Source organism: Buteo buteo, chromosome 6, assembly GCF_964188355.1.
Source record: "Buteo buteo chromosome 6, bButBut1.hap1.1, whole genome shotgun sequence".
Taxonomy (NCBI): domain Eukaryota; kingdom Metazoa; phylum Chordata; class Aves; order Accipitriformes; family Accipitridae; genus Buteo; species Buteo buteo.
Genome location: NC_134176.1, coordinates 9,791,729 through 9,935,907, shown reverse-complemented (window position 1 = coordinate 9,935,907; position 144,179 = coordinate 9,791,729). Strand labels below are relative to the sequence as shown.

At 44.1% G+C, this 144,179-nt stretch overlaps 1 protein-coding gene across 3 annotated transcripts; it reads right to left on the bottom strand.

Annotated features, from left to right (window-relative positions):
* Positions 1-30,115: 30,115 nt before the first annotated feature.
* Positions 30,116-103,058, bottom strand: JAG2 (jagged canonical Notch ligand 2). Of its 3 annotated transcripts, none has more exons than XM_075029677.1 (26): positions 102,711-103,058; positions 102,079-102,402; positions 75,422-75,476; positions 68,242-68,496; positions 67,131-67,191; positions 56,356-56,486; positions 55,854-55,973; positions 53,390-53,503; positions 52,381-52,494; positions 51,698-51,811; positions 51,111-51,157; positions 50,665-50,838; positions 48,174-48,324; positions 47,704-47,868; positions 47,004-47,117; positions 45,488-45,601; positions 44,998-45,111; positions 43,932-44,048; positions 42,870-42,897; positions 41,694-41,779; positions 39,322-39,435; positions 39,000-39,115; positions 37,101-37,346; positions 36,530-36,661; positions 35,345-35,501; positions 30,116-32,414 (listed from the first exon to the last, which is right to left on the bottom strand). In XM_075029677.1, exons 1-26 carry the CDS (start codon positions 103,056-103,058, stop codon positions 31,942-31,944), a joined length of 3,984 nt encoding a protein of 1,327 aa, XP_074885778.1. In that variant the 3' UTR covers positions 30,116-31,941. The 3 variants fall into 3 exon arrangements, with proteins under 3 accessions (XP_074885778.1, XP_074885779.1, XP_074885780.1); XM_075029678.1 differs by having other exon boundaries at positions 75,425-75,476; positions 102,711-102,924; XM_075029679.1 differs by lacking the exons at positions 102,079-102,402; positions 102,711-103,058 and adding an exon at positions 80,276-80,413.
* Between the last annotated feature and the right edge of the window lie 41,121 nt (positions 103,059-144,179).

The window sequence follows — 144,179 nt, the reverse complement described above, 5'->3', positions numbered from 1 at the left end:
ATCCCTGCTACATAAAGAGCACAACTAAGATTTTACCTGAGCGAGAAGAAAGCTTTTTCAAGGCTCATAAGTGCTTATTGATTTATCCTTTGCTATTTGTGTGCCTCTGCATTTCCAGGAGCACAAGTGGAAAGAAAACATCCCTGAAAAAAACCCCACCCTATTAGCAGAGGTCTGACCCTCAGCCCCTTGACAGCGATGAAGCCGCTTGCCTCCAGCGATGGATTTGGTCCATCCTCTGCTGACAAAAGCATACCAGCCCGGTGTGAGGAGCCCCTGGCCCGCAGCAGTGCCCTCCCCGGCTCCCAGCTGCCTCTCACCTGCACACATTCGCCTTTCGGGAGAGCCCAGGACACTGCCAGGGGTCAGCTGGGGGGTAGCCAAGAGTTTGTCCCCGCAGTGTCTTGGGGCTTATCAATGGACTGTTGTTCAGCTTGGGATTCCTGAGCTCCTTAGTCACATCTTTTCAGGTAACTATAAATCACCTTCTGCAGAGCCTGGGGTTTTGCAATACTTGGCCCTTTGCAATTCAATTTTGCCTCTTCTGCAAATAACAGGAGTGGCCATTTTTGCTCTGCTTCAAACAGGCTTTTGAGTTACAGGCTCTGGGTTCACAAAGAATTAGTTGGGCTGATTCTGCTTTCTCGCCAAAGTTGTTATATTTCATCAAAAGTGGCTAGAAACACACTAAGTTCCTTTATGCTCATGTTTTTTCATATAAGGAATAGTTGCCACTGGGCTGGAAAATTGGCAAAAGCATCCATAAAAGCATCTCTAAACAGGCTTGGGAAAAGACTGGGAAGGGATGACATACCCGGTCATGTTTACATCTCTGGTCCAGGACCTCCATTGGTGGGTGGCCTTTCCCCTCAGGTGAGCTCAATGTTGTTTGCAGGTTGAAAACCTCCTGCTGTCTGTGATGGTGATCAGCTGGGCAGAAGCAGGTGACTCCTGGGGTGTCGTGTCCGTCCCCCCCCATCAAATCCCATCCACGTCTATGGGTGATGGAGTCCCAGAGGACAAAGCCTACACCCACACTTTTCCCCAGTATTTCATGCCATGCAGTTTCACGGAGCAGCAGTTTGGCTGGGAGCATGGCTGCAGCGATGCACAGCAAAACGTGGGTCCCAGGACAATCTCGGCTGATGGCTCACAGTGCTGTGCCCATGGCAGGGCCCTGCACGGGGCAGGGGGCTTGCCACCACTTCCAAATGTGCTTCAGGACCAAGGGGATATCCTGCCTGGGGAGCCAAAGCCGAGCTGATTTGCACCAGCCGTGGCATCCCCCAGCCTCAGGTGCCAGCAATGCCACCCCAGGAGCACTTGGCCCTGCTCGCAGCTCGTACATCGGTGTACAGGTTTCCACCACTTCTGGGGGGTTCGACTCTGGGGCAGCTCATGCAATGGCAAAGTATTCCCGCTCCCTCAGCCCTGAGCTAATTAGGGCTGAAACAAGTGCATTGCAGGTTTTAACATTTACTGCCTCATTTTTCACACAGGCTCCTTCCCTTTCTAGGAAGTTGCTAAAACAATGGAAAAACCCCACGATACTGCAGCAAACCATCAGCATGGCTGTCATGTCTCTGTTTCACGTTGGGTCAGCTCTGCCCATGAAAGCAGCTGCCGCACCAGCTACTGAGGCTGCTCAGGGTTGGATTTATTTTTTAATTATTTTTTTTTTTATTACAGGGATAGATTTGACTTTTCCACTTTTCAAGTTCACTCACCCTCTCGTCGGTGTCTTTCCCTCTCTCTGAGCTCACTTAATAATGCATGACAAGGAGCGCAGGCTGCTTGCTCTGCCACAGCAGCAATAATGCAGCGCGTACCCGCTCCGTGCGGGGTCAGGTTTCTGCCGCTCGGGAATTCGACAGATGGAAACGCTGGGATTCTTTCCATGGCCCTCCTGCCTCCCAGGCCCCCAGGATAGCAGAAGATTATCGGGGGCATATCCCAGCACGGTCGCCGGCATGGGAGAGGGAGGACCTATAGTGAAGGCTGGGGGGAGGGAGAGGTGGTAGAAGTCATTATTTTAATGAAACTGCTGAAGATGAGACCCTTTTCTCTGCCTGGGAAGGCCATGCATTCATAATCATATTGCTAATAAAATCAGTCTGGCTTCTTTAAACTGATTTTGTTTTCACCGTCATGCCCCAACTAATTAAAAAATACAGAAAGAAGGTCCCCTCGCCTCCATCCCCAAACTGACGCTGGTGTTTCCTCTCCTTCGTTTCCTCTGCACCAGATCAGGAGAAGCCCTCTGTTCCAAGAGAGTCTGAAGAAGATGGCCAGACACTGCGGTCTGCCCACACTCCCTCGCCCAGCGGGGACAAGGCCATGGTTACAAGCCCAAGTGCTTCTGCACAAACATTGAGCTGCCGCCCCCAAGCTACTGCTGCTTCTAGATACCCAGTTCTAGAGATGCGGGGACTAGCCCATACAAACAGGCCCTTGCCCTGTTCGTGCAGGGGATTTTGCTTTCAGATCAGTCCCATTTGTGCCAGATGCCTCATAAGCGCCAGCCTGGTACAGCAGAGGAGGAAAGGGAATTTTGCAAGCTGGTCTGGTGGGTAGAGAGATATATATCTTATTTCCCTTATCTTTGTTGTCTGTGAGAGTGAGGCTCTTCAGGTGATAGAAGATGGTACAGAAAAATGTAGATTAGGAAGAGTGGAAAAAGTGGAGCAACCGAGAAGGTGTCACAGCCGAAGCTAAAAAAAGAACAAAAAAAGACAGCTCCTTTGAACAGGTTGGTGTTCAGAAAACAAAGTGGTGGTTTTCTGTGTCATATGTCTCTGTATCTTCTTTATACTGAGAAGCGTGGATGGGAACAGCAGGGCGCACAGGCCAGGGATTTGGGGATTTCAGGATCAAGTGTCAGCCTGTGCTGGTGTGTATGCAGGTGAGGCAATCCTGAAAGATGGGCTGAAATCCACACTTGGCCTTCAGCCCCGAGGCTGCCTCCCATCACCTCTCGCGATCGTCAGCATTGTGGCACGATGGTTTCCAACTTTGGCCCCCATCTTTTCTATGTGGGGAAAGACCTGGGCTTCTTTGTCCCCTTCCAAAAAAAAAAACCCACCTACCTTCCGGATTTCATCCCAGATTGAATGGCTGCTTGTTTCAGCAAGAGCCGTCTGTACTGTAACAAAAATATTCATCTTAATTTTAGAGTATGAAACATTGCAAAAGTTGAAGCTGGTTATATTTTGCAATTATGGTAAGAGCTGGCTGGAGCAGTCTCACAAAAATGGCCTTGCTGTCAGAAATGATTGCTGGAATATGAAAACATCAGTGTGACAGATATTATGGAGTGTTGGAGACCATTCAACTGCCTCTACCGTTGCTTCGAATGGAGAAAGTGTGAAACGGGAACCCATTACTTAATGCCATACAGTATCTGTGCGTCCCCGGGATGCTCCGTTACTGCAGAGCAAGCAGGGTGAGAGCCGGTCGCAGTGCCTGGGCGCGCTGGGTGCGTGCCCTCGGCCGGGGGCTGCCTTCCTAGGGCTCCTCGGAGGGCACACGCTGGGCTCCTCTCCTGCAACCCCCATTTCATCTCCTAACACTGCCCTGCACAGCGACAAAGCGGCTCAATATGGGCCTTAGACATATCCATAGTGTGAAGTCATCAATTTTTTAGGTCTCGTCCGGGACACGCGCGATGCTCTGGCAACTGTGGGAGCAGCCGGAGCATGCGGGACTTGCGATGCTCCCGGGCACTGGAGAAGACTGGTGCAACCCCAACTTTCCGTGGCCAGCAGAGCAGGGAGGGGAAAGGAGGATACGTGCCAGGCTTTCGCATCCTCAGCTCCTGCTCCGGGTGGCAGGGAGGAGGTGGTGCGGCACAGCGGGGCTGCCCGGGCCCTCTCGCCGGCGGTCGGCGACGGACAGCTGGCGGGCAGGGAAATCACCGCGGGGCACGGCGAGCATCCTCCTGGCTCCGGGGAGGAGAGGCAGGGTATAACGCGAAACATCAGGCAGGCGTATCGTTTGACTTTATGCCTTCACGAGGCCACTTTGTGGTCTCTGTCAATCCCGGATGACAAGATATGTAGATGGAAGCCAGCATTTGCTCCGTGTCTCAGTTTGCCCGCTCCAGCCGCGTACGGAGGCTTAAAGTGCCTTGAGAACAGGGACGGAGACAGCTCCCGCACCAAAATATGTCACTGCTGGCTGACGCAATCCAGGCAAGAGACAAGGGGACTTAAGACAGCTCATGAAAAAAATGCCTTGCCTTTAAACCTTGCCTTGGACTTAAAAATAACACACACCATTGGCCATTTATGTTTAGCTCACTGGGGGCTTTCTTTCCTGCAGGAATGCGAGGATTAGATGGTCTTCTCCGTTTGTGCGGTGACTCCACCAGCGCCCTGCAAAGCGATCATGTTCTCCTCTCCTAAAGCCTGAGCTGGATTGGCAGCAGCGGTGCAACAGCAGATGCATGAATGAGATTCCAGCGTGCCGCGTCCCATCCAGGCGGGAAGGAGGGGACCGCTGCGCAGGACAGGCTCCGTGGTGGGCTGGAGCAGGACCTCTGAGCCAAGCAAAGACTCCAAGAAAAACGTGGGTGGTGTTCAGCTCCGTTTTATAGGCAATGAAACCCACTGATTGCAATGCTGTGATTTCTGAGGGTCAGATCCAGCTGCTTGGCTGAAATCGGTGACAAGATGCCAGTGGGTGTCAGTGGAGTAATGTGGCTGCAGATGTTTGTTAATCAAGAAAGTGTTAGAAAGGCAGGTACTTAGCAGGATGCAGCAAAATCATCAGAGTAGAGGGGTGTAACACTGTGCTGCAGTTGGGGCTAGGACTGGAACCGTGGCTGGGGATATTGGGGGCTCAGAAAGCTCAGTCTGCTCTCAGAGCTGAGTCTGAGCTCTCTGCAATACATCAAAATAGGGTGTGGGGTAAAACAAGCTATGGGTCCACTGCTGGCTCCCCTCCAGTTCTTCCGCAGGACAGACACCTGAACCTGAAAGACGCAGCCCCCGGCCTCAGTCTAGGTAGCAGCTTGCTCTTTGATTGAGTGGCAAATATACATGCGCAGTCCCAAGGCACAATCCCTCAGCCTGACAAGACAGAGCAACCGAATGCAATCTCCTCCTGCCCCACGGAGAAGAAGCTGCCCAAAATGGGCAGCTCATTTCTGGGCATCCTGGGCAGGAAGCAGCACGTTACAGAAGGGGCAGAGCAAGGTCTCAGACCTCGCTGCTCAGTACCATGGCTGCTGCTAGCATCGCCTGGTCTCCCTGGTGTGCACCTTGGGGCCTGCAGAGCTGTCATTAGGTAGGGCATTTCAAAGAAAGAAAAGTGTTTCCTGAGCTCACTGGCATGTTCTTTTCTTTTCTTTTCTTTTCTTTTCTTTTCTTTTCTTTTCTTTTCTTTTCTTTTCTTTTCTTTTCTTTTAAATTTTTATTTTAATTAAGCAGCTTTTTGACCAAGTAACAATTGGGGGATGGTGGGGAAGATAGAAATAAAAGAGGAGGTTTACTAGAAGAGGCCTAGAATTAGCATCCACATAACCTGAGAGCAGGTTTACTTCTGAGAGTAAACCTGAGCTGCAGGCTCTGCATCACAGCAGAAGATAACTGTGGCACAGGGAAAGAGACTCATGTCTTCATCCCTCAAGGGATGGATGAGTGATGGAGCAGTGCCCCAAAGCAAGCCTGCTAGACCTGGAGACTGCCTTGCAGATACAGGGAGACAAGTCTTGTTCAGAAGGAATTTTGGTAGCAGGGACAGTGAGGTTGGACTAGCTGCTGGCTGCCATGCTGGGTATTGATGGGCTTTCCCTAGGCAGTACCAGCCCTCTGTCCTCCTGCAGGAGCAGTCCAGACAGACAGACGGAGGGATGCGGCAGCAGACACCGCCGAGCTGTGGTCTGTGCACTTCAGGATATGATTCACGGAGGCGCTGGGCTTCCCCACAGCTGGGGAAGTGGTTTCAGCCCAGATGATAATGCAATACCTCCCCATCCGTCACAGCAGCTCAGGACATCAGTGTTGCCTGTCAGAGGCTGCTGAGATTGCCATGACTTTCTGCTTCAGGCCTTCCTAGTGCCTCCCTCTTGGGTCATTTCACCTGTTTTGGGGTCTAGCTGAAATAATTCTGTGGCCCCCTTCACACCAGTGCCTCTTAACACATTTCATCTCCAGCTGTGAGAAGAGCTGATGCTGTTACCTTTGCTTCACAGAGCCTCCTAAGGTGCACTGATTTTGGAGGCTCTGGTATGGTATCACCACTGCACATGGGCAACAGCCCCCCTCCACACCACTGGATTTGCATCGAGAGAGGCAGTCTTCTTCCAAAGCTGCTTCAGCCTTCTATGATCTTTAAGGAGCAATTTGTTATGCTAAGTGTAGGACGTAGCATAGGACATCAGGGCAGTGGTCCTTAAAAGATGCTTGTTAGAGAAAGAATGTTTGCAGAGGTGAACTTGAGGTGAGAGGAGCACATAGCTCAGATGTCAAATGCCATACTGAAAAAGTGTTTGGTGGTGAAATAAAGACTGGCAAACCCTCTGGTGATGGCTGGTTTAAGAGATCGAATATTGCTTTTGTGTTAACTGTAAAAATGTGGAACATCTAAAGACACATGGGGGCTGGTGAAAGAGAAAAGTGGTGGGTGATCATTCATACCAATTTAATAATGTAGGAAATAATTTGAAACTAATTAGTGGTGGAAAACAGAGAGTCAACAGAGAGTCAAAAAAATAAAAAAAGGTAGGAAAGAACAACCTGTAGGTATTGCTAATATTTCTTGTCCTGTATGAGCAAAAAATTTTCCTTGTGAAAAATTGGGCTCTCCAGCCAAGTGAGAATGTGTAATGGTAATTCAAGTGGAGAAGAAACTGTTGGTTGTCATCATTAATGATAATATATTAGTACTGGATGTTCTGATGAGGGCCCTCTGTGGTCAAGTAAACATGCCTGCGAGGCTTAGCTATAGTCTTTTCCTTTTAGAGTGCACCTAATTACATCTAGAGAGACCTATTGCACCTTTAATCATGATAAATTATCATTGCTATTCTTTTGACACTAGAGTTGCCTATCTGCTGAGCAGTGGTAGAGATCAGGAGACTTGGTAAGTGGTTCCTTAGTAAAGTAGAAATCACTACCACTGTCTGAGTATATCATTAGTGTGTTTTATTTCCACACACCTTCTCATCTGCTGGGTCTGAGCTGGCCAAATGACACACACGATTTTCTTGTCTTCTGACCTCCCAGCCCATTGCCAAGATGCAGTTCCCAAGAAGTAAAACACCAGGAGATGGTCTACCACTACCATTGACCCAAGCCTCAGCATGAAAGGAGGTAGCTCACCCAGTGGGTCTTCACAGGACTGAGTGCCCCATGGAGACTAATGAAGAAGCCTATGTTCAGCCATTGCACCTCAGAAGAACTGCAGAGGTATTGACCAGAACACTTTCTTTGCTTGTGAGGGCAAGAGATCATCTCTGCCTCATGGGTCTTTTGCAGAAACGAGCTTGAAGAACAGCGAAACCTCCTGGTGATCGCTCTGTATTTATGCAAATTAACTCTTAATGGGGAAAAAGAGAACTTCAGAGTAATTTTTCTGGTCACCTTTCTGATTTGCAGCTACAAAGTGTTATCCAGTGGTACCTATTAAAATGCTTTTTGAGAGCCGTTGGGGTGGCACTGTTCAGGCAGGCCAGGAAGCGTTCAGAGAAGCAAACTGGCTCTCTCGATGCAAATGAGCCCTCTCAGATAGCTGGAAAGCTCTTTCTTGTGGGCTTTGCTAAATACCGTGGTCTAACGGGCCGTTATTTGCTCCTTTGTACTGACTGTACATGCTGAATGCACACCCTGGCATGACGTTATGCTGTTTGTCCAGACTGCAGGTTGGGCACTAAAATTAAATGAGCGCAGACACACTGAGCTAGCAAAACCAAGAGGTTCAGAAACCACTTTCAGCTGTACACCAAGCCACACAGGTATGGACCTTGCTTGGGCTGCATTTGCCCTTGTTTTCTACTGGTGTAGCCCCGATGACTTCACTGCTGTATAAACAGGGTAAGAATCACATGGTAAGTGTCTATATGCTTATAGTAGAACTTGAATATGCAATAGCGGTGCCATATGTCTGCTTCTAAAATCAGGTGTGTTTCCTTCAAGCAACTATATAGAAGAGACCGGAGAGGCACAGTGCTGAGTGGGTCTGGAGCTCTCTGCTTTGGTCTGCTGCTGGGACAGCAGCTAAGCAAACTATAAAGCACCAGAAAGCCCTTAGCTCACTTAAAAGGAAAGCGATAATCCCTCAATGGCTAGGGAAATCAGGCAGGCAAAACCCTGTGAGTGAGGTCCCAATTCAGCAAAGTCTCCCCCCATGGGTCAGCACATGGTCTACTTTAGAATACCAATACCAGCCTGGCAATGATGTGCCTGACATTGAGTATAAGCATTTCCCCAGCTCAGTGCCCATTTGAATGAACAGTCCCACAAGAAAACAACACTGAGAGTTCCTCAGCCTTGCTTGTTCTGGACAGCAGGGACTACATCAACAAAGCTTGAGCCAGTCTGCCAGCCAGGCTCTTCTCTTGCAGCCAAGCCAACAAAGCCCAGACCACACATGCAAAGCTGCAGAGAGCTTCTCCATGCATTTTTCTACTGGACAAGGTAGTCAGGCCATGGTGGTTTGGGGCTAGCTTGGGGCATTCTGCACCACCACACTGGAGCAGTCACAATATCCATGGTGGAGCTGGGAAGAGCTGGTGGAGTGAAGAACATTTCCATTGCTGTGATCCTCAGCTCCCCTATAGCATCCGATTGAAAATTGCAGCTAGGAAAAGAGAGACTTTTTTCTGCACTCTTAGTTGCTTTTTGTCATATTTTCAGCATTGGTTCACATCCTGTTCTTTTTTCACTGTACCTTTGAACTCCTCTCGCCCTGTCCCTTCCAAGCCTGATGCAGTGAGGATGCTCTGCCCTGCCAGGACATTTCCTTGGGAAATCTCCCTGCCCCGAGTCCCTGAGCCAGCCCCCTGCACGGGATGAATGTACATAGTGATGTTTATTTGCCACAGGGCAGCAGGGCTTGCGGCTCTGGTTTGCTCCTGCTTGCCTGCACATTCCCGCCAGGGATAACAGTATTGTCTCAAGGAGCGGCAGGCTTGGATACGGGATCAGGAAACTTGTTTGGTCATGCCGAAGTCACAGCAGGAACTCTCTTATCTGCTTTTATCACGCAGTCCTACATTAAGCTTCCTTAATGTAGTGGTCCCTCCGAGACCCAGCCAGCGCGAAGGCTGCCGGCATGGGACCAGAGGCTCCGGCGCAGCAGTGCTACCCAGAAATCGCTCAGGCTATCCTCCCTGCGCTGACGGCCACATTCGGCTCCCTCGGCGATCCCATAAAAGCATGGAAGGACTGGAAAGAGCGCAGGGGGAAACCTGTGCATTTGTCGCAGCTTTCCCCCTGGCTGGCCGCTGCTCCGAGGCAAGCAGCGCTGCGTACAGATGCAGCACCTGGCCATGTCGTAAACCCCAGTGAAGGGGTTTTGACTACCCGTGAGCCTGTACAGGGAGCATGAGGGCCTCCAGGACGAGTGCCTTGGCATCAGGCACTTTAGAGAGCACCCATCAGCCAGGAGGTGCCCGTGCTGCCTTATCCCTGCTACAGCCAGCTTTCCTGTACTTGTCTTATCTGCTTATAAGTGAGCTTTGAAAAGGCTGAGCCAAGGTTTTGGGCAGCTGGAGAGGTCCAAAACAAGATATAAACCTCAGCACGGTGTTTGCTACCCCTCCAAAACCCAGCTGGCACTGGCTGCCTGGTTTCTGATCGGGAGCAAAGGCAAGTGCCAGGTCTGCTCTGTGCTGCAGCCCTTCGCACAGAGGGTGGCCTGTTTCAGGCAGCAGCAACCAGGAGCAGCTAATTAACCCCGGCATTCTTTGAAATAATTGCTATGCAAAACAGACGCACGTCGGGCTGGTTAATACACGCCCCGCTCTGCGGTCGGTTGTCTCCTGGTTCTCCTGGATGGCCGGGGTTCGATGGTAGTTCCTCTGGACCTCTCCTCTGGAGGGGTTTCTTCCCTATGCAGGAGCTGGGAGGGTGAAAATTCACACCCTGAGAGATGCCCTGTGCCTCCCTGCCACCAACCCCATGCACGTGTGACACAATGAGGCAAGAAAATGAAACAGGACCGAGGATTTCTGATGGCAATTGAGCAGAAGGAGGGGGCTGGTCTTTAGAGACTCTGGGTTCAGGTTTGTTTCTGCACTGCCTGCTCAGTGGAAGTGTCTCCAAATTTTTCCAAGCCTGTTAAAAAAAAGCTGGTAAGCTTAGCAGCTGTATTTCAACGTTTTGTCTCAGACCTTGCTCACTGTGAAAATACCATGATATCCAAAAATACAGGGGCAAGCCAGCAGTCACAAGCCTTGGGAAGCTTTGGGCTGGGTCCCAAGCATGGGCAAATTGACCCTGGGCTGTTGCTGTTGCAGCATCTCTCTTCCTCACTTTGGTGCCCTTGGGGCTGCTGTGGCTGACAGCATCTTTACTGACCTCCTCCAGATCCAAGAACAAACAGAGCTTCTCCATCCTCTGAAGACTGCTGTGATTTATTGCAGAATAATCTACCAAAAGGGGGTGGAGGAACCGGGCAGGATGGGGCAGGGGGTGTCACGGTGTCCTGGGCAGTGACTGAAAACAAATGGGACAAGAAGCTTTAGCACAGAGCCGGGATATTGAAACAGTACAGATGCAAGGTATAAGCTTTAGGTTCAGCGAAGCAAGCTGCTGACTTTAGTTTCGGGCTGCAGGACTGAACCCAGTGCAATTAAAACATTGCAGAGGAACGGGCAAAGACTGTTGTGGAAAGTAAAGCACCATTGCTTGTTTGCTTTTGTCCTGATATACTGCAAAGGAGCATTAGCAGCTAAGCAGCATCTCATGGGTTTGTCCTGCATGTGAGGCCCTTCTTGTGCATTATTTTACAATAAATCACAGCAGATCTTCCCCCGATGGAAACTCTCTGTTTGTTCTTGGATTTAGGGGCCGAGGCACGCTGTGGGCTGGCTGGGCCAGGATTGAATGTGTTTGCACATTCCCTCCCCTTACAGGATTGAATCCCTGTCAGCCCGGTGATGGATGCACTGCTGAGCCAGTATATCTGATAACCAGAATCATTAACTAAATTGTTGGAGGGTCAGAGGTCAGAGGGCCAAACACCGTTCCCGCTCCCGGTTTTACAAGGTTCCTTTGCCGCATTGTGTGTGAGCGCAAATCGTGTAGGCAGGGAAAGCCACCGCAGAGCCCTGCGGTTGTGGCCGAGCCACGGGGGGATGTGGTGAGCAAGGCACAAGCTGTTTGCACAGGGACAGGGAGAAAATTGCGGGGGCTTGGGTTGCTCAGCCACCGGATCTGCCATATCTTTGGAAACGAATGCAGGATTTCCCCACACTTGCAGATTTGTTTGAGAATGGCATTTGCCTTTCCTCTCTGCAGAAGGAGCAAGGGCACTGTGGTTGCACTGGCTTCCCTCACCCATTTTCCTCACCACCCTCCCCCTCCTCCTCCTCCTCCTCCTCCTCTGGGAAAGGCCGTTTATGGGACGCAGCCTCCCTCCCCGCTCCATCAGGGCCTCCCTGCAATTTCTAGCTGTCACACACATGCCCAGCAACTTTTCTGGAAAATTGCCCTCCATTTACTTATGTCTGATGAACAAATGTGTGCGGATCCCAGGGAGGCGGCTACTTTCCCAGGCAGATGTCTCCAAGTGTTAAAAAAATAATCAGCTGCAAACTGGGGTGCTCCTTTTCATCCTGGGAGGCAAACTGCAGTGTAAGGAAAGGGATGTGTCCATCCCCTGTCTCTTTATGGAGGGTCTGTTGCTTAAGAGACTGTTGAACCAGATTCAATGCACCACTGAGGCATCTAAGAGGGGATTTAGGGACTTAAAATTTGCCTGCAGGCATCGATACACACTTTGTGAACAAATGGCTGCGATCCCTGAAGAGGTTATCAGGCTGCCAAAAAGAGGGAAGAAGCAATTGGCTCACGCTGGGTCAGACAAGAGGGAACGGGATGAAATGGCAGCAGGAGGTTCAGATGGACCCAAGATGGGGAGCAAACCCCCCAGGATGAAATTCCTGAGCAGAGGCGTGCGCTGCCCAGCAGCTTTGGGAAATACGTTGGGAAAAGTGTAGAGGGAAAATGTGTGATGTTAAGTACATCCATTTCAGTGACCAAAAATACTGTTGCTCATTCTTCAGTGTCACAAGAAGACATTTTTGACATAGCTTATTTAGACAGCTGCTTTCAAATATTCAGGTTGAGTCCTTTTCTGTCAGGAAAACAAACAAAAAAAAAGCAAAAAAAAAAAAAAAAAGAAAAGAAAAGGAAAAGAAAGTGCAGTTCCTTAAAAAACCAGAAACTTTCTGTGGGAACATAGAGCTTTCAACCAAAAGTGACTTTGCAAGAAGTTACACTGGCACTTTCCTGCCAAGGTCAAGATATTCTCTCGGCCTTTTCCAAGAGCCTCTTTCCTTTTTTCTTTTCTTTTTTTTTTTTTTCTTTGAAACAACTTTTCATTAATTTTTAATGCATATTCTATTACAAACAGTAGTGCAGTTCAGAAAAGACTGAGCCTGGAATGACGAACATTGATTGTATTGATGGAGAATGTTCTTCAGACATCTGAAGTCCCACTTGTACCTCTGGAAGGAGATTTCAGACATTTTTTTTTTATTACATTTTGGGTTGGAACCAATATTTCAAACTCAGATAAGTTTCAAAATCACATAAATCCCGCCCCCAAAGGAAATTCTCATCCTGTGTAGCTTTACTCATTTCCCACGCAGACCTGAGAAATGTGTCATCGCCAGTGCCGCTGCCAGGCGGAGGGGTGAGGAGCTGCAGAGCTGGCAGAAAGCCATTTACGGGCTGTGGGGAATGGGAAAGCCTGCGAGAAAAAAAACCATCAACCATCGCCAAACGTGGACGTTCTTAAACCAAAAAGCCGCAGGTCTCCAAACATAGAGCACAGGAGGTCTTGCCCCTGGTGCAAACATATCAATATGCGCTTGACTTGGCATCAAAACGATTGCAGAGAAAATTTCTTGGGGAATATCAGTGAGGATATTCACACCCCATGAAAGGCAGCGGGGTGTAGTGACTCTGTTAGCATCCTCTGGTGACGGGGGGATGTTGCAAACAGCACAGCAAAGACCTTTTCCAAGCTCGGTCCAAATAACGCCCAATGTTGTTTGTGGCCCAGGCTCTGGCTCAGGAGGGCCGTGCTGCAGATTTGTGACTGTATTAACCCTACTTCTTGCTGACTTTTGAAAGGAGACAACCTGGCTGCAGTCCCTGGGGAGGTGCAGGCAGAAATGGAAACAGGAGATGGCTGGAGACGGACCCCAAGGGATATCCAGCTTCATGACGCGCTGTGGTGGGGAGAAAAAAAACGCTGAAAAGCAGAATATTCAGAGGCGCTTTTTTTTTCAGCTGCTGTTGGTGTGACTGCACTGCCAGAGATGTCCAAGGGGCATCAGAAAGCCCCACTGCAGACTGCCCGGCACGGTGACACAGTTGCAAGGAAGGAGGCTCTCTGGAGAGGGGATAACAGCCACAGGACCAGTGCAGGCACGCAGTGGAGATCAGATTAGAGAGGACCCAAATTCCTGGGCCGTGGAGCACTTGCCAAACAGGTTCCCTCACCTGCACCACCAAAATCTGAGGGCTTCTGTGGACACGGTGGCTGCACACCGCGTTTGTGGAAAGCGATGCTGCACGGCCGCGGCCCGTGCCAGGGGCTGGTCCCGCACCAGCAGCGCGGAGCTGGGCTGCCGGGCACGCTCCGCGGTCAAAGGCAGGCTGGGCATCCCTCCCTCCCGGCTGGCTCCAGACCCAAACACGAGCCCAGACCTCAGGAGCAAGCCTGGGAGTGCCTCTGTGTACGGGCAGAAACCGAGCAGGTGCTCTCAGAAGGTCTCATTGACTCTCCGTCAAGTAACTCAGCTTCTGGATACGTGGGGGAAAGGCAGAAGAAAGACGCTGCACTAAAAACTGGCCTCATGCAGTAAGTTTTTTGCACATTTTCCTCTCCTGTGACTTTCTCCCTCTCGGGTGAGATCCTGTGCAAAGACCCCTTTGGCTGGCTTACTCGACAGGAGATTCACAGCTGGATGGTGTCCCGGTCCCACTGCAGATGTGTGGGCTTCAAAGCCTCTGCACTTGACTCCCCACTTGGGAAACCACCTTGAGGTCACTTGGGAAATTTGGCACCTCGATGGTTCAAAATTGTAGCTGACTCATAGGTGTGCAGAAGCTGCTGCCATGAACTTGGTTTGTGAGATGACCGCGCACACATCATCTCTGACACGAGAGCTGATTAATGCCATCTAGGCCGTTGCTGGAGCATTTGCTGAATCACTGCACTCCTCTGCCTGAGATGGGTCTTTTTTATTATTTATTAGTCATAAGGAAGACAGGTTTCTCATGTTTGTAAGCCATGGGTTGCTCTGTGGCATTCAATCAGCTTTGCAGGAGAAGGCTGCTTGGTCTCCTGTCCAGATTAAAAGCAACAAATATTAAATATTCCTTCTTCTGAAGGTTCAATGATTCACGGCAGGGTAGTAGAAAGGTGTGAGTATTCCTGTGCAAAGACTTTATACTTTAAAGGAGAAATGATTTGATAACCAAACAGACCCCATGCTATGACTCCTTTTAGTGACATTATTGTGTGGATCCATGGATGAAATGGTAAATTACCCATCTCTGGAGTCAGCCAGCTGTGGGTCAATGATTCTTAAAATGTCATCTGAGACACAACACTGGACAGAGGGCAAGAAAACACTTACTTCCAACCAAGCTAATAATTCCCAGCAAGGAATTTGTTTGGTGAATGTGACTGAGGTCCCTGTGAATTCCTTGGAATTATTGACTATGGGCTTGGGTTTTTCTTGGCAGATTGTGGGTGGGGAGTTTTGTTGGGGGTTTTTTGCTCGTTGTCAGAATTTCAGGTGCTTTCATTTCAGGAAATGCAGGCTGTGGCATATGTTTCTGTCCCCTGATGGACCAAATAAAACTCCACAAAGGATCCGCATTGAGAGAGGACTTTCTGTAGCAGGAAGGACAATTCAGTGTGGATCAATAATTGTGCCAGGGGATAGAAATGGGGGATGAACTGAGCTGCTTGGGGCCCATGTGGAAGAATAAAACGAAAGAGTATAATAATAATAATAATAACAACAACAACAATAACAATAACGCAATGAGCTTAATTTCTCAGGCAGTCCTGCATGTTTATATGAAGTCATGCTGTGCCAGAACTGACAAGCCATGAGTTTAATGGTCTTCTGGTAAAATAAGTATTACCATGGCTCAAGTGAGGATTTGGTTACAGCTACCTCCAGGACTTTAGCGTGTCATTGCTCCAAGACACTAGCATGTCATTGCTCTGGGACACTGACATGTCGTTGCTCGAGGATGTTGACATGTCACTGTTCTGTGAAGTTTGCAAAGCCCAACAGGTTAATATTAAGTAGAGATTTAATGGGGTACGCAGGCTCTCGGGTACATTTCTGTTCTGTGTTGAACTAAACCCAGCTCAGCGAGGAGCTGCAGCTGGAAAGTGATTCCTGTGGACAGAAGGACAATTCCAGAAGTGTGGCCCATGGTACAGATCCAATGTGCTCTTTGCCTGGTTTCTTACCTCCAAAACTGGAGGCGAGACCATGTGTTGCCAAAACCTGGGCCCAGACTGAGATCCCAGGAGCTCTTTGACCTCTAATTCTTCTGTCCTCATGGGTAGCAGGCCAGGCACTAGACGATGGCTGGGAGCAAAAGGGCTTTTCTCCCTGTCCCTGGTGCAAGCCACAGGTCCTCCTGGTTCTTCTCCACCCGGGGCAAAGCCAAAGGTACAATAAAGCGAGCGCAGCTCTTGGGCTTTGCCTTGGGATGGAGGGAAGGAGGAAGGTGGTTGTCCGCTCTGCACACCACAGGTTGAATGCAGAGGGAAGGGTGCATGGGAGGCTTCCTTTGGGTGCTGAGCTAAAAAACACGTTGTAGAAAGGAAACCTCTCTCTCCAGCGAGCAGCTGTGGCAGTCAAGGTCCTACATCCTGAACTCCCTCACCCCAGCCTTCCCTCAGAGCTTGGGGGATAAAAGCGTTGCCATAATCTGGCATGAATAGTCCAGATTTTAGATGGTGGCTCATTTTTCCTCCGTCGTTTGGTTGCTGTTGATGGTTTTATCCTTTTCCTTTTTAAGGGCGTTTGAAAAGCCCCTAGGCTAATGACTTGAGCCTGCTCCTCTTTCAGTGTTTCAGTCAATACCCCTCCTTGAGCACGTGATGGTCTCAAAACACCACTGATGATTGCTTCCCACAGCACTATCATCAGACCTGTCCCAGAGGGTCAGGGATCCCACCCGGGATGCCAACCCCCATGTCCAGTGCAGTACTGGGCCCTGAGTTGTTTCTCTGCCCCTATGCTGTGTTATCATCACCTTTATCAAGTTGTGCCATCTCAGAACAGCACTTGGGTATTTTGTCAGGCTTCACATCAATAAGAGACTGTTTGTCTGTCTTTTAAAATCTGTTGTTTGTTCTTTATTCGCTTCCGTCTGCTGATTCAATCTGCTGCAGAAAGGAGCCATTGCATGGTGGCTCCTCTGAGCTTCTGGAGGAGCCGTGCATTTGGGCAAGGTGCAGCCGTGTCCCCCGTCCTCCCAGAGAAACCATCAGCTCCTTGTTCAGTGGTGGCCACCTCCTATGGAAGTGCTTGCCCAGGACCTGCTGCCAGGACGATCTGAGCCATAGGGGGTCTTCAGTTAACCTCATCCCAAAGCACCTGGTTTGGTCACGGGCCCTTTCCAGAGCCTGAGGAAAAATGACACGTCCTCAGTTTTGGAAATGGTTTGTGGGAGACCAGGTTTCCAATGCTGAATGCTGGGAATATAGGTTATGCATCATGGACGTAAGAGGCACAGCAGCAATACAAGGACAGGGGAGGAGGGGAGACCTTAGAGACAGTCTCAAGAAGCTGAGTCTCTCCTTAATTTTAGCAAAGAGGACTGAGAGACAGCCTGATATACATGCTTTGAAGGGGTGAAAATATTCAGTGCTACTGCGATCTTTAGCATTCCCAAAAGCATAGGTGGTTTAAGAGTTAAGGGCAAGCATATTTGAACCAGAAGGAAAGCACGCAATTGAACAACGATGGTGACCGGTTATTGGGACAAAGAGGCACTCCATCTCTCAGTGTCTTCAGAGCAATGGGGGCTTTAGTGAAACAAACTACTGAGCTCGAGCGATTGAGCTCAGTGGTCTGGATAAATCCAGATTTAGCAATTCCTTCTGGCCATAAAAGCTATGACCCTGCTGGTTCTCACAGTTTACCGGTGGGAAAGGGCTGAATTTGATAAACTCAGACATAAATGTTGTGTGCTATATTTACACACACCAGTGCAGCGTTCTCCTTGTAGGGCAGCAGCCCTGTCCCTGCGTGGCAGCAGTCACTCATCGAAGGGTGGCAGCAGGTCTGAGATGGGGGGGCCACCCCCCGGGAGGGTGGCTGGAAGCTGTCCACAGCTGTCCCTGGTACTGGGTACTGGTGGTACTGGCCTCCCAGACGGGCTTCTCGGCTCCCAAGGAAGCTCAGAGGCAGAGAGGGAGGGTTTTGTGCACCCAGAAAGGCACCGCTAAGAGGTCCGACATCAGCAGCACCCTGCAGCGCCTGGACAGGAGCCTAACACAGGGAGGTGTGCTGTTCCTGAAGATGTCAAATGAACAGCATCCGCATCACTGGTGATCAGATCTGATGGTGGTCTGCTTCATCCCACATTCATGTAAATGCAATTCTCTGAACACCCAGAGACCCCTAAGCTTTACCAGCCAACTGCAGTAGCCCCAGCCCACCGATCCCCATGATAACAAAGAAATAAATGAGTTAAAACACTGGCAGAAATACAAGCTTGTAACTCGCCAAACCCAGTTTGGTTCCAGGATGTTGCTCTTGCGAGACAGAGGACAATTTCCAGCTTTTGCAGGGGAGACAGCTTCACCCCCTGTGCAGAAACCCCTGGCATCAGCCCTCCGTTCCCCTGCAGGGCACACGCACGGGTAACCAGAAACGCTACCCCAAGCCCAAAGCTGAGCACTAGTTTTTTGCACGGCTTGTGGTATTAACCAGGCTTCTATGAAAGGATCTTGAGCATGGATGTAACACGGGGAGCGGCATGAAACCCATGGGGGAGAGTAACCAGAGCACCAGCATCGCTATGGCAATGGAGATAAGGGGCAGCCCTCACACCGCAGGCGATGAGTGACATGTTTTCTAGCCCTTTCAATGCCTTGAAGTGTTTTCCTTCTTGACTCAAACTAGAAGTAGCACAACTTAAAAACAATTAATGTCCCCTTGGAGGAAAAAAAAAAAAAAAAAGCGGCGATTTTTCCTTCTATTTTTAAGTCTCACTTCACCACAATAACTCCAATATTTCACTCCTGACTCAAAGGCAAAGTCCGAGGGAGCAGGATATGCTGTAGGGTATCTCTCTTGCCACACTATTCGTGTTATTTTCAAGTTCCTCTCTCCCGGGTTGATCTTGGCAGCAGATCACAGCGCCAGCGCAGCACAATGTAAACCGGAGCCATTGTTACTCCATCTCCCGCTCCTCATCACTGCAACAACATTTCCCCACACGCCTCCCAGCAAATTGTTGCCGTGTCCCGTCCCTCTTCCCCAGCTCCAAAATCCATTAGGCTGCTGCAGTTCAGCTATTCATCTAGCCCCCTCGGAGGCACCAAAATAAAGCGGTTTCCCTTTGTCGGCTGACATTAGGCAGGGCTTTGACGAATGGTCTCGGTGACAGCGGTAAGTAACCGTGCTGCAGGGCTGCCCCATGTTTTGCATCATGTGCGGGCAGAAAAGGGTAGCAGGGAAGCAGGCAGCTATTAAAACAGCCTTAAATCGCTTTGTCCCCTTCCATCACCTGGCGAAGGCACAGCAGCAGGTCTGCTTGAGGGCCGTGGAGCTGAGCCCTTCGCGTGGGGTCAGCCCGTTTTGCTGTCTGAGGAGTGTACCAGGGTTTGGACCAACACGGTCTTCATCAATGGGGACCGGTCAATGGCAGCAGACGCTGTCTGCTGGGGCTTTTGCTTACACATTTGTGGCTAATGAGGCCCTGATATACATAAATATGATGTTGTCATGGTTTAACCCCAGCTGGCAACTAAGCACCACACAACCTCTTGCTCCCTTCCCCCTGGTGGGATGGGGGAGAGAATCAGAAAAGTAGAAGTGAGAAAACTTGTGGGTTGAGACAAAGACAGTTTAATAGGTAAAGCAAAAGCCGTGTGTGCAAGCAAAGCAAAACAAGGAATTCATCCCCCACTTCCCATCGGCAGGCAGGTGTTCAGCCATGTCCAGGAAAGCAGGGCTCCATCACGCACAAGGGTGACCTGGGAAGACAAACGCCATCACTCTGAACGTCCCCCCCTTCCTTCTTCTTCCCCCAGCTTTATATGCTGAGCATGACATCATATGGTCTGGAATATCCCTTTGGTCAGTTGGGGTCAGCTGTCCCAGCTGTGTCCCCTCCCAAGGCAGAAAAGACCTTGGCTCTGTGTAAGCACTGCTCAGCAGTAACTAAAACACCCCTGAATTATCAACGCTGTTTTCAGCACAAATCCAAAATAGTCCCACACAAGCTAGTATGGAAAAAATAACTCTATCCCAGTCAAACCCAGGACAGATGTTTATATGTGTAGGCATGTGGGCTCACTCCTTCAACAACACAAAGCCAAAGGACACAGCACAGCATCAGCATGGTGCTGAACCTCAGGTAACCCACCTTGCTTCTCATGGGTGCACATCACCCCAGCCCCAGAAGCCGCCGCAGAAGGATGCTCAGGCAGCAAAGCCAGCCCCAACCCCACAAAACCCTCACAGCCATGCTCTGCCCACGCTTTGCCCAGGCTGGTGGTGGATGGTACCCAAGATGGGCTGGGAGCAGCGATAAAAGTGATGTCCGTGGGAGTTTACCGCCAACTTCAGTGAAAGGGGATCAAGTCTTCTGTCACTTGGCAACCTGCTTTATCAACGTGAACTTGTATCTCTCTCTGCCGCTGTTTTTCCAAGGGCTATTCATGGTTCAAAGCTGTAGACAATACCGTTCCTTTCTTCACTCACTGCCACCTAGTTATCTCTGGCAGAGTGTGACTCTGGAGAGAAGCAATTTGAGAGAGGAAATACACTGGAGATGGAAATAGCATGGAAGATACAACAAGGACTCAACTTTCTTTTTTCTATCTTACTCAAGATTATGTTTCCTGACTGCATCCCTGAAGTCATTTGAGTTGTTCTAAAAATTATGGAAGGAACAAAAAATCTTTTTCATGCACACTGCAGAAAAATCCAGAATGATTCTGCTGACTTCCATGGTGTGGAATTGGGAAACAGGGATCGGCAGTTGGCCCATGGCTAAAGCATGAAATATAGGGGAAGTCCAGGGGCATGAAAGAAAGGAATGCCACGTCCCAATCAGATACCTACGTGGGAACATTTCTGTCAGCACCCCAGTTCATAGCCCATTGGAAAACTCATTGTGGTCTCTGCAAACATTCAACGTCATAAAAATTCAGTAGGTGGACAGAAAAACATTAAAATGGGAAATTGCAAGAATAAGACTGTGGCAGGACAGGTTTCGCTGGGAGAAATGACTGATGAAACCCAAAGCCATAGTGTCAAATCTTGGGTGTGCTCGTCTTCCCCGGAATTCTGCTGGATCACTTCACCTGTACAGCAAGGAAGTTTGTCTTCTCATCCTGGGCTTACCCTGGCTTTCCTAAGTTTACACTGGAAATTGGCTAAGAAGCTCTCAAGAAATTGGCTAAGAAGCTCTCACAAGTTTCATTCATGGAAAGGTGAAATGAAATAAATGCACATAAACACAGGACAATTTTTATAGTAAGGGCTTTGCAATCTCAACAAACCTTTTCTTGAAAGGCTAAAGTTATCCTCCCATGCGTAAATCTGATCTGATTGATTTGATTTTCTGAAAAATGTATACATAGACATCAGGTGATAAGTTTGTAGTGAATTAACAAAAAGGCATAAGGAAGAATAAACAGAATAGAAAGAAAATGACGGGAAAGTTGTAAAAACAATAACCTTGAGAAACAACCAAAAACTCCAATCAGATTTTTCCCCACTTCGCTGACCTGCAACAAACAATTTGGGCTAAAAGGTCACCAAAGCCCCTGCGGGAGGGCTCAGCGGCGGGGGCTCCCCCGAGGCTGGCGGGGGCTCAGGGAAGCACACGGCGGGGCAGAGCTCCTGCCGCTGCCCCCCTGCCTGACACCCTCGACACAAGCCAGGGGACTGGTCTACAACACGGCACCGGGACGTGAGCTTGTGCCCTCCACGCTTCTGGGGCCGTGTGTCGGAAAGCGTCCCCGGGAGAGGGGCTCTGAAGAGATCCTGGGCTGCCCAAAGGCCCAAACTGAAACTCCCTATTTGTTTTGATCAAACTCAGCTGGATCGCAAAGCTTTTCCCTGCCTGATCCCAAATGGATTTGCAGACTGGGAAATTTATGAGAAATAAACAGCTACAGTTAAATAAACACTTGCAGGCCTCTGGCTATCCTGGCAGAAAAAAAAAAAAAAAAAAAAAAAAAGAAACCTGACAGCAAATATTAGCAACAGATTTTTAACAGGTGGAGGAATTATCGTATGTATCTGGGAAAGAAAACAAAACAGGCACTCCTAAATCACCAGTGCTGATTTAAACATGAGCTTTTAAATATAGTGTGTGAGCAGCAAATGAGTTCTAATTGAGAAGAGCTTGTAAACAAACAACAGCTTTCATCTGCAGCATCACGCGCAATACAGGCTTTGTGCTGCCAAAGCCCGGGCCTGGGACCGGATTCGGGTGCGGGCTCTAATCTCCTTAATGAATTTCAGGGCAGAAGCATCCTGGAGCAATGAGGAACAGCAAACCCGGACTCCCACTTCTCAGGGTCTGGATGAGGAAAGGGAGCGGCGTCAGGTGAGTGAACCAGGCACACGCGAGGATCCCGGGGCCGCTCCGTCTCGTCCCGGGGCTGCAGAGAACCAGCGCGATGCCTGCGGGCAGCCTCGCAGCGGTCAGCCCGCGATGAGAGTCCCTTCTTAAAACCACCCTCGAGAGATGCCACTTGTCTTGAAGAGGGTTGAGGGCCCCTTCCAGCGCCCGTGTGGGCATCTGCTCCTTGCCCCCTTCACTTTTCATCTCCTGCTCGAGCACCATGAAGAAGTATCTAAGGGGCAATCTGGGAAAGCGGGAGTAGCAGAAAGGAGGGAAGGTGGCTGGAAGCAAGCCTCTGAAAGATAGCTGGGGCCGTGGTCCGGAAAGAAAGGTCTGTTGCAGCAAAGCATGCAAAGTTAATGCTCAGCCTGTGTTGCAAGAGCAGAGGAGATACAGCATGTCAGGAAACGTCTAAGCAGTGCAGATACAATCAGGCTGAAAACACACAGAGCATGCCAAGGAAGTAACCTTGAATGTCTGCTGGTATTTTTCTCTGGAAAGCAACAACAGGATATTATTACAAAGGGACAGAAACATGGACATGGTTGCCATTGCTTACCTAGAGACATAAATTACCTGCCCTGGAAAGGAGCATGAAAGGGAAAAGGGTTCATGTGCGGTTCCAGACCAGGGCTCCTTAAAAAACAAGTGCTGGCTCTGCCGGCAGCAGTGCCCCACTGAGCTGTCGCAGCCAGCTGGAGGTTTTGACAGCGGGATGGTTGCATTCAGCATTAGAGCTCAGCTTTTCCACTGGACCTCCAGGGGACAGGCCATGAAAAACACTCCTGTTGCAAGAGAGATGGACCGCAGTGGCCAAGCTGTGTGCGCATCAGGCCTCTGCTGCTAGAAGAAAGTAGTCCGCCTTAATTCAGATTTTATTTCCAAAAGTTTTAATTGCTCTCTGCTCCAATAAATGATTAATCGCTCAGATGAGCTGAACCAGAAACTGGCAAATCAAAGCCGCCCTTGTTTTGAAAACACTTTGCCCACAAATCCCAGTTTAGCACCATACCCCACAGCAGGAGAAACACAAACCCAAGCAGAATATAGCACCCGCAGCTCCCAACCCAAGTACCCAAATTTAGGCATGTAGATAGAGCAGCTTAAGCCTGAGGACCCATATAGACCACCAGAGTCAATGGAAGCAGCAGGTGCTTGGAAACACTGCAAATCAAAGCACTCATTTAGGGCACTAAATATAGAGCAAAATTTAAACACCCAGGCTGGAAAATGTCGGCCACGTAGTCCCTCCACTGCATTTCGCTGCGGGTCCCGCGCACCCAGGCTGCTGCTGCGCGATGCCCGTAGAAGGTGCTGGGTCTCTGCTCCCACCACCGCTGCTCATTAACAGGTTTTTATCCACGGCGATACGGTGCAAAGTAGGTTCTCCTCCTCGCTTTTTTAGAGGATATTGCTGCACTTGAGATAACCTTGCTGGTTTATCTGTACTGAAAGCGTTGTCAGCGGGCTGTCAGAACACCTCCCCGCAGACCCGCCGTGTCCGTGGAGCCTCGGGGCCGTGCGCGAGGGTTGTCCCCGTGTCATCATGCCGGGGACCCTCCCCAGGCTGAGGTTTGCATCCAGGCACCCCCCAGCAGCCCACCGGAGTCCGGGGAGCCAAGGCAGCACCCTCGCGCTTCCCAGCACATGCACAAGGACATCATGAGAGAGCAGAACTCTGCTACCAATTTTTAAATTTCTTCTTTTTTTGGCTGTTACTTTATTTAAAAAAAAGAAAAGGGAGGGGAAAGAGAAGTAGAGAGGATAGCCTGCTGATCCACACTCACATTTTAACTTGCCCAAATGTTCAACTCCAGCAATGCCTTATTTTGCCTCCTGTTGAGAACCTGCTGCACTCAAGATTTCCATTTGCTTTTGGGAAATGGAGGTTAGAAAATGCTCCAGCAGCTGAACCTTTGGTGCCCTGCGGAGGGGCCAGCCCTGCCCAGGGAAGGTTCAGCCCCACGGAAGGCAGGCCAGATCAGGGATGTCATCTTGGCTGGAGCAAGGGCTGGCTTGCACATCTCCTGCGCAGGCTGACTTGGGGTTTCAGCACCGAACAGCCCTTTCTCACGCCCCTTTATACCTCCTTGTAAGTAACGCACAGAGGATTTTGGAGTGTAGCCCAGTCATGCAGACATACATCAGTGAAGAGACCACCAAAGGGGGAAGAACTAGATAAGCCACATGGCAAAAGGAGAAACAGACACAAACTATTCCTGAATTTCTAATCCATAGAGAGATCAGGTCCTGGGACTGCATCTAACAAGGGTACCAGAGGAGGAACAACCCCCCTCTCCCCCACAGCTATCATATACTATTTATAAATGATGTAATGCTTATAACTTTATATAAACTACAGCTCCTAAATATACAAAAGTCTAATTTTGAGCCATCTCTGAATGGAGTTGTTTATGCTGTTGCTTTTTCCACCACCAGCAGGTACCAGGACCTAGAAAAGCCCTGCCAGGGTATTTTCTCTGCTCCTAAAACAACGAGCTGTCTGCAGCAGTTCTTAGACATGGGCAAGCTTCAATAACAGGCAGTCCAGTGATGAACAGGAGCTGCCGCTCTCTGCCGGATAACGGTATGGAGAAGCCACCCAGGTTGCTCTCCTCCTGGCTTGAGCAGCCGTGTGCCTGCCCAGGGCTGGGCACAGGACAACGGCCACCAGCCACCCAACCCTTCTTCCTTCTCCTCTCGCTTCCCCCTTTTGCCTCTCCTCCAAGTGCTGGTGGTACAGCAGGAACATGGCCATTTTGGCCTCACCTTAGAGAGCATGGGGCTGCGGATACCCCGCTTTTGAGAAAGACTCTGTCGGCCGTGACTTGTTGCACAGCTCTTCAGCAGCAGAGAAATGGAAGAGAAGCGAACCGATGCAACGTGGTACCTACCTAACCCTCATCTCCGGATCTTGCTGATGTAGCATTCCCCAAAACACAGTCCTCTTCCATACTCACTGATGCCCACATCCTTTTCAGCCTCTTCCCTGCTGGGGAGGCTGCAGGATTAGGTCTTCTACTAGCCTTGTATGCACGAGTCCTGGACACTGGCATATTCCCCCCCAAACAAAGGGGATCACAACGCTCAGGCCCAGCGTGGACCCTCTCACCCCACTTCCCAGTGCTGCTCCTTGCAGACATGGGTAGGGCGAGCTTCTCCAGGGACCCCCGCACTCAGAGCAGTGGATTCATACAGCTTTGCACCCTCACTCTAACAAGAACCAGGCACATGCAGAGCCAAGGCATGAAACAACCGCCTTCTGTTCCCTCATCAGTCTTGAAGCCAGCGGGGGCCAAAAAGTAACCAGCTTTCCACAGACTTTCAGGAAAGGATTTGAATGAAGTGGAGAACAGTGCTGGTCTGTGTGGGGTGTCCACGCATCAGATGCTGTTCAGTTTGGTCATCTTGACTCAAAAGTGGTAGAGAATAATTTGGAAGGGCATGGAGCTCATACAGGAAAAACAGCTGGAGATATGGAACAGCATCTCTACAAGTGGAGACGGAAGAGACCGGGACTCTGAAACCCAAAACTTAGGGATAGAGGGGTGTCTGCAGTGTAAATCCCAAATGTCATGGAGATGGGGGAGAGGGAACAATGGCTTGCTGTATTCACATCATCTTATCAAGGAACAGGTTCACGACAAACAGAAGGAAGCCCTTTTCCACCCCATTCATGGTGCAGTTGAGGAACTCACTGCTACAGGATGTTGTGGAGGCCTGAATGATAAAAGGGATGACATGATGCCATGGAGAAGGGGAGCCTATCAAACGTGTCTGGCTCGGGAAGCCCCTAAACCACTGATCGACAGAAACTGGATGGGTCCGAGAAGGTCTCACGCAGCAGTTTGCTGCTTTCTTGCACCTTCTCTAAGCATCTTCCACTGGCCACTGCAGGACACAGGATACTAGACTAGCTGGACCTTTGATCTGCACCAGTATGGCTGTTGGCTGAATGAACTTCCACCCACAGGTAGGGCTTTGTTAATTAATAGGTGGGGTTATGCCCAGAGTTAAGCCTCCAGGCAGATGGCCAAGCCTTCAAAGGGCCTTACATATGCCGCTGCCACAGCAGTTTCCAAACCTGCTCCGCAGCTCCCTGCTCAACCTTCTTTCATATGTAGCTTATCGGCACAGCAAATCTGCCACAGGGAGAAGTCCCCTCCAACCCAAGCCTCCTTCAGATGGGTGGGAGAAAAGATAGGATAGCAGCTGAGAAAGATCGACAAGTTAACAAGTCTTTCTCTACCAAACAGGGCTGAAGGATTTACATTTGGTTGGTTTTGTGGGTTTTTTTGACAGAACATTTGAAAGCGATAGTCTCTCCTGGGAACCCATAGGCCAGAAAACAGCATGATTCCCTAGTCACGGTCTTGCATCCTTTTGGGATTGTCGCATTTACACCTGCAAAGTAATCCTTCTGCCTTATCCGCCACTGAAAAAAAAGAAATCTTAGTCAAGTTTTCAGAAAAGCACACATTCTTTGTGTCTCTGTGGTTATAAAGAGTAATATGGATGGAGTATCATTAATATGAACAGAAGCATAAAGCCTCCTAAACACTGCCTATTTAAGGTTTCCATGATTTTATTCTTTTACCATCTAGAAAAATCTGAAGCAGCTTGGTTGCCAGGGAAGGAAATTAACCAAAGTTCCTTCTCCGAGTTTCTAAACACCTGGTCATTTTTCACTCAAGCTAGTTGATTTACATACTCCTTTCATAAAGGTATTGCAAAGTACCCCTTGAGAAAGATGTACTCCATCTGCATAGTTGTAGGAACAGGTTATATGTATGAACTATGGGACTTGTTATTGGCTGCAAGAATCGTCAAGATGGCATCGTTCAGTCTTTGGGAAATTACATGCCTTGTGCAAATCATGCTGATTCTCTGCAAATAACCTGGATTGTTGGCTTTGAAGCAGGAGAGTTGGGTTCCTGTCCAGCTCATTTGTAAGACTGACTTGGTGCTATGAATACAGACACCACCCTGTACAATGTCTGCTTCTTCTTGCACCAGAAGTAGTATACAGAGCGTAAAAAGGAGATTCATATAAACCCCCCAGATTTTACTGGCTTTTGCAGAGGAAAAGGTGATCCAATGAAGCATGAAACTTACTGATGCTTACAGGAAAAAGAAGAAGAAAAGACATTCTATATAAGACTATTACCTATGACGTTCGTTTACAAACATTTGATGGCAAGCAGATGTTTACAATCAGGTGTTTGAAGAAGAAGTATTTTTGCACTCAGTCTAAGTCCCTGTCCTGCTGAAAGAAATCACTTGCATACAGAGCAATAGCGAAAAGTTCCACATATCCACATAGAAAAATTGTGTACATGAGAATGGGTGCTGTAAAAGGGATGAACATGGAAAAGATTTAGTCATATCTCCTTTCCAAGCGGACCTTTTGTTCCTCTAGTTTTATAAGCCCATTCTTTACCCCACCATCTGTGATGAAATTAGGACAAGAGGCTAGTTAGGGACTGCTTTGCAGCACTGAACAAAGCAAGCCTGAGATTCACATAATTTTTCCAAAGCAAGAGCAAGATTCCTACTAAGAGTGACTCAAACACCTACTTTACTGTTGAGAAAGGAGAAAAAGCAAAGCCAACCTCTACCCTCCTTGCTCACAATAAGCCCCCCAAAGGTCACAGCTAGACTACCTAACAGAAGGGATGCTGGCTACCTAGGAAGGTTCACAAGGTACTCAAACTCTTCTCTTCAGGCTCATCCTTTCTCTGTTGCATCCAAAGGACTGATAGCCCATCAGCACTCAAGAACAATGAGACAGAGATACCACATGTGTGACTGAATTAAACCAACCCAAATTCCTGTGCAAATTAATTCCATGCTACCCCAGTCTCTTACTGTCCAAGCTACATCACAACTAGCATTGCAACTAGTGTCTTCAGCAGCTTTTAAGGCACTGACTAAAATGACTTTCAACTTTTAGGTTGTTCTTGAAAAAGTATGGGTCAGCAGTGAGTTTTTTTGCTATATGAACTAGCTTTCCATCCAAGCATAGTTTGACTTCAAGAGGACTAATTACAGAGTCTACTGGAGAACCAGACAACAGAGAATGGCCAAAAGAAGCAAGCTCACCAAGAGTTTCAGGTTAGCACCAGATCTTGAAAAGAGCACCAGAGAAGAAAAATTAGCCCGGAACTACTCATTGCTTAGAAAAACCTCAGGAAGAGCCCATTTACTAATTTTTCCCATTATGTAGTCCTTTAACAGATATGATTCTGGAAGTAACATAATGCTTAGCACATATGCACAGGCAAGAAGTTTAGATGTACAAGTTCAACATTTCATGTAAAAGTAAGTCAAAAGGAAACAAAACTACTGAATAGGGTGATGTGGAGCAAGTGGAGAAGAGATGCAATTAATTTAAGAGCAGCATAGAAATAAAATCTGCATAAAACAGTTCTAATGTTAAATCACGCAAGTCAAAAAGTTTACTCTTTATTCATCGTCCTCTTTTATTCATCTAGTTTCACGTATCTCAGTCTACATAACTCGCTCTTGGTCATGACATGAAGGTGGCATAAAATAATTCTTGGTTTTGGCAGGCAAACCGCACTGCCAAGTTGAACACTTGTCCATGCTTGTTTTGTGAATCCACAGGGGAACAAGTCCCGGACATGGTACCAGTCATCGGGGAATGCGCTGAACCTTTGTTTAGAACAGTGGGTGACGATGATGACTACTGCTGTGACCCCATTACTTTATATACTATTTCAGTAATACAAAGAAGCAGAACTAGTACCTTAATGAGCAGTGAGCCAGCTCACTGCTGCATGACAGAATAACAGCCTTATTCTATATGTATATATATAAAAAAATAATCTATTATTTCTCCTTTTGCCTGCAGCAGCAACACCCACTGCATTTATTTGTATTCATGTAAAACCTCCAGCAAGGAGCATTCTCTCAGCTATTTTAAGTACATTGTGACTATCAGAAATTGCCCTCTGCAGCAGGTACTCATAAATACTGCAGTCTCTGAGAAGAGAGCATCTTACAAAAAGACATTTTTCTAATCTGGAACTGTCTTGAATGGTTCTAGCATTGCTCCCACTATTTCTGAGGAGCTAATGACAGCCACTAGGTTTTCCCAAGGCACCATGGAGTTGATTTTAGAAAGTCATCATTGAAGAAGTGTCTGTTCCTTATCTCAGCTTTGGATTTCCCCCCACCCCACCAACCTTTGCTTCAAGGGCAGGAGACAGATATTTGAAAAGTGGAAATCAGAGATAACAATAGAATTTGATTTTGAGAACTGATGTCGAAACAGCTCTCACTTATCAACATAAAGACAGGCCAATACTCCAAGGAAAATAGTAACAAAGTAACTGTATGATGACTGGAATAAAAACTCTGCTAGTATCTAGAATTCTGCTTTGGGGGTTGATAGCTACTAAGAAAATGCAATTTTTATATTCCATATTATCTTATGTAAGAGTTTACCTTTCACTACAGAAAATATTCTATACAAAAGCCATTCAAGTCACCACAGAAAACAGGCATAGACCTACCAAACTGAAAAATTGAAGCATGACAAGTGAAAGGGCTGAATGGCTGCGGAACAGAGAAGAAAGGTATTACTTAAAAAAAATCAAACTCAATTTGGCAAGAATGAGCATGCAGGGGCTTGAGGCAAACAGCCCTCTTATCACCCAAGGAAGCAAAACAATACTGCTTAGACAGGCCTCTGCTCAGCAGCTGGACGGAAAGCCATTTCAGAAAAGGCGCATCGTACGCACGGGCAGTAGCTGTCAGCTAAAACCAGCCTTTGTACTTTGCAAAAGAGGCAGCGCAGGGAGAGTCCCGGTTTAGGTACTGAAGGCGTCCCCGTCTCTAGACCACACGTGGGATACCACCTCCCTGCGCAAACCGTTAGCGGTGCAGCAGTGGGCAGAGGACAACGCTGCCAAGTTGGCTCAGGAAGTATCGGCACTTGGATGCAGGCTGTAAGCTCAGGTTACAGGAATTACCGTGCATTAAACCAGGACTTTCACTCCTCCGTCCTTCAGCCTCATCGCATCAGAACTCCAATCACTTAGAAAGCAAACACAATCTGAAGTATCTTACACACAATGAGGGAATCATTTTATTAGATTATGGAAGACAGCAGCATTACAGTACAAAAAGTTACAAGAGTAGCAGAAAAAAAGTGTTTTTGGTTTAAATACTCAGGATTATACTGGGGAACATGAGAAGGATAGTACCCTTTTCTAAACTAACTCCTAACCAGGTTATCAAAATAAGTTTTGAATATTTAGCACAAGTAAAAAAGTTACAACAAACATCATTATAAAATGCTTTAATAAATAGTTTCTTTTCTGAAAGTTTTTTTTTTTAAGAACATGTCAAACAAAAATGTATTAAAACAGAAGATCCTGCAAAGCAAATCCTGCGTTCCGGTATAAAATAACTGGTTTCAAAACATTCATGTTTACATTGTTCATGGGCCAGAGTTTATACTCTCAAACATCCGCTCCTCTCACTGGTTGGGTAACTAGGTGTATGTAGTGTTATGCTTCTTCAGTAATTAAAATAAACTTATAGTTTGCCCAGTTAATAGCAATAATAAAGCCTTAAAAAAAAAAAAACAACAAAAAACAAAATGCATAAGCCTTCCATTACAAGTAACCATTTCTAATGAGGTACTCCCATCTTCTGAGCTTGCCAGCCTTTTTTCTTTAGAGCAACAGATGAATAAAGCACAACACAAACAAGATTGAGGAAAATATTGTTCCCTTCATTAGGCCTGTATTTAAACGCAAAAAAGTAATACCACATGTAATTAACATATTCACAAAAGAAAAAAACAATGCCTCGCTATGTTGGTACTGTACAGTAGATGCACCCGTTAGTGTTCTTGAGATGGGCTGAACATGGGGATAAACAAACATTTCTGGATCTATTTACACGTAAGTGGTTATGTTCCTATGTAAATACAAATGACCAACAGATTCCTAACATTGATTGTATTAACATCACTTTCTAATCTGGACATAATACCAAAAAAAGTCTTATAAACTGCCATAAAACCTCCTTTTCTGCAACATAAATTAAAAGGAATGACATGTAAAAAAAAGACCAAAATATTTAAGTTATTAAATCAAATATACAGAGTGATTCATTTAATATGTACATATTTACAAAAAAGCACTATTAGAAAATAAACTGTGTCAGTTGGGGAACCTAGAGTTCTCACAATTTTACTATATTGATATGGCAGTCTTTGACAGTTGCTATAGAAAAAGTTTAATCTCAAGGCACTTGTCACATGCTTCAATACTGCAATTCTAAAGTAATTAAACAGAAATAAAAAGGCCACTTTTAAACCACAGTTGAAAGATCTCTATAATTTTTTTTCTTCCTATTACAAAGTGTGTAAGGCAAATTTGGAAAAAATCTTACAGAAGCTACTAACGTAACAAGTGCAGTGAGCTGCCATTAATAGAGATTCAAAGTCAAGAAAGCAGTTTAAAGTTCACACAATTTCCTCAACCAGGAGGTTTTAAAGCCACCATTAAATTAGAGCAAGTAATAAAAAGAAATACATTCTGTAAACAGTGTACAGTCTTTTGTAATAAACTTTACACATATTGAAAATACAACCTCTCCTCTGCCACACAGCGAGTGTATTATAAGTAAACTTTACAAAAATAGCAACTATCAAAGATTACTCATTTTTTTCATCTGACAGTCATTGAATAATTTATACAAGGCTAAAGAAACAAAATAAATTTTATTTATTATTTTTATTTATTTTTTTTTTACGCAAAATAAAGAAACTATGAACATTTGACTCCAGATATTTTTAGTCCTTGATGCAAAGTGGAGATGTCAATTTTTCTCCTCCCCAGTAAGTGTAGGCGCACTCTGCCTACATTCCAAATACAGGTTAGTCTCTACTGCCTTCAAAGTTTGACGCATTCACATTTTTTACAGATCTGTTGTCCATTTTGCCTATTTGATGGGATTTCTTTACTGGACTGCTCTCTGATGTGTCAGATGCCTTTGTTGGCAAAGGCTTCGCAAGTTTGTGAGAGAGGAATTTGTCCATTTCCTCATCTCTTTCCTCCTCTTCATCCTCCTCTTCCTCATACTCTACATACTCCTCTACTGCATCACAAGTTCTTTTTTGAGGAGATATGAAGTTTTTGCATTCATAACGAATGTCTTTGTTACTGTAAGATCTGTCTATAGGATTTCTTATAGGATTTAAAGGTGCCCACTGGTTATTGGCACCCTCTTCTCTGGGAGGACTTCTTCTCTCTCTCTCTTTTCTTCTCTTCCGAGTCCACCACACGCAGATGATTATACAAGTCAGCCATACAATGCTAAATACTGCACAAAGAATTGGAACCAAATAATCTAGAGGGCAAATGAAAAAAAAAACAACAAAGTCTTGAGTTAACAGAACTAGATACATAGCACCGGACATCTGTAAGAGAAGTATCCACACGTAACTACAGGTTAGCCACAGAAAGACTCTTAAGAGAAAGAGAGGTGTCATTACAGGACAGGGATAACTGTCTGAATGCACTAGTTCATCTAGGAATGCTCTTTACTAGTTTGAGTTTTCCCTGCTTAATGATGATGGGGGGAAAATGCTACATTTGAGATGTTTTTTCCCCTCCAACAGACAAGCTGGTTATATAAGCAGCATCTCTTTCTCAAGCACCTAAGCTAAGTTGGCCCAGAAAACCCCAATAATGCCTCTCAAGAAAAAAAGTCTATTGTTGTAGGAGGCAGGCTAAAAAGAATATTATGCCTCTAAGTTGCTCTAGAAGTACTGGCATTTGCATCAGAAATATGTCCTGCATTTACTATCAGAAAGAAGAGCGCTTTACTATCAAGGGCACAGACCTTTATGTATCAACTATCTAAAAAAACATTCAGGTTAGAGCTACGTAACCAAATCAATCATGCACTCCTTAGGATGTTCCAGTTTTACTTCAGAGTAAAGCCCCAGAATATTGTCACTAGAAATTGTCTTCACCGCTCAATGAATACACAAAAGGAGTTGAGGCAACTGCTTTTCTCCACATTCCCAATCACAAACCCCAGTAGTGCTCTCCCAGCCACACAGACCCAGACTGTTTCTCAGGGAAACCATTCCTGAAAAGTTATGTACGTTTAGACTTTCCCCTCCCCCTCCTCAAGGGCTTTACTGCTAGGATAGAACAACAACATGTTTCTACTCTTCTTGATAAGCAAGAATTCACACATGGTAAGACGCAATAAGACATCAGGTGCTTTGCTTTTTGTAGAGACAGCAGGATTGCTCAAAAGCTTTGCAGACAAATCCTGTCAACCTACCACTCCTAGCCTCTGATCCAAACACAAATTCCCTCTACAGTTTTAAACAACTGCTTACAGAATAACCTGCAAATGGCTGTACAAAAACAACCAACTGCTTCAGCACCACAGTCATTCATTCTAACGTTTAAGGGTCTTCTGAACATACCCTTATGTGGAATATGACACCTTCTCAAATGTTTCTTTCTGGTAAAGAGGGATGAATAAACTGTGAACATAGTTGGCCTCAAGCAATCCAAAAATTGTATTTTAGCAGTTTTGGGAAGAATTATACTCTTAGGAGTAACTGCTATTCTCTCCTCATTTTTCATAAGCAATCTAATTCTAAACCATGAACAGGGGGAAAATACTTTAAGGAAAAAGGAGCTCTTCATACCAGCTTCTCCAAGACTACAATACAAAGCTTGCATTATCACTGCTATCACATCTATTATTTCATCATATGACTGAGGATCCAGGTTTACTTAATAAAAGGTTCTTATACAGAGAACTGTCTGTGTACAGATTCCAAATTCAGAATGTTTTTTCTTAAAGCTAGAGGAAATTAGTGTCCAAATGATCATCTCCATCTAGACTCTTAAGCATCCCACAAAAATGAGATTCTCAACACAGACATAGGGCTTTACATCAGATTTTGTGATAGATTTCCACCTATCTCACCCAATTAAGGGGTATCAAACCAAATCAAAGAACATGACAGTCCAGGTTACAGCTTACTTCATAACAACTCCACTTAAAGAACTAGAGGTCAGTGGTCAATACTGAGCATCCATAATAAAATGAGGAGTCTGGAAACCATTGTCTAGCAGTAGCTGCAAGAGAAGTCAAAGCCTATCCACTTTCTTAGGAGAATCTTTGACTTTTATTGAGGTAAGAGGCAAAGTAATCTCCATCCCTTTTGCCCTAGCACTTAACACACAATCAGAAGAAAGAAAGGCTGAGGTACGTCAGAATCCCAGCTCGATTCTTTATCATCTACAGGATTTCTGTTTGAGACAAGACCAAAGCTGGTACACTCCTTCAGGGCAGCTGGGAAAATAGTACATTTACCAAGGCTTTAAACAGATGAAAGGCATTCCGTAGAAGGGAAATGCAAGGGAAGTGGAACCAGGCAATTTACTAATTATTTGGACTAGGGGTGGAAGATCTTTCAGAAGATTATGTTGGGAAGGTCTAGGAAAAACTTGGGAGAGTCTCCTACTATTGTAAGATTTCCACTCTGGGGCTTAGCTGAACTGGAAACTACCAGGGGTCTTCCACAAGACTGTCTCCTGCCTCCCCCAGGCAGGAACAGAGGCATGCAAAATCTTCAACTGCTTATTTTGGCATAGCTCTTGGAAAGCCAATATTCAGAGGTAAAGGTCTCTCCAATCACACCATATCCTCATTAAGAGGAATGAACATTACATTTTAAGCCAGCTGTGCACTAGTGAGAAACACATGTTGAAAAACAGAGCAAAGTTTTACGTTATCGTGGCCAAGTATTGGAAGATACTAGGCACCTTTAAGTATTGTTAAGGTAAATAAAACATAAGCACTTCAGAAGAGACTTGGTATCACACTATATGTCTTCCCCCCTCCCCGTATTTTCATTACTTCACAGCCTCAGTTTCTACAGTGCAGCAGGATCAAGGGCTGAGGTTGGCTTAACGTTAATGTAGGAGAATCAGAAAGGATTTGAACAGCTCCTGAGAAGAACTCCTGATCTTGTGAAAGGTATGCTTAGACTGGAGAACAGGGTTAGAAGTCAGAGCCAAAACAGTGGCAAGGGTAGGTGGGGATGCTAGGGATGGGGTTAAGTTTAAACTAGCACACAAGCACAGAATTTTGATTTTAAAGCCACTTCCTCTTCAGTTAGTAATAGCAATTAAAGAAACAACCCAATCTATCATCTTCCCCAGCAAGTAAGGAAAGACAAGACTGACAGTAAGGGAACAGAAAATGCTTACACACACAGAAGATGTATGCATTGGGAACCTTACCTGATGATGAATTCCCAACAACGATGGTTTCTACTTTGACTTCAGTTACTGCCAACATAACAGTGCTGTTTTGCCGCTTAGTGATTGCATTTACTATTGTATTAGCAGCATTCTGTATGAGACTATTATCTTGTTCATCTTGATGTGGAACAAAAGACTAAAGGGAGTGAAGGGGGAAAACCAAAAAGTTATTGCAATCACCTAACCATGGAAATCTACTTTTTAAATTCAGCTACATCTTAATTGTGTTCACTAGGTTGAATTTACCTGACAGTAGTTACAAAAGTAACCTAGTAGTACAAAAGTACCCTAAAAGTTTACTGTAGCAATAGCAAAGCTGGCTCTATCCAAACTGCAGATGCAGTGTCAGACTTGGTGGGTAACACGCCTACTTGTTAATCTAGCATACCTCAAAAGCCAGCTGACTTCCATGTTACTTACACTGCTGAGCTAAACTTAGTCATAGTTTGGAGCACTTCAAGTCATGTGGATTATCTAGATAGAAGCTTGGACTAATAACAGTCTGCTCTATTTATACCATACACTTTGCTTCCTGCATCATGGCTCAGCATGTTCTTTATGGTACTGGTAGAGACAGACAGTCCAGCTTCTGCCTGGATAAACACTTTACTATGAAAATTAACTCTTTCTTGGAAACTAAGCAACATGCAAGCACTGAGTGATTGGGCTGTAAATGCCTCTGAAGCTAGTCTTTAGCTCAGTAGGGCAATAGCTACTTTCATCTACTCAACTTGCACCTTCTTCTACTTCACACTTAGCACATATGTATTTAATGAACATCCGGAAGCAGCCATACTTTAAATGGACAGTAGAAACTTCTTCACAAGAACCAGTCCAGCCCCCTGCAACCATATCTCCTTACTGAAAAGGTCAATAAGCCCAAGATTTCTGACATAACAGGTAGGCACCTGTTCACTAATTTGGGCTGAATTAGTTTTTAGAGTAATTTATCAGGAGGTTGTGGTAGCCTTCTGTTATTAATGAAACCTGCAGTTTCAGCTATCTGGCATTATAGGAAATTGCAAGATTACAAAATTGCTTTGCAGTCAGGCTAAGCCACAGACTGCAGTACCCGCATTGAAGTGAAACAAGCTTAAACCTCTACTCCAGCATAAGCTATTAAGAAAACGTTTTTCTATATATTAATACAAGTCTCGTACTTACAATAGCAACTTCCACTGCATTCTCTGTGGAGTAAGACAGATCACATAGTATTATCAGAGTTCTGTCCCTAGAAACAGTCCTAGTAGCTGGTAAATACCGAATTTCAGAACAGATATTTTCAGTTGTAGTGCCCTGTTAGAAGCAAGGGAGATTGCATGACTTTTAGTTTAAGTAAAAAATAGTACATAAAAGTAAACATCTTCAGACTTTTTGCAGTTACCGAGACCTGATGAAGGCAGCAAGAAAGGGCAAAAAGTGAAGAACAGGGTTTTGGAATGAAGGGTGAGAAACTGAGCTTGCATAACTATTATAGTATAGTCTGAGCCCATCTTGAAATGTAAGAAAGTAGTTCTTCAGATTTAAAAAACGAAAATAAAATATTCAGTACAAACCCTAATTTTGCCTTGCCCTTTAGCCAAAGCACAATTAATAGCAATAGAGAAGTCTATTAATAAATTTTGCAAGTTTATGACAACAAGCGAGTCATATTAGAAACATTAATCTTCCATGTTTTGACATGGAATATATCCCTACATATATTGCCATACTTCATTAATAATTTTGTTCTCACCTGAGGGACTTTGTCTCCATTAAAAATTAAAGTAATTCTAGCACAGTCATTGTCCAAGTACCCAGAATTAGGCAGACACTTGATATTGGCAGGCAGAGGTTCAGAGGCACCGCATTCTCCCCAGTCTGTGCATGGTGGCTGAAAACATTTCATATACTTCTCCTGGCATTCTTGACCCATGGGACACTGGTTATTTGAATTATCCCAGTGTTTGTGTAACAGACAAGGTTTTTTCCCACACCACACCTAGAAATTAAAAAGAACAAAGTACTGTTACAGTTAATTGCTCTTACACATCAAATCAAAATAACCAATTCACATAAGATGGTCCAGCTCTACTACTGTCCGCAAAAAATCCAGATTTCAATACTGCTGCAGTCCTAGTAGCAGTTGGAGTTGCTCTTCCACAAAATGAGGACATTTTGTATGGACAAAAGAGTAAAAACGGTGCAAAAATTACCCAAGACACCACTGACTGGGCATATCTCCTTAGAGGCTTATGGATTTGTCCCACATAACTGAGTTATACAGAAATTCAAGCATCTATTTTGAACTAGTCATCCAGGCTTCTATAATCTAGAAAGAGAAACACCTCCACAAGGATTAATTTCTCTTCAATATTTATACCGAGATCCTTGCCACAGAATGCTGAAGATGTTAAGGGCTGACGCACATTGGTGATAAGCACTGTCACTTCAACCACTCTCCCAAAAGAAAACAGTATGCTGGTACCCCCAAGTTACTGAGGTGTAGCATGCTTCCAAATGTGGCTCCATTTCATGATGTAACCTCTAAGATTCTATATAATACTATACAACTATTAGTTTAGGAACCTATGGATTTCTTAAAGCACAGCTGCAGCAAGAAAGAGTATTTTTTCCATTATGCATGAAAGCGCCAAACACCATATATGGGTAAGTTGCATTTACCGCACCGCCATTTCTGAGATTCTAGTTACCTTCATGTAGTTATCTTCTGAAGACATCTCAAACTTGAAATCACACCACCATAAAGAGTCTAAAATAGCATTTCTAAATGACTTAGTTATTTCTTTGCCTACAGCACATGCCTAGCTAAACAAAATAAGATTAAGGCTAGATAGATTAGTAAGACCCAGAGGTTTTTAAACTGCTGCTTCCAGTGAAACATGGGAGACTGCTCTGTAAAGTAATGTTCTAAGTGCTATTAGCGCTCATCTGGACCCACCCACCTAGCCCTACAACTTGTAAGCAGCACTGATCTTTTCTATCTCCAACTGTGATGTAAAGCTGCACAGGTACCACAAATCCACTGAGAAATGCTATCTTGGGAGGGCTGAAAGGCTTGGAACACATATACTAACATGTTCAATCTGCATTTAGGCTAGTCTTATTTTTTTTCTAAGTCACAACCACCAGGATATAGTCCATAATAAATATATAAAGGTTGCAATTTGTCAATTCATAAACCTACTGAAGGACAATATAAAAAGATGATTATTAACCACTGAAGAAACTTTTCTTCCTACATGTCCTTTACCTTGGAACTAATGTTTCACAAAATTAGGATCTCTAAAACTGTGTTTGTAAAGCTTTGTCAGAGTGATTTATTTATCCTTTCAAAGGTCATTATTCCATTCCAGTTCATATTTCCTTTTCTGCAAGAAATGCCTGTCTGCTTCTAGAGAGCTTCTTCTAGCAGGTAGAGAGCAGGACAGTAGCTTATGATTATAAAGACAATCCTATAAGTATTTTCACAGGCAGTCATTAGACACTTTTTTTTTTTTTTTTAAACCAAAGGCAGTTTGGGGGAGACTTATGCAAGAGTCTAGATGGAAAAAAAAGGAGATTAACTTGTGCACAATGAACAGCAAGTTTGTTTCAGCCAGAAGGATGTAAGAATATAGGTCAATATGCCTACCTTGGTGCAGTCAATACGGCCATCCAAACAGTGGCAGTTGTTGCATTCTTGATCCCATCTGCTGCCATGGGGAAAGGTCATTCCTTTAAGCCAGCAAGGTTTTCCAATTCCAATCACTAAGAAAAAAAAAAAAAAGAAAAAAAGAAAAAAAAGGCAGCACACTCAGACACTTTACCTCTTCAAGTTACCGAAGCCATACAAGTTTAAATCAGAAAAATACTAGCTACTGTTCCTTACATACCAGACTACTATATATAAACTCTATACTGGCTACATTGTACCCTACTGTTTGGGTAAAGGTTGATTGCAGATATAGGAATACCTTCTTGGCATCTAGGACCAATTCTTCCAGGGGGACAAGTGCATCGGTATCCGTTTATTTCATCAATACAAGTGGCACCATATCCACAAGGGGAAGACTGGCATTCATCAATATCTAGATAGAAAATAGGTAAAACTCAATGGCAAGGATGTAGAACATTTTAATTAAACATTTACTGAGATGTAATCTGACAATACCCACTTTCTTAAAGAAAGGACAGTTTGGCTTCAGAATTAATCCTGTAATTGGATAGTTCTACCATTTCAGCAGTAACCTCTAACAGATTTCTTGTAACTGCACCCTAATTGAAGTTCTGGTGATCAAAGAAGCAGTCATATGCTGACTCATCTCACAGAGCAAAGGTGTTAGACAGCTGAAGGTGCTAATGTCTTCTCCACATTCAGCTATAGAACTAAGTCACACATCCTGTTCTGACACCAATCTTAGGCATTTAGGCTTCCCAGAAAAGCACATGCTTTCAGGAAGTTATCACAGTGCAAGAGCTGTACAATGACTTGGCTCAACAGTGCTTGAAAAAAGTGACTTACTACAATACAATTCACCATAAAGAAGAAGAGTAATAGTTTAGTTTGTAACATTTGATGTTACTTTTCTTAATAACCTTGAAATAGTGAGTAGATTAATTTAGAACACACACAATTAGCACAAAAGCCTCTTAAAAAAAAACAACCTTCAAAGATTCAGAGGCTTAGCCATAGAAATCTATTGAAAAAGGCAGGGAAGCATAGTCCATTTGATGCACAGCAGTGTGTTGTTATCCTGGGAAAGTGACCAATACTAATTTATGCAACAGTCTGCCAACAAAGGCAACAGAAACCAACCTGTCAAGTTGCAAGCCACAGGCACCAACTGCTTAATTTTCAACCATAACCATTCTCTTCCAAAACATCTTTCAAAAGGTTTCCTTCCATTGAAAATGAAGGCCCACTCCAACCCCTCAGAAAAACTGTTTAAACACCAGTTCTTGACTGATGCACAGTATCGTTTCATCTTCCGTGTTTGAAGGACTGGACTTAGAAAGTGAACGTGATAAATGGTAGTAGTGAGACTGTTACCCATGTAGGCCATGGAAAATACCAAATGGATGTGGAAGGGCTTTTGGTGCTATTCTAGCTTCTTTCAGAAGCACTCTAAGATGAAGTTTGATGCAAATACGTAAGTATCTAAAACTACTACAGGGTTTAACTACTCTTTCCTCCTCTCTTCAAGCTATGTTGGTTTAAGATTATCCAGCCTCTGTATGCTGAAAAAAGTGACTGTTAACTCTGTTTCTGTTATTAGCCATAAAAGGCATTTTTGTCAGAGCTACTCCTTTTGTCTATACCAGTCTAAACATGAAAAAAAGTCTGCAGTCCCATTACAAATACACAGTACTTGCCTTTGACTACAAATAGTCCTCTCTGCATTTCTTGTCTGGAAAAGGAGAATTCAATATCCCTCACTGCATGTCTGGATCTAGATACACGATTTATCTGCCATCCCTGGTTCTATGTCCAGAGATTACTAAGCTGATGCTACCACAAGTACTAGTCACCCTCTGACTAGAGATGTTGGCTCATTTACTACCTGCCAGAATGAGGATGAAATCTCAACTTGAAAGCACACCAACATACTGGTGGAGTAGAAGGACCAAGCCCAACAGCCTTGAGGCTACAGAAGACTCAGTCTGATCTTCTGAAGAGGTAAAAATAAAATAAAGTAAAAATAAGGTATCTATCACATGCAAGTCAAAATGGTAATATTCCATTAAAAAAAAAAACCACAAACAAAAAACCCCACCAACAAAAAACCACCAACTCTTCCACAACACTTCAATGCAGTTTTAGGGTCTTTTGTTCCCCCTTCTTTTCAGTTTCTATCCTTCAGGATAATTCAGTGCAACAGGTTTGTTTTATAGCTTTGAAAGATCTTTATCATACTTCTGTTGTTCACATGCCAGCACTACAGTCCTGATGGTTTTGTTTTCATTTGCGATGTCTCAGTGGATTTCAGTTACTAATGTTAAGTGGAACACCTAGTGATATATGTCATCTGTAACAAGTTTCTTATCAGTAAAAGTACTTAATAAGCTTCTATGAAGCCAGCACCCCAGAACCTTCAGAAATGTCTGACAAAGTTCAGCAAACGGTCTTTGAGTATAATTTAAGCAATGCAGTTCCATTTAATGAAATGAAGAAAGAAACATAAGTTGCCATTATTTACAAGCTATCAGTACCTGGCTGACTGACAGGCGGCTCCTGCTTCATTATTTGGAATTCAGCTAACCTAATGCAAAAAGGGTGACAGGGCGTTCTTTCCGATTTGTGTGTCAGAATGGTACAATCTTTGTCTTTACCCATACAGGTACTTACTAATTCTGCAGTCAGGACCAGCAAACCCAGGTGCACATTCACATCGAAACCAATTTACACCATCAACACAGATGCCTCCATTGTAACTGTAAAAATAATAAACCTATCATTACACCAAGCATTCTCGGTGTAGATTCACTAGTCTAAAGATGAGCAAAAACCATAGGTCTCATGCAGCGTGTTCAAATGCATATTTCTATTGTCCCTAGTCATAGTACTTTCTCACTATTCAATAATGCAGAATTTAAAAGTCCATGCTAATTCATAATATGAATCTACTTAATAAGCCATATACACTGTTTCATTGGTCTCTAATTAAAGCCTTGTTAATTAAACCTTCTGTTTAGGGGGATGATCTATTCCCATCAACAGAGAAAGAATAATGTTAGATAAAAAGTACTGCTTGGTAAGTCACCTATAAAACAGCAACATCCTACAGAAGTGCATGCATGCGTGAGGAAGTGGATCAACAGAACTCAAGGAGATAAAACAGCACTGTAAAGTGAATATGGAGAAAGCCTAGGCTTTTGCAAAGTTGCTTTTTTGTTTTTGTTTTTTTTGTGTTTTTTTGTTTTTTTTGTTTTGTTTTTTTTTAATACACAAAGTACAGGTTATTGCATCAGAATGGACAGCAGAGAAAGATATGGTAGATGGTTTGCCTCATCCCCATATCAGTATTTTTCCCTTTCAATCACAAATATCAATGTCTATATTTAAAATACTCCCACTGTATCTTCCAAAAAATTAATTTTGTTTTAAAAACACATTTATACATAGTATTTGATCTAACAGGACATTTTTATATTATCTATTTATTGTAAATAAACAGGTTTTGATTTCTTTTTTTTTTTTTTTATCCTAAAACTCAATTGTAGGTGCTTGAAATGTTATGAAGTCTGATTAATTTCATATCGCAGTAATTTACTAGTCAGTTCTGGTACAAAGACTACACTAAAATACTTCTACCTGTTCATACATGAATCAACTCAGCATTGTTTTGTTGTCTTTGCTGTCAAGGAATAGATAAGACATGGCAAAAAATTGTTTTAAGATTTTTACAGAGGCCAGCTTTAATTATTGTAGGGTAGAATTAGTTCTAATCTGAAATGGAAATCCGTATTACTATGCTCACTTTTATTTTCACAATAGTTACAGAAGTGGCATTCGCGTACTTACCATGGATGAGGGTTGCAGTCATTGGTGTCTACAAAAAAAAAGAATACAGACTAGTGTAACTAGTGGCACATTTACGTTCTAATGTATAATATTATAGTTCAAGAGACACTATATTTGACGGAAAGCAAAGCAAAGTAATACAGCATTGAATGTTTTCTTCCAGACTTGCAAAGAAAGTTCAATTAGACCTAACAGACCAATGAAAGACCTTAAATTCTAAGAATAGATTCACAAATGCGAAATTTTACAACTTTGCTGTATTTTGATGTATCAACAGCATAGACTGACACACAGTGTGATGGCAACATAACAGAAATAAAACAGGGTATTGGTTGCATTGGTCGTGGATAATTCAACCAGGCTCTAAAAGCTTTCTAAAGGATTACTACTACTTCAGCATTTCATATGTATACCTGCAACTAGCCAGATTTCTTAAACAAATCTTTCCCATAATAAATGGCTCCAAATTCTTTGTTAGCATTTATACTAGCACTGTCAGCTTTAAAACAGCTGATTAGAGCATATATCAATACAACAGTAATTTCACAGTAGATTTAGAGTAAAAATGGAGCTCAAATTTAGATTCCCCCCCCCCACCCCGGTCACACTTGGGGGGGGGTGGTGGTGTAAAAAAAAATAAATAAATCAAAGTTGCAGGCTTTACTCCACCTAAACAATTCATTGTACTGGTATGTCAACATAGTTAACTGCTATCCTCAGAGAAAATGGAATATACACTACTGCCTGCCTTTCCACATATTTTTCATTATTAAAATCAGTATTTTCTGCAAGAATATTTTTGCTCTGCACATGTTCCCCAAAATTATATTTCTATAGAAGGCTGAAAGTCTTATTTTGGCAGAGACTAGGTGCAAAAAGAAGCATGCCAAGTTCTTCATTCATTACTCGAGCATCATCTTCTTTACCTACCTCCCACCCTGAATGATTTAGATATTTTGGCACATGAACTCTATAAATTTGCTTTGTTTCAGTTAACAGCTCCGTGCCAGACACTCCTAATATACCAGGGGAAAGCAGGGGAAGAAAGGAGAAAAGCCTTACTCTGTGTGCATGTACGTCCTTCCCATCCCTCTTTACAGATGCAAGAAAAGGAATCTCCACTGCCAACACATGTTCCACCATTCATGCAAGGGTTTGGAATACAGCTGCTGTTTTTAGCTTTGAAAACAGAAAAGGTCTTGATTTAGCACAGAAAATAAAAACTATCTAATCATCTGGATATGTCAATATCACAATCCTGAATAGCATTTAAGTCAACAGTACAAGACTTACAAGATGGTCAGAAGACTTCAAAAATAGCCACATCACATGATAATCTCTCACCTACCTTTATCACCATCCTAATTCAATTGTTTGATTGAAACATTAAGCTTCACAGAAAAATTATCTATTTTTTCCCTATCTTTGTAAGCATCCTTCAAATACTGCTGAATTCCTACTTTGCAGTGAGTTACCCAGGTCATGAGGTGTACTTCATAATAAAATACTAGTATTTAAAGTTCAGATTTTGATTAAATGCCACAATTGTATGCAGAAAGTAGAAAAGCTATAGTAAGTTATCTTCATCCAACTTCTTGGTCTTAATGGAAGTTTCGTGTCCAGAAAAATGTACCACAGAGACTACATTCAAACCTCAGAAAGATCAAGAGTAGTTCCCTATAGCAGGCAGTAACCCTGCAAATCCCCTAGGAAGAACCACTTCATTTCACTTTTCTTGAGTATGTCTGCCCATATGCCTTTCGATCACAAACTTACTCCATTATGAACCTTCAAGCAAAGTGGGGGACTAAGTTCCCAAGAAAACTTTTACACAGGGTCTCTAAAGACTAACAGAGAAATCAAGACTCAAGTCCAAGTGTTCCAAATCTGCTTAGGAGAAGCCATGTGCAAGACCATGTAAGCAGCCTGCAGAGAACAGCTTCCTAAAAATCAGTATCGTGTCAGCTGAGTGGAAGAAATTAATTTAAACTTCAGTCACCAGCCAACTGGAACAGCTTTGAACTAGCCAGCTAGAAGAATGGTGTGCCTATTTACTAAACAGTTAAGTATTATTTAAACACTTCTCTACCTCTTCTGGCTTTATGTGTAGACAATTTAAAAAGCTTACCAGTGTTGCAAGTACTTCCTATCCATTCTGGAGGACATGAACAGCGGAATGTATCTCCATCATCATAGCACGTTCCACCATTGCTACAAGTATTTGCATCACATTGGTATTCACCTATGCATCACAATAAAACAGCTTTAATTTCCACTGGTCATGCTGAATTTTAAGACCAGGTACTTTTTGATCACAAAACTACTTTTAAAGAGACTTCATATTTAAATGCAACAGTACTAGAAATGCATAGTTCCACTTGCTGCATTGCAGTAAACAACCAAAAGAGTGGAATCTAAGGGCATCTCTTACAATACTATTGAAGGAATACATTTTTTTAAATGTTCCATTTTGTTGCTGGGAAGCTGGAAAAGGTAATGAATATATGCCTATTATTTCACTGCAATTGTTTTATTTTAAATTTCAGGAACTCTAGTCTCATGAGAAGAAAGAAAACAAATCTTTGGATAAACTAAAGATCAAAGTAAAGAACACTTACGTGAATGGCAAGTTTTGCCTTTCCAGTCATTCTTACACTCACAATAGAAGTCATTTACCAAATCAATGCATCGGCCACCGTTGTGACATGGATTAGGAGAACAGTCATTGAAATCTAGAAAAAGAGTTATTCAAATTAGATGATCTAGCCCAGCCAAGGCCATGAGAAAGTATAAAATACTTCTTCATAAAGGAAATAAATTGTGTACTACTTCGGAAGACAGCATTCCTAATTGTTATGGGGTTATCTTTATACAAGCAAGTAAAAAACTCTGATTTAGTACAGAACAATATGAATTATGAAAGATTTTCTGACAGCTTAAAAGTATAATTTAGTATGGCTTTTAAGTAGAGCACCAAAGTAGTTTCATTTTTTCAGCAAAGAAGCTGTATTCTGAACAACAGAGAAAACTTTCTAGTAGGGACCACAATGTCCTGAAAAGGAGCCCCAACCCAGGACATCCACATTAGGTTTCCTCACCTGCTTTATGTCTCAAAATACAGAGAGTTAAAGCCATTAAATGGCTTAACTGTATATACACATGCATATATATGTGTGTGTGTGCATACATACATTAAACATACACGTAGACATACCATGAATTTTAGAGGAGGTTCTCTTCACTTGAGAAAAGCATTTTAATAGGTAGAACATAATTACTCCAGACCGAACTTCATCTAGACCACACAGAAAGCTCTTCTGACAGCGATAGCTGCCAAAAGCTTCTCAGTCTTTATTTCACATCTCAATTGGTCCATGTCCTGTAATAAGTCTCAGCAAGTCCTTGCCATTGTGTTTTAGAAGGGGCTTCATTCAGAGCAGAAAAAGAACCAACTGCAGTTTCCTCTGAGGTAACATAACCATGAACTGGCCTAGTAGGCTTCTTTGTCAACTAAGGCCCAATATGTCTCAAGCCAGAGCAGCAAGAGTAAAGGCCTGCTCCCACTGAACCCAGAATACAAAACACTGACTCATGATATTCATTGAGTAGAAATTCAGACTTCAACAGTTCTTTTCTTACTAAAGGAATAGATATTAAACTTATAAATTCCTTCAGTAAGGTGGAAGTGCATTATAGTTTGCACTGGCTTGAAGCTAAAAAGCTTTTCAAGTTTGGGAACTACTGTGTATGAGTAGATTGGGTGAGGGACAAACTGTTATGTATAGTAAGTACTAAAAAGTACGTATGCTTATAGTAATAAATGCAATATAATGAGTTGACCCCCTAACAGGGTATATTCACTTTTGCCTCTACTCAGGAGAAAAAGAAGTTCTCTCCTCCTGAGATACATCCTGTACTATACCAAAGAATCAGATTATGGTCATATTAAAGTAACTGAGCCTTTTAGAGCTGCTACCCAAAAATCTTCTTGAAAATACTTTTGCAAACAATACTGGGTAGACTGTAATTATAGAACAGAGAAACTACCCCATTATTATTAACCACATACCAACCATCAATAACTGTTACAGCAAAGTTGTAATATTTGACCCTGCAATCCTTAGCAGTACTCACTTGTGTCACACAATTCTCCTTCCCAGCCACTTGAGCAGAAACATCTAAATGAATCAACTTCATCAATGCATGTCCCACCATTCTTGCAAGGTTTCCCAAGACAATCATTGATATCTATGACAAAAAGTCAACAATTATCACTCAAGGCTGTCTTCACCTACCTAAAGGAGTGACCTACACTTGTGTCTCTAGGAAAAGCAGCACAAAGTTATAGTCCATTTGTACATACATAAGAACAGCTCAAACATCTGTTTTCAAGTCTGGTAAGGTTTCTAGATGTAGTCTCTCATGTAGCAAGTCAAACCAGGGCATTAAGTTTACCTGGCAAAAATATCCAGGTGTTCAAGAAATACCTGGAACAACAATATACACACTCCTAAGTTGTGCTGTCAATGCGTCTGTCCCTTCTTTATCATTCCCATGTTGGTGAAATCCATGGCGTCTTGTAAGACCATACATAAAGGTAGTGGGTACAGATACATTCACAATGAAGTTGGAGAAAACCAGTTTTCTTTCACAGAGGAAGCGTGAACCACTACGAAAGACAACTGTTACCAGAAGAAACTGGATTTCAAGCAGTACACCTGAAACAATGCTCTGTGCAACTTAAAATAAAACATTAAGATTTTAATAATGTTGTAAAGATGCATAACAAAAACTTTCAGAGCAACAAAATCATTTGGAAGAAACTCCTACTTACTTTCATGACAGTATATTCCAGTAAAACCTCTTTCACAGGCACAAGTAAAATTCCCTCCTGGCTGACTAATACACCGTCCATGAGGCCCACAAACATTAGATGAAATGAAGCGAATTCCTTCTTGGGTAGCATTAGTGAAGACTTCTATTGTACAGCTGTCTATTACTATGAATGAGAAGTACATCATCAGACTAATAATCTGCATCACGAATCAGTTTTTTTAGTTTTAAAAAAGTTATCAAAAAATTAAGACTAATCACAATTTAAAAGTTACATTAACTGTAAGTTACCCTCTACTTCTTTATAAATAAGGACTTTTACAAGCATTTCTTCTCACTACCTCACTATTTCACAAAGTCCAAGTGAATACAATAAAAATGTTTCTGCATTATGCTATTCCCAGAAATACTACCTTTCTTTTTAATGTACCACCAATAAATTAAGACAAGTTTCTGGACAACAGCAGGTACCTTTACAAGAATTGTTCTTGCAGTGGTCCTTGAGATGAGAACAATTCTTTCCATCATAGTCATCAGGGCAGGCACAGTAATAGTCTCCTCCTAGATCATAGCACTTAGCCCCGTTCTGGCAAGGGTTAGGTTCACAGAAATCAATATCCATCTGTAAGAGAGACCATAGTTAGCAGCAGCTGCTTCATTTCCCAGGAGTAAGCAGCATTATCTATGTTGCCAAAGACACAGATGAAGCTAATGTACAGGGAACCTCAAGTTTATAAGAGGGTTTATGAATCATATATATTGCATTCCATCCTGCAACACAGAGAGAAACTTCAGGTTACGTTAGTCAATCCTAATACAAAGCTTTTCTAACACTGCTAAAAAGTTATTCCTTTGCAGGAGGCTGAATAAGCACGTTTGCCATAACTTAGCAAAGAAGAAGCCATTAAAAGACATCTTACTGTGACTATTCTGCATTATTATAAGTCACTTCTCTGTCCTTCACACCCACATACTAAGTGCGATGATGCAAGTTAAATACCAGTGTGCTTGTCAACATTGTATCTGCAAGACACTTAAAATGTACAGAACCTTAAAAAAACCCAACCCTATTCTCCAGAGCATCCTTATCTCAATTAACACATAGAATTTTTTATAGAACCACATAGCTTGGAAGGGACCTCTAGAGGTCAGCTACTCCCTACCTCCTGCTCAAAGTAGGTCTAGTTAAAATCAAGCTGCTCAGGGCCTTATTCTTACAAATACTATCACCATGCCAATTTGCACACAGAAATACTAGGTACGTTTTGAACACTTCTTACCATCTAAATCAAAAAGCAAAACTTAAACCTAGCTTTCATGACATAACCCTTAACACAGACAAATTGCTGTAGCAAAGCAATTCTGCTTCTTCTATATCTTAGACTGAAACACAAGATCACTGATTGGTGATGCCCTAAATTGGCCTCAAAATCCACAAAGTGGCCTCAACAGGTATACTGTTACATCACAGTATCTTTCCTCCAAATTGTTATTCTTAAGGATTGCTTTTCTCCCCCCCAAATGAATTTTTTCCTCTTCACATATCTCTTGAGAGAAAGATAGCTTCCTCAACCTTACAGACATAAAATTAAGTCCAATAGTGGATTTGGTCAATATTTTCAGTAGTTCTGTAGCTAAAATAGGAGAAAAATGCAAAGCTTACCAAAACAGAAGGAACACAAATGGCGTTAAGTATTTAATTCAGAGAAGCACATACAATTCCAGCTGCAATGGAGGGACTTACAGCAAGCTATTTCGTGCTCTCGTATGGAACATTCAAAGCAAACTACAAAGAATAGCTAAGGTCTGAGAAAGATTCTCAGATCTCCTCTATCAGATGTCTCCATTTGTTTCCTTCCATTAGTGTAAATTTCCCCTTCCCAATGCAAGTTCAGTAGCTGGTACTTTAGCATCTGGAATCAATGGTAGATATTTCCTGCAACACACAAGGCAAGCAGCCAACTCCCCCCTATTATTCAAACAGATTTGCTAAAACTTTAATTACACAGTATGGCATGAATCAGCCAAGAGTAAACCTCTAAAGCTATGATCCTTATGTAGAAATGGTACATGAGCTATTAGGTACTGCACCAGTTCTATTAAACCAGTCAGTATTTGCAACCCTTTTTAATTTTGAATAAAAGGGTGGCATTGTTTCTTCAACAATGCAAATAATACAGAATAAGATTACTGTGGCATTTAAGAGAGATCACTCCAATGTCGTCCATGAAAAATTCTGGAGCAAATCAAACAAAATTCTAACCCAATGCCTCCAGTTGATGCTGTATTGCTAACCGTAACATTTTCATAAATTTGGCTATCAGCGAAAGCGAGAAAGGACATACTTAGGGCAATATAATTTTACATTGAAAAGTCTAATGTCCTCCCTAGAAAAAGGAAGACCTTCATTATCAGGAAGTACTTTATGAATTATCACTAGCACTTCAGTATTTCAGATCTGAATCCTTATTTAAGCACTAGAACTACATGTTCCTAAAATGATCTCAAACAGAAAGTTCTGAAAGCCAACACTTGCATATCTGCCTGCCTTTAATTATATGGATACTCCTACTAACAACAGCAGGATTACTTGAAAGGTAATTTCATTATGTACTTCAGAGTTATGAGCATGAAGACCTAAAATGTGCTAGCGTAACAAAAGGACACAGGTCCTGAAAATTGCAAAGGAAAACGTTTCAAGTTTAAGGAATACTTGCAGCCTTAAAACATTTAGGAGAGCCAACACCTACATGCAACAACTCGCAGTTTACCAGACTGCAAATTCAAGTGTTACAGCCACTATGACAGCACTACACAACAAATTTGCTTATTCAGAGTATCAAGTAACAGCTACGTTAGTAATGCTTTAGCCTTGGGTTACTCCCATTTAAACCCAGAGATATGTTTCTTTCAAGAATTCAATCCATGAGAAGTATTGCAATAATGTCACCACTGCCCTCACCTCACAGAAGACTCCTGAGAAGCCCTGTGAACACAGGCAACTGAATCCATTCACCAGGTCTTTGCAGCGGCCTCCATTTTGGCATGGATTGCTTTCACACTCATTTGTTTCTGTCTCACAGTTTTTTCCTGTGAAACCACGAGGGCATAAGCAGTGGTAACCATTCACTTCATCCTTCACAGAGGGGAAAAAAAGGCAAAAGTAGAAAGATTTGATTATTGATAAAACTTGCACACAAGAACTCAAGTCATTTCTATAGTCTGGATTTATGAACAGCAGTAACAGCACATAAAATTATTTCGTGAAATGGTACAGGAGTCTGCAGGTGCAACATTACACTTTTAACATTTAATCTCATTTAACCAAATGTAATTCCAAACTATAGAATTCATAACTAGCCAGAACAAGATTAGTTTTCAATATGGCACGTAATAAACAAGAGTTACCTTACAAGTCCCTCCATGCTGACATTGTCCATGACAGTCATTAATATCTATGGATAAAATATGCAACGCATTAGAATTTATACTGCAAAGTCAAAGTCTAGCATAAAAAATGGAGAACAAATGATTTTCAGGAAGGATTTTTTCTGGATGTTTCAATGGAAAGCAAGGATGCTTGATGTCTTAACAGGTTCTTATTTTAAAAAATACACAATAGAAAATTACATATTACATATTTCTATTACAGTGTAATAGAAATTAAATCAAATGCTATCAGATAATTTCATATCTAACATTTTAGCTAACAAGTATTTTAAATTTAATCAGTATATGATATCATTCAGAATAAGGGATGAGTGAGTAGGGAGAGATTAGAGTTATGTAAGTGTATATCTAACCTCCTTTTAATACCAATTACATGTCTCAATAAATTTTCCAACAGTATTTTCAATTTATATTGCTGGAAGTTAGAAAAATCCTGACAACAGGTATTTTTTCTTGTACAAGTATGTGTACTATCATTCATCATAAAACCTGTTTTAAAGAACAGTGCATCCTATGGTCAACATACATACTAAAGAAATACTAACTGATATGACAATTTACTCCTGTCCATCCTGGAATGCAGTCACAGTAATATCCACCAATGAGATTTTTGCAAGAGTAAGCATTAACACAGGGTTTCCCCTCACACTCATTAGCATCTGTGAAAGAAGATAAAAGAAAGAATAGAATAAAGAACAAACCCAGAAACAGATTACCACAGCACCAAGCAAAGTTTCCATGCAATCCAAGCATCAGAAGCTCATATTATACATTGGTAGGGCACTAAAACCATTTACATACCACAAGTTTTTAATGCATACTTGTCTATAGTAGCACATGCATATTATCTTACTTTTTCCCTTTGCCAAAATTCAAAAAGGTATTACGTTAGTCAGGGCAAACCCATTCCTTGCCTCTGTAAGCTTATAGTCACTGTTCTGCCACCATGAAGGAGCTACCATCACCAATGCTGTATTTTGAAACAGAAGAGTTACTGGGCATTCTAGAAGAACTATTATAAGTAAGCTTAAGTTGCAGCTTAAACAGTTATAAGTTCCCTTGAAACTTCTGGCTTTAAGATCTGAAGAAGAGCTAAGATACCAATAGCAACACACATCTTCAATGTTTTCTTCAATAAAATCATGTCAGAAACACACTTACATAGAGTTATTCATTATTTGGGAATAATCTCCGGTGGTCTTCAAAACTTTAGAGGGTAATAACTTACCGAGCTGACATGTTGCTCCAATCCACTGTTGTGGACATATACACTCAAATGCATTAACGCCATCAATACAGGTCCCTCCTTGAGCACAAGGGTTAGATGCGCATTCGTCAATATCTGGAAAGTCAAAGTGTGCCATGGTTTAAAACTTGGCTTAACCTGTTTCGGGTTTGGGTTTTTTTGTTTTGTGTTTTGTTTTTTTGTTGTTGTTTTTGTGGGTTTTTTTTGTTGTTGTTTGGGGTTTTTTAAAAGTTATTTTGAGATGAAGGGGGAGAATGTACAAATAAGCTTAGGAACAGACTAACATTTCTAACCTAATTTTTACTTAGGCTTTTCTCACATCTTTAAGATAGGGTATAGAGGAACTCTGAAATTTTCTATCTGCAAAGAGCAAGAAGATTCAGTTAATCTGCCAATGATGAACACATTAATTGAAAGTCATGTTCCTAGATCATGACACAAGTTTATCCAGTTTTTTGGGGGGGTTTTGGTTGGGTTTTTTTGAGGATAGTTGCTGTTAAAAAATGGATGACACCCCCCCCCCCGGCCCTGTGTTCCAAATCACAGTCAACATGCAAACCAACTACATAGGTCTACAATACATTTCAACTACTTCCCTGTCTTCCAAACCAGACTCCTTTAATGAAGTAATCTACTTTTCTACTACTTTAAGAAGGGGAGAACCTTTCACGTGCATATTTGTATTTCTTAAAATGAATCCATTCTGTATTTTGCTTTAGACCAGCTAAAGAGTCAGAAAGTGTCCTACAAGCTTTGGCAACGGGGTATTTCTTTGGATATGGTCTAGTTATGCTTTTGATAACCTGTGGATTTCAACTGTGTTAAATAGATACTGCTGGCTGCACAGTACCATTAATCTTTTCAGAGCTGTTAAAAGACAGGTAAGGTAAGACTGTCACCAAATTCCACACCCACAGAGCATGATATTGTCAAGTAAGCTGTATCAACCCTTCCAACCTAACAGGTCAGTCATCAATAAATGCATACCCACCAATGGCACATGTTGGTCCACTCCACCCTGATGGGCAGTGACACTTGAAGCCTGATGAAATTTCATGACAAATTCCACCATTAGCACAGGGATTAGATACACAAGCATGCTCCGCTGGAAAGAGGGAAAGAAATTCTTGCTAAATACTCTTCCGGTATCAATTAAGGACAACTTACACGGTTAGAAATTGTGTTCTGATTAAAAGTGACCAAGAACATGACCAGTGGAGAGGTGCCTGTACAGAAGTTTGAAGCCTCCCTCTCCCAGCTGCAGAGAGCAAGATTCCCAGTAGGAGACTGAAGCAGGATTTTACTAAACATGCATCATGCTTCAATATCTACTGACTAGAAAGCCTAAAGGTAGACAAGTCACTGTCTCAGTATCCCAGGAGCTAGAGAAGTTCCCTATTAACCTACTGCTTCCAGCCACACCCTTCCACTTCCAGGGTGCTCCAGCACTGGTTTTTTTTCCTTCAGTGAGACAAAACAGATATGCTGTATGCAGAGGTCTGAACAGTAGTAGTAGTTTCAGTATCAAAGGTCTGTTTAGCTTCATTCTAATACTGTTCCTTGGAAACAGCAAAGAATAGAGCTACTTGCAATTATAGGTAGTACTGCTTGTTGTCACTCTATGTAGGGCTGTAACACTTGCAGAAGCTGCACTAAGCAACAATCAAGTTGAGGAGGGACAAGTTGTATGCCATCATTTTTGATATTTTCCCTCTCAGAAGCCAAGGAAGCTTTTGGAAAGAAGAAAACAATCCCCTTACTAGGAAGACGTTCTAATTGTTGCTAGCATTTATATTTCGGAATCTGTCTTGCAGGCATGTTATCTAGTTTGCAAATTGAATTTACATTTTCATGATGTTAGGTACTAGTACCTAAAGCAGCTGATATACCAATCTACTGTACAGTTAATAATCAGTACAGAACTCATCAAGTGTATGGCTCCCTTTTTCCCTGCCTCCTCATCTGAAGAGCCAAGGTGCTTCCCCACAACGTTCAGGGCAAGCAAAGACAAGATTTCAACCATTTTAGCTAAAACTTTGCATCACATTCTAACAGCTGAAGCAAAATTCAAGTTTTGATAGTATCATTAATATCACATAGCACTTTATAGAAGTTCAAATTTGTTCTACATCCTGATAAATGTGAAAACCTTCTGCTGATAATAGTTCAATGAACTTAAGGTCAAACAGTTAAGTGAAAGAAAAAAATGAGTTCTTTCCATCTACACTTACATCTATCAAGGAATAGCAAAGTTCAAAGTGAGAAGACTGGGAATACCACATTGTAAAAAAAGGGATTTAACAATCCATCATGGCAAAGAAAGTCACTGCAGAACACCCAACTGAATACTACACATGAAAAAGCTGAACTAAAAGCTTTCCTTTTTCTCCAAACATCAAATCTTTAAAGCAAAATAGGAAAGAAATAGAAATTGCATACTTGCCCCTTCATCTGCAAACACAGCATAATCAGGAAAAGTCTCCAAATACCAAAATAGTCTCCATGTGAAAATTTTGGTCCTTGTGTAACACATACACAGATAAAAATGAAAAAAGCAATATGCTATCTTTGTACTGTGGTCAAGATAGGACGCAGTTTTTCAAGTTGGATTGACACAGATCTGTTAGGAGTCTAGTCAAGAAGGCGTACTTCATCAGAAATACGGTTCAAATGCTTTCCTCCATTTTGCCAATGGGAACAGGGAAGACACTCGACTTTGTTTAGACTGCTCTAGGTGACTTTGTAAGAGGGCTTGAGCACATTTCCATAATGGTTAACATCTAGATTATTAATGCAAATGTATTACAAGTCCCATATTAAAAGAAGATTTTAAAAATCAAGTTTCAATTGATCAAAAAGGATAGTGACCATACTCAGGCAGCTAAAAATCGGGCCAAAACCCCACACCACAGTTAAAACTGAAGCGTTCATCACTACCACCTTCCTTAGTTCCCAGCTTGTATAATATGCATATTTGCAAGCAAGCCAGAAGACAAGAAAATGGGTAGCAGGGAGAAAGGTAACAGGGAAAGCTGCACCTGTAACCCATTTCCATAAGACTATAGCCCAATTGCATGTTTGGATTAAAGAAGCAAAGAAATCAAAGGAAAGAAATATTCTCAGTCTTATCTAAATCCAAGGGAAACTGTTGCAGCATTTCTATTGTCTTCAGTGGTTTTTTGAATAGCCACCCTAAGACACTAGACAGGAGAGACAGCTGGCATATCCCCACTGACACACAAAGTAACAATCAAGTTGAAAGGACAAGCTGCATGCCATCACTTTTCACACTTCCCCTCTCAGTAACCAAGCTAGCTTTTGGAAAGGAGAAAACAGCTCCTCTAGAAAAATAAAACCAACAATGAGCATATAAAAATGCCACCTGGCTAACTAGAACATAGCCATGCCTAAAACAGTTTCAGATTTCTGAAGATACATGCAATATCCAGAAGTACCAATTTCGCAGTTCTTTCCAGAGTAGCCATCTGGGCAAGCACAGCGATATTCATCTGGTTCAGTATTCATACAGGTTCCACCGTTCAGGCAGGGATGGTGATTTCCACAGTAATTCAGATCTGGACAGAGAAAAGTGTCAATCAAGAGGGAGCACAAATCTCACCAGTTTAATCCCTTGTCAGACATACAGATGCCTTTCTAGCTTGAACATTATTCACCCACATCATCCCCATATTCCATTAGTTAGCCTGTCATCTGGTAACTATCCACAGAAAGGGGAAGGATGAGCAAGAGACAACTACATGAGTTAGAAGAGTCGGGACCATTCCAAGCCTTTTGTCTTAAACTTCCTATACTTACGATGTTTAGGCATTATCTGCTATAAAAGAATTAGGCACAGAAATACTCAGGTAGTTGCACACTAGCAGAAAAAAATGGTTAATGAGTTATCAGTTAATCATGCAACTTAATTTATTTTTCCTGAACATTAATGTTAAGTACCTTTGTTACAGAGCAGGCCACCCCAGTTGGTTTCACAATTACACTGCCATGGTTCATTACAGCTCCCATGAGCACAGCCTGGATAGCGGACACACTCATCACAGAACTGTCCTTGCCAACCATAATGACACCTAAGATGTAAGTTCACATGTTAAAAGTTAGCAACATGATGCTTAATTATCAGCATTACAGGTATTTAGAACACTACACTTACCATTCTCAAGAACAAGTTCAACTGTTGAATGTACAACAGATAACAAAACTTTATTTCTCCTGTTTAAAAGGGACATACTAGTCCTGTTGAACATCCTTACTGGAACTCATCTTGCTCAACCGTATTACATACCACAGCAAACACCACCAAGCACTACACGTTATAAGAACTGTACATAAATTAGTTGTTCTTTCATGAGAAGTCCCATCTGCCAGAGAGGCAGCTGTCTTGTCAATTTCTCAGGACTTAGTTTCTCAAGAGAACCCTTTTTAAAGATTTATTCTATTACATCCTCAGTGTTCTCTAGTGATGTTTTGAAAAAAGTGCTCTTTGGAGAAAGGAGGAGAGAGAACAGAAACAAAAGCCACTAATAATTCATTTGTTTTAAACAGAGTTGAAATTTCATCACAAGATTTCTTCAGAGACCAGTATCTTTGTTATCTGTAACAAAATTCTGCTAATAAAAGCAACTGTTTATGCTACAGGAAAAGCGCTAAAGTCTGAACTTAAAAAAAAAAAAAAAAAAGAAAAAAGGACATAGGCTAATTTTTTTTTTTTTAACCTATATTTCACACACATTTTAATCAAAAAGAAATAGTAAGCTTGCTCTTTTGGGCAAAACCCCACCCCATTCGGCCTGTTATTTTAACAGTATTTCTTACAAACAATTTAGGAGCCACACTAGCAACAAAGAGATGCATAAAAACACACTGAATGGGAGTTGGGCACATGCATGCCAGTGGAGCCCTAATGCCTAGGGGAAAAAAGCATTAGAAAGGAAACTACTTCTTTACATTTAACACCACCATTCTATTATTGGCATGCTTTGAACACCATAAAAGAACAGAAAATAAATTCTTAAGTCTTTGGGGTGTGGTGAGAGAAGACAAGGAAAAGAAGTATAAATGAGGAGTCTTGGTTCCTTGTGAATCAATCCACTTCCACCATTTTCAGTTAACTGTATCAATCCCCAGAGGAACAGAACAGGTTATGCTGGCAGCATTTTATTCCAATTTCTACTATTTACATAGGCAGAAAGAGTCTAGATGCAGATCTTTGCAAGTTGTTGTTTTTTTTTTTTAAATATAAAGTTCTAGAACTACTCCGAGTTCTTAGTTTCAGTATCTGTTCCTCATCCTCCCTCATAGTCATGGGATCCCTAAGGAGAGCCTCAACTGTGTACCTAGTCCAGAGGCCTCCAATCGCTCATCAGAAGCCTGGAGAACATACGTATTTCAGAAGCAGCTTTCTTTTGCTGTATTAGCAGTAAGAGGAAACAAATACTGCTCCTGCTAAATTTGATCTCTTCCTTCCTCCTCAAGGACAGAAAAATCTTTTCAGGGGCTGGTAATAAACAATAAAAAAAAGCATGCTGTAACTCACTTTACTGGCCCCAACCCAAATCTCCATCCATGCCAAACGTGGCACTACTGCCAGTGATTCACCATGACTATCCTAGCCAGAACCAACTCCCCACCCACATATAACAAGCACTTTCAAGGGCTGAAAGTCTGCATCACAAAGCAAATAATCACAATAACTCAATTTGGTTTCCATACCCAATGGGTAACATGTGTTTTTGTTTAACACTGCACTGGTGATCAAGAGTGCAAAGAAAAATACAGCTACCTTCTTAGAACTTGAAGGCATCTTAAGGACCTACTTGAGTTTGTAGGTATGCTTGACTGCATTAAAATTAGTTCAACAGAAAAGGATTGCTGCTTTTTCATGATATTCAACACAGTCAAAGTTTACTGTTAAAGTCACCACCAAGCCCGAGGGAAATAATTTCTAGAGGCTAAAAGCAGTCCAAAGGAACACAGTGTTTACAAGTCAAAAGGTTACTATGTGGTAAGCTGATCAGCCTTCAGTTTACAAGGAAGAGTAAATTAGGATTTCCTTTTGAACAGGAAGTCTGGTCGCATCCTACATTAGCAGGTGCTAGAGCAGCTTTAATTCCACTTCCTTCTAAAAAGATAATGTTTACATGGATCTCAGCTCACTCCTAGAGCAAGATCAATAAAGTGAAATCAATTCAGAAACAGGCATATTGTAATTTATGAGAAAAATATCAAGCCAAACCACAAGTATTAAAAAAGGCTAGTGATCCACTATGAGAAGCCCAAAAGGTACAGATACAAAAGCAACATCTTCTATAAAAAAAACCAACCAACAACAGCAACAAAAAAAACAAACCAAAAAAAACCAACCAAAATTCGTTTTCAAGTAACAACAACTTGTGTAAAAGCCAAAAGGAAACTACTAGTGCACTTAATGGTGGGCTAAAGTTACTTTTTCCCTGCTTCTCCCAGGTGAGAATAATTTGTTGGAAGTTTCTGCAATCCTAAATTTTTCACATCTGACTAAAGAAAGCCAAATTTAGAGAATTCATAAGGATTCCCATTGTTCAACAGACAAAGAAAATTCTTATTGGAATCAAGATTCTACTTCCTTTGTCCTTCCCCTCTGCTGACTTCATCGGCTCTAACTCGTCTTTACAACCAAACACACGCAAAACAGAATCAGAGATGGCTTAATCTTAGCCCTTGCTGGGTTATTAGCAGTACAAAAGAAGCTACTATAAATAGATTGTTACAGTTTAGTAACTTCCTGATGGAAGGTTGAAGTACAGGCATCTGCTCCCAGACCAAAGTGTCCCTTCAGGTCAGGATTAACGCAGAGAGAGTGCAATAGGAAGAGAGGAACAATTGCTAGTTATCTTGAAACCAAGAACTTGCAGAAAAGATCCTGATAATTCTACAGACATGCTTCACAGCTTCCATTTTCCCTAGATCCGAGCCTGGTGGCAACAGAAAATGAGAATTTAAATACAAGGCTGGAGGAAGGGGAGGTGGCAGGAGTTAGCATTAGCAAAGCTTCTAGATAACATTTCAGTCTTGAGATTAGGGAAACTGCAACTGTGCAGGAAAAATACTGTTGTCATTAACAAGTAGATAAAGCCACAATAGTTCAACTCATAGTGTATACTTGGTTACAGTAAGACAGTGTGGCTTCAAACAGGTAAGTTCCAGGATAAGGAAGAAAGACTTTCTATGGTAAATCTCAATGTGTTTAAAGTAGTAAATTTAGTATCAAGGAATTGTACAGAAGCACCCGTCACTACACACAGTTCAAAGATACATGTGTACTCGGAGCCTGCAATAGGGGGAAGTGGGGAAAGGAGAAATAGAAGATTTGAGGTTTTTGCTTTTCCTGGTGCTATTAAAAAAGCTAAACTGGTCAAGTTCAATAAAATAGAGATTTTTCTACAGGACTGTACTTTCCCTATATTCTTCTGAAACAGTTATAATTAAGGAAAAAGCTGATACTCATCTTTGCTTTCCTCTGAGGAGGTTTGTGTTATAATTATTTAGTGAAAGCTAGGTTGAAATTGAGCATTTCCAAACCAGATGGCACAAGGTGTTCAAAAGATCCCATGTTGCCGTATGTAAACAGATACATTATTTGTGAGGATAAGGCCCTGAGCAATCTGGTCTAACTAGACCTCCTTTAGGCAGGAGGTGGAACTAGATGATCCTGGAGATTCTTTCCAAACTCCATGATTTTATGGTAAATCCTACAACAGCAGTTACAGAAGTGATGTGGAAAGGCGAAGAGATGTACCCAGATCCTGATGGTCTGTAAACCATGGTCCCTCAGCACTTCGCATGATTAGCTCCTCCTTAACCAAAAGGAAGACACCTGTTACACAGCAAAAAGTTAGCATGCTCTCAACAGTCAACTTTAACTCAGCTGTTTCATGCTACCTTCACACATGGTGTATTCTCCTGGTTCAATCCCTTCTAGTTATTTGAGAGTCCTGAACTTTCTGCACAGAAAGTTCAGCTGAGAAACTTCATATTGCAGGTCTCATCGAATCACTAATCTACTCTAGTTAACCTTATGAGAAGGCTCATAATACACAAGAATGAGAGGATACCCAAATAAATTCTGTTCTATGCCTAGCTACAGAGGTTTGTCAGCACTTCATGCATAAATACACCTAAACCACCAATGTGAAGGAAATCAAAACTAAACTACTCTGAAGTCTAGATCAGAATATGGTGTTTAAAAATAAATTAAAAAAATCCTAGGGAGGATGTAGGCAATGTGGTATAAGCCTTTAATTACCACAGGTTACACCTTACTAGTATATTACACATCCTACAAAGGCTGAAGTGACAATCACATTTACACATCATTTTTTCAGCAGGCTTTTTGGAGGGAGCTTCTCCCACTCATATTTCAAGCGGAAACTGTGGCCAAAACACTCAACACAGGAAAACGAAGCAAAACAGTGACATTAAGAGCAGAAGCAAAATGCATCATTCAGGGGTGGGGGAGAAATAACCCTCTTAAATGGAAAACCACTGAATTTTCTAATGACGTGAACAGGATGGCGTTGCATAGGCCAGAACAATAGCTTTATATTAGTTATTTACTTAAAATAACTATAAGAAAGTCTGTTTAATCTTTTAAGAGATTAATTGTTGCATAGCAGGCAGCAATATGGTCTAGCTGTTAGATCCTACGATCCTGAGCATCCAGATTCAATGTTATAGCTAGTATGGTACTCACTCACTAAGATTTGTCACAGAAATGCTTTCTCCACTTTCCTACCTTTGAAATAGGCATGATAATTTTGTGACTAGGGAAGGAAGAGATGCTCGTTAATGAACTCAAATAATTTAATTACCTGAAAGCTTGTCAACTCTTCCTCTCACCCCAAGCATTCTTATTAGACCAAAAGATACAAACCTTTCACTACAAACTTTTTTATCCTCTAATAAAGGAAGTTATTGAAAGCTAACATTCCCATTCCAGTACTTTGAGTTTTGCGAAGGAGCTGATAGGATGGTTCAAAATTGTTTAGCCAGAACATAACGAGCAAGCATCCCTCAGTTAACTTGCAGTAAGTGGCTCTAAGGGTGTGTCTATATTTGCATTAGTTCACACCAGGAGCACTCTTTTTAAGTGAGCTGCCTGACCATTCCTGTTGATGGTGTGTTGGTTCACATCACAGAGTTGTTTTGGAACAAAGGAACTGGATTCCTTTTAGGTTAAACTAAGGTAATGTAAAACACTATATGCCAGGAGCACACCTAATGTGTTGCAGCTGCAGACAGGCATTTAGTCCACAAGAACAGACTAGAGCTAGTCTAAAATTAAAAAAACTGAAGTGTTTTTAGTATGGATATTGGGTTCTTAACACTGCTTTGATCTACTGTTCCAATTTGTCTGAACTACCTACTATTGTAGACACAAGTTAAAGCACTACATATTTTTACTTACTGTACACCACCTGCTCACATTCTCCTGGAAGCAGCGTCCACCTTTAGGATATATTCTGTGCCTTACTACCCACTAACTATCCAAGGAAGCAAGTGCAGAGCGTGCAACAGTTCCTTGAGCAATAAAGAAACAAAACATAGGATTCTTTTTTGTCTAAATTAATATGTCTACTTGGGAAATACTTGCCAACAATCCCAGAAGGCTCACCACTAGGACATGAAAAACAATAATAAAAGCATACTGATTATGATAACAGGCAAGAGAACTTGTATGATGAGACACACAGCAACTGTAATAATTTTACAAGTTCTTTGAAACTTGAAGTTGTCATACAGTATCTTGCATCAAAGAGGAAACAGGAGAAGATGTCCAGGTACTGGTACCAAGTGCATTCCTGCAGGGCCAAACAATAGCCCTACACTCTTTAGGGACCATAGCTAGTCCAAGATTGCAGGAATTGAAATGGTCAGATGACATGGCAGCTAGCCTACTGCTCAAGACTTTTTCTAGTTTACTGTTCAGAGCAGCTTTTGAGATTTCTCCTAATTCCATTCTGGAACAATTGTGGAAGGAAGCCATATCATTTAGATCTGGCTGATCTAGCTAGTATGGAAGTTCTCCATCTCTTACTGTCTTCCCACTTTCAGAAGCAGGTATTGTATTTCCTTCTTTTTTCAGTCCTCTACAATGTTTTGTTAGTCCTCTATAGTCTTTCAGTAACAACCTGTTTTGAAATGCCTCACCAGATCCCCTTGTACTCAAGAATGAATTTACAAGAATCCAGCTGCCTTTTTTTTTTTTTCCCCTCTAATTTTAGGCAGAGTTCCCCAACGCTGATGTTAACCGTGTTATCCACCCAACTGTCATGAAAACATAAGTAAGACATTAGTGATACTGGTAGGCCTCCTACTGAAAAGGACAGGAAGACTACGCAAGCCTTTAACATTTAACAAAGGATTTCTAGAACACTACTACACCCCCAACACTCCAGGTAGTTGTAGCTCCTTTTGCAACTCAAGCTTTTGTTCCTGCATCTCTGTGAAGAAAGCATTGAATAATAGTTGAGCAGGTTACAGCCCTTATAGGGAAAGATTAAGGGAGCAAAACCACTTGGGAGAGGCCTACAGCATCTGCAGGCACTGCTGGACACAAGAAATCAGCGTCCCAAGCAGGGCTGAAATGGAATACAAGGACTACCAAAAGGCATGGCACTGGACAGAAAGTTTGAGAAATCTGTTTCAACAGGACAAACATAAGATACATGATTAAATAAAAACAAACAAACAAAAAAATCACCAACATTGTAAAATCAAAATTTTGTCACATATAGTTCAAAAGCAGTTCTAGAGTAAGACAGTTCAAAGCACACAGATTAAACAATTAATTTACTTTTAAAACTTTTAAACTGTATGCTTGTTTTGTTCACCTTGTACAAATTCACATTACAGTACTATTAACAATCCCATTTCTAATTCATTTCAGTTAGTGTACACATTCTAAAGAAATTTTTGTATCACAGTTGTGTGAAGTAAGGTTTGCATTTCCCAGGACATAACCTAGGTCCTACCATGGCTCAAGAAGCTGAACACAAGCTGAGCAGTGTTAGGGATTTGATCTCTTTTGTTTTGCTTTGGAAGAGAAATTTAAACATTCAAAGGCAACAGGAAACCTACAAAGACTTCTGAAAATACCATCATCCTGGCAGGAATATGACAATGTAGGCCAGATAGGATTGAGCCTAAACCAGTTATAAGCCATTAGATCCCATTCTTCTCTAGACAGTTTAATGGAATTTAACAAAGTACTTCAAATGATGCAAAAACATACAAAGGGCACCAATCATCATGGCTTGGCAACGTTGCTTCTTTGACAATCCTTCCTACTACTTAGGGCTGGTGAAGTGAGTCAAGACCACCATTTGATCTGCCACTGCAGGCAAAAAAAAAAAAATATTACAGTGACCAAACACTTTGAGTCTTGATATAGATAAAGGTTGGGTTTGGGTTTTCTTGTTTTGTTTTGTTACTTTAAGATTGCAATTTCCCATCTTCGCAAGATTCAGCTAAGTTGCTTTTGTTTTCCTCAAGGAAGTAATTTTGCTCATTATTCAGTAATTTTTTTATTTTTGCTGAACCACCTCCACAATGACAAAAACTTATCACCTAGACCCAGCCATACCACAAAATTGTTTCCTATGTCAGGTCATTTGAGACATCAGGTCATCCCCTACTTAATTTCCATCCATGAAAGTTCAACAAAAGAAATGGCAAACTTAAAACCACCCTAACTTCCTCAAAACAATGGTTACATGAATTTGCCCAACAGACAATGTACAGTTACAGCTAATGGCATATCTTTTATTAACAGTCTGCAGTCATTTAGCTACTTTTAAGATCTGGTTTTGGTATAACATTTAATCCAAGAACAGCTCTAAATTACACTGGAACATCAAAGCATGGAGGGTAGGTCCTTTCTATGAGATTTACGCTGAAGCCTCAGAGCTATTGCTTAAGTTACCTGCATGTTCATGCAAGTTGAAGATGGAAAACGTTTTCCAACTTTTCTATTTATAAATGCCACCGCAGATTTTGGCAACCAAGTAGCTATTGGCATCAGCAGATTTCCATACATCTCACCCATGTTTTTCTCACATTTTCATTTTCTTTCTGAATTAGAAAAAAGACATTGTTTTCACCTGTTAAATGACAGTGGCAAACTGTCCAAAAACCAGGATGAAGGAATCTAGATTATAATTCAATAGCACCAAACATAGCTGTTTCTTTTAAGTAACAGCTTCCTTTACACTGCTGAAGATAAAGGTCATGTCTGTAAGCCTTGCTTATTTTTAGTTCAGCATCCTTTTTCTACAGAAAGTATTACCCATTTGGGTTAAAAGCAACGTTTGTAATATAGCCTAATAACTATTACAGAATACAAGTTAAAGATACCTATGTGAACAAGCTCAAGCTACCAAATCACATTTAAAGAGGTAGCTGAGAACCTTCTGCAATACTGCAAATAGAGTGGCCAGACATAGAAAGGCCATTGTTTTCCTTCAACCTGCTGATCACAGATCTATTGCTTCAGCAAATAGGCATTAAGAAACAAGGCAGATGGCATACAATCCATCTGAAACATTAAGTCCCTTATTCCTTCCCCTGGGTACTTTCTTTCAGATGAGAGAATCCATCCAACAAAATAGTGAGATTTCTGGTCAGAGTCCTTCAATAGACTCAGTGTTATTTTTGTGAGCTTTGTTTAGCTGGGCAGGTTAGAAGGGGGCACCTAGACTTACAACTCTAGATGCTTCTTCACGCCAGTGACATGCTGAGAGGACAGGCTTTGCTTGTATGAGACTACTTATTGACAGACACCTTAAAAAAAAAAGGTACCATAGCCACCCAGCCCTCCCATCTTCAAAGGTTTTGTATTCCCTTCTTTAAACCTTCTTCCTCCTCTCCAACTTCTGTCTTCCCAGATACAGTTGGTATGAGAAAAACGAAAGCGAAGAAGGAAACTGCACCACCCCCTCTCACCTCCCCCAAAAGGGTACTGTTTTGCATTTGCTTAAACCTGTTGCTTTTCCACCTTTATTCAAAGGCTCCTTGCATTCAAAAAGCAAACATTCACAGGCTCTTAGGTCACTCCTTTGATACCTACAGGACTCTAGAAACCCTTACACGAATCAAAATTCACTAGAGTAGGTTCTCAAGGGGAAAAATGTGTTCTTGGAAGGCTCAAGGGAAGGATTACTTCTTAGGCAGAAGTGATACTGGCCCAGCTCTCAACCACAATCTCTATTTGTAACCTAAAAAAAATAATCACCAACAGCAGCAGGGCCACACAATACTTGAAATCACAAGCAAAATATTTAATGATATGAATAGATCACAAAAACCACTAAATAGAAATATTCTTTCCTACAAAAAGGAAGCCATAGTTTAAATATCTGCCTTGAAAAACATCTTTTAAGGGAGGTTTTATAGTTCTTCAGAAGTGAAACTGCAAATGCACTGAAGTGCTGCACTTCATACACTGGAATTTACAGTTTTCAGTCAGATTTGAGAGCTACAACACACCAAATCTTCTACAAGTCAGCAGCATCTGATGGAAGTTTCAGGGAAGTAAGAAACCACTCTGTGGTGCAATAATTTAAGACTTAACTTTGTTATCTACCATACCCCACTGTCAGAAACTTCAGGCTCTCCAGCAGGACAGGACTTGTTTGCATGTCAGCTCACAAACTGGCACTTCAACCCCAGCTTAGCTCTAAGCCTAAGCTAAGTGACCTGCACCTTATTTCTGCCACTTCTGTGATGGCTGTAGTAGTTACTAGTAGGAGGATGAAGCAGAATTGCCTTAAACTATCACAGCTTGCCACAAATGGTATTTGTCAGCTCTCAGGGAACAGGCTTCTGGCAGCCAGTTCAGTTTCACATCATTCCAAGCAAGCAGATTCAATACAGCTTACAAAGGAACCACTGCACAAATCTACTCTTACAACAATGCATACAACTCTGACCACAAAGAAACTCAAGAACTTACACAGCATCCCAAACTAGCAAGTGGACCTGTCCTATTTAGCCAGTGTAAAAATAACACCCATTTCCCTCTGACCTACTACGTTGGATGCCTGAACTTTTACATGGAAACAATCAACTCTTTTTGCTATTGCAGAGTCTATATAGGCTTCATCACAAAGTTAAGGGAACATTTCAGACACTGTTCTCTTGAATTTAGGGACAAAAACCACATTCACCTGGGGTAGAAAGTTTCGGTTGGGGTTGCTACTGTATCTCCATTGCCACCAAAAAAACCTTTTTTCTTGGAAAAGCTAAGTTGACTATATTTTGGTGACCAAACATGTATATTGAGTGTTCTAGGACTGTAAGCATTTCCTAGTCATAACAGTCCAAAGAGAAAGTTCCCCTTTTTATTTGAGGGTAACAAATAGGACATATTGATCAAAGCTCCTAAGGATTTTGAAAAGAAAAAAGATTATTCTCACTTGATAAAGGCATAGTTTTGGATTACATAAAGCAAATCTGTTCAGGCCTATATGTACAAAAAAATAGAATAGGATTGCAAAACAGTATGAAGTATATGCAGTTCTTACACATGTGAAATCTACTTCAAATCTATTTCCATCCATGTTCCTGTATAGAATTTTTTCCATTTTAAAGTAGACTTTTAAATTGTAGCAGTATACATGGAAAAGGCTAGAAGAATCAGTACTTATAAAAAAAGATACTCAAGCATACAGACTTACTTGCATTCCCCAGGTGTACTGCAACCACCATGGAGCAAATTACATCCCTGTTTACATACAGCTGTAAATAGAAAAAGATTTAGGCATTAGTCTGGGCAGCTAGGTATCCATCAGTACAGCAGCAATCTGGAACTGTTCAGCTAGGGCTTCTGTCATTTAGCTTATTTGTTTTTTGTGCAAAGCAGACTGTCTTTTGCCATATTCCAATAGTTGCTGCTTCCAGCTAGTTATTTCACAAACCACAACCCCATTACAACTGGTTATGAAAAAAAACAACCCAAAACAAAACCTTAAGGTAAGTCCTTGAAAAAGTTGATATCGAATAGGTTTGCAGCAAGAGTGTCATCACTGAAATATTTATCAAATACAGTTATTTTTAAACCTGGTATTAGACTGGTATTATGCTGGAAATCTCAAGCTTCAAAAGATACACATGACCTTGAGTAAGCCCTAAAAATGGTCTCCCTTGTCATTAACAAGGTTTTGCTGAAAAGGAACAGAAAACAAAACCAAGAAGCCCTCAACAGAAAGACCAGTATGTCAAGTAATTTTAGCACTAATTACTCACCGAGACTGAAGGCAAAAATGCAGAGATTTGATTGAGTGGTACATTAAAGAGGATGACTACACTTGAATTTCTCTTCATATTAAGTGGTATCAAAAAGCTTTCAGCTTTGCACACATTACACTTAAAACTTTTTCATTTGCAAATAGTGTTACAAGGGTATTTTTACAGGATTAAAGTCTACAGTTATACTACTGATATCACTGTTCAATAAAATCTTACATTAGCAGATGTGATACATCATTTTGTTTTGAAGTAACACCATCCACCATTGAATAAACTCAAATAGTAAAAAGATGTTTGACTACTTTGAATCCTAAATTTTTTGTGTAGACCCCATAGCACACACCACAAGCAACACTGTATCCTGCACTGGCGTCCACTCTTCACAAAGGATGTTTTTTTCAAAGACACGTATTCAAAGGACAAAGTCTGTATGTGTTAAAATTAATATGCTACAGCACCAACACTACAGAAATCCCTCCTGCAGTTTATACTTAACATATATACACTAGAGCTAATCTAAAATGAAGCAAGCAGTACTACCTTGTTTACATTCTTCTCCCATCCAACCTTCCATGCAGGCTTTGTTTCCATTTTGATCACATGTGTAGTGACCAACAAAGTCATCTCGAGGACCACAAAATTTATTGCACAGAGCACTGTAGTAATTTTCATCACACTTCACTCTTATTTGTACTTCAAAATGGGCAACAGGACCATTAAATTGTAGTGTCTTCCACCGATCTTCCGGGTTGATCATGCCAGCATGTGCCACTCGTTCTATTAACAAGTCTTCACCTTTTTAAAAAAAGGTAAATTCAACAGGCAATAAGTTCAATAGCACACAAGAGCATATAAATTCAAATCAAAAGTACTTAACTGGTTAAGAGAAAACCTGGTAAAGAAAACGTTAAGATGATAAAGATCTACTGTATAACTGAATTTTCCTCTGCCTTGCAAAGTTCATTACAGGAAGGCCAATTTAAAAAAGTGTCCCAAAGGAAATATTAAAAAACCCTGGAACATAATCCATAGGAAATAGCTTATTTTCCAAGGCAGCCAAACATACCACACCCACACGCTGACAACTAGCAGCTTTATCTTGATCTGAGGCTCTTTTTGGCTCCTTTTTGTTCTTATAAAATTGCAAAATCTGCATAACCTAGTAGCTGAGATATTAAAGTTCTATAGTGCAAGTTTAATTTTAAAAATAAAGCAAAACACACAGTATAATCAATTTGCTGCAAAATTACTAAGCAATCATAAACACTCTGGTAGGCTTGCATTACGTACATAAACTAGCTTGTTTCCATTTTATCATTCTCTCTACAGTAAAGGAAAATTATCTTTAACAAGCATTTCATAGAACACTGTGTAGCTAGTATTTGACATTTTGAGAAGAAATATACAAGTGAACCCAGGATTGTCAAGGGGCCATTCTCAACCCTGTATCCTGCTTATCCTTATCCCCAGTGGAACTACCGATAATTGTGATCACTGTTGCAATATACTCTATAAGGATCCTGCCTTGCCCTCAGAGAAAGCAGCAGCACTGCTACTGCCAGGTTTCATTAACTGAGACCAAATGTGCACAAAGTATTATCTATCACATGGGACAAGAGGATTCCAGGATATAAGATTACGGAACTGCCAACACAAAGTATTTTCATTTTTATGAATATCCATTTTGTATTTTTATCCATTTTATTCTTGCTATAGAAGCTTCAGTACTAGGAGTTGAGACACAATTATAGTCAGTACAGTGAAACTATACAATTGCTTCAGTAAACGTTAGGAATAAGCAAAGCACAGTAAGGGTAAGGATAGACAGCGAGTAACCCCAGTAATAAGAGTTTTCCAATGTTTTCACTATTCAAATCTGGTAACATCCTACTGCAAGAGTTTTTCTAGGTGACTCTGCAAGCTGTAGCTGGAACTCCAAGCACTATTTAAGGGCAAGAAAAAGGTACACAAGCTCCACTTGTATACATGAATTTCACACCCATTTATGAAATAGTGATAATATTGCCAGCTCAGAGCTTCAGTGTTCATCTTCTTTAAATAATAAAGATTCTTTAAAATTCATGTTAAAAGAAATGAGGAACCAAAAACTTGCACACAGCAAGAGGCTGTAATGGTAGCGAGATAAAGTCTAAACTTCAGATTATTAATAATATAAAACACACCAAGCTGGGAGCAAGCAATACTAAACTACCTTTTTTCAGCAAATGCATTTCACCTACTTTCTTTCTAGAAGTCATTAACCTAATCTATTTAGAAAATAAAACCAAATGAGTGACTGTTTCTCACCTAGGAGGTTATTGACAGCATAGAAGTATCCTGTGCATCTGTTAACAAAAGTGCACTTCCTCCTCAGTATGTAAAAGGACTGAAGCAACAGTTTTCAGTCGCTCCAACATTAAAGGAAAAGGAAAGCTACAGAAGTAGTGGGCTCTGCAATGTATTTTTGTTATCTTAACATCTTTTTTCAAGCTTGCTTCTACCATAAAATCTTTCCCCTTAAAATTAAAGAATATTGAACTTAAAAAACCCTGCTGTTTTAATTAAGCATTGAGAGGTTCTCTAATTATTAAGAACTCAAAGTATCTCTCTGCTCTAATATCAAAAGTGGTATTGCCACGTATAGGCTACAATTCATGCTTGCCTGGACTAGTCTGCATAAAACATTTTACGGCTAGACAAGACACATTGATGTCTATCCCTGTTCTTTAACTCTCTAAATTCTACATGTGAATTCCTCTGTCATCCAGCAGCACATGGTCAGTAGCAGAGTGGAAAAGAAACCTGCAAGCTAGAAAAGGCTGCCTGCATTTTATTTTTGACTGAACAGGATATCTATCATACCACCAGCCACCATTAAAAGCTTCATGATTAGATTCAACATCCTTTTATAATCTTATTCTTCTCTAATGACTATTGATCTGAAAAACTGTAGAGGAAAAATGCTGAATCATTGAATGGTCAAAGAATTTGAACAAATAGCAAATAGGCATTATAGACCTATTTGCCAGCTATCAGCAACACAGGCTCATTAAAAATGGCTGCAACAGCCACTGCTATAAAACTGTTTCCTCAAAGTGCATCAGATGGACTGAAGAACAGGTCCTGAGATTAAAGGAGTGACTTATATAATAAAAATCTTATCAAGCTTCTTCAGGCTAATGCAGATTCAGGCTCAGTTAAACAACTGGAACAAGCATTACAGCCATTGCAAATATACCTATGCAGAACAGTCCTCTTGATACCTGAGGTCGAGAACAGGGGAAATAACCCATTAGTGCCTTTTTTTTTTTTTTTTGAACACTCAAGCTTTATCTTCACAAACTCCTCTGAAAAAGAATGTATTCTGAGTCTTAAGAGCTTTTCCTCTAGCTTGTATCAGCAAAAGTAGGGCTTAACAGCCTAAATAAGCAAGCCAAATAATTTACCCTGAACCACAAAAGGCATCAGGAAATCAACCCCAAGACATTTAGTTTCTAATGCTAAATTCTTAAATACCACAGTAAGTATGAGAATTCTGCTTTCCTTCAAATTTAAAACTGATCCCAAACAGAATGTGCATCTTCCAAAGAGATCTGTAATTGCAGGGAGGAACATGTTTGTCAAGGTTCCTCCTTCCTCCCCCACAATGCCGAAGTGTTTCTGAAGATATTCAGTCTCACGTTTAACTGTTTTGATGAGACAAGTTTGCTCCCTGCATCTGGTTTACCATTAAAATTCCTCTTAGGAACTCACACAAGTTACCTTTAGCCCTCAGTAAAGGCAAAGAGCTGCGTAACTGAATTTGTCTGGTTATTGGTCAAAAAAGCAGCACACACTACTAGAACCTCCTCCCTCCAACACACCTCAGAAGCAATAAGGCTTTTCTTCCTTGATGACTAAGAAGTTTTCTACAAGCCTCTCTAGAAAAGCAGATAGTGAAACAGACATTTGCATAAAAGGAGATAATGGCTAAAAGGTGGTTCTTTAATTAATGTTCCCAAAGCATCTGATTTTTGGAAGAGAAAGCCTCACCTGAAGAGTATCTAACTGTAACTGTGCAATCAGGAATCATTACTGCACTTAAATAAGAACACTGCTCATCAACACCCTAACTTTTAGCAGAGGTCAGACATTCCCAACAAGCCAGTCACAGGGCAATACAAAAAGTGATGCTGGTAGCTGTTTGCAAGGAAACACACACAGTAGCGTATGGACTTCATGCCCAAAGGAACAGGAGGTGCCCAGCTCAAGAAGCACATTCTCTTCAGCATTTTTCAAGCAACCATTTCAAAAAACTATAAGGACAGATTAGTCTCCTACAGACTAACATGAAAGAGGAAGGCAACCACTGCATCCCTGCGGTAGACATGTAGTCAAATGGAAAGTTACTTTACATGAAGATGCCAGCTTGCTTCGTAATGGCAGCACTGGGCTAGGTGTTGCCAAGACTTCTGCTATACAACTAGAAGTTTGCCAAGTCAAATGACTTACCTGGAAAGCAGTTAACTGCTGTGACAGATGACAGAGAACAGGCCCTTTACAGTGACTTTGTATCTAAGGCAGTTTCCTCTCCCCCTCCTCCACTCTCCCAAAGCAAACAAGCGGTAACACTATACTGCCACAAGCTACCCTCTGAGCCAACCCTGCTGCACAGAGGAGGAAAAAAAGCACAGGAGTAGTTCAGGAATCAGTGTCTGAAAGCCCCTCTTAGAGTTTGTAGGTTGAGGTAAGTATTGGGGAAACACTTGCCCTGGCAGATTTGTTCTTGAGATGGTACTTCACAGATCTGCTCTGAGCACCCTTGCCTTGCTTTCGATGTGTGCAAGAAAAAATAGAGGATGCTAAGACAGAGGGAAGGATGAATAACAGCTGTTCTCAACCTTCAGGTTATTCACTGGAAACCCCTCTTTCCAGGTTTGGGGTTATTTTGTTTGTTTGTTGGTTTTTTTAGGCTTTTTGGGGGGTGGTATTGTTTTTTTGTTATTGTGTTGGGTTTTGTGTTTTATAAATACCCACTTGAAAGTCCAAGCTGGAACACAGGACCTACATTTAACTTTCAGCCTTACTCATACCCATTAAAGGAAAGCAAAACCTGACTTTGGAACCAATTAATCAGCTTATAAACAGACTCTTGCAATTACTTTGATTAATCTTTCTTACAGTAGCAACAGAAGACACATGTAACCTGATCCAGAGATCAGCGTAGTGTTCAGGGTATGTTAGAGAGTTCAACTTTCCACAGATAACTCTCTTCACCCCTCCAGGATGCAGATATTGTTTGTCTTTTCTCTGGAGGAGTTGCCATATTCCCTTTCCTATTCTCTTAGATATGAATTTTTACTGATTTGTCCCTGTTTGGCAGTTCAGTAGATCTTGCAGAAATACAAGGTAAGTAGTGTCTTTGCATCTTGACAGATTCACAAGGCAAAACCTACTGGAGGATTCCCTGCCAAGACCACTCAAAAAAAACCCCACCAAAAAACCCAAACAAAAAACCCCACACCCACAAAAAACAACCACAAATGAAAAACTTCAGCATTAAGAATTCTTCCTAGGAATCTAACATGCAAGTCTAAATTGAAGCATGGCAAAGCAACAGGTCTGTATCATGGAATCAGTAAACAGACTACCGAAACATTTAACCAAGACAAGTGTTTAGCTAAGTCTTCTGCCAAATTACAGGCCAAGAAAGCCTTCCTAAATTCACATGAGAAGCCTTCTAGGTTTCAGATGCAATACAACTTAACAGCATCTCTCTGGCAGCCTATATTAAAGGGAAGTTCACCCTCCATTAGCAGTTTCTCATGAGAGCTAAATTGTCGTCTGACACATACAGACTCCTGGAGTTCATGGAAACTTAAATTAAAGAGATGGCCCACCGGCCCTCCAGAAGACACTATATATCCTGTTGGTCTGAAGTTCAGGGAAAAAAAATTACATCAATGCAAGTAAACAGATTTGTTACAGCATGTTAAAAAACTAAAAAGCTAAGAAAGACTTAACAGAAACCTAAAGTGACTGTCCCCTTATCAAGCGTATTTAAAAAGAAACCTGAGTTTTAAAACTACAGGTTTGCAGAACGATTCTGCAAATTCTAAGACATAAATATAGCAAGTTACAAGACCATTATTTATTAAGTAGCTTATTAAAAAACAAAATTCAGCAGTTAAATGCATACAGATCTGTTTTGCAGGATAGGCTCTTCATGTTCACTCCCTTCTATACCATCTCATGAGTTGATCTGCTATCTAGAGCTAGGGCATGAATATTCCAATATTTGCTGTATTAGCTGCCTCTAGGTAAATTATTCCCAAGCTGGAAACTATTTAAAGGAATTAACTTCATGTAATACTTTTTGAACAAAGCATTCAAAAGGATGCCTCCGATCTGTTGCTATGTAGGATATCTAAACTGATTCAAGATTCAGGCTTACACTGCTCAGCACAAAAGATCTCATTTTGAATACCATGTCCAGCTTTGGGAAGAGCCATTCAAGAAGGCTGTGGACCAACTGAAGGGTTGCAGCAACATGAATTAGCAGAGATCTAAGAAAACATACCTATTAGAAAAGGTTAAAGGAGCTGTTAAACAACAAGACACAAGAAGCTTAATTCTAACAGAGGGTGGGCTCAGGAACAAACTACAAACTCATCATTACTTTGTCTGTCATTGAAGACAGAGTATGTTAGAAAAATCTCTAAGTTAGGAATGTCCGTCAGGAAAATGGAGATGGGACTGATCCCAATCTTCAAGGAAAAGAACCTTGAAACTCTTAACACAGCCTTAAAATCAATTGAACTTTGCCAATTTTTTATGCTTGATGCACCTTGATAAGGATGGTCAGTGAAGCAGCACAGAATGGAACCTATAATTAGAAACTGATGAAGATTTGGGACATAAACCTTTGCCATCTTAATGTTCAAACACTTTCTTCCTCTATATTGATCCAAGCCAAGGTTAAATACTCCATCATTAACCATAACTTTAAAGTCTGAAGTTCACTTAACACATAGCCAAAAGCATTTGATTATTTTAAGACATGTTTGTAAGTCACTACCAAAGAGTGGGTTCAGGCTGGAGTCCTACTTTAGCAACAATATGGCAACCAGCACCTTCACAAGATTTTGTAGTATTTATACAATAATCTTTCTTTTCCTTCAGATCAATAGCTCTGCTCTGAAACTGATCATTACCATTTACAGACCAGAAATGCAAGGTAACTTTCAGTACTTGAGGAGAAACAAACACAGAAGGAATCATACCATGACTTAGAACACTTTCATCCAAAACATCAAGCATGGTTTCTTTATGGGGAGCAAGAATGCTTGTTTACCTGATAATGTAAACTGTTGCACAACATGGTTATGGGTAAACTGAGGAGAATTTAAAGTGCAACTCTACAACACATTTTTTTTTTTTTTTAAAAAGGGCCTACCATGATTTTTAAACATTTTTTTAAAGCTAATAATTAAGAGTCATGTATTACAACCTTCACTTACTACTGTCCATTCTTTTCCCTATCAGTAATAATTTTTCACAGTTCCTAACCCAATATTCACTGCTTGGATTTGTACATGCCCTTTATTTAGATAGCAGGCTTGCATTCAGACTCATTTGGAGGGATGGCTAATTGCAGCAGCATACCATTTCCCTCCTCCCCAAATCTGTGTACACATAGCAGAGAGTAAGTGAAAACTGCAAGTTTTACATAAATACTCACCACCTTTTGTATCATTATCCCAATCCCATGCTTCTATTATTAATGTGAATGATCTCTGAAAAGAAACAAGACACCAGTTAGATAGAATAAAATACTACTGCCACAGACACAAACAGTGATTTGCAATAAGCAGATACTGCTGCTACAAGAAAGCCAACTGAAAGCAGTTAAAAATTTCACTTCTCTGCTGTCATGTGAAAGCCCTTGAAGGCATCTTCTTGAAAGCATGAAATATAACAGCATTAAAAATTGTGGGGCAAAACATGCTAACAGCAAAACAAAAACATACCTCCCCCTCTCCCCTAACCAAGGACTGAATTCTTCTTCTTCTCCTCCTACTGCATCTAATGCTCAGCTTTGCTTAGCCACAGAAATCCTTTTAAGAAATAGCCCTAAAACATTTGAATGAAGTGAGGGGTTCTGAACCTTGGGAAACAGCTAGGATATTTAAGACTTAAGCAACTGAAGACCAAAAAAAGGAATAAAATCAGACCCATCCTTTAGGAAGCACATGAAAAATCAGTCTATATAATAGATCTGTTTGTTATTTTCTAGAAAAACATATGTAAAGAAGAAACATACAAAAATCTACCCTGCATCTATCAAGAATTTAGACTTTTCTCATGAAAGGGGTAGTGTGAAAAAAGGACCTGCAAAAGACACGGCAGAAACATAATTGTTAAAGGAAGCATACTTGGTACTATACTTCCCCATAAGGAAAGAGGAAAAGCATTATTTCAGACAGTTTTAAAATTATTTGGAAAAAACATGAAGGCTTTAGTTCACTAAAGCTAGGCTTCAGGCATTTTACTTGGGATTATGACCAAATATACAGGATAGATGTTGATATTCAAAAACTAAACTTATTTAGGACAAAGTTTCCTTACACATACATGTAATGTTTACCTGTTTTAACAAGAGTAGCTGTCAAACCCTTCAGCTTTGATAGTTTCCAACTTGTCCAAGTTAACACCAAGATTCTCACATACATTTAAAACCGAGGAAAAAACCTCCAACAACAGAAAGAGTTAGTGCACCACTATCCTAAAACCCTCAAGTATACATCTTTGTGCTTAGAGGCAAGCCACACCAAAAACTGAAGCTCTTTAAATACAGCAGAGCCAAGCCTTAATGTGCACAGAATTCACAGGCTAACAACCTATGAATTCACATGGACCTGGGGACATTGAGCCAAGAAATTAAGAGCACCATTTTAGGAAGAGGATTATGTAAGAATTCAGCTATCTTTCATAGAGTGCTTAGAACTATTTTACTGTTACATCAAGAGATGTATATTTTTACTTTGAGAAAACCCGTAAGTGCTTTGTATGCCACTCGCCTCCCCACCAAGGAGAGTTGATCATAACACTGAAATCTCCCCATTTTAGAACAGCAGCAGGAACAGATCAGTGCAGCACCCTAAGCAGAAGGGCTCTTTGTCTGAGGTCCTTCATGACTGCAGCAAGGAATCAGTCTATTCAGAAGTGCACTTAACCGAGTGTGTATTTTTCTATTGCTTAGTTACGTTAACATGTAAACCACAAACTATGCCTTTGAAAAATGTCTTCTGTACTTTCAGCTTCAGATGTATGCTAGGGAAGACAATATTCCATTATTACACTCAAGGAAGGAGGGAAAAAGGAAGCTCAGCAGTGACTATACTGGACAGCACACTTGAGCTGGAACTGCCTTTAGAAAAGGCCAACTGATAGAGATCAGCTGAGAAAGCAAAGGCCTCTACTTCTAAGGTATGACAACATAGCACAATTCATAACTCCACAAATTTTTTGAAAACAAATGTTAGTTGAGCATTTCAGTAGCTTCACCCTCCAACTCCCTGCTCTCCCCTGCCACCCCAATCTCAGCATTTAGGGAAGCAGCATAGGATCCTACTGTATTCTGAAAACACTACCTGCCACCCCTCTCCTAAACTGCTACCTGAAAAATAAATGTAGGGTGAATCCTACCAGAAAATAGGTACTACATAGTATTGCTGTAACCTTATCTTCTGGCAACTGCAAGTCTCCTTTCTTTGCATCAAAATTAAGTGCTGACCTAGGCAGAATTCTGCAAATCAGTGCATGATCCAAAGCTCTGTTATCCACCTCTCCTGCTTTTAACAACTGATCTTCTAACATATCCCTCAGTTTTCCTGTGTTCCATTGATTTGTATTAGAAGTACAAAATTGTGCTCAAGTGCTTCCAGATGTCCACTTACTGATCTTATGAAAGTGCTGGTCTTTCCTACTGCAAATTGGCTGTTGCATCTGACTGCCCACACAGGCTAAGGCAGAAAAAAATTTAAGCTGGACTTGCTGTCTTAGGAAACAGATCAGTCAACTATGCCTTCCCGTCATTCCAATTGAAAGCAGATTTGTATCTTTGCCTAGGATGCTAGGGAATTTTTGTCAATCAAGAGAGTTCCACACGAGGCACTGTTCCAGCATGCTCATGCTGGAAGGTATGAACAGGGATAAAGAAGCATTCTACCAATTTTAAGATGCTTAAAATAAGGAGCCCCATAGCTCCATGGTGGCAAATCTGACCATCTAAGCTGGCATAGACTCTGGAGTTGAAAATATCCCTCTAGTGCCTTATAGAAAATAGTACGTTACGAGCAACTATGACTCTGGCACACAGCTCTTCTTCCAAGATGTGGAACAACTGAATTTGTGGCCAAATAACTGATCTCTGCAGCCCGCACAGCTCGTGCTGCCTCCTCGTGGCAGGCAGGGTAAGGACATGGCTCTGCAAGCCCCAGATTCCACAGGCCTGATCTCAAGCATTTGCTTTTACCATCCTCCCACTGGTGACCACCAAGAACTATAAGCCCATCTACAAAAAGCTTAAACATACACAACAAAGACAAGACCCAGACTATTAAATCCTTTCACTTACTGCCATCCCATAGGCTCATTTCCCCACGTCTACTTATGGGCTAACGGGCTAGCACTTGGCCATTTACACATGAGCAAGCACATGGAGTGTAACATTTTAGGAAGGCTTGTAGTCACACTTGCAGATTAGAGATGTTATTCAAATGGCAGTAAACAGTATTGACAGACAAATGCATGTTTACTGGAAGATCAGTTTCAGCTGGGACAGTTCTCAGTTGTGCAACTTCCTGCTTTCTACTGACAGTTACACAGTCACCCTTAAAAACCCCTAACAGACAGTAAGAATGTAACCAGATGATAAACTGATTTTTGTGGCTATTCTACCTCTGGAGAAGACAGTTAAGGTTACCAACACAGCTTGTTACCTCTTCCTCACCTCCAGCTAGTCAGTAACTTTGAAGAGGAATTCCTCTCCCTGGTAGTATGATGGACTGTCACACCGCAATTACTACACCTCAAAATTGGAAACAGATCCTTAAACTACTGGTTCAAAAAACCCCTCTCTCCCACCACCACAAGCATCAAGTCTTACACTAGATCTGCTTAAATTCTTTAGAATTTTGCACATTGCTTAAGAGAACAGCTGAAAACTTAGAACAAAGTGTCTGTGTTACTGAGTATATTCATGGTATGCTTCCCTGAGAGCTTTCCAGTTATTGCTTAACTATCAGAAACATTTGTTTGACTATCAAAAACATTTATTAGTGGAAATTTTAATATCCATACACTCACCCATACTGTAACCCTGCCCAATAACCAGAGTAAGAGCTATAGGCTGAATAACATTAATGGATATAAATTTTGAAGACTATTTTTAACTTACGTAATGGACATACCCATTTTATAAAAGCTCTACCATTGGTTTGCATTAGTCATCTCTGTACTTTTCAACAGCAAGTCTAACACAAGACAACCCAGCACAACTTTTGCTAGCACCAGCTGCAAGTAACTCTTCTGAGGCACAGATACTTACATCAGACAACGTCCGTCTTAATTTGTGCATATGGAAAACAATTACAGAACTTACATTAATTTAGCTCTTGTCCAGAATCTAATGTCTAGCCATACTGCAAATCATTAAACCCATCACATCATCCAGTGGTGTATTGGCTCTTTGATGTATCTTTAATAAGAACAGGCTAGCTTAAGAGCTATTTAAGGTAAGAAGGCTATTGATACAGATACAAGTGTGTTCAAGTTCCTGCATAAATCTGATAGAAAACTCTATATTTTCTAAGTAACAAGTATCCTAAGAATGGCCTAAATTCATGAGTCTTTTCCACCTAAAACACACACACCACCACACCCGCATTTCTAACTTGCGCAGAACTCTTGCCGTAGGCTGATATGACTAGCACCTCACAACAGCAGGACATGCATATTCCAGCCTGTTCTTATATATAAGAAAAGCTTTGCGAAGTAGTATCTATTATTCATTTAAACTAGTACTAGCAAAATATTTAGAAAATATTTTAAAAGTGACCATGGCACAGATTGGAGGGGGAGGGGATGGGGGTGAACATACAGCACTGAAAATAGATTCTACTGACTTCGGTGTCTAGGTTTATCTTCCAGACAGAATTAAACACAAGACACCATTTGTGCTCATCAAATAAAAAACCAGAAGATGTTAAAGGCTACAAGTCAGAAGAGCATCAGCACACTTCTGCAGAAGAGCACAGATTTATGAAAGAACCATTTTGTAGGAGTTAACTAAACAGATATGCCAAGTAGTTTGGAAAGATACAAATTAAGCCTGTTTATCCTGGTGATGCTGCTTCAGTTGTGTTTTTTCTCAGGATTGGTGTTGACAAAAGCAACTTCAAAGCATTATTCCATTGTTTACACTAAACAAAACACTCCCCATACTATCCCAGCGACCTCCTTTCTGGGGAGAGGGGAAACAAGACCTGTAATATTGGTTTGGCATTGTCGTTTCATGAACTATTACTATTACCTTGATATTTGCAAATCAACACTCAAAAGGTGGGGTTTTTTTGGCAAACCAGACATGTTAGACTTTTCATCCCAAGAAAGATGATCAATCTGCTGACAGCATTTTCAGTCAGGTATAGAACTTATATTCTCCAACTCAAAGTCTGAAAAACGCAAAAAGTGAAGGTTGAGCTGAAATCAGTACTTGACTTTTTCTCCATCAATAACATGCTATTGTGTATTAAAATACTTTTATTCCAACAGACAAAGAATTATCAATTTCATGTGAATAAAAGGACTGACTGGAGTTTCTACAGGGGAAAAACCTTGGAAGAAATCAGAAATTGGCTATGAAGTAGAAAAAAGCATGGCTCCTAAACAAATCCAGAGCCCATGTTTATCTTCTTGTTCCATACTCACACAGTGAACACATGGTCTCATCACCAGTCAATACAGTTTCCTTTCAAACCTCAATCAAGGATAGGCAACATTTGTATTTGAACATTTCAACTGTAAAAGCAGGTCGAAGAACAGCAGCATATCACTATTCTTATTACTAGTCTCATTTTCTTAACTTCTGGAGTAAGTCATCACCAATATTTCTTACAACCAAGTCCATTAAGTCTTGATCAGCACAGTCAACTCTCATACTCGGTTTCCCAGACAAGTGAGGCAAGCACAGGTCTGGGGGCTTCCCCCCCCTTTTTTTTTTTGCAGCACCTCTCCCCCTCCCCCAAGCAGCCTAAAAAGCTGACTTCAAGGCAAGCATATTCCATTTCCTTCCCCAGGAGCTCTGCAGCAAGTTCTTACAACTTCCTCATGAATAAACTAGAAGTGCAAAGGGAGTAAGGAAGAAATGAAGAAAGATTCTGAGAAGGTCCAGGACTCGTCCTCAACACAGGTTTAAGGGCAGACAGATGGAACAGGCCTGCAGGTTGATCTTTTAGAAGCAGACATTATAATGGAGACCTTTACTGAAGGAAAAAAAGCTCCCTGGTTTTGGGGGGGGAGGAAGGAGGCTGTTTTTTGAGACTTGAAGGATATTTCAGCCACACTCGCATGCAAGAACTTGTCTGCTAAAAGCAGAGGCCATTCCACCACACAAAATCATAAAGATGCCCATCCTCTAAACCCTCATTTTTTCATCTGAGAAGTAAGCACCACTAGCATAGCAAGTCCTAAACACAAGCTTTCCCTTTGGAAACCAGGGCCAAACAATCCCATTTTGTCAGGAGTGCTGTGGAAGGCTGGGTTAGAGTACTGCAAACATCAGCAGCAGATAGCAGAAAGCAGTTGAGCAAGTTGAAGCCTTCTATTTGAGAGCAATTACTGCAGTTATACTCCTCTTGGCCCAGTCACAAAAGCAGGATGATATTTACAAACTTTGGAGCCCTACTGTTGTGTGAGGGGAACTCTTTATGAACTAGCCCCACCTGACAATCTCTAGGAAGTCTGCAAAAGTTTGGGGCAGAGTGGGGTATTTTTTGCCATGGTTAACAGCCAACAGGCTGGTATCTCCACCTTCGTGAGTCTGAACACTTCATTCCACTCCTCCCCCAAACTAAGCAAAGTCAAAACTGGAGGGGTGTGTATGTGTGTATGCATATGGGGGTGGTGGGGGAAATCTAGATGTCTAGACTATTAAGACTCATTTCATTGCAAAAGAAGCACAAATGAAAACAACAGGTGAATAAGTCAGAGCCAGTCTTGAAGTTAATATATCAAATTTAACACCCAGGTAGGGACTCACCTCCAGTTAAAGAAAATTACCCATCAACTAGGTGGAAGAATCCTACCAGCAACCAGCTGCATGCATCTAAAAGATAAAACAACTTCAAGGAGGGACTCAAAGAGGTATTACAACATCAATTTGGCAGTGCCCAGTGCTTTGTGAAACAGGAGCACCATGTGCTTCTCTCCAAGAGGATCAAACTACTAGATCATGACATACATTACCAGATGATATATCTGTAGGAAGATCTTCAAGTGAAGGTTTGAAGATAACTCTGATCCTGCTGCAATGGCAGAATGCAGCAGGAGCTTCTCGATATAAGGGGGTCTTGATATATCATGGGACAACAAACGTTTTAGCTGTGGTATTCTAAAAATCATCTGAAGTCACATATTAGCCTGTAGAAACAATGACCCATTTTCAGGTATGTCACAAGAGACCAAAATGCCATGTGTCTGACTAGAGCTCCTCAAGGGAGAACATTAATGCAGTCACCAGAGACCACATACAGAGCAAACAGCAAGCTCTCTGAAGTTCCATCCACATATGAGAAGCTAAACCAACAGAAGAAAGACTCCACAAGCTTCTCTTAATTTAGCACCCTAGACAGAAACTCAAAGCAAATCTCAGCCAATTCAACCTTGTGACAAATGACATCTCAGAGACGAGTATATGTTCCCAATACCTCTGTACTGGCCCTGACCTTTGATTGCACCCTCTGTCAGACAGCTGCTGCAGGCAGAGCAGCAGCATCCTTGAGTGAATGGGAAGCATGCACCTAACAGTTTTCACAGAGCCAGAAGCAAGTCATTTGCTTCTTATTTAGAAAAACTGCAGGAGATCTGACCCAGCAGCAGTCATGTTAAGACTTCATCTGAAGAAAAGCTCATCTGCTAGCTACTCTCAGCTCACAGGACACTAAGGTTCTAGAAGAGCCCATCCCTGTTTTAAAGCAGTGCCTTTCACCATTACACACATAGCAGCAATGTTAGTCCTGTGGAATAGAAGTAATTCCTGCCTCTGCTTTTTATAGCTGTCTGCTACTCATCCCCACCCTACTCCATCCCCCCTCCCCTGATTCCAGCATATACACATCTCTGCTGTAATCGGGGAGATTAAGTTCCAACTCTGAAGTCCAAGCTGTCAACTGTGGTCACTTAAATTTGAACAAACACCATCAGATTGGCTTCCAAATAATTTGTTTTCCTTATGCTTCCAGAACTAAATAAACAAAAAAACCAAAACCCAAACCATCAGTGAAGCCTTAGCTACTCAGGTACAAGGGCTCCTGCGATAACTCGCCTTTGCTGAGACTTTCCAGCAAGAAACGACAACAATATTGATGTTTAATACCAATACAAGCTATCATTACCACATTTACCAGTTTTGTTGAAACACTTCTATTTTACTGCAAATGCCTTCTGCCTGTGCCACCTCTAGGCATCTCCTGTGTACCACAAGTCTCAACAAAAGTATTGGTTTATAAAACTAATCAATACATCAAGGGTGACAATTATTATTTTTTTTTTGCCAACTGGCTGAGCAAGCACAATGCTCATGAAAAAAAATAATCAATTTAATCTTAGGTGAACGATTGGTAACTACAATTTTACTCTAGTGACTAGAATAGTGGCATTCTAGGAGGTCTGGAAACCAGTTCTTCGACTAACACATACACATTTTAATCTTACTGATCATTTCTTTCTCTTTCCACAGTATCTTTAAGAATTCTTTGTGCCAATTGTCCTAACAGGCATACAATATTTAAAATCTTGCCATTTAAACCTCCAACCTTGCTGAATGTAAACACATGTTCAGCGAACCTCATATAATCCTGAGTTAATGACAATTGTGACTTCTTCTATGCAAATTTGTATTGATAAACAAGGTTTCACAAAACACATCTTGTGACTTATCAATTCCATAAACAGTTACTCCTTCAATCCACCAAAGCCAGCTTGTTTCTAGCTAAGCAAGTTTCCTTCACAAGCTCAACACAATTTCTTTGATCAAGAGATCTGCTTCCCACCCTCATCCATGTCTTAACTACTTAACATTCAGAAGTCAGCTGGAAAGCGCACCCTGGCTAGAAAGGGAGGCTAGAGAACAAGGGGAAGAGCAAGGAAAAAGACATTTAATGTTATGCCACTGTGTGATTCTGTAACTGAAGGTGGAGGGAAGCAGTTCGGTTCCATTCTCCCTCCCCCAAGAGATGGGATGAATAGCATCCCCCAAGAGAGGAATGTTGGAAATCAAAGGTCCAGAGAAAGGCAACAAGAAGGAACAGAGAACCAAATGATTTTGATGAAAGGAATGAAAGACCTGGTCAAAACTCCACAGCCTGGCAGAGAGACAACTGGAGTATGTGATAGAAGTCTACAAAGCTATAAAAGGCCCTGGGGATGGTTAGGAATAGATCATCCATTTTCTTGTTCTTGACAAGAACTAAGGGGCATCAAATTAAGCTAACAGGAGCCATGGTCAGAAGAAAAGAAATAAAATAAGATGGCACTTCATGCAAAGCTTGGCAAAACATTACACAGGTTGCTTAAGGGCAAAGTGGTTTTAAGAGCTTTGTGGGTCCAAGGGCAGACTGGCACAAATACTTCAGAGACACCAATCACTAGTTCAGGAAGTTCCCAGGTTGAAAACAAAGCTTGGAAGAATGAAAAGAAATTTTCCATAATCTTGGCCTTAGACTTCCATGAACATTTGCTTATGTTCCCTGAACTCTGGTTTCAGTATGGGTGCTGTTCTGAAGCAAGTATTCAACTTTTTTTGATGGCTAACATTAAAAAGAGAGACTACTAAAAAAAATTTACACTGTAGAATCTTACAAACCTGCCCAAGCCATTAGTATCTATCCCAGGGTAATCAAAATTGTGACCAAGGAATGTTATAGGAGAAAAAGGGAAGGAGAAACAAAAGCCAGTTCTGAATTAGATTTATAATTAAACCTCAGAACTCCTCTTTGAAAGCCATGACAGAAGTTGTAATTGAAAATTCTAATCAAGCTTCTCCTTTCTGCAATAGTGAAATGTCACATGAAATAGATAATTGCAAAAATCACCAAACCATGTAATACAATACATGCATAGCAAGCCACGTACCTGTTGCAGTAGATGCAACAAATGCTATTCAGAAAAAAGACAAGCTGAGCTAAAGCTATTAATTGGGAGATCTTACTATTTGGAATAAAGGTTTAGAGGACTATAGGCTTCTGAAACTTCCCCTGAGGAAAATGTAATCCAGTCTTTTATGAGTGATTAAGTCAGGTGACACAAAGCAGAACAAACTGTCATCCAAGGCAAGATAAGAGAAATGCAGCAAGCATTTATCATTTATTAACTTACTGAAGATTGACAAGTGCCAAGTGAAATACTAAGCTTACTGATTTTATAGCAATTTTTCACACAAAAATTTGTCAGCGTATTTGTGATAAAAGTCCTGGTTTAACTATAAGAAAACCAGTATTTGTCTTGGGGAAGACTAAACTGAGGTTTAAACAAAATAACTAAATAATTATGCAATTCTTCTCCGAACTTCAGCTATTCTATTTACAGTCGTCAAAGCCAATCCTTACTGGCATCCGTGTAACATAGATGAAGGCTGATGCTATTCCTAGCTACTCTTACTCCACTAAGAAATTGATTCTGCACTGTCTATATATGTCACCGAGCCAAGTATCACAGTTCCAGACAGACATGTTCTTCCACGCTAGCTGAAGCACAAGCAAGAAATGCCTCCCCCATTAAAAGCTGGACCTCTCAAGTCCCTCAGGAACCAGTCTAAGAAGGAAAAAAACAGCTTTCAAAGTATCACCTATATTCTCCAGGGGGAATTGGGGGAAGAATAGAATAGGAAGGGTGAAGATCAGGCTAGCATGACTGGCACAAAAGCTGTGAAGGCAAGAGCATCTGTGACAGTCTGGAAATACCAGCTAACAAGAAAGTGTTAGAACTTTAAAGCTGTAAGGGGAAAAAAAACCAAAAGAAAAGTCACAGACTTATTGCAGAAGTTTCCCTAACTTGACTGAACCACTTCAAATTTAACGCTGCTATCTGTAAAACCTATCTTCAAATACTGTAAGGAATCCTTGTCATTACTCAAGATCCCAGACACAAACTACAGGAATAAGATTCAGTTTCTTCAGAGCAAACCAGATTGATTGCCTAGATTTATAACAGATGCTCCTAGATACTCTGCATGGATACCTACAGTACTCCTGATAAAGGGAAACAGTAGATACATCCACTTAGCACTTTGGGACTGCCTCAGTAGCAATGTACCTGACAGTCACTATAGGCTCAGTCCAGGGCTCAGACACCACAGATTGAGAATTTGAGCCAAGATCAGAATCCTAGTGACCTCAGGAAACACACTTTAGATGAAAAGGAACAGGGGTGGGAAAGCAGGAATTAAGACATCACAGGCCTTTCGGAGCCATACCTACTGAGGTAAACCTATTTCAGGTAAACTTTTTGATTTGAACTTTTACACACTGTCCAGTAGGGAAAAAAACACCTTAAGCATTTTGGTCAGTACCAACAGAAGACCTTCTCCTTCAGGTCTCTAACAAGTCATGGGAAAAAACTTCCAGAAACTCACTATTGCTCAACAATTCAGTAAAACTTTTCTTCTATGCAAAGGAAGCCCACCCCACCACACACATTCCAATCTACAAAGAGCATGGCAGATTTTGGCTGCATCTTAGAGGTGATCCTCAGATCTGCTGGACAGAGCCCTAGCATCCCACAAAAAAGCTTTAGGCATGTGGAAAACAGGCCCCAAAAAGGACAGCTTCTCCCAACTGCCAGCTCTTCCACAGTTGCCCAAGCGCTGCAATGCTCTGTTCGTACATGACTGCTGTGGAAGAACTGACACTGTAAGGAAGGATAAGTACACAAAGCAAAATCCACCTAAACCCAGAATCTTAACAAACCATCCTGCTCATCCCTTAGCTTTGTTTCAATAGCTGATCAGAGCTAACGATGAGCGCAGAACACGAAAGAGCTAGTGCAACCAGCCAATACCAGTGCTTGAAAGCATTCAATCATCCTTCCTAATGCCACAGCTCCCCTCTGCGAGTTAATTTACCTAACACATCTCTATACACTAAACCTTTACACAATCTGATTAGAAGTTAACCCATCTTTAAATATCCTTTGATATAGGTGTTAATGTGCCTGTTCCAGTGAGGTTTTCTGGAAAGTAGATTGGGATATAAAATAGCATCAACAAGCTTTCCTTCTATACCTTAGAAGAAATCAGATAGCAGAAAAGCCAATTACCAAAACAAAATTCTTTTAAATATAACAGCTACCAAAACAATAGAATTTGGTATGCTATACTACCACCATACAAAAAGAAGAGACAACATCCTGAGGGTAGTCAAACAAGTGCCACAGTTTGTATTGTACCTGCCTCTCAGATGGGAGAACCTAGCGTAACCTCCCCAGATTTTGTTTCTCTTTTTGACGGTTCTAGAGCAGAAGCAGCAGGAAGGAAACTGAAATGAACCCCACGTACATCAACCCCACAAACCTGCTAGAACCTCAAACAATAGACTTCCCTTCCATCCTATTTGGGGAGAACAAAGGGTGTTGATTTTTAATTGAGATGAAAAAGTAAGATTAAATCAGAAGTTACAGACAAAAGAGCAGCAATTCCAGCAGATGTTTCTCTGCTAGCATCCTATTTCAGTGGACAAAAAGATAAGGTGGAAACCTACCAGAAAACACTGTTTTAGACAGAGGGTGACAAAATTAAGTTTCAATAGACATTCTGCCTGATCATTACATAGAAGGAAATAAACAGACTATTTACATCTTAGATAATTCCATGACTTTGCAGCTATTAAGATACAGTCCTTTCCACCATAGCTGAAGCTACTAGCAGTAGCAGTTTGCAGAAATCCACTCAGTTAATCCAATAGCAAAGAAGAGAAGAAAGTATTGATGAAATTAGATAACAGAGAAAAAAAGTCATTTGGAAAGAGACCTGTACAATACCATGCAGACAGCTGGGTACCATCTTAACATCATTTTATTAGATTTAAGCTGAAGCTTTCAGCCCTCCTACCACCTTTGAACTGTTTCAGACAAACTTGATATTAACCAAGTCTCCACATCCTACTCCTTTCCAAAAGTTTTGGAAGAAGTCCAAGATAAATTAAGCCCATTATATGTACACTTTCTTGTTGCATTAATGAAAGTGTAGCTAGATTGCCTCTTTTGAAGTGTATGTAACAACCATGAAGACCCATTAATGGTTAGTGCAAGACTTGTTTTATGCTAATATTTAGAATTCAAAGATGAACTAGTAATTAATACTGCTCTTTCCCCTCCCCTCCGCACTCCATGTGGCATGGATATTAGTGTCCTCTGGGCACTTCAAACCATGCATCATTATAATTTCAACTTGAAGTCAAGAGGGAATTAAACTAACTATGTAATAACATACTTTAATTATTGTTCTAAACACAGAACACCTGCATGCACTCTTTTGTATTGGAAATATGCATACTAAGAAGGTAGGCAAATATAAGAAAAAATAGATATGCCCCCAAGTTCTATGTATGCAACTTTCCCAGGAAGAGAGAGTAGTGTTTTAATCTTAATCCTTTTAAATAATGTTAGCTGTTGATAGGACTACAGTCTTTCCCTTTGTTTTTGAAAAACCCAAATGCCTACAAAACCAATTCAAACTAATGAGCCTGGATGTCTTGCCCTAGGAAGAAGAGGCCCATACTCAACTTCTGTTCCTAAGGGAGCACAGAAATTAGGGCAATGTTTTTGTAAGTTCTCCACAACTCTCTCATCAGTCCTACCCAACTGAGTCAACTCTACAGCTAGATGGGCAGCATCAGTCACATTTGAAAGAGGACAGTGCGAGACAAAGGCTTCCCTGGCCCACAGTGATGGCAACCGCTGGCTGATCAAATGTTTGTATAACTTCAAACAAGATGCATCATTTTTCTCCAATGGTATTGGCTTCAAGCACAGGTATTGTCATAGGCCTTTCACCATAAGGAACACAAATGTCTAGGTTTGATTGCTACATGAGTTGCAAGACAGTTTCAGTCAATTTGAACTTCACATTCACACAAGAGACTTATCAAACAGATGACTGATTTCCTCACGGCTACTAATAAAAGTGTCACTAATCCAGAAAAAGGGGAAAACGCACTTAAATTGTCCTTCATTTCAGCCCCAAACTGAACACCAGCTCAGTTTTGAATTTCTGCAGGTGCTGAAGAGGCTGGCAGGGAAACAGAAGAAAAACCCCTTATTTCAACTTCACAGATAGCTGCTTACCTTCCCTTAAAACCTCCTCAGCTTTCTGAACCAGGACACTGCAGACACAACCAAAGCTATATCTGTATCTTGCTGTTCTTCATAAATTTACAGGAATAAATTGAGCAGAAAAATAAGTCACCACTGTAAGAGATGGTGCAAGTTCTTTCATGTGGATCAACACACGCAAGGAACTTGAATAAAAGATTAAACAAGGATTCTGCACACAGACATGCACACTTAGTTAAATACACGTGGGAGCACCAGAGTTTAGTTGTGAAAAAACTAAGTTTATAAACATGTTCCTGAAACAAATGCTTGTATCATATTCCAGCAGCAGGACTGAATCTTCTGAACAGTACTTTGTGGCTACAGTAAAACTTTATCACGTTTGCAGCACCAACCATTACGTTGTATTTAAGTACTATTGAAAATGAACTGCTTACAGCAGCAAATAAACACTGCATACAACAGTATATGTAGCCTACAATTCCAAGGTACCTATTTGAATATATGACAACCAAGACTTGATCAATCCCACCATAACAAAGCAGCATCAGAACTTTAATATCAAATAATATCTTTCAGATTAATGTGAACTGGAGTGGATCCGATATAGATTTGTATTATTACAAATCAGACAAAATCCACAAATCGGCAGGCCTTTAGCAGGAAAGCTTTGTAACAAGTGTAGCAAGGTACAGGGAACAACCTCTGAAAGCAGGCACTTGCCCTGTAAATTTAGTATAAGCAAGTGAATTAAGAGTGCTTCTCTTTTTTTTTTTTTTTTTTCCCCTTCTCCTCCTGTTGACATGGATCTGGAAGCTATGAAAGGGAGATTATCTCAGCAGGTCAATTTCATTTCATTGCTGACCCCTAGTTACTTCTCTGGTGGGTACCAATGTTACAGCTTTCCTCGTAAGGATGAATATCAATGGAGAACAGAATGAAGCCATATAAAGTAAGCTAACATTAAAAAACATGGAGACTAATTCTGCTAGTCCAAAGCTGGACTCATTACTCAAGCATGTGTACTAGTGAATACTTTCCAGCTTCTTTAGTACTTCATTTGCCAATGACTCTTCCGCTGTTCTGTCTTCTCCAGACTCCTTGGCCAGCTGAAGTTTCACAGACTACCAAATCTTGAAAATTCATCCTAAGGGCTTAGGGAAAAATAAATTATCACTGATAGCAAGCTGCGACAAGTCAAGACTATCTTCTCCTGCCAGTTAAAGCTTATTTTATTTACCTTTCATTTGCGGTGATCTGGGAGTAGATATGAACAGCTTGAGAAGCTCTGTGATAGGCAACAGTTTGTTCTTCTGCCTAAGCCCTGTGACAATTACATTCTGACAGTCCCTAGTTTAAGTCCAGGACATGCAGTGTTAGAAAAAGGGGGTCTGAATTCTGGAAATCAACCTCTGAAGAATTGCCACCAGCTAGGTTTGAGCAACCACTTTACCCTTCACCTCTTACAAAGCAGGAGGAGATGTGAAGTGACTACAAGCTATAAACCATACAACCCTGAAGTTATCACAGCTTAACAGCCAACATCAGAAGGCACTGTAGGAGCACTAAATACTTGACAACCAACATCTTAAGTGTGTATGCAGGTCTAAACATTTCAGTTTCTCTACTTCCTTCCCTTCCTCACTTTCTGATAGAAGCAAGAACTAGTCTGTGTGGATGAATCATGGAAACAATACTCTGTTCAATAAAGGTCTCTAACAGCCAAATACAACACTAAAACATTTTGGGCCTATATATAAACATATGGTTTAAATAACAGTTTATAACCAACACAGGAGGTGCTATCAGCTCATTGTTGTGTACAAAAAAAACAGTCATTAGTGAGGGGCAGCAGATGGTTATACTTGCTCTTAATAGTCCAAGTAAACATGGTCTGACTTCTAGACTTTGCTGATCACATGCAGCTAGTTACAGGAAAAACTCCATGTTGCGATATAAGGAAAATCATGTTGTCATAACATAAAAGAGAATTAGAACTGTAAAAAGCACCCCCAAAAATTTTTTGTACGTGGTGTAAAAGGAAGGAACTGCCACCAAATCTATTGAGCAGCAGCACAGGTTACCAGACCAGTGCTATTAAAATTGTCCTCAATCAATAAGAAGAGCAGTAAATGGTACCATGCCGTGGTTTAAGCCCAGCTGGCAACTAAGCACCACATATCTGCTTGCTCACTGCCCCTGGTAGGACAGGGTAGAGAATCAGAAAAGTAGAAGTGAGAAAACTCCTTGGTTGAGACAAAGACAGTTTAATAGGTAAAGCAAAAGCCGTGTGTGCAAGCAAAGCAAAACAAGGAATTCATCCCCCACTTCCCATCGGCAGGCAGGTGTTCAGCCATCTCCAGGAAAGCAGGGCTCCAGCACGCGTAACAGTGACTTGGGAAGAAAAACGCCATCACTCTGAACGTCCCCCCCTTCCTTCTTCTTCCCCCAGCTTTATATGCTGAGCATGACATCATATGGTCTGGAATATCCCTTTGGTAAGTCGGGGTCAGCTGTCCCAGCTGTGTCCCTTCCCAACTTCTTGTGCACCCCCAGCCTCCTCGCTGGTAGGGTGGGCTGAGAAGCAGAAAAGGCCTTGGCTCTGTGTAAGCACTGCTCAGCAATAATGAAAACATCCCTGTATTATCAACAGTTTTCAGCATAAATCCAAAGCATAGGCCCATACTAGTTACTATGAAGAAAATTAACTCTATCCCAGCCAAAATCAGCACATACCAAAAACTGCACACCCTAAAAAACTACTCCAGTCTTGATTGGAGCAGATCAATAATTAAAGTACTTGCATATTTCTGAACTTACTGCTTAAAGCACATCAGTCAAGCCTTCCAAGTGTGAACATGCTTCCTAATTAGAACTTAAGTTCTCCAGGAGGAATCCCAGACCTTTAACACTGGAAGTGTAGATTGTGTTTTAAGGTAGACATTTCAACTTTACAATGCTATAAACAGAATTATACATATTCAGGGAAAAAAAAGAGACTGAAAGAATCCTATGTGATGTTTTAGGTTAACTACCAGCTCATATGATATTTTACTACAATTTGCATGTACAGAATTGCTTCAGAAGGAGTAAGGAAAGCTAGCTCTACCTGAAACTAGCATTTTCTACCAATTGTGGGATATTGCATCAATAGAAATACTGCCTTCTCACTGAAAGTCCGAAAACGTACAATTTATCCAATTTGAACGTTAGATGCTTTAAGTTACTTATGCTGGTATGTTCAGAGTACTAGAAAGCACAGGAGAGACTACAGACCTAGTGGACTCTCTGGAATTAGAAGAGGCATTGCTAGAACAGTTTAAGTGTAATAATAATCAGAAAGTAATGTACTGAACAAAAACCACCAGAACACATCCTGCTGGGAACAAAATATATATAATTAGGACTTTCAAGCCCAAAACAGGATGTAAACAGATTGCAGTTTACGTACTAATACTCCAGTCTTATCTCAGATTTAAAAAAAAAAAAAAAACTTCAGAGAATGAGCACCTGTGCATCTGTCCAAGGGGCATATAATTGGTTACTCAAGGACTATTAGGCTGTTTCTTAGCAACCTCTGCAAGCTCTAATCAAGTAAGACTAAGATTGTCATTTAGCCTTGAAATGCCTTGCCCCTTCCACCTAATACTGCATTCTAACTGCTACTGAGGAGCAGTTGTTTCAACCACAGATAAAAATCCATGTTTACTATCTGTTTCAGCTGAGAGTTCCTCTTAGCACTTGCTATCAGAGTATCTTCATGTCAAATACGCTTTTTCACACTTTATTTAGTATCTGAAACAGCAATTAATAAAATAAACCTTGACATTTTCTCCTTTTTATACAAAATAAAGGCTAACTACAACTCTAAAAAAATGACCTTGGGAATAAAGTTTAATAAATGAGCATAACCTATAGACCAACTCTTAAACAACAAGATCTTATAACAGTAAAACATTCTCCAAGTGTAATTGCAAGAAAAAATATCAAAAGCAGCAGTTGAGACATTTCAAGAAAATAGCAAGCATTTATCTCAGAGCTGGATGACATGTAAATCTGTGGTGACGCTGAAATGTATCCACTATGTTGCACACATTGGATTTCTAAACCAAGTATCATTCAGCAAAACTCTGGCAATTAGACCAGGAAAAAAAAAAAGCCAAAAGAATACAAGTAATTGAAAAATAAACTCATCTGTTCAGTCCTAGTTTAGCTTCATTGTTCATCTATAATATCAACAGACATATGATAGTCTCCACTTAAGACAGCAGTCTTAAAGATTAAGTTTTATATAGAGTATTTTTCCTTATACAGTAAGCAAAGGCACCAAAAGTCTATGGTTCCATCAGGTATGGCCACTCCTCCCTGACTCAAGATGATCTACACAAAAGCCATCACACAGCTCTCTCCAGCTTTCTGCCTCCTGACAGGTCTCCCTTGGGTGTACAGCAGGGGAAGGCAGCAGCTCTAAGAGGGTCCCACCATCCCATGGGAGGCAAAAGTTCTGCAGGTGCCCAATATGACCTAGCACAGATGGTCTTAGCCATCTATACTGGTTCATCCCCCAACCCTGGGGGCAGGGGAAAGGGAAAGCAGTCAGGCTACATGTTCACCTCCTGCTCACAACAGCTTAACATGCAGCTCAAAAGCCACCAACTGGATATGGCAGACAGTACTGCCAGTGGTCATCTCTGGCCAAAGACCAATCAATTTTAGACACCCACTAACCAGATGCCAGAGCAGCTTTCTAGCAAGAAGCCCAAAGGCATATCACAGTGCTGAAGAGGAAGAGAATGATGGACTTACTGCCAAGGAACAGTAGCAGCTATCCTTTGGGTAAGCATCTGGCTAAGCATTAAGGAGCCACAACCAATGTCAGTATACCCTTATTCCTCACTCCTTGAAGTAGCCTCTCTCCTTCCAAATTGCTGCCCCCAAGCTTCTTCCAGATCAGAGGATTACTAGCAGCTAGAATTGGAGGACCAAGGGAAAGTAAATTGATGTGCTACCAGGAAAGTGACCCTCCCTTTTAGTCCCTTCAGTAGGCTGAGAAGCTCTGAAATAGAACGAGCAATGCAAATAGGACCCACACAGAGTTGACAAAACATTGGACTTGTTTTCAGAAGAGGAGGGAGGGAAGCTTTCAGGCACAGAGTAATTTAAAGCTTCTGCAGGTGACTATACAATACAATCATAGCTGCTTCATGAACTTAACAGAGTAGTTTCTAAAGTATGTTCACAGCATGTATTTCAGAGCCAACACTCGCACCAAGCAACACATAGGAAAAACAAGTGAAGGAGTCAGACTACACAGAAAGGATGAATTCCACCCATCTCACCTACACATAGTGTGACTCGATGGCATTGCTCAAGTGGGGCCACACAACCACCAGCCCACAATGACAGCACAAACAAAAGTAATTTTAAAAGTTAAAAAAAAAATTAAAAAATCATCATTTACCTTGCACATCTGTCTCAAACACAATCCTCCTCATAGAAGAAAAACTGTTGTTAATCAGTTGCCACAAAAACAGATTAAAAATGCACTACACCATTTTTGGCATTTTTTTCATGCAGAAAACATAGCTGTTTCACATTATTTATTGTTTGACAGAAGCTTAATTTTTTGCAACTTTTGTGCTGACAAACAGTGAACTCTAATAGTAACTCAAGGCAAGCTGGACTTACACAAGGAATACAAGCAGTAGCATCAAACACAGAAGGCAGCTTTTACAACACAAAGCTTCTCAACATCTACACCAACAGATTTCCTTGAACTTCACAGGATCACTCAGAAAGTCTACAACACAGTGGGAACACGGCCCAACTAGGCCAAACATCACAAGTCTGATATAAACACAACCAATTATGGTTTTACCCCAACCAACTATGTTAAAGATAAATCTGATTGTTTAAGATTAAAGCTACAAGTAGTCATGTCTTTAGCAGACCTTTCATATGCAGGCTTTTTTTTTTTTTTTTTTTTTTTTGAGAAAATAGTGTTTGAAACATCTTCAAACAGCCCAAAGACAGTGCTATGAAGCCTCCATCACATTGCGGTGAATCAAACATGCTCTGTTTCTACCTTGCCCTCTTCTCTAGCTCACATCCTCTAGTGTAAGAGTAATCCTGACTACTTCAATACCTATTCCATTTTCAGACAAAGATCTAATGCCTGCACCAGCTGTGTGGCTAAGAGTGTAGCATTTCACTGATAGGCTGGCTGCAGCACCTTCTGGAATAAAGATTAGAAAGTTGACAAGAGGTGTCTAAGCATACCACTCTCAGTGTCTGGGAGGTAAGGTTATTTGTCTGCAAGTTTTGAGTTCAGCCAGTGTTTCTAATAAATGTTTATTTAAGGAAACTTTCAAGGAGTATAAATAGAAGTGTTCTTTACTATCTGACCATCTCTGTGACATTCAACCCCCCCACCAGAACTTTAAGGTATAAAAGCCTAAATAGTTAGCAGAATACTGTCCTCTGAGGCATATTTATTTCAAAGACTTAAGAAAGTCTAGATTTAGTGACATCAATGTATGAAAGATTAAAAGTGCAAATAACATTTCTGCTTAAAATTAGAAGACAGATTTTCTATAGTTACATGAAACTTAAGTCTTTAGGCTTTCTATTCTGGGCAAGCTGCAAATAGTTGCTGGCACACAGAGCATGCCAATAATAAATCCCTTTTTCAAAGAGTGGTTCTGAAGTGCTCACCATTAAGGCCTTGATTCTTTTTTAGAGGTGACACCTGCAGCTGCTATTGAAATCAACTGGAGTTGTCACTACCCAGCATGGCTAAAGTCAGTCTCTAAAAATTTTAATCACCTGATTATCTTCTTTTACAAAAGAGTATAACAAAACCTGCAAGCTACTCTTTGCATTTGTGTAATATGAAACTGAAGGGATATCATTTGGATAATAAACCATTCCCCTAACCTCAACCTTTCATTTCTGATCAAAAAAGTTTGAAGGCAAATACAGTATTGAGCAGGTGAAAGCATAGAATTCCCTGATCTACTTGCCCAAGACTGAGGAAACATGGATCCATGTTTTCTGATCCACAATACATCTGTCCATGAATTGCGACAGGCATGGGAAGGCTTTATGAGCACAAGGGCTGCAGGGGTTTTGTCAAAATAAGAAACAGTTTGGCATGCCAATTACCATAGCAGCCCTAGAATCTACTGACAAGCCAATCAGGTAGAGTCAGTAAGCAAGCAGCAAGCTTGGGGCAGGGGGGAAAAAAGTGGTCAAGTATTAAAAAGGAAGCTTTGTGCTATCAGCAGAGCCTTCCACCTGGGGAAAAGAGCTAGGCTGCTGGCAAATAAGACATTAAACATTTATGTAGTTCATCAATATATGGCTATCAACTACATTATTTTTTCCATGCTGACCTCCTCTGCTAACAAGGTGTGATGCATGAACATTATAACCCATCACTGTACAAGGTGAATTTTACATTTTGGCATGAGGTCTTGCTCTCACTTCTTATTGCCGCCCTCAGGCCTTGCTTGGGACTGTGTGTTTGCATGCACTTTTGTTTTTTAAAAAGGGAGTTTCAATGGAGCAAAGAACAACTATTTAGAGGTAAAGCTTGCTGCATATCTTGCACTTGAGGATGCTTCATTTGTGAACTTCTGATCTTTTTCATGAGAAAAGTTTACATACTGTTCCTCAGGTACAACTGTGGACAAGCACCTTTTTCAGTGCTAAATGGCCTAACTTTAACCTGCTTAATTTAAGCATATCTGTCACGATGGGCTGTCATTCAAGCTGACAGGATGCATGTTTACTCTACCAGGGAGCAGAGAGTAATCTAATCCAGGATGTTTTCATTACAAAGCCTCAAGATCCTGATCAGAGAGTAGTGATGGCTGTGTTAAGACAGAAGGTAGACCAACTGTAGATCTACCAGCCAAACAAAAATAGACAAGAACATTTCCGACAGTCAGGCTATCTAGTTCCCTACAGGCACCAAGGATCCCAGATAACATGCTTCAAGGCTAGATGCCTTCCAGGGCCTAACTGCCTTCAGTTTTCAAATTAGAAGGATTGATAGAGCTTGATGCAGAATTCTATAGTGAAGTAGACAACATCTGAAAGTGCCAAGCAGAACACTGTACCCATCAAGTAATAAAAGCTATAAAGTCAAGTATTCCTCCTCAGGTTTTGGCGGGGGACGGGAGGGGTGCTTTCTAAGAAATTCATTATTTACTGCTGCAGCCAAGTTACCCTCTCAACAGCTCTACATATTTGATGGTTCATACTCCTGTGTATGTTTTAGATGAAGATGAACCCTTTCAGGCATTTGGATGAGACTCACATATGGACTGCACATGGATTAAACTCACACAGAGTCTGGATATTCAATGTATATACTTTCACACATTTTTATCTACCTGAAAGTTAACAATACTTCAGAAGTTTAGAGAGAGGTGCTACAATCACACCCTAAATAGGAAAAACTTAAGATCAGTGCTTACAAAAATAATAAATTAGTTGCCCACATTCTAGTGTGGAAGGTACCCTCTACCCAAGCAAGTTGCCGAGGGCCGCCTGAACCTCTACTACCCCTTCTTCAGATAGGTACACAGAGTCCTAGCAGAGCACCAGGGAAAGAGAAGTGAAATTGCTTGTTTCTGCTACTTATCCCCAAGGCCCTGAACTCTGAAGTTCACCTGTGGCATTCAGAGTACAGTGTACTCGTATGTATACTGCACTGACTGTCAGTCACACTAGAATCTCAAAAACAGAGGGGCTGAAAGGAGATAATGATGCATACTGTAATACATGATTTCAACATCCACAACTAGTCAGAACAATTCTTCCATATGACTAATTAACTGAAGTAATGGATGCCATACCAATATTTATGGTGCAGAAAAAGCTGTGAATTCCCCGAGGGAAGGAACAGGGTGGAGGGAAAAACCACACACACACAACTCCATTTCATGCCATCTTGCAAAGGAGTATGAAAAATGGTTCCACATAACCCATCACAGCAGAATGCCTGTAACATTAAAACATCGTCTTCAGAAGCAGCCTTCAATTAAACCCAAATCTAAAACTCTGCCAATAACCTGTTATTGATAAATATTGCCATGCAAGGTATTTCTGAAGCTTCAGCGTCTGAACAAACAGCTTTGTGCTAGAAAAAAAAATAAAATGCTCCAGACCAATGAGCCTAAACTGTGTAAGTGATCAGAATCGATTCTCCAAAACTACTTGAATTCTTCTGTCTTTTTTGTTTTAAAAGTTGCACATAAATTTTAATTGCATCATTTGTTTGTTAACAATCCCAAATGAGCATTAAGATTCAAGTTTTACAGCAGGAGGCAAAGAAAAAAATGTGAGGTAGGTGGGTGAAGAAGACAGCTGTATTGTTCTAGCTGTTCCTCAGCCTCTCCCACTGCCAGATTTCTGTGGATGATGTATCCCAAGGTAGCAATTTTAAGAACTTTTTGGCAATATCCCAAGCTCCTCTTGCAAATCAGAGATCAGACTAATGATATTAAAAAAAGACAGGAAATAGGAATAAACTGGATAAATGACACTGTATCAAACAGTGGAAATCACTGAACTCTGGTAGTGCAGCTTTACAGAAAAGAAACTTGTCCAAATTTCACTGTAAAATTTTACAATGTAAAATTAAAAAAAGAAAAAAAAACCCAGGATAACAAAACCAAGGCCAAAAACCACCTTTCAAGATACTACTGGCCTTACAGCTACTGGTAGCTCAGGACACTGCAATATCAAACAGACATCAAGAAAACCTCCCTCGAGCAATTTATACATTAATACGTTAGTCTCCTTAAGCAAGGGAGTTACCATTAAGATGAGGTTCAGTAAGAAGCCCACATATACCAATGCTGGCTGTCATTAGGGTTGGATTTCTCAGTCTTAAAAATCTAATCTAGAACTACTGAAATAAGTCCTTTGCTCACTCCAAATTTGTTTCATAAGTGAAAGACACAATTTCTAATTCTCTTCAGTGTTATCCCTTCCCAGCATATTCAGTAAAGGAACATTCATTTCATTACTGTTGCATAGCAAAAAAAAACCAGGTCATATGAAAAGACTATGTCTGTATTGTTGTTTCTTGTTTGCAAACTTGAGTAGAGAGAGAGAGTATTATTTGAGAATAATTTTGAAATTACCCCAAAGAGTTGAAACCTAACCCAGGAACTCAATCTACTTAAAACCCCCTTGTGTTAAACTAGCACTACAATTAAGCCTCTCCTTGCAGACTCTATACAGCTTATGTACAGTTGTGACAAAGATGCTGCATTCCCCACCAACAGACTGAATGTCCAGAGTTCAAGACGTAACTACAACACACAGGAGGGACTTCTTTCCGTAAGTGCATCCATGGACTGCAATACAGGGACTGTTTTTAAAAGTACAACTACTCCACAACTTATTTTTAGAATCGAGGGTGGGCAGGGAGAATATTCTGTAAACCTTCCAAAAATCAGCCGGCCGCCCACTAAACTGCAGTAGCACTGTTTAAATAAGTTACAGGCTGCTTTGCAACAGCTGCAAAAAAACAGTGGAAAGACAGACCAAAGACTTCAAGTCTTTTAAAACGCTGGAGGCAAGGATATAAGAAACAGCAGCAGGCACAGTATTACATGCTAGAGACACTGTGGTAATTTACCTGCAAGAGGTAGGTCAAACAGGCCTTTCTTAAGACTTGATGAGCATAGAACAACAATATCCGGCAGCTGCAAGGTAGGCATGTGCTTATTCCAACAGAGAAAAACCAAAGAAGGCTGGGCTTAGGGACCTGCATTGTAAGGATTATCAAGCTCTCCTCTTGTTTCAAGTAGCAATGATAGAAACTGGCAAAATAAAAGCATGAGTTAAGTTACCTTTACTCCCTCATGCAGATAACATACGAAGTTTGGGGTGCTAATGTTACTGAAATCTCCTACTGAAGAGTTTATGATTTCGTCAAGCCTGTATTAAACGGCCAATAAAGAGGAGAAAGACTCTTAATTTTCCCTTTGATCTTATAACTTAAAAGCAGAGTTCCAAATACCCTGGTTTTATGGTATTGGCTATACCTGCTAACAGGAACCTCTCCACATTCAACAGGTTACAGGACTAATAAAGGCAAACCACCCCAACTTGGCAACCAGAACATAAATGCCTCTGTGCAGAGAAATTTATCGGTTGTACCACTTTTTTAGCCATCTAACTCCAGTAAAACTCCTACTTTCAAACACCGGTCAGTTCTTAATTTGAGGTACGTGACCATCAGGCTGGAAGGCCCCTGTCAGCACAGAAAGTTAAGAGATTTACGTGGACTAGTTTCCTTCAGCACAAAACACAAGCAAACAGTTTTGCCCCTGACCATTCCTAGCAGCGGTTTTCCAAGTAACAAAGATCCCACAAGCTACGTATCTCAAGAGGTCGGTGAGGGCCATTTCATCTGTTAGTCACCAGGTGCCAAACCCGATCTGCAGGTACCGGGGCTTCTGATTCTCATCTCCCTCCCGAGCTAGGGCACCGCACCATCCCCATTCCTCAGCGCCTCGCAACTTGCCAGCTTCCACCCCGTGGCCCACTTGGAAGGGCGAGAGCAACAGCTGTGAAACTCCCGGCAGGATCCTACCTGCCTGCAGACGGGCAGGAAGCCCGGCCTTTCCTCCCGCCCCAGCACGGGCCCCTCTCCGAACCCCGCGCCCCCCGAAAAGCAGAAGGACGGGGACGGGCCTTGGCCTGCGGCCCCCGCGGATGTGGCCCCTGGGTCGGGCGCCGGACGGGGAGGTGGGTGCTGAGGGAACGGATTGGGGGGGGGGGGGGGGTGTCACAGAAAAACCCCGAGATCCTGAGGGGAGGGACGGGGGCAGCGCCGGCGTCTCGCACGCCGCCACACAGCCGAGCCACGGATCCGCTTTCCGACGGGATCCGGAGCAGGGCTGCGCTCCGGACGCTCCCTCCCGATCCGTGCCCCCGGAGGGGGGGGGGCAGCTCCCGCCTCCCTTCGCCACCCGGGTGTGTGTGCGGGGCAGGGGGGGCTCGCAGCGCTTGGGACGCGGGAGGCGCCCGCCGCGGCCCCCGCCTCAGCCCTCACACCCGCCGGCGGCGGCTCCCGCCCTTCCGAGCCCCGCGCGCCGCCGCGCGGCCCCGCCCGCGGCCCCCAGGAGGGGCGGCAGACTCGCGCCCTTCGCGAGCCGCGGCACGCGCCCCGCGCCGCGCCCCCCACCCCACCCCACCCCACCTGCGCCGCCCCGGCAGCGCCCCCTGCCGGGGGCAACCCCACGCTGCGCGGAGCCGCGGCCCCGGGGGCGCGCTGCCGCCGCCGTCGGCGTTCGGTTTTCGGGTGGGTTGGGGTTTTTTTTTTTTTGGTTTATTCCCCGTTTATCGTTTTTCTTCTTCAGTGATTCGCGCAGCAGCCCCACCTGCAGCCTGTGCGGGAGCCCGTCACGCCGTCACTCCCCCCCACACACACACCCACACCCCGCCGCCGGCCATTCCGCAGCCGCTCCCCGGCACCGGCACCCCCGGGCCGTCCCCGGCGAGGCTGTCGCGGTCGCCGTGTGTGTGTGTCCCCCCCCCCCCCCCCCGCACTCCCCTTTACCCTCCCGCCCGCCGTGCCCCGCAGCCCCCGGGAGGCGGCCGGCCCCGCCCGGGCAGCGCACCGGCGGCTCAGCCCGGCTTCCTAACGGGGGAGCGGGCAGCCGCTGCAGAACCGACGGGAGAAGCGGGGGCGGGGGGGGGGGGGGGGACGCCAAAAAAAAAAAAAAAAAAGGGGCGATAACGACAGCGCGATCATCTACCTACCGGCCACGCAAACTGAAAGGGAATAACAATCCTGCCCGTCTCGGGGGTTCTGCCTTGATGGGAGTATTTGTTGCTGTTCAAATAGAAAATATTTCCACCGAGAACGGGGGTAGATCCGAATCCGTAGTTGCAGGGTCCGACCGGCGTGATCTTGGCCTGATATTCCTTGAGGCAGACTTTCACGTAAGTGTCGCACTCGTCCCGGGTACAGTCCAGGTTCTGGGGGCTTTTCATGCCATCGCAGCATTCCCCATTGAACAACTCGCCGTTTACATTCCGCACCGAGTTAAGCTGCAGCTCGAAATAGCCCGTGGACCGGGACACCTAAAAATAAAAATCAAAGGGGAGACAGCCTCGTTACTACCGCGGCCGGGGGCAGCGCGGGGAGCGCGGGGCGGCGAGGGGCTCCCCGCTTCCCCCCCCCCCCCCCTCAACCCACCCTCCAACTTTCGCCGGCTTCGCGTTTAACCCCGCGGCGGCGCGCGTAGATACGAAGAGCCGCGGCGAGAAAACACCGTCTACGGAGAAACGGCGCAAGGTGGAAGGGGAGCGGGGAGGAGGAGGGAGCGGCGGCGGCGCCCCGCGGCCGGGAGCTGAGCGACCCCCCCCCCCACACACACACACCCCCCTACCTGCACGCAGGAGGCGAGGAGGAGCAGCGCCAGGCCGAACGCGGCGGCGCGGGGGGCCCGGCTCCGCCGGCCGGCGCCCCGCATGCCTGCTGCTCCGCACGGCCGCCTCAGAGGAGCCCGCCGAGCCCACCACCGGCCACGGACCGGCGGCCGCTCGCGGCATGGGCGGCGGGGGAGCCGCCCGCAGCGCGCCGGGGGGCGCAGGGCATGGGCTGCCGGCGGGGCCGCCCGGTGCGCTCCTCCGCCGCCGCCGCCGCTCCCCTCCCGCGGGCTCCGCTCGCCCTCTGTGCGCCTCGGCTCCGCGGACACCCAACAAGTAGGTGCCGGAGTGACAGCTTCATTACCCATTCGCCGCCGCTGCCGCCGCCTTCATATTAATGAGGGGGACGGCCCGGCCCCGCGGCCGGCGGGTGGGGCCAGCACCGCTCCCGCCGCGGCTCTTAAAGGGCGGCGGGAGGCGGCGGGCGGCGGCCCCCGCCCTCGCCCTGTCCTGCCTGGCCTTGCCCGGCTCTGCCCTGCCCTGCCTTGCCCTGCCCCGCCGGCAGCGGGGGGTCCGCCAGCCCCCTAGGCGGTGGGGGACGGGGGGGAGCGCCCGACGGGCGTGGGGTGAAGCGCGAGTGGGGCGCGCGGGGCGCCCACGCGGGAGCCGGAGCGCCCGCAGCCGCGTGTGCCGCCACGGAGGAGCGCGCGGGGGGTGCGCCCACGAGTGTCAGAGGAACGGCCGCGGGAGGTGCGCACCCGCGGCTGTGGAGGGAGCGCGGGGGGGGGGGGGGGGGCACGCGGGGCACATACAGGCAGGGAAGGGCGCGAGTGGCGCAAGCGGCCAAGGAGATGTGCTTGGCGTGGGGGCACCCCCGGGAACGTGGAAGCACGCGCCCACAGCTGTGGAGGAGCGAGCAGGGTGGGATCGCCCACAGCTGTGGAGGAGCGAGCAGGGTGGGATCACGCACAGCTGTGGAGGAGTAGTGTGCACTCACAGTCACGGGGGGGGGGTTGCGCTGGTTGGGAGTGCCCACAGCCATGCAGGAGCACGGCGCGTGCAAACGTAGCTGTGGAGGAGAACGCGGTGTGGGATCATCCGCAGCAGTGGAAGAGCGTGCGTGGGGCACGCACCCGCAGCTGCGGAGGAGCGTATGGGGTGGGTGCACCCGCGGCTGTAGAGGAACGCAGAGGGTGGGAGCACCCACAGCCCCGGAGGAGCGCGTGGAACGCGTACGCCCAGAGCTGTGGAGGAGCACCCACGGCGCACGCACCCGTGGCCGTGGAGGAGCACGTGGGATGCGCGCACCCGCGCTCACGTAGAAGCACAAAGGGTGCGTGCGCCCACAGCCGTGTAGGAGCTCACACGCGATCGCTTATGGAGTGCTCTCGGTGACATGTGCGCGGCACACAGAGCAGATGGCCAAGTGGTGGGATCATGTCCTCCTCCAGTGGTGGCTCAAGCAAGTATGAGAGTAACCGAGCAGAGATTTCTCCTTTAGTTTAAGCACCCTGTGATTTTGATCCCTGCTGACAACTATGAAAGCTATACATCCAGACAACTGCATGCTATGGATACGCTACCAAAGCCCAGATCCGCATTTAGGACCTAAGTTTTCCTTCTGTTTCTCTCCCTCCCCCCTTCTCCCCATTTAACTCTTTAGTACCGATCATGCACCGGAGTGGACAATTGGAGAACAAACAGCTCAGAAATCAAAGGGCTGTCATGTTCCCCTCCGCGGAAAACCTTTCACAGAGCTTCCCCCTGCCTTTTCAGTGCCCCGGCTGCCTCCCGTCCCTCCAGCAGCCAGCCGGCACGCTGCTCCTCTGCTATTCATGGCCAGCGTGCAGCTGCAGCTACTCTCCTAGGCTGACACAGCAGCAGCTGCTATATGTGTGCCAGCTGGCTAGCCGCTCTCCAAAATCCTCTTGTCCGCCCGCTCCCCTTGCTCTCCTGCTTCCCCACCTACAGACCTGCTTCTCCTTCCCCACCCACGGCTCCCACTTGCCACGATCCGCTCCGGTTTCCTATCTCCCCGCTGTCCTGAGCCTACCCCTCTGCTGTCCTGATTCACCTTACCTGCTCTCCGGGAAGCATCCCTTACTTTCCCTCTCATCCCTCCTGAGCTCAAACGGGAGCTCTCTGAAGTGGAGCGGTGAATATTGCTTTTAATTATTTTGCGTGTCCTCTCTTTGAAACTGTGCCTCCCAACATAACTGCATTCAAGCATTTTTTTGGTTTAAGATAACCTCTGGTATAACCACCTTTAGAAGGCGGCAAAGGGAAAGCAGGGGGAGCTGAGGGAGGGCCGGTACCTTGGTTTGAGGTATTTTCAAGTTGCTACGTTTTGCTAATCAGAAACTCTGCTGGGCCCATACCCTTGCCCAGCTGCGCTGCTCGCTGGCTTCTAAATGGACAGGCAAATGCTCTTCAGTTTTTAATTACTTTTTCTGGTGTCTGAAGGGAAGGAGTTTCTTACACAAGCTTTCTGCATAACGATTATTTTGTGGTGGATGGCGGCCAAAATATTTTGCAAGACAGGTATTTTGTTTGCATGTATCATCATAAACAAACATAAAACCTCATAATCTACGTTCAGCATTGTGCGGTCAATATGCCTGTGGAGGAAGACATATATTTTTATCACCAAGCTAAGCAAATGTAATACAGAAGAAAGATGATCCAGCAGTTGCAGCATATGCTCAGTCTCTACAGAGCCAAGCTCGGTTACCTGCTGTATCACAGAATTTCTTTGTTACCTTGAGCACACTGCATGCTCTTTTTGTGCTTTGGTTTCGCCTTTGTAAATATTCTGCAGTACTCAAAAACTCCGATGCCATTTTAAAATGCCTTTTCTCGCTGCAACCTGACTTCACAGGAGCAGAGAGGGGAGGTACAGCTATTTCCAGGCATTCTCTCTGCTCAGGGAAAATTTCATTTTATTCTTCTTGGTGCTGCAGCCCCATTTTCAGCCTGAATTCCTTAATTCTCTCGCCGTGGTTATTATTTCTCAAGTGCCATGGATTTTCACTCTATTCTTCTCCAGGTATGGAAAGTTGTTTCTTTATAGTTATGCACAGATAGTGACGGTTTTCGGGAAGCTCAGCAAAAGTCTTTCTTAACATATGAGCTTTGAGCTTTTAAAAAAGGCCGGTGGCCAGATCTGGAGGTGAACGCTGAGCAAGGCTAAGAGGAGCCGTCCCTCACAGCTTGGCCAACCTGCATCAGACCGTCCCTGCGGGACCAACCCTGAAGGGGAACAGTCCAGCCTCCGGCACAGTCTCTGCCTTCCCACCAGGGCTGCCTCCCATTAGCATTTGGGGGGGGGGGATGAAGTTAGGTAAGATGAAAAGCCAAAGGTCCTGCGCAGTCCTTGGGGTGCCTTGGTCACTTCCAACGGGCCACCAAACTCTTCTGCTCCCAGGAGTGCGGTGCCAGGATTTTCCCCCCTCTTCCTTCAGCGTTTGCCAGGCTCTGGCCCCCTGCCGCAGGACAGCTCTCGCCACCGGGCTTCCCTCGCTCTGAGCAAGCACGCTGGAGGCGCCCGGCTCCATAACTCATTCCCAATCAGCTGCACTCTCCAAGGCCTGCTCAAGGGCCCCGGCTGCCAAGTGTAATGTGTCTCCTCTTACACCCACACCTGCAGCCCAGCCTGCTGTCACCCAACCCGCCGCCTTTCCTGGCCGTCCTGCATCTGGCTGCACCCAGCGCTGGCAGCCGTCCTTTCCCCAGTGGGTGAGGCTGGGACCTTTCCCTCCCCGCTGCGGGGTCATCCTCCCCTCGCCTTCCCCGGAGAAGGGTCCCTGTGCCTTTGCGTTGAGTTGCGGGGCTGTCTGTGCGGTCCCGTGCGGGCAGGCACTCAGGGGAAGTCGATATAAATTTCCCCATGCTGAGCACCAGCTTCGAGGTGCCCTTCTGTCACTCCCTCCCCACCAAAACAAGGGCTAGTGAGATCCGGATTAAAACCCCAGAAATATCCTCCCACTGCTGTTCCCTCACTTCCTCCTGCCGCTGCTCCTTCTCCGTTCTCCAGCAACCCCTGCTGAGGGCAGCAAGTGGGAACAGGGGGCTGTGCATGAGAGAGGGGTGGAAATAGGGCTGAGGAAACTCGTGCTTGACTTTAACCGGGGTTGGAGCTTGCAGTCAGCAGTTCGTTACTCATCCTGCGCAAGGGCCGGGACTGGAGAACATCGGTCCCTCTGGCAGGGGAGGGATGCGCTCACCGCCAGCCTCAGGCAGGGTGGAGTGCCGGCATCCCGCACCTCCTCGTTCCCAGCCCTCTGGGCCAGGATTTTTGCTTTTGTGCTCTGGCTGTGCACTTGCGCGAAGTTTATGCCTGTATGCAAATCCTTTGCAAGTATGCTCATTAAATCATTTGCATAAAATATCCCCGGAGGATCATAGCAGCTAGGAAGGGGCAGGGTTTATCCATTTGCCTTAGAGACGGCAGAGGTATAGGGATGTCATTTGTCAGTATGCATATGGATATGGACATATATCTCATTTACCCAGGCCAGAATGTGTCCGCTTGGGAAAGTTAAAGGCAAGAAGATCATTTTGGATGTTGTCCATCTGAAACTTGGCAGGGTAGGAGTTAATCCTCCCTTTCTGGCCAGAAAGGCTACAGCTGCCTGTCCTGAGAGCAAGGCATTGCAGGACCAAACCAGCTGTGAAGAATTAATTTCTCTCTTTCCTCCTCCATGAGAAGCCTTGTGGGCTGGGGCTAAGAATATGAATGGAGAAGACTGCTCAGGAAGAGAGCTAGAGGGTAACCAGAGAAGAAGGATTTTTCTTTCTCTCTTCTTTGTGGAACTTGGCTGAAGCAAGGTATTTTGAGCTTTGCTGTGGACTTGGCAGGGTGAAGATATGTCTTCTCCTTTGACTTTGACTTGGAAGAGTCCTGTTGGATTTGTATGGCTCATGTAATGTCTTTAACGACTGTGTACATGCATGTGCGTGCTCCTCATGGAAGCAAAGCAGACTTGAACTGCAAGGATTTTGTTTTTAAATATCTTCCAGTATAAGACCTGGGAGTGGTTTCTCTTAGTTAGGATTGAGCTGCTAGTACAGTCCACGAGAAGACCAAGCAGGGAAGGCATAAGGTAGTGCTTATATCTGTCTTCCTTCCCAACTACTACTAGGAAAATAAAGTTATGCTTGATGGAAGTTGTGCCAGGAAAGAAGCTGAGATCTTGGCACCACCCTTTCCTATTTCAGTGGTTGCCCAGCTCTGAGCTGGCGCTGGTCTCTGTGGGCTCCAGAGCAGAAAGAAGGTGGTTTCCTATCGTTTCAACTTTGCTGCCTGGCATGCTTTCTGCTTTTGGAGCCTGGTCTTCTGCCAGCAGAAGCGTATGCTCAGTCTGGCCCGAGAAGTCGATTGGTCTCAGTTTGTGCAGCTTGGTACTAAAGACCAGCAATATTAATAAAATGAGGGCGCTCTATTAATAAAATGAGGGAGCTCTACTGAACGCAGGCTTTGAGAGTTCCTCCCAACTGATCACCTGCCATGTTTCAAAGCCCTGCCTACAAGGTTAGTGTTTTCTAGTTATGAGAATGTGGTGCGGGTGTCAAAATCCCTAATAAAGGATGGTTTTGTTGGATCTACTAGTTCTTGCAAACCCTGCTGCCCTGGTGACAGGAAAAATATCTGGGTGATTCAACAAATTTGTGTTAGCTGTTACTTACTTCCTTGTTATTTTCCAGATGTTTATAGAACATTTCTTTATTTGTTCCAGTTCTCTCTGGGAATTCAAATGAGGTTGGTTTGTGCTTTATTCTTCAGCTCCTCCATTTTCCAAAAAGGCATCATGTCTCCCTTCTCCAGTCTTCTGACACCTTGCTGGTTCTCTGTTGGGTCCCAAAGAGCTGCTAACAGCCGTGAGGTTGCTTCAACAAGCAGTCTAAGCACAGAATATTTAACCCAGCTAAGTATTCTTCACTTATTCTTACTTCTTTCTAGACTGAGATCTTTCTGTCATCCGTGGCACTAACTGTGTTAACCATTTGGGTGCGAGTGGTCTTTCTACTGAAAGCTGAAGTGCAAAAGGCAAGTACTTCCACTGTCTTCACATCATGCATTGCTAGCTTTCCTTCCCCATTGGGTAGTTCTTCCATGGCCTTCATGTCCCTGCTAATGTATTTTATGTTTTATTGGTGCCCTGTTGATCCTGTTGGTTGTAATTCTTTTTACATCTTGACTTTTCTGGTTTGGTCCCTACATCTTCAGCCTGTGCATTTACATTCACATGCAAGTGAATCTCTTTTCCATTTTCTGAATGCACTGTTTCTTGCATTAGAGGTCAATGAAGTGGTCATGATTTAAGCAAATCATCTGTCTCTTACCACAGTTGCTTTCCCTTTTCTGCTGGGGATTGTTTGAATTGATGTCCTTACTATTGTTTCTTTAAGGTGCTGCAAACTTTCCTGAATTCTCTTTTCTTTGAGACTTGTTTCTCATGATTATCAGTTCTATGAGGTTTTTGAAATATGGTTTCTGGAAGTCCATTGTATTTATTTTGCTGTTCTCCTTCCTTCCTTTCCTACGACTTGTGAACTCTGTTGTTTCATGGTCATTCCCAAGCTGCATTCCTCTTGCATGTTCTAAGCAGTTCCTTCTCTTTGGTTAGAGTCAAATTCAGTTCTCATTTTGATTATGTATCAAGGTTTTAATCTCTTCTTTTTTCTTCTTTGTGCTATTTGCATTATTTCATCAAGTGATCCATTATCCTCTTCAGCATCCCTCCAATGATTTTCTTATGAGTAATGGTATTTCCCCTAGTTCATACACCTCTGCCCAAGTACTTGATGCTTGTATTTACCTGTTCACTTTTGAAACCAGTCCTTGCAGATCCTAGTTGCATTAATTCAGCAGGTCAGGGCATAGAGATGCTCTTCCTGCTTTGTGAGTTGAATGCTACTCTGTCCGCCAGTTCTTTTTCTGGAATATCCATCCAGGTTCAAGCAAGTCAAAACCTTCTTGGTGATACCACCTGCACAGCCATGCATTCACTTCCAGGAAAAGAGTTTCAAGTAGCTGATGCCACTTGTGACCAAAATAGCTAGTGATTTATTGATGGAAGGGATTTTCCCTTCCTCCTTTCCTACATGAACTGGTCTGACCAATGCTAAGAAAACCCACTCTGGATGTGTTGATTCTAGCCAACTGCCAACACATCAGATCTCTAATTCCCATGGAAAATTCATAGGGAAATTACCCAAGATGCAGTTAGAAGTTTACTTAATTGAAACCCAATCTAGATTCAGACTAAGCCACTGACATCTTGGATAATCTGCTGTCAGAGGAGGGAGGTCTGACATCCCTCTCCTGTGTCTGGACCACCTGGCAGAGCAGGAGCTGTTGTTGACCAGGAAGTACTGTTGTCCTGCCAAGAGGTGGTGGCAGAATTCAGGAAAATGCAATAAAATATCCACGTCTGTGGAAGGGACATATTCAATGAGTAGGGAGGAAAACAGACATGTGTCTATGCAATGAATTGTTAAGGTGCAACGGATTGAGGTATCAGACGTATGTGCATAGATATAACCATAGAATCATAGAATAGTTTGGGTTGGAAGGGGCCTTTAAAGGTCATCTAGTCCAACCCCCCTGCAATGAGCAGGGACATCTTCAACTAGATCAGGTTGCTCAGAGCCCCGTCCAGCCTGACCTTGAACTCTTCCAGGTTGGGGCATCTTCTACTTCTCTGGGCAACCTGTTCCAGTGTTTCACCACCCTTATCATAAAAAATTTCTTCCTTATATCTAGTCTGAATCTACCCTCTTGTAGTTTAAAACCATTGCCTCTTGTCCTATCACTACAGACCCTACTAAAAAGTCTGCACCCATAATGGTACATTTCTCTTCATACAGACATTCCTTTCACAACATTAGTCATGTGGTTGGCCCCGACTAGCTCACATCTTGTTAAACTTAAATGTGAGTAAGGTGGAGAGTATGGTGGATGACGGAAGAAAAAATACAAGGTATTTAAAGGTATTATTCAATCTTTGAAAGTTTCCTATTCACCATCAGTAGAGTAGGGTTCATGCATTCCTCACTGATACTAAGTTGTTGCACAGCTGCATCCTCAGCTGATACTGTCCACTAATTCTGGTCACCTGAAAAACCCACCCAATGCTGGAGGAGGAGGGATTGCTTTTTATTAGGATCCTCTGTCACATAGAGACCACTGTAATACAATGTGCTTGAAAGTAAAGCAGTCAGACCTAAGGAAATGCAGATTTGGACATGGCACTGCTGAACACCACACTGGTGATGTCCCAGCGTGAGCATCATGCCAGTCCAGCCTCAGCAGCAGAGATGTGCAAGAGAAGCTCTCCCAGCACAAAGGGTGAGTGCTGCGCTTACATAGTGACACTGATTTGAGGGAAAAAAAAAGACTATTAGCTATGCCATTCTTATAGATTTTTTTCCAGTTACTAGTGCATTTATTTGAATCACTGCTTGATGCATAATTTGATCTGCCGTGCATGTTCATGCAATCTTTCTTCTCCCTTGCTGACACCTCCACCCCCTTATATTTTGATAAATAAAATAGTATTTCTTTCAAAAAATTCTCTCTCTGGGCTTCTGTATAGCTGAGGTTGTCAGAGAAGTGATCATCCACATCAGAGCTCTTGAACTCAAATATTTGTGCCCCCTGCCTCCATTAACACTTGGATGTCAGTCAGTGTTTGACCCTTCTTTCAGACAGTGCCTTCTAGCGCTTTCTGCAAGAAGGCGATGTGCAGGAGCAGACCTCTAGCTTGAAGAAGACAGCTCAATTCATTTGAGATAAGTGACTCAGAGCCAGGACCATGCCATCCATTGTGCTGGATCAGGGTCACATTCACAATTCATCTGTTTATGCCCTGATTAACCATTCAAATAAAATTTTTATCACTCTTAGTTAAAAGCAGACATAAATGAGAGCTTCCTCTTCTGAACAAGAGACCTTGCTCTGAAACAGAATTCCTTCTTCCTGGAGCCAGGCAAAATAACCAAGAGGGGCAACAGATGATTCATCTACCAGCACTCTCCATCAAAAACTGTAGCTAAAACAAGATTACTGAGAAGAAGAGCGCTATTAAAGGAGGAAACTGCTGCTGTAATTTTGTTAAGGAACATGAGATTATTTAAAAGCCTTTTAAAAAGTGTGTTTGTTCCAGGAGAGGAGGGGTGAGGGAGGATTTTAGAGGCAGGGAGAAGGGAGAGACGTTATTAGTCTTTCTTGCCTATAAAGATTCATGCTGCTTGCTTTGCCTTAGCCAGCAAGGGTAGTGATTTCAGGAGCCATTGTAAGTCATTACTCCAGCCCTAATGAATAGGGCACAACCTGCACCTTCGCTTTGCAGAGGCTGAAAGCATGGGAATAAAAAGGTTGTGGGGCGTAGAGGATTTGGTGCACTATACTGCACATAATTGCAGGTTAAGGTTTTTTTCCAGCCTGCGTTTTTGTTCCTGGCCATGATGATCCCTAGCATGCTCACACAGCAGCAGTCTCACATTGTTCGGTATTTCTTTATAAACTCTCAAAGCCATGAACAAGCAAGCCTCAAAGCGCGTGCCTCTCTTTGCTCACCAATATTCAGTTTTGCACCTGCTTAGCGCACGAAGAGGCGACGAAGCAGGTAGTGAAACGGGCTGCCACTTCTTTCAGCAGGCTCCACCATATCTTATTCACGGAGAATTAAACAGCACGTGCATGTTAGTGCAGTGACCCTGTAGGAAGCAGTGCAGGGACCTACGGGGCAGAACTCCAGAGCTGCGGGGAGCAGGGATTTGAGTGAGTCTGCCGGGACGGATCCGGCGCTGGCTGCAGACCTCAGCCGGGGACTGCTGCCGGATTTGGTCTGTCCCCGGTGTGCCGGGTCTCCCACAGAGCCGGGCCAGAACAGATGTCCCTGGCGGATCAAGGGCAGAGCCTTTGCCTGGAAAGTTGGAGATCCCGTTCTGCTTCTGAAAAGTGGCTTCTTCACATACCAGCTGGGTGTATTGTAGGTAGTATTGAGGGAGATAGAAAGAGGATTTGTGCCCTGCAGACACAGATTGCTGGTCAGGAGTTACACGTAGCTGCTCCAAATGTGATTCTGCGTAGAAAAGGCTAAGGGACCAAAGGGATCCATTAAACCAGATGCTTCAGTCATACAAAAAGCATTTTGTGTACAGTGTCAACTCACAGTCAGAGCTGTGCATTTTGATCAGATTTTCAAGGTCAGATGGAAACCTGATGGTGATCCGGTCTGACCTCAACTGGTTTTCAGGCTTTCACTCTGTTTGCTGTTATTAAAAGAGGCTCTGCAGCAGGGCTCCCCACGTTCGGTTCAGGAAGGGCCACTCACTGGGCAGGATTTGGCTCGGGGGCTGCCTAAAAACTGCCTCCTGAGAAAACCCTGCTGAGTGGCAGAGAAGCAGCTCTGGGACCTGGCACAGGTTGTGTCTCTGCATTTCTCCTGGACGAAGAAGAGGGCTCTGGAATGGAGCTGATACCTGTTCGTTAACTGTGTGTTGAAGTTGCACAGCTATCGTAAATTAATGGTATGTTTTAAATGCAGAGTTCCACTGAACAGAATGTTATAAAACTTTGGCTTTGTAATGTGGCGGAGTGGTGGGGGGTGGGGGAACTGTGGCAGTTCTGGACTTCAAAAAAAGGAATGTTACACGAAGGAGCTTGGAAGTTGAGAGAGGTTCCAGTAATGAACAATTCTGAATAAAAAGATTGAATTCATGCTGCAAAAAAATGTTCAGGATGTGGCTTGTTTTCTGTAGTTAATCCCTTCTAAATATTTAAGAAAAAAAAAAAAAGAGAGGGAATGGAAATGGTGCTTTGTTTAAAAATAGGATCAGATGTTCTACTAAACACATGAAAAAATCCCACGGTTTATTGTACCCTGGGATCCCTCCCCTCAAACAGGCTCACCCTACTCAATGCAGTCCTGAAGAGCCAAAAATGAGTTTGCATTTTAAAAATGTACATCTAGGATTTGGTAGCCTCCGAATTTGGTTTCAGCCCTCAAAACGTATGTCCAAAGCGTGCGTCGCACACCAGCCGTGATGTATGTATGCAAGGAAACAGGGAATCAGACCTGCTGTTACTTTAATGTGCAAACTGAACCCCGTCTGGAGAGAGACCCCCCAGCTCCCGTGTCGGACCCACCGTACGGCTGGGCAGCCTTCCCTCGCTGCCATGCTGTACGAAATCTCCCTCCACAGGCCAGCAACGTGCCCGGGGCCTCCAAAACCCTGGATCTATCCAGCGTGGACCAAAACACACAGAGCTGGCTGCGTGCCCAAACGCAGGGTTTTGTGGGTGTATTGTGTCCTTGCATACATTTCCAGGCAAAACATATTACACCTAGCTTCGAATGCCAAACTTTTCCAATTATGAGAGAACAGTAATTCACCAAGGAGTAAGTATTCCTTCAATTTCCTTTGCTTGGAAATGATACCGAGAATCTGTTCTGAATGGAGGCAGATGAAAAATGCTACATGTTAATGCATATTCTGGGTTAGCTGTCTTTGTTAAATTAGAATGAATGCTGCTCATTTCCCATCTGGTCCTCTTTGACATTACTTCCAGAATATATTCACAGCTCTTATTTGTACAGTACAAATGGCTGGCTGTAGTACCAACTTTACCTTTTATAGGCTGCTAAAATGTTGGTGCCAGATCGCAAAATAACATTCTACTTCTAGGAAGCATCTGTGGACATTACTTGCTCCAACAGCTTTCTTTTTTTCCTCCTCTTATTTTCTTTAAATGTAACCATATATGTGAAGTGAGTTTGTTGTCAAACCAAGTGAAAGTTGACGGTTTGACAGCCCTGGAGCCTGCAATCTTCCTCACGCAGCGAGGATGCAGCAGGCAGATCAAGCAACGTGCAATCAGCCTTCTCATCTCTTCTGCACAGCCTTCCCCGAGGGCTGAAAGAGCAGATATTTCTCCATCTGCAGCTGCTCGTCGGAGCCTTTGCTGGCTGCTATGCTGAGGGATTTTGTACTCTGGATCCCTGCACACTCTGGGTTGCCCTGAAAAATACCAAAGCGACAGAAACCGAACAGCTCTCAGCCAGTCCTGAATCCAGTGCTGCTGACCTGAGCTGGTTTTCTGATTATTCCTTCATCTTCCCATCCGTGAGTGTTTGTTTCTGGCAGTTTCCTTAGCAGGCTCCCTGTTCCAGCAACCTCCGCCCCTGCCCTCCGATGCATTTCAGACCTACCTTGGTAAACAGAGTGTTGTGATCCGAAACGCCCACGTTTGTCTGCCTGGAGTGACCAAGGGCTGCAGCACCGCGCCGGGAATTCTCACCATAGCAACTACCGGCATTGACAGAATTTGGTACTTATTAAATAGGCTGTTTGTTTACCTCTCAGGCTGCGAGAGTAGACTACAACCTGCAGCGAAACACCCTGAGCTGAACAATGCTGGGCTGCCGCTAGTATCTTCATGTGTAAAACAGATAATTACTGTGTTCTGTAAATGAAACAGATACCGAAAGCCTGCGTGGGGTAGGAGTGTTGAAGAGGTAGGCTGACATGGTATTATTATAGGAAGATCAGCAAGCATGCTCGTCAGACGCTGCTAGGTGGTCTTGATGGATCCAGCAGAAAGTGGGTTCTGCCGGTCACATCTCCTCAACAGATAATCTAAGTGGTCGTGTTCACAGAGGTCAGTTCATGGGCTTAGCAAGCAGCAAATGCATGGGGAAAAAAAAAAAGAAATTATTGGTACCCCAGCAGAAAATAAGCAAGCTTGCAGATAGAGGCTCAGCGCTCAGCCTCTCAGGGATCAAATGTATGAAAGTGGTTTCTAAGATGCTTGTCAATGCCCAAAATGCAGACTCACATAACAGTGCAAAAGTGATTTTCACAAAACATCTCCCGTCATCTGTGCAACTGTTTCAGTTCCAGCAATGCAGCATTTGCCAGCCTCTGTGCAACCCTGTGCTTCCAGTGGGCCATAACCTAGTGTGGGGCTGCTGTAAGCTATGTTCAGCAAAGGATATAGGTGATAAAACTAGGAGAAAGTACACAAGGTTGAATGTCTCCTGCCCACCCCAGAGCTGCCCAACCACCTTAGCAGTGCCTCTGTCAGGGCAATGGCTTTCAAGACCTACACAGGGGTGCTGCTGGGCACCCACCACGGCTCAGGCGGGAGCAGGTCGATGCTCAGCCTTGGCACAATTTCTCCAAGCTGTGGTGTCCCATGGGTGCTGCGCACTGAAAGCAAACCGTCCATGCATGCACCCTGGCAGCAAAGCCTCGGGGCAGCCCTGTAAAATCAGCTAATGAGTCCCCAGCACAGCCAAATCCCTGGAGAAGGGGCATGTGCAGGCACGGCCAGAGCACAAACTGGGAGCAGCGAGTATTGAGCATCAAGCATTGAGCATCAAGCATCTCAGGGCATGCAGCTGCAGTTTCTGTCCAGCACCCAAAGACGTTGCCCGCTGTCCCACACGTCCCCTTACAAGCCTGAGATCTGGGTGGGAATTCCTGCTTGCCCCTGCCTACCTGCTGCCTGAGCCCCACTGAGGTTTAGGATGTTGTCGGCAATGAGGGGCCCGATCCAGGCAGCAGCCGCAGCTGTAAGATGCTGAAAAAGGAAAGAGAAGCCGTATTGCATAAAGCCCATCTGGCATCCCCATTAAAAGGGGCCAGGGCTGCTGCTCAGGTCCCTGCCCTAGGCAGGGAGGGGAAGGGAGGTGGGCTGGAGCCACTTTCCATACCATCACCTAATTACAGCATTTCTGTAAGAAAGAGGGACAGGTCCAAGCCCCATCCCTTCACCTTTTAGGGGAGCACAATAGCTGTCCGGTCACAGATGCTTAGGACTTTGTGCAGGCAGGTGCTTGTAGGAAGGGAGGGCAAGGGGCAGAAATACCTCCGTGACAAAGGTGAGCCTGGAAACCAGCCTCCATAGCTCTGCTGACTGCAAAATCCAAGGACTCCACAGTCTTTTATTAACACTTTTCCTCAGGTCTTACCTTGAACTAACCTCTCTCCCTTCCTTAGGCAGTAATTCTTGCTTTTTTTTTTCCTAACCTTATCACTTTGCTAATAGTCCTCTTGTCCGTGCAGGTGCTAACCCTTCTTTTCACTTACCTTAAGTAATTAACAAAATTAAACTCAAGAAATTGTGCTCAGATATCCCTAGACTGAAACTGCGGCCTCTCTTTCAAACCCAAAGAAGGGCTTTTAGACCTGGAAACCTGCCTGTTTTCTCTAACCACGTGAGCTTGTCTGATGAAGGTCATTACATCTCCATACAACCCTGCCCTTGCCTAATGGCAGGGAGAGGAAAGCCCTGTGCTCTTGCCCCTGTTCCCCCAACTCTTTCAGCATCTGTTTAATTCTAAATGCAGAGTGTTCTCCTTAGGGGTGCCCTGAGCATGAGGCAGGGTAGCTGGTTCCACTCCTCATCTGGCTAACGACACCCTCATTTTTTTTTTGTTTCAACATCAGCAGGAGGAGAGATGGAGAACACCACTGTATCCCAGCCAGGCGTGGGTGCCCTCCTGGGGGACTTCCAGCGGGTTTGGCTCCTCGTCTGAATGTGCCCACGGTGAGAACCAGGGGGTCTGCTCCCCACAGCTGGGCTCCTCCTTGCTCACAGCAACACAGAGATGCCCCAGAAGGCAGTGGGAAATAAATTGCTACTGCAGCAATGGTTTCGGCTACCAGGATCTTGGGAGGGCTTGTGCAGGCTGGGCCACCACAGCTTTGCTGTCAGCACCCAGGGCGCAGCTCTGGGCACAGCTGATCTCACCCAGCCCCACACCTCGATGTATGGGGTAGCGCTGCAGTTCACTTGGACATCACAGCCCCTCACGACTTCAGTGTCCTCCGGTTCTGGGTGCTTGACTTTAGATGGCAAAGGTTTCATTTTCTGAGGTGCCAGACTCTCCTCGCTCTTGCTGTAATCAGGGCAGAGCCCATCAGAAGCATCAAATTAGAGCCTCCAGTTGGGTTAGAGAACGGGGATAGCAGCAGCAGCATCCCCGGAGGGGAGAGGTTATTGCTCTCCTTTGAAAGGACAAGGATGGAGTTCAGCGAAGGTATGAGGATTAAGCAAATGCTAATGGTGAGCATGTAAATGGGTGATCAGATTAGAGGGAGAGCTGCAGGCCCTTACATGTGGGGACAAGCGGAATTGTAGGGCAGCTACCGGCCAGGGGCTCTTGCTTTGGCTGCTCCTGCCTCTCAGAGAGGTGCTGCTGAGCCTTGTTTCCAGGCTGGTTGTGGCAGGTTGGTGTGTTGCTCTTGTGGCAGCCTTACCACTTATTATGACCACTTATTACGGCACATGTCACATTTTGAAGTATTTTTCTACTGACTGTCATATGAGCGGGAGTATGACCCAAAATGTGGCCTTGAGTATTTCAGGGTGATCATATGAAAGCCCTTCAACAGGTAAAATTTCTTCAGTGTCAGACATTTGGTGGGGCTTGAAGATGCAGGGGTGGTGAAAGATGGTTTCCTGTCATTCCATTCTGCAAGGAGAGGGGCGGTGGCATGTGTCGGGCTCTGATGGAGTGTAATTCCTCACTCACTCGGAGGACCTTTCAGTCCGCCTTGCGTGGGGCTTCTTCAGTACAGGATAAAATCATGATCCCTTGGAAATTCACCATGAGTTCCCATGGACAAAAGGACACTTAGAAATTGTATCTTTGCTCAAGAAGTAAGCAATGTGCAAAATTAATTACATTAAACAGAAAAAAATATTTGTATGTGGATTTTGTACATGAATTAGCTAGGTAAAAAGGAATATGTTTTCTTCACCAGAATGTTTCTTTCTGCTTTCCTACTTCCATGATTTCTGATGAACTGCAATTCCCCAACTGCACTTCAAAACATTAAGGAAAGCAGTTGTGGATAGTGTGGAGTTGAACATCAGAAGAAAACTGGCCCATTTTTCTCAGTTCGTAAGGGGGTCCCAACCTGAGTTTTTTGCTGGACTCAAACCATCACTGAACACTAGCAGTCGTTTCTGGTTACTGCTTTAGAATAACACCCGTGGCTTTCCTGGGGATCTGTTCAAAGTAGGGACTTGCTCTGCATCTGTACATGCAGGATTTCCCTGCGGGGAGGGAAGGACCCGACTTAGCGCACATGAACCCTGCTGTGCCCTTCCTCCCCCGGCCGCGGTGCTGGGCTGCGAGGGAGGCGGAGGTCAGGAGCTGAGCCTCTGTCCTCCCAAGCCCTGAGCTATGGGACTGCCTGCGCATCCCCCCGACCACTTTAAATATGCTCCGTCCCACTGAGAAGCTGCACATCCATGATCTGGGGCTGAATCGAAACTGGCCTTTGGGGGCAGCTGAGCCCAAACCAGACCTGAGCCCCCAAATTTATCCTGGTTCAAATACCTGGGAGATAACTGCTATGAATTAGACAATAAGTCCCTTTGTTTCCCACTTCTGACTCGTCCTCTTTTACTGCCTCACGTTTCCAGCAACGAATGAGTCCAACTGCCAGTTCAGAGAATTATTTTTGTGGCAGAGCGTGCCTGATGGAAGAGACACCCATTGCTATCCATTTCCATTAGCAGCCTGTCAATAGAAATTAAATTACATGAATAAGGCGCTATCAGTGCCAACATCACTGCAGGAAAACATTAATTAATCCTCATTTACATTAGTCAGTGCTACCATCAAATAGACTCTTCTGTTGCTACAAAAGACATTTCCACAAATGATTGTTGCTGTCTGATAAACAGATTCACAGAACCTCACTGACTCACTTGTTGGGCACTCGCCATTGCATTCGGGGTCTGAACGAAACAAATGCTTTGTGGGATCCTATTCAAAACTCAGGTTGAACATTGGGCCTCCGAGTCCTATTCAAACCAACCCAGACACTGCAGAGGTGGGGCTTCGGGCTTTAAAGAAAATAAATCCCCAATTAACTTACAACAGTCAAAGCAAATTTATTTTTCTAAGGAGTTTGTGATGTGCCTGTCACCGTTATATCTAAACATCACTAAGGGTCTAACGATCTTTCAGAGGGTGCTATACAATAGGAGGAAAACAGAGGGGACTGATCCTTCCCTTCTGGCTCGAGAAGGAAGGATTAAGAGCTAAACTCTTTCCCAGTGAATGTTGAAGTAAGACATGCCCTATTTAAATCACAGGATGTATTTACTTTGGGATTTTTGAGCCCTGCTGAAATCCAGGTTTGCAAACAGGCTCTGTCTTCACCGCAGACTGAATGAAGCTCCTACACGCCAACATCGCTGCCCTTTGAGGGGCTCCGAGCCCCAGCTCTGCAGCGTGGCTTCCCTCAGGGGGCCCGATCCTCGTCTGCCTGCCCTCCCTCCGGGGAGAAGAAAGCGAGGAGCAGTGCTGCTGCATCAGGAGAGCCGTCTTCTGCACCCCGCTTTTGGGAGGTCAAGAAAATACAGTACGTGGCCAGATCCACAGCTGGGGCTCATCCAGTGCAGTAGAAGTGACAACGGTGTCACCATAAAGAGTCCTCATGACCCCGGAGGCTTCCCTGATGCTCCCACACTCTTACCATCCCATCCATACGTTGAGCAAGCACAACTGACTTCACCACCGAACCACATGGATGTGGATCTGTAGCGTAAGCGATGCAACCCTGTTGCCAGCAGGCCTCGGTTTCCCTCCAGGGCACCTCCTGCGAAGGGGGGGTCTACAAACTGGGGTGGGTCACAAAGCAGTTTGGAGAGGTCAGGTGCCAGCTTTGGGATTGTAAGCCCTGTTCCTGGACCTGGATACTGGACGCAGCAACATTTACGCTATTTCCAAGCCTTCCCGTGGATGTGGAGGGAGCACTTTGACCTGACCATCAGTCCCAGACGGGGCACGTTGTTGCTCCAGGAGCTGTGCAGGTATCGGCTCAGGCTGAGCGACACACCAGGCAGAACTGGTCACTGTGGGTGGAAGCCAGGCATGAAGACAGAGGTCCTGGAGGCAAAAAAAAGAGGGGTGAAGGAGGAGTGAGGAAAAAGCAAAGAAAACACCAGGATGCCTCTAAATCATGGCAATGACTTTCTAAATAAGTTGCATTGCATGTCTGGCTTTGCTGGCCACTGACGTGACCGTGTACCAGCATCTCAAATAATCTCCTACTTTGCTGCAGGAGACAAATTGGTCTACTGGGAGGTGAGAATGGGTGGAAATGGAAATTGCGATCGCCAGCAGCTTTTGCCAAGAGATAAAAAATGCCATTAGCGGTTCTTCTCTGAGGCAGACTGCTGGGTCATGGGCGCTGCTCCTCCTCCCCGAGCGTTCAGAAGAGCGCTTTGTCAGGCCACCACCACTGCCGAGGAGCTGTTTGGAGGCACAGAGCTGCAAATCCTTATCCCTGCTGGAGACCTGTGTGCTTGTGCTCAGGTTCTTTCTTTTATCCATGTGGAAAAGTAGTACTGGTACCAGTCTGTACACTGAAAAGTGCTATTTTGAGCCAGTAACGGGAGTAGAGAAATAATAGAAAAAATCAGACTAAAATCTCTGGATTTTGGTAGGTTTTGAAATCCTGTTCAATGCTTTGGCTGTATAGTGTCTGGCATGAACTGCTGGTTACTGTAATAAGTCTCTAAATCTGCTGTAAGTGCTGTTCCACTTCTTTCCTTCCTTTCACAAGGCATGTGTTCAGGCACCAAATGACTGTATGGGGATGTATTAAGCAATAAACAGCAGAGTCCAGATAAAAAAGCTTAGCTGGGATAAAGATAAGACAGTATCCACACAATCAGTACATGCACGGGCAAAACCAAGAACAGGAAATGTGGGATGCACCTCACGAACGCTGCGCACGGAAGCAAAATATACCCCATAAACCTCCTGCCATTTAGAGCGAGGAAGTGGCGATGTAAACAGCATCTATTTATTGGTCCTGCCCCAGCACAAATTGTCCGGGGAGTGCAGGGATGGGCAGTGGTTTCCACCCTGGGTAGGAGGTGCTGCAATGGGGCTTTGAAGGCAGCTGGTCCACGCAGGGGCTGCTTTCTGCAGTGCCCAGTCTGGTCCTGCTGGGTGTAGGTGTGCAGATCACCGACCTTCTGCTCCATCTCTCTCTATACGTGTCGATCTACAGGGAGAGAGAATATCGGGGCACATTCCCCCAGAGCTGAAGCCTGAAAAGATCTCAGCAGGAGATAATGGTGAGCAGCCCTCAATGAAAGCGTGAGCTAAATCTGATTCACAGCGATCGTTTGAAATGTGTTACCCAGTCATCTGCTACCTTGTACTGCGTGCCAACACTAATATAATGAACCGCTGATCGTTCACTTAATAGCTACACTGTGGCTGAAAAGCTGGGGACTCCTACATCATGTAAATTTGCCTAGATTTCATACGCCTACTGGTGACCTCCAATCCCTTTTAAAATGGTTTAGTTCCTCTGACTAGAATGGATTTATTCTATTTTTTAGAGTGAGGTAAATGAAATGGGAGTCAGGTCCCTAATGTTATGTTAAACTACGTTGAATTACCTGTGGCAGAAAATCTCAACTCAGGTAAAATGACAGGTATTTAAGATTTTTAAATGCATATCTCTAGCTTCCCTTGCATGAGCTGCTTTTTTCCTCCCAATTAGTAAGTCTTTACCCACTTTTCCAGATCATGAACCTTTCTGCTTCAAAGCCAAGGGTGAGGATGTGAGGGCTGTTACTCCAGGGGATTCTCCACAGGTGGAACAGGTAAAATTAGGAGTGATCAGATAAAAATAATGTGGCACCCTGAAAGACTGGTAGTACTGAAAGCAGAGAAGAAACTGTGGATAGTCTTACCTCGGGGGGTTTAAAAAGCAGTGATTTAAAGAAGTCAACTGCAGTATGTGCTAAGACATCAAAGCGAAAAATCACCTTCAAATTACTCATCACCTTAAAAAATGCCCATTTAATTGAAAACAATCTCCTTAACTAAACTCAGAGACTGGTTTCAGTCAAGACCCTGTACCATCTGGCCAAGGCTTTATTCAGCATGCAGCTGGGATATCTCCCATGTAGCCAGTATTCCTATGGCACGGTGAACAACCTGGTGTCCATGTCCCTTGTGCCAAGTGGGGTGCAAGGGGCAAACCCAGTGGTGGTGACAGAGGCGATTTCCTTCTCTTTTGCTCCTGGACATGAGGTGAATCCAGCCAGCTGGAGTCTCGGTTGATTGTAAGACAAGGTGGGTGACTCTTGCTTCCCTCCAGCCTCTCAGTCTTGGTGCTCCAAGAGGGGCTGGGGGCTCGCTGGGGCTCTGGGGGGCTCTTTCAGTGTCTGCCAAAGAAAGCAGGTGGTGAGTTAGATAAGGGAGAAGACATGGTCTGAGGAGGGTGTTTGAACACCAGGCTGGAGAAACCGTTTTTTTTCCCTGCACCTCCCATCATGCAAGTTGCACAAAGTATGTGGCAAATTACTTGCATGCAGTTTTTTAATGTATTCCTCATTTTGTATGTGCCCAGCATGAGACGCTCATTTATTTTACTGTGATACATTGCCACCACGCTTTATAGTACCTGAGTGCCTTCCACATGAAGTGGGGAGCCAAGGTGAAGTCGTGGACATCAATGATCATTGCATTATTTGCTCTCTTGTCTTTCCTGTCCCTTCATGGGTCTGCTGAGCATGCAGGTACGTATGCACTGGGGGAGGGAAGAGAGGGGAGAGGTGGGAGATAACCATTGACTTGGCTGGGCTTCAGTGGGGATGTAAGGGCACAAGCACTGGATTAAGACTTGACTTCAGATTTCCAGATGTCTGAGTTCTCACAGCCAGTGCGAAGTCTTTATATTCAAACCACAAAGTCTGCTTGATGCTGTAAAAGATGGAGCATTCAGAAAAATCTCAAGCTGAGCACTCCTAGTAATTGGGAAGGTGGCAATTTTGACCTTAATCTCCTACTTCGTCCTTTTTCCAGCTTTCAAAAACAGCTAATGGCACCAGGTCTCTCAGGGCGTCATGCTGGTGGGCTCCTCAATGCTGGCAAACCGCTCAGCTACTGCAAAGAGCAATTGTTCGCGATGGGGCACGAAAACTGAGGTGATGATGTAGTTAAAGACATCCTTAGTCCTGCTGTCTTACCTGTGCAGTATTTCATTTTCCAGTCCCATTTATAGTTTCAAAGATATGAACAGTTCCTTACTGGCCCATGAGAAATAAGAGGGAAAAAAAAAGATCATCCTCAGAGATCACAGTTTCATGGCTTGATCCTGGGACGGTTGTTCATTGACTCAGTTAAAGTAACTTGAAAGATTTTCTACCTTTAGTGTGAGTTACATCTCAAATGAGACACAGCAACATGGTGGGGTGAAAAGCTGCTGTGGAAAGGAAATGGGGAATTGCCAGGATGGTGAGATATCGAGTACATTTGGCTACACGCACTTCTTATTTGTGTTGCTGTAATCCTTGGAGGCCTAGCTGTGGTTCAACACCCCATTTTGCAAAGATCTTGTTGGTTCTCCTCCTTTGTTGTACACTTGCTTTGAGATAACAGGTAATTGCATGGGAAATAGAAGCTGGGCAAGAGACCAGGACGGGCATTTGCTCTCAAAGGCTACCCAGAAAAAGTGAGGCATTTCTATGGATAAGTACATGCCAGACATCCCATCAGGATTGTGTTTAAACAGTCAACAGTGATGACCCCCCTAAAAATTGCCATTTGCCTTAGATAAGACATATCTCTCTGATAACCTCAGTATTTGCCTTATTCAAGATATTTCCCATACCGAGTACAATGAACTAGATGCTATTTGTTTAAGCAAAATTATTTATGTAGGGAAGGCCAGCACCGTGACTCTCATGCTCGCAGGCACTCTCGGGTAACCGACGGTCACGACGATGTCCCGTTTCCAAGGAGCCGTGTCCCGCAGGGCTGCGGTGAGCCGCCCCGGTCCCCTGCCCGCGGGCAGCCCTGCCAGCCTGGGCAGCGAGCGCAGCACCTCGTGGGTCTTCCCACCCACCGCCCCTGGGAAGCTCACCCAGATGTCTGCTACAGCACGGCTTGCCACAGAGAGACTGAGCGAAGCTGCCAATACATTTTTATTCCGTGTTTTCTGTGTCTTTTTCAGTTTTCAGCCAAGATCTTCCCTGGGTTTCAGGTGCCTTGGTGGCTGTGGCCAGGAGAAGGCGGTGGGCAGGGAAGTGTAGTGGGTGAGGATGTGGCTGGGTCCCTTGTTTAGGGGACATGGAGGTGGACTAGAGCTCGCGTGGCTGGGAAGGACAAGGTCGTGTCCCCAGCCTGCATCTTTCTTATCTGGTAAAGCAAGAGGCTGAACATAGGAGACATTTCTATGCAAGCCAAGAAAGGAGAAAATGCTATGGAAGGCAAATGGAAGACAAAATTTCCTTCCGAAAGCAAGGCAAGCTTTCATCTTCAAGAAAATTTCCGCAAAAGAATCAGCAGAAATTTTATTTTTTTCACTTTAGTTTATAAATATATATTTTCATTTATATAAATATGCATAGGGGTGTGGGTGTCTATGTCAAATCCCCCAGACCAAGCATGGTATGCTGACCACTCAATTGAACCTGTGAAGAACATTATACAGACCTACAGACCCAGGAATGACAAGGATTTTACAAGGGGCATATACACACACAGGACCTTGAAGCCTAATAAGGAAACTCTTTACCATTTGTTTAAAGACTACATAATTTATGTTTTTCATCATCTCACAGAGGAGAGAAGGTTGTTTACTTTGATTTGTTGATGCAGCAATTTTAAACATACTGTATGGTATGTCGAGTCTATCTGGAAAAAAACACACCTTACTGATTGGGGTGTAACCAACCCAAAAGCCATGGCATGTAAAGAAGAAAACTGTGTGTAAAGGACAGAGAGTGTACCATCCTTGCTCATGTTATGCACCAGCGCCCTTTATGCAATGTTTGTGATTGAAGACACCTTGCAGGAAGAATTACAGGAAAAGTAAAAAGAAAGGCTAAAAATGCCAGATTTGAGGTGTGCCTTGAGGGCAGAAGGAGAGAGAGGTACCCACGGAGTCACCACGGGCTGCACAGCACCCAGAAGCCGTGGGTCCAGGTTTGAGCTCTCTGGGGCAGGTAGCTGTGAAGCCAGAGGAACAATAGCGAGGTGACTCCACGGAAAATCTGCAGTGATGAATTGTTTGCTCTTAATATAAGCAGGTTCATAAACCAATCTGATCCCTGAAGCTTGAGAGAGACCAGATACCAGAAAGCACATTTTCAGCTGCAGAGCTGGCAGAAATCATACCTGGGATCCTGACCCAGGTATAGCGTTACATCATGCTTCAAACAGGTTGGATTACTTGCCATGTCCTCGCTAGGTTACCCAGCACTGTCACGTACGGTGAGGCTCTCAGAGCTAAAGCAAGCTTCGATTTTATCTTCGCAGGCAGAGCGCTGTGTCTTAGGTGCCCACAGTCTGTCTGACAGCTCTTCAGGAGAGCGGGGCTGCTCTTCGCTGGGCTGCCAAGCAAAGCGGCATCGGCTGCGGGGCTGAGCCTGGCCCACCACCGCTACCTGCAGCACGGAGGTGGGCAACACGGACAAGCCCCCGGCATGCGGTTCTCCCTGCAGCTGCCCTTCCTCCGGGGAATCCCGGCCAAAAGGTCCCTTCTTGGTTGTAGAGCGGGTGCAGCGGCGATGCTAACCCCAGCTCGGCCGTGGGTACCAAGCCGAAGTGGGGGTGACCCCGTGATTTCCCTCTGTGCATGGCTCATCGCCCCGTCCACCCCTCAGTCCCTACAGCACGGAGTTTAAAGCCCCTCCTTTTGCTCCAGTATCCTCGCATCTTCTCTTGTTTTCATTTGCAGTACACAAGCGCGCCGATGATCGTCAGTGGGGACAGCAGACCTTCAATTCTTCAAACTTTTTACAAGAAAAGAGTGCACTTTGCCTAATATGGGCTGCTCCCTGGGCTCTTTGCTTACATCTATAATTTTAAACAGAAGGAGTGGGTTTTGCTGGTGGCTTTTATCCCCTCCTTGCTCTCATTTGTTTTACTGTAAGGAAAATGTGGCCATGTAGTCTTACTTCTTTGTGCAAAGGGTTCGCATTCAAGCAACAGATGAGAAGTAACAATTTAAGTTTGATAGCACATTTTCATACACCTGATATGCAAATGATAGATATACACTGAAAAAGCCAGATTCTGCCTTCAGTTCCTGAGCCAGATTGAAGTAGGTGGGCTAACCAAACTAAGGATCTAATTCAAACCTCTAGCTTTGTTTACAGCAACTACTTTTTCCATTCTGAATGCTCTTAACATAAATTGTTACTTTTTTTTTTTTTTTTTGGTAATGCTTGTCTTTTATGTTTACAACCTAATGCAGCTGGGAATTTATTGGCAATATCTCTTATCAGAACTTCTTGCATTGTGCCAAACATTTATTGAGGCATTTTGTAGAGACAGAAAAAATAACTTCATCATGCAGGAACTCTTCCCTGTCCCGTAGCTTAACTTTTTATTAGAGGTCATGAAATCAAGATATCAAGCAACAAAGTGACTAATGGCTAGAGTGGACTAGGAAAATCTTCTCGTTATCTCTTCCTCCCCTTTTCCAACTGAGATATTTTTCAACAAAATGAAGTTTTAGCTGCATTGAAGCATTTTGTCTTCCCTTAGGAAAATCTGAGTTTCTTTTATGGAATAGAGAAAAGTTTTTTTAATGTAAAAATTACTGTTTCTGCTAGCAAAAATGTCTCAGCAGAAATGTCTCCAATAGATTTGCCAATAGCAGCATGCCCTCTGTTCTCACCTATTAGTAGACTATAGTCCAGTCTGTACTTGAAATTAAATAGACAGCTATTAATACAAAGTAGTATTCCTGAATTCTTATGTTCAGATGATTCAGTCCAAATTTTCTCTGTTCATGCAATAATCCTTATTTTCCTGTTTGGGAGTTGCACTTAGTTTACCTTCAATGTGCATTTTGCACCAAAGACCTAATCAGTTGCCAAATGTGAACAGCATAAACATGCAAATGGTTTTCAGCATCCCACCCCTCTGTTCCCTTGGTTTGTACTGTAGTGATGCCCAGGTTGTCATTAAAAATACATATAAGACCTGCTGTTATGATAAACAGCAACAGCTAAAGGAGCATCAGGCAGTGCGAGGGACGGGCGGCCACCACCGTGTTGTCTCTTTTGGAGACTTTGAAGGCCTGAAGGTGATGCCTGTACGGCTCAGCGTGATGGCCCAGGTACTGGCACAGTACGGGGTGGTGTGACACCTTGCTCTGACGCACCGGCCCAGGCCAGCGACCCATCTCTGGGCTTGCTAGCTCCAGCCACGCTGAGTTTCAGCCAAACCAGCACTTCCCATCCCTCCCTCCCAGCCACTTGCTCCAACCTCTTGGCAGTGCTTGCGGGAGGGTACCGGGGTCTGGTGAGGACAGTGGCAGAGATTTGTCTGTGGGGAAAATGTGATTTTTTTTAATTTTTTTTTTCTCCTTCCCTGCATTATTTTCCAGCTGGATGATTTTCCCGGGCTGGATGACGGAGGTGCTGCACGGGCAGATACATGCCAGGAGGGTTTCCCTGGAGCTGCTGAGGGACAAGGTGGGGAGAGGTGCAGGGATGCTCTTGAACGAGACCCCTCACCCCTGCGTCTTGGCCCAGGTGGCCAGAGCAGCCCACGGAGCCCAACTGCCTCCAACAGGCTCTTGATTAAGCCATTATGTTTGTGACTAATTTCTTAAATATCTGCTTTCCTTCTTATGTTCTCTCAAGAGCCTCCCGCTCCGCGGTTGACTCACACACGAGCAGGTGCTGCTGGCAGAGATGGCGTGTGTTGGTTTCTCCACCCCTGCCTCTGTACCGAGCCCCAGCGCTGCTCCCCCGGCATCCCCCGTCCCCAGTGTCGGGGACGGATTCTGCCCAGACCTGTCCTGCTGCCCGTGGGGTCAGAGAAATGACACTGTGAAGTAGCTCACAACATCCAAAGACCCATCTAGGTGAAAAAAAAAAGCAATTTCACTGTTTCCTTTACCTCTCGATGAGGAAGAAAGGGGTTTGCAGTTCACAAGGGAAGTCTAGCATCAGAAAACAAAGCATTTTCCACCCAGGAACTGCCTCATAATTTCTGGGATGCGTCCATATTTCTAAAGAAATCACCATTTTCAGTGCTGAGTACTGCATGGAGCAAGTTCTGGTATCGTGGACGGGCGATCAGGGTAGGCCTGTGAACGAGTTGGTCAGCTGCGTGGCGAGGATGAGAACTGGATTTAACTGCAGCTGTTACACCCCTGACAAATGAACCTGCCTTCCTAACCGAGTCAGTCTTTCTTAAGGGAATGACAGGAGGGGCCAAACTGACACGATGCTGTAACGAAATAATCACTGGAGCACTTGTTTGAAAGTTGCAGATCTTGCGTTGCCTGAGAGTAGAGTAATTTGGCAGCCTCAGCCCTGTGGGTACAGCTCACCGTGCGCTGAGACGAGGCACGGACACCACAGCTGGACCTTGCTTTGCGTGTAGGGAGAGGCCGAGGGGGAAGTCAAGGGAAGGAGTTGCATTTCCTTGAGTCGGGCATGGGCGAGGGGATTTTGGCTGCGGTGCTGCTGCGGGGTTGTGTCCTCCATCTTCTGGCAAAGCCCCGCCATGATTGAGGCGTGATTTGGGGTGGGCTGTGGGAGAGGAGAGCAGGCAACCGTGTGTCACACACCCTCTTTGCGGTGAAGTTCCCTTGGTGGCCCATAGGTCACATCCCGGTGCAGCAGCTCCATCCCTCCAGAGAAGAGAAGGAAGGGTTGTGCAAGCAGCGAACCCTCCCCAAACAGCTTCCCGACTGCTCTGCGTGGATGCTGGGTTTGGCCCGCTGCGACCGAAACGGCGCAACTCAACTATTTTGGGAGCTACAGCTGCTCCTTTGCTCCTGCGAGCCCTTTGCCAGCCTTGCTCTGCCCTCTCCGCTGCTGGAGGACCTGCACGGTGTCAGCGAGGGCCACGAAAACCAGCCGTCCCTGCAGCGGTGAAAAACGTCACCTCAGAGAGCTCCGCAGCGGGAGGAGAAAGGGCAGCCGTCGTCTGTCTGCAAGGACCTCACACCACGTTATTAATGTTTGGTGGCAAGGAAAACATCACTGGGAAAGATTTTCCTCCCCAGTGCTGGGGCATGGCTGTGCTCTGCGTCGGGGCTATGCTGAGCCAGCTGGTGGATCTATACAATTTCCAGACCCCTTCCTTGCTCGTCCTTAGCCTGGGAGAGCAGATGCAGCACCACTGAGCTCATTCCTGCTTTTCCTTCCATATTAGGCAGACCCCTAAGTGTCGTGCCCTCCGCGGAGCTAACATGATCTCCGGATAGCAGCAGATGGCACTCGACGGCTTGTGTTGTGTCCGCGACTCCTCACGCACGTCTCGCCCTTCTCTGGGCTTCAGTTCTCTCCCCCAACATTGTGCCCCATCACATCATCTCTTGGGGGTGCAACCGCTGGACCACGTTCTTTCTCCTGTTTAAAGGTACCCAGCTGCCACCAGTGGATGTGGGCTCCTAATGAGCGGGTACCACCCGGATCAAGCTGCTGATGCTGCGGAGAAGCGTTCCTCAAAGAGGTGGCAGAGATGTCTCTTTGCCTTGGCCAGTGGCCTCCCTGTGACCTGCAGAAACCATAAAAAAGACAGCAGAATAGCTGAAAAATGACATATATCCTCTGTTAGCCTTGGCCTCCGCTGACACCTCCTCCTCCCCTCCCACACCATCGGGCTGCAGGGGAGTGAGATCATCCACACTCTCACTTGCAGCGGGTCAGCCCTCGCTGGCCCACCTGGTGCTCGTGTTGCTAAATATAACGAGGATGAGTGGCACCAGCAAACACATCGAATTGTCGTGCAGCAGATTTTTACAGTAGATGTCTCGTGCTGATTTACCGCAGTAGTCATCTGAAAGATGGAGCATGCACAGGACAAAAACCTTGGAGGTGCCTTACAGGCACTTGTCTGTAACGAGCGAAGCTCGTCCTGGAAACAGTTGGATTTCGAGCCATTGCAAATGTTTGAAATATCTACGCAACATATCTGTCTTAGCTTGTGGCTTCAGCCCCGAGCGTGTTCTGCAGTCTGTAACCACGGAGCAAGGGGGCTTTGCCTCTGCCTGGCAGAAGAAATGGCCTAGCAACCCGTTTTGTGTGATTAATGTAGCCAAATGTTAAGTGCGTGCATGAAATGGAACAAGGCGTTGCTCGTGCAACCCCCCAACCTGGCAATCAATCTGGGTCAAGCGTCGTGAATTTATTTTCTGGTGGGCAGATAGATAAAACTTGCTTTAATGCATAGAGAAGTGACTTAACCCCAGGTATGCAAAAACAAAGGCTTGATTTCACGTGGCCGACTCCCACAAACGAATCCATCATTTTGGCACTTGGTATAAACCAGAAGATGAGAAACAATGGGCTTGCTTGATAAAGAAGAGTAGATTACATGGGTCACCTTCTTGGGCTGAAATATACCCTCTGCCTGTGTGGATTATCTTTATTCCCCAGCTGCTCAGGGGGATCCTCAAGCATGGATCATGGCAAAGACCAACTGATGTAGCTCCCTGTGCCTCCTCTCCTTTGCAGACCCTGCCAGCCCCACACAATCCTCCGACTTTGCTTTCTCATCTCTGAGGGTATTTGGCCTCAACACCCATTTCTTCAGAGGCTGGGCAGAGAGTTTCACCACTACCTGCTGAAACTCCCTGTCTTGCCCTGCTATCAGGGAATGGTGGTGGCACGTGAGGTCTTCCAGCCTAGTGGGAAGGTTGTTTCACAACTTGTCCTTAATGCCTGCAAGGCTAACTTCAGCGTGGGTGCTGTGCAAGGAGCAATACGCTGATATTTGGGACAGTGTTCAGATTTTTGCTTTCCCCTCCCATCACAGAGCAGCCTTTGCAGCCAAGAGGAGAAGGTGTGCACTTAGTTCATAAAAATAAACAGTGTTCTCTGCTGCATTCCTGGACGTAATGTTTGCAGATCTGATATTCACTTGTGCCGCTCCGGCAAGCATTAGTTGGCTCAAATACTAAATATTTACATAGCGTATGTCACGTGCAGACTGTGAGTAGGGAAAGCATCATTGCTCCCACTTACAGGGGAGTTAAGTGACTTGTCTGTGGCTGCTCTGGAAAGACCCTAGCAGGACCTAAAATTCAGCAGAGCCCCGGGGCACAGGGCTGCTGTCTTTCCCTGGGACATTGGGAGCCATCCTTTTGGGGAAAGGTGTCCCTTGCCAGTGGGAAAGGAGCAATAGGGAATTCAGCACAGGCAACTGGATAAAGCTTTGGGTGCTGCGTGAAAAATCAGGCCCTTGCATACACTGCGATGGCATCACCGAGACCAGGCGGCCGGACCTGGTGCACGGCTTAATTTCACGCGGGAGACGATGCCAAAGGCTTTAAAGAAGCAGCTGCCTCCTAATTCCAGAAATCACTCGGACTTCTGAGAAAACTCATCTCTTCTAGCCTGCACAGCAAACAAATTGTTGCTCTTTCTGTTGACAACAAGCCATAAATTATCCTGTTATATAAAAGGGAACAGCAGCCCGAGGAGCTGTGCTCTGGCCAGCTAGCAGGCGCTTTGTTTTAGAGGGAAGGGCAAAACCCTTGCGTTTAAGTGAGATGCCCCCAGTTTACCAGGGTTGTTGCCCAGCAGCCTGCTGGCTTTCTATAGGTTTCTACAGTAAAGGACGCATAGATGGCTTGGGAATAACGCACTCCCCTTGCTGCATGTCATGCGGATGGAGCTGAAAGTCCCTCAGGACTGGTTGTCTCCTGCATGTTTATTTTATTCAGTGGTATCATGTCAGTGTGTCTGCCTAAATATAGCTTCTGTGAAGAGCATTTCTAAGTTTCCTGTTACAGTTTCACTCGCAGTTACCTTACAGTAAATGGAGGAAAATCAATGTAATCTCCATTACGCACCACGTCTAAATGTGCCTTGCTGGAAATTCTGCCTGGATTGATTCTCCTCTCATAGAAACTGCTTGTCCTCTCTGCCTCTCTCCCTCCCTCTCCCTCCTTTTTTGTTGGAATAAACCACAATTTTATCATTTTAAAACCCCTCACTCTCCTTTGTCTGATGTGCCCTGCAGATAAGGCTCTCACAGGAACTGACAGTGCAGAAACCATGGAGTCCCTGGACAGAGTTGCAACTGCAAAGCCTGGATTAATTGACTCTGTGGCTTTTGGACATGACCATTTCAGCAGCTTCTACAGAGTAAATTGAGCAGAAGGGTCAAATTCAAGGTAATCTCTGAATAGCAAACATTAGCCTAGAGCTTGCTTCTTTTGTCTTTTACAGACTACACAATCCTACAAGTAGCAAGAAAATGATTGATTTAAAAATGTATTCCCTATGCTGTGGTGTTTAAATACAGCTCTTTTACCCGTCCTTGCTGCCTTGCAGTAACATGTATCTACAAATACACAGAAAAAATACTATTATCAAATCCCTGCAGTGTCGGTGTCAGCTGGTCACCAGTAAACAATCACAGCTATAAAATGATCCAACAGATGTTATGCTAGAGATGAGTAGTCCAAAATAGAAAGCCTAAAAATATATCTGCAGGGCCAAATCACACCCTTTTTTTTTATGCTGTGCTCTGCCATTTTTGGCCCACAATTGGCTCCTCGGTTCCAAAGGTAGGTAGTCCCACAGCCACCAGCACGTGCTGGGACAGGGCAGGATGGGGGGATGTTGTCATATGGGGCCCTGCCTGCAGCGATCACCCAAGGAACAGTCATTATCCTAAACAGGTTCATTTGAGATTTATTATTATTATTATTTGCCCCTTAAATAACTCTGTAATCCAACACCAGGGGCTTTGCCAATTCCAATAGACTTTCAGAAGTGGCACATACTGATATATATTTTTAAAGACTTGGACCTGAGGTAGGATTTAATACCCAGAGGGGTTGTGTTGGTCTGTGCAAAAAGCAAAGCATCAGAGCCTCAGCTGCTGTGGAAAAGCGGAGTGGGTTATGGCACAGACAGATCAAGTCACAAGAGGGGATGACACCACTGTGCTGCCCGCAGCAGGATGGTGCTGGAGCTGAGGGTCCTGCACTCCCATCATGGGTCCCCAGGCCCTGAGTCCAGCAGGGATGTTTTGTCAAGAGATTTTGGTTTTATCTTGCTTCCACAGCCTGAGACTCCGAGCCAAAAGGAGAGCACAGAGCCCTCAGGGGTTAAGCAGCTGCTTTACATAACAATATCTATCAAAGCAGGGTTATTTTGTGCTTTTTTGAAAGGAGGGACCTAGAAGATATATCAGCAACATGCTCTCTGCAGAGAAGGGTGCTGTGGACAGGAGGACCTCAAAGAGGGACCCTACAGAGCTGTCACCATCGGGTCCTCAGGGGCTCGTTCCTGCAAGTGAGGAGCAGATGACACCAGTCGTTTTGGCCTGCGACCTCGGGCTGCGATCCTATCAGACCTCGTGAGCCAAACAAGACGAGGCCACGGCAGCAGCTGGCTGGGAGATTTCCAGGAAAAAGAAGCAAGCGAGCAGCCTTTACAAATCTGACCCTCTGCTCAGTTCAGTGCCAGTGCAAGAAGATTTGGACATGGGGCAGGATGGGGCATTAAAGCCCAAGTCGGGGGTCGGTTCAAAGACCCCAGTCCCAACCCAGCCCTGTGACATGGCCTGGGCAGGAGGAAGCATTTCCCAGCTCTCCTGGGCTGTCGATAAGAGTTTCTTTGGCTGTTTAAAGGTTGTGTCTTCTACTTGGACTACGGTCGAACAGAGACGGATGGACCCGACACAATCCCTGAGCAGAAATGGGACCTGCACAGCCAGAAAGGAGGGACGGGGTCAGAGGAAGGAGGAGCCGCAGAAAAGCTCTGGGGAGGGGCGAGACTGATATGTTCTGCTTTCATCTCTGAAGGCAAGTGACCAGCCTCTTCGTTACGGAACAGCAACGGCCGGAGAAGCCCTGGCAGCTTCCATCAGTGCCAACCTCTGGGGCAGGAGGGACGATCCAGAGGACACAGGCAGCTGGCACAGGGGATATCCCAGTGCCCAGGGATGGGGCTGGCTGCCCCTCCAGCCTGCTTGGCAGGACTGGTGTGCGATGGGCCTGACCCTCCAGGCATACTGGTCCATGCCAGTGCGGCACATCCATCGGCCGCGTATCCGTGGAGCAGTTGCCCTGTGTGCTGCCACTTCCCTGGAACAGACGTCTCTGCTGGAGAAGGAATGGGAGGGCAATGCCCGGTCCCTGGGGCTGCAAACACTCCCCTGTCTCTATGGACAGGAGAAATGCAAGCGATAGGACACGAGGGAATGGAATGAAGCTGTGCCAGGGGAAGTTCAGATTGGACATTAGGAAAATTTCTCTTTACTGAGAGGGTGGTTGGTCACCAGAACAGGCTCCCCAGGGCAGTGGTCACAGCACCAAGCCTGTCAGAGTTCAAGGAACATCTGGACGATGCTCTTAGCCATATGGTTTAGTGTTGGGTAGTCCTGCAAGGAGCAGGGAGATGGACTCAGTGATCCTTGTGGGTTCCTTCCAACTCAAGGTATTCTATGATTCTGTGATTCTATGTATTTTGATGGCTCTGGGGACATTTGCCCGTATGAGATTGTCACTGTTGTTCCTCCCAGTCCGTAGTGGTGCAAAGACAACCTCCATGTCCCCAAGCTTGGGATGAGATGAGGGCCAGAAACTTAGCAGCTCTTTGAAGGTATTGCTCCATCGAGTGCTGATCTCTTGTTTCATAGCTTGAATAGACAATTTGATGTGATCACAGGGTCCGCCCCTTCTCCACTGCCTTTGCCTGGTGGGGAACATGCTTGTGTCAGCTCAGTTTCAGAGACTGAACCATGGGACACCATCTCCATTGGCAATACAGGAGCTACCAAAGACACGGTGGTGGCTTTGTAATGAAAATCAAATGAGATGTCTTCTAAAACACATTGCCTGGAAGGGTCCTGGCCTAGGCCCTGCACAGGTGATGGCCCTTTGGTGCTGCCTGGCACAGGCATTATGTGAGATTTCCCCTGCCCAAAGGACAGCGCTGCCAGGGACGGTGGGCTTCAACCGTCTGCATCCTCCATCCAACACCTTCTCAAGCTAGGGCACACGGCGCTAGCTAGGATGCTCATATTCCTTTGTGAAAGAAAATAGTAAAACCAGAGCAAGTTTCAAGGGACTCACAGCCTGTGCTTATTTTCTTCTGAGATGGCTCACATATCTCTAATTTTTCACAGATTAATTATTTCTCCCTGTGTTGTTGTTTTTTTCAATTTTACAGAGACTTGAAGCTGAACTAATTTACTCTAGAAAGAATGCTTCTTGCTTCAGCTTCCCAACATGGGATAAAATCAATAACGCTAAAGTTTATTTTAAACACTTTAGCTTATCAAAGCAGTTTTCTCGGCATTCCAGCCTGCTGTCAGTTTTTTCACTGTTATTTGCAATGCATTAGGTGTAGTAAAAGAGTATTTCACAATCCCATCTGCTTTCAGAGACCTTTCTAACAAACTCTGCAATGAGGATATAATTCATTTGATGACCTTGGTCAAAAACAAACACAGGCCCCAAGGTGCAGCATGTGCAAAGGGATTGATACACTCACAGGCTTTTGTTATAAAAAAGGTTTTATGTGCCACTGTCTTACCAAAGCTGGCTGGCCTTGTGTACACCCAGCAGCATTGCTGCTGCTGGCTGGGAAGCTAACTATTTCTTTGGCTCATTTGGAAACCATGAAATATATTTATGCTTTAAATAAACCCCATAGCCTGGCAAATTTCTGTGCCCATGAGCTGATGTTTGCAAATACATTACACTTATCTCATCAGCTGAATAAATGCATGTGCAAAGTTGCTCAACTGCAGAGCTTGAAAGGGATGCTCAGACATTTTTGCGGGCGAGAAGAGTTTGGAGGAGTCGAGGGGGGTGAATAAATTTGCCACAGATGAAACACCCCTGGAGGTAAGTCCCCTAATGAGAGGGCAGTTATGTTTTAGATGCATGGTGTCCTTCTGTGTTGCAGACCTGCCCGACTGGTGCAAAACGGGGTTTAAGCAGCTGATTCAGAGCTGCAGCAGACTCAGCCGCTTCTGTGGAGTGTCAAGCCATACATGGATCAGGCTTTGAAATTTCCCCCCACTTCTGAAAATCAGGTCACCTCTTGGGTGCTGGCTGTGGCATTAGAAGTCTAATTTTAGGCTCTTGGCTGCAGCAAGCATCCCTATAAATGCGCAGCTCCTCTGCCAAGCTTCTGTAGGCTGGAGTGCAAATTGCATCAGGGAGGCTTTACCGTCTGCGCTCCGAGCTGGTAATAAGAAAACAAGATGCAGAAAGATCATCTGGATAGAGCTACGTCGGAAAGGGCAACACATACAATAGAGACAGAATTAGTTATTTTGTTTTTCAGCACAGTTTTAGGGCCAAATCTGTGACTTCCCCCATTTTTCCACCCTCCTCACGTCAGCTCCTGGCAGCTGGAGGCTGCCACCGCACCGACCGTCCCCAGGAGCCCGTGGGGTGGTCCACGCTCGGTGCCAGCACCAGGACTTACGCGTAGAAACAAAACTGAACCAGAGGGTGGGTGTGAGCGGCATGAGATGTGTTTGGCTCGGTTGTCCCGTCTCACATCTGCTGCACACGGGGAGGGAGATGGGGACTGCAGAAAACCTGTCTTCTCGTGGGAAGGAGGTGGGAGCAGGAACGGATGGGGGAGGCTTAGGGGAAGGGGGGGACGGCTGCTTGCTACCCTATACCCGTGGTTTCACATACATAACTGATACTCTGAGATGACCCCCGGGTTATCTGAGGATGCAGATGAGCTAAGTACTTGTTTGCAAAGGACAGTTCTTTTACAGTGGTGTGAGTTATCTGAGATGCAGGCTATATGCATGAAAATACAATACTTTGAGCTCCTCGATTCAAAGCACTGTGATGTGATAGTGAGATACATATTATAGGGTCTTAAATCATGTCTACAGCACTGATTACAAATTCACATAGTCCTGTCTCAGCATGCACTAGGATCAGGGTCAGACCTGGAAAAGATTCTTTGGGGATGGACTATCCAAGTGCTCCAAATTCCTGCTCGGTCTCTGGGAGACGATATTGCGTAAGTGCTACCTTCATTTTCCAAACCTTTCAGCTTGGAGAAAGCCCGTGCCACTTGCACAGAAGGTCCTGCAGATGTTTGGGACACAGCAGTTATGTCCAGCTACTGCCACACTCCTTACACAGGATTATAGACACAGGGCAGCTGGCAGAGAGTCGAAGCCCTACCAAAACTAGTGGATTGACTTGTGCAAGCCAGGGTTTCACCAGAAAGGCTCATTAGAACTTAAAATCCAACTAAACGGACCAGCCAGGCACAACTCGGAGAAATGCAGACATTTTCCAGTGTTTGGAGGAACAAGGATGGTTACCATGTCCCTTTGTCCTGGGTCTATTGTGCCCATTTGCTAGGCAGCATCTCAATAGCTAACCACAGCACTAACTTCCCTCCAGCATTTTAGAGGGAACATCTGGACCACTCCTGCATTTGCGCTCGCTGAGGAATCCTTGCCTCTCCAGGGATTCTGGAGGATGAACCTGCAGCTGAGCTACCTGGTGTGAATGGGTAGGCTGATTTTCAGAGGAGGGTTTTTTTTTAAATATTGTCTTTATATTTAAATGGCAACATAAAACTTTTGTCATAAGTTCTGGTCCAATGTGTCATATCCAGGGGTGAGATCCACGGGATGTTTGAGGCAACCACTCTGACAGAGGATCCAGAGACAGCAGGTATAGGTCCATGGAGAGAAGTTAAACAACCATCCTGACCCCTCCTGTGCGTACGCCAATACAGACCCATGCACAAGGACTGCTTTCAGCAGCTGCGTTTTCCAGGGTATATTTCTAACGGAGAGAAAAGCACTCAAATCTGAAGACTGTGACTTAAGGGCAAAAACTTTTCATCTCTCCAAGTCTCTCTGAAAAATCCTAAATGTATGAGGCCCAGTACAGCTAACGAAAAGCTCTTTTTTAAATGAGCCGTACTTAAAGAAGACCCAGTTGGTGTGCTGGAGATGACTTTAGATAGGGGCATTAATTAGTTTGCAACCCACAGCTGTGAATATCAAACGTTGGGAAAAGCTTTTTCTTTTACCCAACTCTGCAATTCTACAGAGGAAATAATGGCCATACATTGGAACCGAGAATTACTGGGGTAGCCTCAAGCCAGGGCTGCTGATAAGCAGCAGCAGCGGTAAGGTGGTAAGGCAGGCAGACAACATCTCGAGGAGCCGCAGGGCAGGGCCTCACCGGGGGCAGCCACCGACAAATTCTCAAAACGTTTTTCTGACCAGAAAAATGTCCTGGGGGGAGCTCAGAGACAGGTATGGCTCTGGAGGGAGGGAAGAGCAATTTCTCTGCACGTTTCCATCCCCATGTCCTTTTTCTGGTTGGCTCTGTGGTCAGAAGTCCTGAAAACCCTGCGAGTGCTCCTTTTCCTCAACAGCAGATCTGGAGTTCAGTGTTGACAGTTCCTTGTAAGCCAGACATGTTGCTTCAGGAGCTGTGCCAAAGCAATCACGGCAAAGAAAAGTCATGCTATCTTCCTGTGTCGTGTAAGTCAACATAGACCCTTCTCTGAACAATGGAGCTGTTTTTATTTGCATCCAACCTGCTTTGGCCCCGAGGCTGCAAATAAAGCCATGTCATTTCCATCAGGACAGCGAGCAGCTGAAAATTTCCCTCTGCTTTCAGAGACCTCTTGAAGCAGGGATGACTCGTATTTCCAAGAAAATTGGTGAAACCTGAAAGGATTAAGCCACAGTGCTTTATCATTACAGTGTGGGACACCTGGACTTCTCGTGGAGGTGGCGGGAAAAGGATATAATTTGAGATGATTGGAAATGCAACCATGTTTGCTAAGGTCATATATAAGCCACATTTGAGGGTGTGTGGACAAGCCCTCCCCAGGCTCAGGCTCCCCGGGCTGATGCCGCTGAACCTGCAGGCATGTCTGTACTGGGTTCCATGGAGCCATTAAAAAGTTATGATACTTTCTGGGGCCCTCGGCGGTGGGGGGTGCTTCATTTGTGCTGTGGCACAAGTCCATCTCCTCTTGGGCGCTGCAGGGTGACGATGACAGAGCGCTGCGTGCCACCGAGCACTTTCCTCTCATCCCTGCTTGAGTGATCCTTTGGGATCCTGTGTCTTCTTTTGTGATGATTTTCATCAGTGCTGAAAGCACAATGAGTTCAGTGTAAATATAACCCCTTAGATGGGTACCAACACGCAACTTACAGGGGAAAACGCCTTCCTGAAAAACAGCCTTTTAAACGCAGCTTGGTTTAACTCTGTCCACTCTCAGTGCGGGAGCAAAGCTCCTGCTGATGTCTGTGAGTAAAATTAAGAGCTTTTGGCTTGCGTGTCTATAATTAGACTGAGCAGAAGGCAAAATATTCTGTTATGACAACTTCAGAGTTGAAAGAAATAGGTCTGAGCAGATGTTGATTTGCAGGATAAACAAATTAATTCAATTCAATTTAGTCCCTCTACTGTTTTAGTCCTTTGTTCCTTGATTTAAAGTGTCAAATACAGCGCTCATGCTGTATGCATGACAAAAAACACATGCCAGGATGGACACATAAATCTGCAAATAGAAAATATATCCAGTATCCTCATAGGTCTGCTGTATTTCCCTATCATCCTTTAACCTTCAGGACCTTGGCTTTTACCCAGGGCTGGTGTTCTGCAAAGAAATACTCCATTTACAAAGCTTTAGCAGCTTGCAAGTGAAATAACTGCCTTTGATGCAGACACCTTTCAGGATTACAGTGCTGTGTTAGGTTGTACTAAATAAGCAGATTGAGCCTCCTGGTCTCCAAATTTTCAGGTGAAAACAAAGTCCCTTATAAAAGGCTGTTTGGTGGCATGATGCTGGGAGGGAGTCAGACCGACCTGCAGACACAGGGCTGGGTGCTGAGTCCCTCCCTGCACATCCATCTGTGATCGTCTGGACAGCACGGTCCTTGAGGCTGGGACTTCCATTGAAGCACTGGAAAGCCCAAGCCCATAAAGCATGTTCATGCAAATTGTTTGGAAATAAGTTTGGTTGAAAACAAACAAACAAAGAAAGAAATGAGGGATCCCTCCTGAAGTTGCATGCTCTTTCTGAAAAGGTGAGCTTGGATTTAAAGGACTTTACTTCCTTCAGAGGTCTCGGAGAGTCTGTGGCTCCTCTGACTTCCAAGTTTAGACCAAGACATAATTCAGCCCTTTTAATAATTGAAAAGCATTTGAGTCTTCTTAGTCCAAAGGAACAGATAGTCAGCTTTCTGAGTACTCAAATTCAGGCTGGTTTTATAAGGGGCATTAGTGCAATAGTCTTTCCGGGCTTAATAATGTGTTTTGTAGCCTAACAGGAATATTAGTGTACACACAGGGTTAGAAGAATTGCCTAATATTTTTATTGTTTGGTATTTACATTTCTTTAAACGTGAATGCCAGACTATTGCAAGCTAAGTCAGTATTATGAGCTGAGATGCATGATCTTTGTTGTGAATATATGAATACACTGGTACACTAAACAGCAACAGCTAAATGTTTTAATTTGGTAAAGAGGAGGTGAGTGCATTCAGAGAGTCACTGCTCAAACACAGATCCCACAGCAGAGTGTAAACGGATGGATCAAAGAAATGGGTCGAGAGGAAAATGTGATCCTGGCCTTCGTGCCACAACACAGTTCCTGAAGTCCTGGTGCTTTGCTGACTGTGCTTTTTTACTTGTTGGACTTATGTGCACAACTGTTGAAAATTACAGAAATTTTAGAAGAATTGATTTGCTCTAGAGCATCCATGCTCTGCACACAAATGGCTGGCGGCTGGGCTGAGCATTGCATCAGTTTAATGACCTGGAATACCATCGATCCGCTCTGTATCAGATGCTGCTGCACGGGTTGTAACATCTCCAGGTGGAACAAAGGGGCAGGCACACTCCTGTGCCCCAGAACCACCCAGCTGGTCTGAAACCAGTTAAAGGGAAGGAACTAGTTAGTTCCTAACCCACACACATGGCTCCTGCCGACTCCCCTGTCTCATCCCTGTGGCTCAGCCTGGTGTTAATGGCAGAACGTGCACTGCTTTGCTGGCAAAACAAGAGGAGCTGCGTTTGATCGCTTTCCTGTAGGCGAGCACTTCGCTTTTGATTTAAACAATGTATAGGATGGATAGTTGTGGCTGGAGGATGGCTGTAGCAGGAGAGCATGTTGTGTGAGACACCAGACTATGCCCCTACAGCCTTGCAGACCCTTCCCAAGCACTAAAGGCTTCCTCGTGCCACGGCAGTATCTGTTGGAGGTGGGTCCTGAGCCCCCCGAAGCATGCAGAATGGTCCTGCCTGGCTCCAGACTTCCCTCCCAGACCTACCTGCTTCCAGGGGCTCAGCACAGGGTCTCTACTTTTCTTGAGAGGAAAAAAAAAATTTCTTATTCCACATGAAAGATCTAAATATAGTACCCGAGGAAAAAAAAAATTCCTCATTTTTGTATCAAGAATAAATGCTCTGTGTCAATTCCGCAGTGCCGCATGCACATTTCACGTATGCTTTACAAAGTCAGCGAGGCAAAACCAGCCCTGCAAGCGCCAGTCCAGCAAAGCCGGACCGCCACGCTCAGCTCCCACCTCTCTGATCTTTCCCAGAAACCCGACCTTACAGAACAACATGTTTTACAAGGAAACGACTTTGCTACATAAAAATGAGTCATTTTATTTAACACGAAGCTAGTCGCATCGCATGTTTCCATCTCCTCTCTCTCCCCGCTGGGCAGCCCTAGGTGGGTGCCTGGGTGCAGATGGCAGGAGAAACACCGGGAAAAACCTCTCACCCTGCGAGTAGCTTGGGGACCGGCTCCGTGGGATGCTTGTGTCTCAGCCCCATGGGCATGCCCTCTCCCACAGCATCCTTAAACCGTTCTGGAGCGACTACCCCAGCCAAGAGGCGGAGGTGCCGGGGGGGTGGGCAGTAGCCGGAGTCCCTGCGCTCAGAGGCAGGCTGCATAAGCCCTGTTTCTCTGGAAAAGCAGCTAAAAATAGCCAGGGGAGATGTGCCACAGGCTGCACGCTCCCGCTGCCAGGTTTGTTTTATATTGCAGCAGCGCTGGGACTCGGGCCCAGGGCACCCACAGTGCCTGGGGGAGAGGGCTGGGGCTGGGGGGGGCACGGGGCAGGACAGCCGTGAGGCAGCCCCCGCAGCTGGGCTGCGGCCAAACGCGATGCCCTGTGCCCTGCACCCCTTCCCTCCGAGCTGCGGTCCTCGCTGGGTGCCAGCCTGGCTCCCGCGGGACCCCCAACCCTCGACCCACATCAAGAGGCGCCTCGGGATGATCGTTAGGTCTGAGGAGGTAACGAGGAGGATCGAGGCGTTCTCGGTTTCTTTATCCCTCGTAAGAGGGTTTGCACTCTAAGATGATACCTTACTCCAGAGCAGCCTGGTCAAGTGGAAACCAACACTAGCTAAGTAAACGCTGATCATCCTGCTTAGGGACTTGAATTAAAAAGCTTTGCCAATCAGCCTTGACTGATAGAAAAAGGACAGGGCATTAGGATCAGTCGTGCGGCTTTAGAAGGCAAGACCTTCACTTCAATTTTTTTGCTTCCCCATTAATCAAACTAGGAGCAGACCTGTATCATTAACCGCAGAATATTTACACATTGCTTTTGCCAGTGAGAAAAAACAAATCTACACATTAGTGTCCATCTAGGAGCTAAATTCTGTACTAGAGAGAGCTGTCACTCTGCTGTGATCAATAAACCCGTTAGCCTTTGCTTAGTGCCTTGGCTCTGTGAGAGCCCCTGGAATCAGATCTTATTATTTTGATGTATTGGTGTTATTTTGACTGTGCTCATCTGAGAGACTGAGATCAGATTGTATGGAAGAGCAATAGAAGAAGGAAAAAAATAGAAGGAACAAAAAAAACCCCCAAACCCGAACAAAGGCATTAGAGGTAAAAGAAAGCCGTTTGAAAACACGAAGCTGGCAGCGTGTCTGGGAAGATGCAGCAGACGAGAACATTGGGTAGGAAGCTGGTACCTGGCTTGGCCATCTCCTGCGCATTGCTCCGGCTCCGTGCAGCCCAGAAACTGCTCAGGGTGACACCGCTGCTGCAGACCAGAGCCGCTGCAGACGGGACAGCCTCCACCCTTACAACCTCAGCTGGCCAGGGATGCAAAGGGTTGTGGCTGCTTTGGAGGACCAATGTGAGGCCGTGCAATTTTCATACACACCCAGCATCAGTCTAACTCTGCTCCCTTTTTGCGCTGGGAGGCTGTTGCAAGCCCCTCTCCCTGCTCTTTAAAGATATTTCATAAATATCAGACAAAAGTATCAGAGGCAGAGGTTGCTCACCCCAGCAAATGAGGTTTTCTGAAGCACTTCCATGACTAAGCACAAATCTGGAACGTGACCTCGGCCGCTTTGCCCATTCCTGAAGTGCACTGATGCCGGTCCCCCAACTTCCCCAACCACGATAGAAGAGATGGGGCAGATCCCGGCACCAGTCCCGAAGACCAGGGAGACGCATTTGTGAATATCCCCCTCCCTCTCCTGTTGCCTCTGGAAGGTCCCAGCTC

Bases quoted from the DNA above. Each gene is read 5' to 3' on its own strand.
- JAG2 (XM_075029677.1), bottom strand. From the start codon at position 103,058: ATGGGTAATGAAGCTGTCACTCCGGCACCTACTTGTTGGGTGTCCGCG. The intron at 51,812-52,380 runs GTAAGTTATTAC...CTTCTTTCACAG, and splicing joins TGGAGCAACATGTCAGCTCG to ATGCTAATGAGTGTGAGGGG. The intron at 47,118-47,703 runs GTAAGTAGGAGT...TTTTTGTCATAG, and splicing joins TGGAATATACTGTCATGAAA to ATATCAATGATTGTCTTGGG.